A 144,179-nucleotide genomic window follows, 5' to 3' on the forward strand; every position below is an offset into this window, starting at 1 on the left:
CAAAGCTTTAAAGATAAGTTCAACTAAGGAAGTTTTTTAATTTGTATATTTTACGATGCTTTATCAACTGCGATGATTATCTAGCATCCGAGTGAAATGAAGGTGTTAATGCCAGCGGACTGAGTCCATTAGCCCAGCGCCGAAAATTACCCAGTATTTACTATTAATGGGTTGAGGAAAAACCCCGGAAAAACTTCTATCAGGAAACATGTACCAGGACTTGAACCCGGGCCCACTCGTTGCACGGTCAGACTTGTTAACCTTTACTCCACAGCGGTGGACTACTAAGGAAATTTCGCGTAAAATAAAATAAACACATTTTTATTTGCACAGTCTTGTGGAAAACTATATTTTTCAGTTATAATGCTGTTTCCCGGGGACATTTTTCGGACAATTTTCAAGTGAATATTATATATTCCAAAGAGTTGAGTAAATAATAATTGGTATTATTTTCTTTTTGGTGATCCATCATTCATTCATCAGTTCCTTTTATTTCAAGTTCGTTGGAGTCTGATAATATTGTTTTTATTTGGTAATACGTATAAAGTTCTTTATTACTGTGTCAGGCTTATTGGATTACACAGCTCTGTCTGTACATATTGATTGCTTCCATACTACTCTTTAACTTTAGGAATTGCTTATATTCTTACATTTTGTTTCAACTTCATTTCGGTAGCTTTACAAATATTATAGACAGCAGATATGCGAAAACATAATCCTTACCGTATCTTTGTATTGTCTGCCCGTAGTTACTAAATTTGAGCGCAGCTGTTTCTGCTGATCAGACGCCGTTTATGTGGTCCTCCATGGTGTAAAAACTACGAGATCAGTACCGCCGACTTGCGACACAAAAATAACCCTGATATAGGGAAAATTATAGGTCAAATGTTCTAGAATCAGGGATTTCGATTGAGAACTGCAGATGTTTTTAAGTCAGTATCTTGTTAGACTAGATACACAAAGCACGAAATAATAATCCGGTGGCTCTACAGGCTTTAGGGGTCCAGACCGACAGGCTGGCTGCTGGCTTCATGTTCACATGCTAAAACAGAGGTGAATGATCATCCAACCAGACTGGAAGTATCGTGTGTTTAGCACAATGATCCCCCTAGCCATTATACCTGGCTTTCGTAACCAGATTTCTCTACCTATCGTAGCTCCCCAAGAGCATCACGATTCTAAGTAGGCACCGGTTCCATACACTGGCCGAAATTTCATGAGAAAATTTCTTCCCACATGAGAACTCGAACCAGAGCGCATTCCATAACGCGATTGTTAGACAGGATAACGTAGCCAGCCGCGGCGAAAATGCGACTCAGGAGCACATTGTGGCTCGCAGTGCTTTTCTCTCGCTTCCTACCTACAACCCCCACCCTCTTACTCACTGGAGTCAAACTCCGTTCCATTTGTATTTGTCTCGGACCTGCGAGTGGCGTATCGTCGCAATATCTCTCTCGAAACCATGTACCTCTATAAAAAACGAAAGTTCCAAGTAGGATGGGGGGATGCATTCTTTTGCTTACAATATGATGAAAATATTAAATGTATGATTTGTTCACAAATATTACTAGGAAAACGGTTGTATAACATAAAACGGCATTATAAGTTACTACATGTTACTGATGAAACATTAAAAGGTTAAGTGCTATTATTATTATTATTGTTATTATTATTATTATTATCATTATCATTATCATTATCATCTCTGTACGTCGATTCTTTTACAGCAGATGTACGAATAATGCGGTTAGATTTTCAATTTAAACTCACAGATTTACAATGTGACGTTAAATGAAAGCTAGATGTAAGGACTTGACAGATATTGAACTTTTCAAATCTTTGGAAAAAAATAAATATTTGAAGCTTCGTTCTTTCGCTTGCTCTGTTGAAGCCGTGTTCGCTGTAACTTATGTTTGTGAAAAATTATTTTCAACAATGAAAATAGTAAAAATCAAATTTACGTCACGACTGACAGACAAATACCTTCGTGATCAACTACGATTGGCAATAGTGATATAATTCCTGATTTTGAAACTTTGTCGCAGGGACATTCTGAAGACAGTTAATTTTAGGTTGTGATAATGTGTCCTATGTTTTCTTGTTCATTTCTTTCTTCGTTACACGTCCTAAACATTAACTTCCTCTTCGGTTGTCCGCCTCCCTCCATAGGTGCTTTGCACGTTGCAGCTTACACAGTGGCTCGGCGCACCATGGCCTTTTCGCCACGGCTGACGTAGATCACTACTCCATGGCACACAGCACGAAATACGGAGAGAAATTGAGACGCAATAGGCTTTAAAGGGCTGCAGGGATTTAAAATGTACACATGATTAATCAGAAGTGAGAACACTGAATTCGCTGTAATTTAAAAAAAAAGTGTTATGTAAGTACAACACAGTTTCATTCACAAAAGAATGTACAGTAGTTTAACGTCATAAAACTTTTTTGTATTTAATTTCTGTTGTGTTTATTTCGCAAATGTACAACTCCAACTGCTTTCCAATATCCCATCGCAATGTTGCGCTGTTTTTATACCAAAGTGCTGCAGCACAAAGCAGCGAAACATTTCAAATAATACCTGCACGTGTGTGCAAATATTATTGTCTATTTAGATAGCGCTTAAATTTGTCTAGCATGTTGACGTCAGGTAATGCAAACCCTCTCTGTTTAGACTGTTTTTTTGCAGGTTGCGGAACAGTGCTAGAAGAGTCAGGTGTTCAAAGCTTGAGCGCAAATGTTAAATAAGGGGACATTTTATAAAAATATAAAACGAGTGGGTGAATTGATAGAAAAATGAATGGTCTGTTGTATAATACCTTTTTCTGGAGTTAATAAATTAATTTATGTACAGTTACCCTGAAAAAGAATGAGACGATTCTTGGTCGTCGGAAGTTAAAGTTCTACAGCGCGGTGCACTCGATATCGACGTAGGGATACATAACATGACAGATAGTACAAGAATTGTTACAAGGACCACAACAAGGACAAGGACCAGAATAAGGATCACGAAGAAGACTGCCATTTAAGGCCAGGATTTCACAACATAGCTCGAGTCCCAAAATATCATTGCTTCACTGTACCGAATGGCAAATGCCTGCTAAGGGATCTACATTCTGGACTGCTGCTATCACTGTCTTGTCTCGGTAGCTCATATAGTAGCGTGCCGGTTCCATTGTATAACCGAAACGTCTCGTGTTCGATCCCAGGTAAAACTTTTTTTTTATTGAGGTGTAATTAATTTGTTCAGAGTTCCTCGACTGTCTAATTTGTCGAGAAATATGGAATAATTTATGCCCAATTTCTGGGTCTTACAAGTGGGCTGAACCTCGTCAAAAAAAAATAAATCTTACTTGGAAGTTAAAAGTATTCTTCCTCAAACAAAAATCATAAGAAACAAAAAGAGACCTGTTAACTTAAAATCTTGTCCACATGCCATCAGCTTCTATTACAGCTCTAAGTCGATCCGGCATGGATGTCACGAGATTGTGGAATAAGTTCTGATCCCCGGCGAGATCTTCCCAGGTGTCAACAACTTGATCCCACAATTCGTCTCGATTTCGAGGGCGTCGGTGGGCATAGGTGGCTATCCTTCTCTTTTTCAATTCCGCCCATAAATTTTCGATGACATTCAAATCAGGTGACTTCGGAGGCCAATTAATGATTTCGATCTCGAGTCTCCTTTGAAACCATCTTTGAATGCTTGCAGCATAGTGCACGGGATGGTTATCCTGCTGGAACAGCAATGTTCCTTCGGGAAAACGTTCTCGGGCGGAGGGAAGGAATATATTTTCCAGAATGTGCTCGTAAGTTTCCGCATTAAACCGGCCATCGATGCGTTCTATAACGCCAGGTCCATCGTAAGACATCCACCCCCAACACGATATGCTAAAGCGCCCCGATCTTTCACGTCGGCGCACATAGCGCTGATCATGTCGGAGACCATCCTCACGATAGACACGGACAGGACCTTCGTAATCACTCGAGATGGTTGTTTCGTCGGAGAAAATTACATTTCTCCAATCGAAATCCACTCGATTGGTAGCGAAGGCAAGACGGTCGACAGCTTGTGCTTCCCCCAATATTTCCATTTGCGCAGCCCTCCGGCTCCTAATACCGCGGTTCCTCAACCTGCTGATCACAGTCTGTGAGGAGCCGGGAAAGTTAGATGCTGCTCTTATTTCGTTAGCAGTCAGAAAGGGGTCCTGTCGAACTGTCTCGAATAAAAGAGCATCCTCTTCCAATGAAGAAATCCGCGGACGCCCAGGAATAGGGCGATTTTCGACCTCCCCAAAATTTTGGTAACGATGAGCCCATCTCGCGGCTGTACTTCCAGGAACACCGACCAAACGGCCAGCAGATCTAGCCCCATATCCAGCCTCAACTAGAGCTATAACTCGCTGTCTCATGTCACGTCGGTTCGCCATTACGATGAGAAATGAGAGATGACTATAATACTTTAGTGTAGACAATGACTATTTAACATGATATAGAATTATTGAAATAAGAGGCATCTTGCATAGTAAGAGTTAATAAATCAACCCTAAATTAAATATCTAAATAACAGGATATAACAGGAAGTCCAATTGTTGCGAAACTAATCAAATTAAATCTAATTACATTAAATAAAGAAACCCCAAGTTATGACACCACAGTGCTACAGCTAAATTGTATGTTATTAACATAAGCATTGAATAGGTCCGTGGTTGTGCGTTGGACGACAAAACCAAACATCGAAAGTTCGAATCTTGCCGAGGAATGTAACTTCTTGCTTTTTATAATGTAAATCAGACTTATAACTACAATCATTCATATTTCTTACATTATTTATTAATATTTATAGCCAACATTGAATTTGTAAAGAAAAGACTTTAGAAATCTCATATGGAATTTGTGATCTGTAGTGACATAAACATAGATTATCTCTCGGAACTTTTCCGTAAAAGTAAATTAAATTCACTCCTTGAAACTGGAAACCTTATTCGTAGGGTCATTTTCCCATAGCATACAAGCTGAAGTAACACAGCCATTGATAAACGTTTTGTACACAGAATTAGACTGAATTCCTATTCGACAGAACCTATAAACAATGGCTTGTCTGACCATGATAAACAAATCCTATGTGTTTCCAATGTCACTGAACAATTTCAAAATATTAATTTAAAAACTAAGAAAGGATCGTAATTGCTGTATCTAGTGATTATTTACATTTATGTCTACAAAATGAATCTTGGAAAAACATATATGATACTGGTACTACTGATATTAAGAGTAAATATATTGAATTTTTCACTTAATTTCATAATCACTTCAGTGGATGTTCTCCACTCAATGTTGTGAAAAAATTCAAAAGTTAAAACATGTAGATAACGCAGGGACTTCAAAATCTCATGTATTAAAAAGAAGAATCTATATGTAATGAGTTGAAATGTAATGATCTTCATGTTCTTAAATACTGCAAGAAGTACAGTGTAATTTATCAAAAATTATGAAAGAGGGAAATAGAATATATTTGAGTAGAAAAGTACAAAATTCAGATAATGCAATTAAACCTATTCGTAATATTATTAAATTTAAACTTGTAGATATCCTAAGAAAGAAAATATTTTTTCATTAAAACCAATGATTATAAAGTAGAGGATCCCAAATCTATTGCAAATTCTTTTAACGTATTATAGTATATAGTACAGAAATATTATTGACAACTTAAACATTCAAGATCTTGCAAAAGATACTGCAATTGGTTACTTAACAGATGTATTTAATAATTATTATTAATATATGTAATTAGTCAATAACTGCAACAGTGCTTATACATTCAATCATAACATGAATAAAATTGAATGCAAAGACGTAGATAAAATAGTTAAAATTAACTGCAGGGGTGAGAATGAAATAATCCAAAGCCATACTTTTAACAAAAATTGTTTTTTGCGAGTGCATTTCTTACACATATGGGAAAGCTATTAATAAATTATTGTAATAATTACTTAACAAATGACATAGCCTAAGGACTCTAAACCTTTGTAAAATTTTGTCTATTATTATATATTTTTTTAATTTCATTTTAATTGTTAGTTTTAAATATATATATGCATTTACATTGTATATATGTGTGTGTATAAATGCATTCATTAGATTAACGTTTATAATATTATAACTTGTAATTTTGTATTGTTTGCGATCATTAACACTTAATCTCAGGACTTTGTAAAACTATATTTCAACGTGACTTAGTTATTTCAACGTTATTTAGACAAAAAAAATTTTTGTGTAGACTAAGAATCGAACTCGCACTCTTCTACACAACACGCAGAAGTCTTACCGTCTGAGCTATGGAAACGACATGAAAGCTGTCCTTTCTGTGCGGAGTGTCGATCTAGTCATGAAGGTCCATTGTCGATTTAACTACACGATTTATGTATATATTTATCTTTTATTTACGTAATATTATCATATTTTTTTGCAGTTTTTTAATTGAATTTCGGAACGATGCTAGTAACAAACCAAATAGCCTGAATTTAAGTAACTCAATATTCGTTATCTTGTGTATCGGTGCTCTGGTCTCCGATCATGCGCAGTATCTTACATCTGAGACTTAGGAATATTCAATCGTCTCATCCTTTTCCGGGAAACTGTACATTTTTAAAATCAGCCCCGTTTTGTTAACAGGTATTTTGATCAATTTTGAGGTAATTTTATAGCTCTTTTGTTTTGGCAAATTGTTAGATCATAAAAATCCGGGCCCTGGATATAACGCTAGCCTTTTCTATCGTCGGGAGTAATAAATATAACCTTGTCCTACCTCCTTAGTCAGTAATATTATGAGATATGCTAATTGAGCTAAATGACAGCTGTAAGCAATATGGCATGAAACTAAATGCTAGCAAGGCGAAGACAATGGTTATTGAAAGAAAAATAATAACGGTAAACGTGCGAATTTGAAATTAGACAGTGGATGCAATAAATATATCCTTGTCCTACATCCTTGCTATTAGGATACTAAATGATACTAAGGGATGTGCTAATGAAGCTAAATGGCAGCTGTGAGCATTGCGGGATGAAAATAAATGCAATACGAAGACAATGGTTATCGAAAGAAAAATAAAGACTGTAAATGTGCGAATTTGAAATGAGGCAGTGGGTGTAATAAATATATCCTTGTTCTACGTTCTTAGTATTAGGTTGCTAAGTGTTACTAAAGTTTGTGCTGATGGAGCTAAGTGACAGCTGTGAGCATTATAGAATGAAAATAAATGCAATACGAAGACAATGGTTACCGGAAGAAAAATAAAGACGGTAGGCCTAAATGTGTGAATTTGAAATGAGGCAGTGGGTGTAATAAATACTGGTTAGTCCTACCTCCTCAGTATCAGAATACGAAAAGTGATGTGCTACTGGAGAAAAATGGGACCAAAACGAAGACTATGGTTATCGGAAGAAAAAGAAGGTAAACGTGCGAATTTGAATTGAAGCAGCTTTACCCCGAGGCCTGTGCGTGGTGGATAAAATTGTAAATTACTAACTTCTTGAAGATAACGCGAATTTCACACACAAGGTCCAGATCTGATCAATAGGGAGCGGATTTTTATGTGCTAAAAATTTAAATGTATTTATTTTTTATGTGCTGAAAAGTACGAAAATATTTGCTAAAAATAAAAAAAAAAATATTTTTTTTTTTAAATGTGACAAAAAATACCTCACTTAGCTTGAAAAAAATGTTACTAGGTACTCACCAACCACACTTGAGTGCTAGTAGTTGGCCGAGAATTGCAGTGAACAACAAAGGTAATCTCCAAATTCTCCATCACAAATGCATGCCGATTATGTCTGAATAACGTCAATTTCACCTACAGGCACACCCTCCAATACTTGAGCAACTTTACACATTTTTTTATACACTGTTTTTCCCAAACACATTCTGGAATTTGTCCCTTAGTAATTGTGCTTCTGAACCTGGTAGCGAGTCTAGTTTAATTTCCACGGCACGTACCTCCCTGTTTCAGACAACAAGTTTTTGGATGTTTCGAATTTTTGTATGGTGTCGCACAAAAAACTTAAATTTGCTAATAGGAAAGCCAAATCGTTTTTTAAATAACCATCTTTCAGTATATCTTGAAGGATATCGATTGACGAAGCCCGATAACAGGGAATCACAACAAGATATATTGCCTTACTTGATAGACATGAGCGAGAGACGAGAGATTTGTTTAAATTAAATAATGTTCATACCCAGCTCTTATCTGTTGTGTTTTACAAACAAAGCGTGGAATGAAATCATCTTCAGCAACAATAAACATTCCTAATTTTGTGTTACAAGATCTCTCCTCATTGTCCATCTTAATTTATTCTCTAATAATAACACTGATATGCTGCCTAGCAGTTCTCAGAACTTGAGGCGATACTATTACGAAAATGGATCACGGATACACCACACAGCGCTTAGAAACACGAAGCAACCAAGAATTCTTAAAAAAGATAACGTACTTCTGAGTGATATATTTGATTTAGTTTTAAAATATTTAAAAGCTCTTGTAAAAAAATTATTTAAGTAAAAAAGCTCCAAGATTTATGTGTTTATAATAGATTTCCTGAAAATATGTATTTACATAATTTTTTTGTGAAAATATGTGTTTTTATGTGAAATAAAATTCGGGTTTTAAACTTGAAACTTCATGTTCGGAATTTTTAACTTTGTTAATTGTGTTTTATCACACGCAAAAAGAATATGTAATTACATAGGAATCCGCTCCTTACTGATCAATTTCTGTTAATACAGAATTGACTTCCGATCTTAAAATACTGTTACGCAGATGGTTAGATAAACTAAAAAGAGCTCGAATAAATTTCCTACAATATAGCCTTGTACATACCTCCTTAGTTTCAGAATACTAAACGATACGCTCATGGAGCTAAATGACAGTTGTGAGTAGAAAGGGATGAAGATAAATGCGAACAAGGCGAAGACCATGGTTATCCGGAGGAAAATAAAGGAGGTAAACGTACGAATCCGAAATGAGGCTGCAGGACGAGTGGACATAATCAAATACTTTAGCGTACTACAAGCTATAACATGAGCTGCTGCCAGGAAGTCAAAAGGAGGATAGCAATGGCAAAAGAAGCTTTTAATAGGAAAAAGAGCATCCTCTGCGGGCCTTACTAAGGAAGAGATTAGTGTAGTGCTTTGTGTGGAGTGTGGCATTGTATGGGGCAAAAACATGGACATTACGGCGAAGAGAAGAGAAACGACTGGGAACATTTGAAATGTCGATATGGAGAAGAACGGAGCGTGTGAAATGGAGAGACAGAATAAGAAATAAAATGCTGATAATATTAAGTGAAGAAAGAATAATGCCGAAACTGATTAGGAAGAGAAAAAGAAATTGACCGAGTCACTGGCTAAGAAAAAAATGCCTACTGAAGGATGCACTGGAAGGAATGGTGAGCGGGGAAAAAATTCAGGACAGAAGAAGATATCAGAAGACGGAAAAAAGAGAATATTGGGTTTGCAGTGAAAGACCTACCCTTGGGCAGAAAACTATGAATGAGTGAAAGAAAGTGAATTCAACATTGCTAGGTTCTAGGTCATCCATCCAGAGTTTAGATCGACTCACATCTAATAATATTACAGTCGTCGGAGATACGTGGCCGTTTTTCTATTGGCTGAGAACCACAAAGATTAGTACACACAATGTATAGTATACTATACCATACTTCATACATAATTATGATATAAGATGTATGTGTAGAGACCCGAAGTATAGCATAATATACCTGTGCCTTAACTGTAACCTGCAGAATTTTGTCAGCGTTTTACCCCATGCCAGTGACTTTTTTCTGAAGTATAGAATTATATTGAACTTCAAAAATAAAACAACACATGTCTCAGGACTCAGAAGGTTAAGTGAAATGAAAGAAGTCTGTAATCTTGCTTTTTAACACAAAAATATTATATGAAATAATAGTTATAATTTATAAAATTCCTGATATTTGTAGCATCTGTAGTATAATTGATAGCACGGACAGATTATTAATAATATGCTGCCACAGTGTGGACTTCGCTTGCACCATATCTTTCGTATGTGTTTACGTCTAACCTAAAGATGTGAACGCAGTGCAGTCGACTTTAGAAAGGTGCTGTATGACTATTCCGGTGACCAAACATACTTGGGAAGCAAATTGTCCCTCGAGGAGTCCTACTGGAGCATTCTAATTGCCGTACAAAATGATAAATGACTTAGTACCTTTGCATTTTAGTGAAAACGCCATTATTTATTCATTACGGTTTATTAGGCGCGGTGCAGGGTATCTTTTGGAGGCGCCGAAACGCCTGCTTACGGTTCGTGGCCTGCCCCGTATAATAATGCGAAAGTGATTATGACGTTGGAGAAATTGATTGTTTCTCCCCTCTCTCGCCGAATAACATGGAAATGTTGATTTGTCACGCAATGCTAACTGTAACAGACCTGAGATAATTCTTCAGCCCCGCAAATACCGTGTGATTATGCAATTACTGTACAGGTCTACTAGTTGCGTCGAGAGAAGGGGAATGTGCAGGCCACCGTGCTGGATGGCATGGCGATAACCCGCACGGTCCTTGGTGATGAAGATCACGGCCGCTGGTTTTTGCCAGGGGTGACTAAATTTTTTCATGTTACTCTTTTATTTAAAGCCTACTTTCCGTTGTATGAGTTATGTGAGATCTGGAGTTTGGATTTTGGTTATTCTTGTACCAAATTTAAAAATATATTAATAAATATATCTGGGATAATTAATCAAAGGTAAATTTTATGCAGACCTACACAATATTATTTATATGGCTATGTACAGGGACATCATTTTATTTTTACTAACATTTCTAATATTAACCTGGCTATACCTTTGGATAAACGATGAAGAACCGGAAACACCGTTTGCTACCTCCTTCCACGACTAGAGTTCGATGATACTGGCGTAATACACTAGGTATAGGAGAGAAGAAAAGTAGTTCATCCATTTACGTAAACTAGCAAATACCGCAATTTTGAGTTTGATAATTTTCATTAGGTTTTTGTTTAATCAAAATACAGTACAGTATTAACAATGACTGTTTTTTTACTCACGAACTGAGCTTTCCATGCGGACGTATTCATTATGCAGTGTATATTATACTGTCTACAACACAATAACGTACACTATAGAGAATGAAGTTAAATTAAAAAAATAATCATAATATGGATATTTAAAACACATCTTTGAAAATGGTGGCCGTTCATTTCGAAACAGGCTTCAGTTCTAATGTGCATATTATCGCACTATAGACTATTGTACGTAATTACAATTACCAGGTTCGTACTTCGTATCAGTAACTCATGTTGAAATAATTCTGTACCTACTCTATAAAAGAGACCTTACGTACTGTGAATTCAATCTTCACTTCTGCCCGATCCGAAAAGATAAAATTACTCAGACATGCTAACTACTGTCCGTCCAAATGATTACGTCGCAGCGTCGTAGAAAGGGAGGAAATCACGTGACAGTTAATTACTTAATGAGGTCCTTCTATTTAAGTTATTTTAAACAGTTTTATAATATTACTTAGACGTCCAATTCCTAACAGAAATTAATGTTCCCAGAAAAGAGCTAAGACAGCCCAGCCACTAGCATTTAGAGAGAGGCGAATAGAAGCAGGTGGGGGAAACCGGGATGCTACGTAGGCAAATGGAAAATGATGCAATATTGAAAGCTCTTTCGTCACTAGAAAACGCGAACATATTTTTGGAACGTACTGTTTACTATGACCGTAAGGCTACTATGACTATATATGCGGTCTTGGATCTGTGTGGAGGACGGTTGAACTTCATTAATAGAAGGGGTGGGAGTGAAGTACATTAAAAAAACTCAGGTACAATAAAAATTGAAGTAAAAATAAAATGATGTCCCTGTATAATGTGCAATACTCCATTTTGTGAAGATAGCTATTCCCTCTTTTTTTATCTTTTTTACCTCTTTATTTATTTCTTATTTCATATTTTTATTCTTTTCTTTCCTCTTTCTTTGTTGTTGTCTTTCTTATTATTGTACAGAGCGATCCATTAAAATTATAGTGTCTATAGTGCAGTTGAAAAGAGCTATCGGCTACCGCTAGATAGCATCATGGGTATTTATAGCAACAAACCTAGACGTCATTGTGATGTGTATGTATGACGCTTGCAGTAGTTCTTTGTTTATTGCTCGGTAAACATGTCGTTTTCCCAAGAACAACGAGTTTTCATTGTTGAACATTATTTTTCCAGTCGTTCTTATGCACGTGTTAGAGACGAATTTCGTAGGAATTATCCGGATGTGACAGTGCATAACAATTCGACCATAACAAGATTAATCGCCCGTTTTAGGGAATGTGGAGCAGAGCTTCTTGATGAACGTGATTGTTGGTTCCAGACAATGCCACATGTGACATCTAATAAAACCATGCAGTTTTTGCGCGAGTTTTTTGGTGAGCGTGTCATTTCTCAAGGATTATGGCGCCCACGTTCCCCCGATTTGACGTACCTAGATTTCTTCCTGTGGGGTTATCTTAAAGGAAGGGTATACAAAAACAGGCCGCACACTCTGATGGAACTAAAGAGGAACATAACAACGGAGATTAACAAATCAGTGTACGCGTGCTCAAAAAATTGGCCACAAACATGGTAAAAAGAATTCGTATATGCATTACTAAATGGGGCTGCCATTTTCAGCATATGTTGTGAAAAATGATGTAACTCGTTTGAAAACTGATGTAAGTAAACGTAATAAATTCATCTTTATAAATATATGTGAACGTATTATTAAAATGTGCGCGACTTTTGTATCCCTCTGTATATTTTGTATTCGTCTTCGTTTATTGTATTTTAATTGTCCTATTTTTCAGGGTTCGGATACTGTTGGGGAAAGTTTTTTTTAATGCATTATGCACATTAATTTCGTTTCCCATCACTCCATCTTTCAACACGATTTATAAATATTTATTTACTATTAAGAATAGATCAATTTTCATCGCATCTTTTCAAATGTATTTTTCGTTACGACAGCAATCCACGTAACATGAATTTCAATAACTACCAAAGCGATCTTGTGTGTACTTTTGCTTTGGAACACTGAGCATGCGCAGTGCGTTGAATGGAATGGCATTTCTGGATGGGGGGCACTGCGACTTTTCACGATGTACTGCTCTAACCCTCAAACTAGGTGCATTCCCAAACCCACACCGGTTGCCTACACTAAGGTTCGCTGCGTTGAATGTGGAATTTATAAAATTCAGGCAGGCCGTTTTTTTTTTTTCAGGAATTGTACAGTAGTGGCAAAAAAACTGGACCGACGGAATAATCAAAGTCCCCGAAATGAGCCACTGCGCATGCCACGCCCGCATTCACAAGATAGCGAGTAATCTATTGAAATTGTTGTAGTTTCGACTGCTGACGTAGCCCACTTCGAAAGCCATTAGAAAAAAGAACGGGTAAAATTCATGTTTTGGGAATAATAAGTTAATTAAGTAGTAAAATATCGCTGCAATCGAAAAATATTGGGAATAAATTTGAATAAGGAACAAAAAAAAGTTTCCTTCCGAGGCAGGATTCGAACCACGAAAATCTTAGTTACCAGTCTATCGTGCTCTGGAGTGAACAAGGCTCTGAACTCAGGTACCAAGGGTCGGTCCGGTTTTTTTTTTGCCACTACTGTACATATGTTCGGAAGAGGGGCAGATTTACGAAATAGCTACGACAGACTGCCTAACAAGAAGAAGAAGAAAAACTTTTAAATGTCTCTATTCATACGGCTCTTGTATTGCGATTTGGAACAAAGATGATGTTTCAGCGATTCGAAAACTGACACGGATCTGGACGTGAGCGTACTGTAAATCAAGTTGAACAATGTTCGGCGAAGAGTATAAATAATGGCTTTGGTAATTATGCGTTTTTCGTCATTTCGCTGTCAACCCATCACTGTTTTGATATGTGGATTATTTGAACTATAAGTTATCGAATTATCGATGTATTATTATCCATTCGAAAATTATGCGTATTGTCGGGTTTGCTTGTAAATGACTCGGTCCCATTGGAGTGGAATGACATGCACCGAGCATTGAACCTCTATTAGCACCTTAAATGAAATCCCTGTCGCATTAATTCATGGGTCCCATCCATCACCGACTCGTTATTTGAAAAGCAAACAGTTCGGCGAGTGATAAATCAAGTGACGTCATAAGTAATTGAGTTGAAGAATACTAATGGAAAATAGGTATGGAATGCGAATGCTAATAATAATGGAAACGTCGCAGTGCTGTGGAGGAAGTGTTTGTTCAAGTGATTAACACGCGAATGCCAGAAAGCGTGCATAACCGTTCGTAAACATTCCTTTATCCACAAGTAGAACTTTGTTAGCGAGTCACTATTATTATTATTATTATTATTATTATTATTATTATTATTATTATTATTATTATTATTTATTGTGACAGTACGTTTTTAGATTAGGGTCGTTTTTCTTGTTTTTTATATTAATGCAGGGACGGGCAAACTTGGCTAAAATAGCGAAATACGTCACAGTATTACCTTTTCCCCTCCAGACACACGCTACCTTGCCGGTACAAAGGACAGTGGCGTGTGAATCATATCAGATGAAGGAACAGATGAGTCGCAACGAACTCTTTCATTTTCCATCTCTGAAGCTTTGCTACATATTTCAATTGACAGACATAAAGAATACTGTAATATCCTTGAATAGCTACAAAAAGAAATTTAAAAATAGATTCCAAGATGTAGAAATTTAGGAAAGTCGTTTAGTTCTATTTGGAATCCGTTTTCAGTAGAAAATAGAAGACGGCCCTCAAAAGCCGTGGCAGGTAAATGGTTCCAATAATCTATTCTATTTGAAAACAAAAACTTTTCTTGTATTAATTTCATGTCTGCGATGTCCCCTCGAGTGATATGTCGGTCCGTTAAGTCTACGTCATAGGCCTATATCCCCCCTTGCTCCTGTGCCCCGAATGCGTCTTAAAAAGTGCACATCATCTCGCTTTTTAGGCCTAGCCGCCAGGGTGTTCCAGCCTAGTTCTCTTACCTTTTCGAATCCATGGATCTTGCCGCTTTTGATGAATTTTGCTGGTCTTCCTACACACCCTTTCCTAGGTGTTTGAGGTCATTTATTCCACAACAAATCAGCTAGTATTGATAATGAATTGTGGTCAGATGGTCGACTGTCACGTGAACTAGCCCATTATGGGAGCATTATTTGAGATATCTTTTCAAATTCGTGAAACATTTGCTTGTAGGAAATTTATTCAAGCTCTTCTTAGTTTATCCAGCTTTTTGCGTAACGGTATTATTTGCGTAATTTAGTAATTTCTGCAAAGAGTTCAATCTGGAATCCTCTTTGGCCAAGACTGTTTCTTTGACAACTCTATAATATTCAATCTATCTTCTGAGAAATCACATATACAGGTTGGAAGATAAGGTAGTACAGTAATTGACAGGAGCCATAGATCTCATTATTTAGAGTAAGTTTTGTCAAATAAAACAAATTATAGGACTTACGGATAGTGAGATAATTACAAGTGTTTCGAAAGCGCTGACGGCAATTGCAAGATGTCTGAACGCCGCATAAGTAGTACCCCACACGCCATGAGTTCAGCGACTTGAAGGGTGTGGGTTAAGTTCAACTACCTTTCACCGTGTATCTTGCAGCAGGTGAGGGGGAGGGCGGTAGCAAACAATTGTACTGATCTTCGATGCAATACTTCGCGAGCTAATCTGGGGATAAATCTTCGCACAAAAATGACCTATGTAAACTCCGGATAGGGACGTAACTGTTATTTGTTTAGTTTGTGTAATTTAATGTCAGAAAATGTAAATTAATAATTCGAATGAACAAAATAGCTCGTGTTCTGGCGCATTTCAACAATGAATAGAGAATTATCAACTTACAATGCAATATACTAACAATTCAATACTAAGTATGACGTAATAATTTTAATGTAAGTAAGAAATACGTATAGTAATAACAAATAACGTGAAAATCAGGAAATTATGTCCAAATTAGTGAAAAGACTTAGCATGGAAGTTTCAATTATAATTAATGAAAAAAGAAAACAGATGTAACTTTGTGAACAAGATATACTTAACATTACAGTTAGTTGTTTTACGAATCACTAATTTGGGCTTCAATAATGAAATAAAGAATAATAAACTCTGTAAACCACATTCCACTCACATCTTACAGGTTCTGTTCAAAATATCCATCATCAGCGTGCGTGTAGCTTTCACATCTTCTAGTCCAATTATGACGAACTCTGGTCAGTAGTTCTTCACTGTTCCGAATTTCTTCCGCGGCCTGGATCATGTCTAAGTAGTCACGATTTGTGAACTCTAGCATCTCGTAATTTTGAAATAAACTACACTGTATCGCTGTACGTCCAACTGCACACTAACGCAATGTAAACATCACAACAGCTGATCAGTTGCGAGTATTACGCAAACTATCTGCCGTCCGGACAGCTATGCCAGATTTTTTACCTTCTGTACGTGACTCGACAATCAATGTTTCCAATGTTTCTTCAATCGATTAATTCGAAGTCTGCGAATTTTTAAATTAAAATACTGCTGCAACGTGAACATAATAAATGTTCTCTTCGTTGTTATACAAGAAATTAAACCGTATTTTAAACAGTATTCGTAAAATCCACGATCGAAATGTCGGTATAAAAGTATTATTTCTTCAAAAACCTCGCAAAATGGTATTAGACTTTTTTGTTCGTTATATTTTAAGGTATCACATCCTACAATTAATGTACTACCTTACCGTCCACTCTGTATAAAGTAAATTAATACCACAACAATAGACTAATAATTATATTTCTCATAAAAATTTTACGTATTTTCTATTGCTTGTATATTTGGTATACTTTGTCCTTCAGGGCAACCCCTATTTCAGGGGAAGTTTTTTAAAATTAAAAATAAAAATCGGGAATAAATTCTGTTTTAACAGAAATGATCAGCTCTGGGCCCTGTGTGTGAAATTCGCGTTATCTTCAAGAAGTGGCTAATTTACATTTTTATCCACCACGCACAGGCCTGAGGCTAAATCTCCGTCATTGTCCGTCAGGATGATTAATGCGATGTGGTAATGGGCCGCATATGGCCCTCAGGCTGTCGTTTACCCACCGCTACGCCGGGATAGAATAACTGTTGTGGCTGAGGTTGATAAGGCTTGGCATAACCCAGTGGGCCAATTATTTATATGAAATTGTGGAAGGCAGAAGTGTGCCCTAGGCATGTACCGCCTTCCCGACTTAACCTCATATATCAAAGGATTAGCTTTGTGTACAAAAAGTATATAGTTTCAAGGCTTTATTTTTTTACTCGATAAAATAGAGGTTGAAGCTCTTCACGTTACCGGAACCAATTTCTCATAAAAAATGTTTCCTTATCTGTAGAAAGCACGTCGAATTCCCGTGTCAGTTCATAAAGGACTGGAGTCTTTGTAAAACTTTAGGCGAGTCCTGTTTTTGGATTTTATTACATTTTATTGCAGTCTACTCCCTTTCGAGAAGTTAAGAACTGGTTTCCAGTTAATTTCATTATAGGTAGAGGGAGATTTTATTGAAAATCTTTATTTTGTTGATTTCGGTGTAGATTTACTTGGCCTCTGTTGTCGTCATTCTGAATTGATGAAACCCTACGTGTTATTTCCTTGCGTAAGCAGAAACCGATGTGTAATGCGCTTTCATATCCCACTGTTGTGGTGTGGTGATTACGCGGCACCGTCCTCCTCGTGTGAAATAGCAGGTGCTTGTAAGATACAACACAGCAACGCAGTTGACCGCACTGTATTCAAGTCCGGTAAAATTGTGTAGATTTGCACTTGCTCAAAATCAATGGTAGGAAGATTCGAAAACAATTTTCTAAATAATAATTGTACACTCCATTTAAAGATGGTAACTGCGATGTATCTGCCAGCCGAATGGCAGAATGAAAATTATCTAATATTCCGAAACTCGTTAATTGTTTCACTTAGGTTCAAATCCCGCTTGAATATAATAATAATAATACATAATTTATTTTCGCTGGCAGAGTTAAGGCCATAAGGCCTTCTCTTCCACTCAACCAGCCTTAATCAATACAATACATATTTAAATTAAAAATATTTATACGATGAAAGAGTAATGGAACGGAGAAAAATTCTCTCCGGCGCCGGGATTTGAACCCGGGTTTTCAGCTCTACGTGCTGATGCTTTATCCACTAAGCCACACCGGATACCACCCCGGCGTCGGACAGAATTGTCTCTGATTAAGTTCCGACTCTTGGGTTCCCTCTAGTGGCCGTCCTCTGCACTACGTCATAGATGTCTATGAGGGCGGCCACTAGAGGGAACCCAAGAGTCGGAACATAATCAGAGACAATTCTGTCCGACGCCGGGGTGGTATCCGGTGTGGCTTAGTGGATAAAGCATCAGCACGTAGAGCTGAAAACCCGGGTTCAAATCCCGGCGGCGGAGAGAATTTTTCTCCGTTCCATTACTCTTTCATCGTTTGATGACGCAGAATATCTGCATGGAAATATCATATGTACTTCGGTACGTTATAATCAGGGAACGGATTTATATGGACTAAAAATATATGAAATATGTAAATATATATGTAGTTATTTTTACCAAAATATGGAATTAAATATGGATTTTTACCAAAATATGGAATTAAATATGGACTTAAAATTATAAAAAAATGACTATGTACGTTAAATATTGGTACATTTTAATCAAACTAAACAAAAAATATAATGGACGTACCTTATCTTCCAATGTAGTTTCAACAAAACACAATTTTTATTGTCTGTTACCATAACAATAGGTTACAAACATTTCTTTCAAGTGCTGAAAAGTGAATCTTCTTCTATTGTCTCTGAGGATAGATTTATACTGACTAAAAGAGCGTTCGACGTCACAAGAAGTAACTGGTACATAATTCAATTTCACAATGTCTGCTGGGGATAAGTCCAAGTTAATCTTCACTGTTGATTCACCACTCATCACAGCAACAACCTTTTGTAGTTCTTCATATCCAGGGTTTTTTGAAAGTACAGTGTCCACCTTAGCTCTTACTGCATCTGCAACTTTACCTCTACCACGATTCAGTTGTTCCACAGTACTATTTATAATTTCAAAACTTTCAGATAGTGAAAGGTGCCTATTTTGGAGACTTTTGAGCGTTTTTATGATGCATGAAAATGTATGCTGAATGTGAGCTAAGTCATTCTTCACACTTATGTCACAGGTAACTGTTTTCGCAGTATCAATTGAGACTGCATCTTCAGAGTCCAATGCAAGGAGAACATTGTTAATAGAGTCTATATGTTCGGCATAATATTCAACTGCTTCTAGCCATGTACCCCATCTAGTTAAAATTGGCTTTGGTGGCAATGGAATTTCAGGGTACATTTCTTTCAACACGTTAACTCTACTGGGAGCTTTGAGAAATACTTTTTTCACTGATGAAATCAACAAATCTACTTTAGGGAAATTGTCTCTGACCACTTCTGCCACACGATGAAATGCATGCGCCACACAAGTAAAATGAGTCAATTTAGGATATACAACAGATAATGCTTGTCCAGCTTTGACCATATAAGGGGCAGCATCGCTAATAAAGAATAACACATTATCGTACATAATACCCTTTGGCCACAGGATACCCATAGCTTCGTTGAACAGTTTAACTATAGTTTTGTTATTGCACTTTTCTAGAACATCACAATGTAAAAGAATTCGTTCAGAATATTGTTCACTTAACAAACCGATAACTACATTACCAACAAGTCTACCTTCTTTGTCGGGAGTCTCATCAATGGAAACCCAAATTGAACTATCTTTAATTTCATCTCTTATCTTCTGTATTGTCTCATCGTAGATGGATGGAGCATACGTCTTCCTAAGTGTTGACTCATCCGGGATTGTATGTTGAGTATATTTTTCAAGGAATTCCCTGAAGACCTTATTCTTTAGTTTGTAGAGAGGAATATCAGCAGAGATGAGAGAACGGCACAGGTCGATGTTAAACTCAGATCTTACATTCGATGTTGTTGGTTGTGTTAAAAACAATTGTCTCTGCTTGGAATTTAGTTGTTTGTTGGCCTGATGTTTACTAGTTGTAATGTGTTGTTGCACCAGGAACTTTTGTGTAGATGATACTGCACACTGACACAAATTACAAAATAATATTTTATTGTCAGTTGATAAACCATCTTCTTTAAATTATGAAATGTAACTTGTTAGTTTTGATTTTAAATTGACTGAATGACGTACTTTTGGCATATTTACCGTCTTTATAGTATGATTTACAAAACTGAACCTATGTGTACTCTGACTGGCATTTAACTGTTGAGCTGCACAACTGAAGTCTGTTAAAAATTTTAAATTAAATTAATACAGTTTTGTAACTTACTTTCCCATTGTTGATAGGACTGCTAATTTTCAAATAACTCTGATGTTAAAGGGATTACTGAACATGTGTTTAAATCTCTATTGTTGAAATGTATTTTTAAAAGTTAATGGAATTTTGTTTTGTTTTATTGTTAAACCTAATATAATATGGACTGTTTTATATGAAATATGGAAAATATATGGAAATTAACGAAAATATGTACTAAACTCTAAAATATGGAAAAATATGGAAAATAAAAGTAGGATTTTTCAACCCTACACATTGTGAAACATAAAGATAATGCAAAATATAAATTATATTAGCTTTATAAGTAAATATGTATTTACATATAAATCCTTTCCCTGGTTATAATAATATATAAAAATATTTACACTACACTTAAAAGGTTCTCCAGCAATATTCTTCAGTTAAGTTTTAACGACTAGTAGACTACATATTAATTTAAATTTAGATAAACCTACAAGGTAAAGTAGTAACTTAATTTATGAGCTAATTTAATTCAATCAATTATAATTAATTTAAGATTTGAGATAGCTAGTAAAATGATTAAAATTAATTTAATATAAGCTTACTAGGACTATGTTACAGGGAGAAAAAAGAATATATATGTATAAATCTAAAATATATTTCTATAATGAGAATATTAATGTAATTGCCATTAGAGGTTTTGTAAATCTATTTAGAGAAATTAATGATAATAATAAGAATGGACAGATGTTAGTTTCATTATAAGTAACAAATATTAATCAGTAATTAACCTGTTAAGTAAGAATTTATGTAATTTTGACCTAAATGAAGTTATTGTCCAACAACCCCTTACATCACTCGGAAACGAGTTCCAATTTATAGCAACTGAAACTGTATAAGATGAAGAATATAAAAATGTCTTGTGGTGGGGTATAATGAGTAAATTGTTATGATGAGATCTTGTACTTAGCTGATGATATGCGGATAAATTTTGAAAACGAGAAGCCAAATAGATTGGGGTAGCGGTGCGCAGAATTTGAAATAAGAGAACAAGAGAATGCAGGGCTCGTCGATCGCTTAGCTTCAGCAAGACAGAGTTTGGAAAGACGGGGAAACATGATCATACTTACGAATATTACAAATATAACGGACGCACGCATTATGCACACGTTATAGCCTGCTGCTCAAATTTGCATTTAGCTTACTTAATATAATATCGCAGTAGTCAAAGTGTGGCATCACGAGTGTGAATATACAGGGTGTCTCAGGAGGAATGTAAAATACTTGAAGGTAATGTAGTTTGGATTAACCTATATCGATTTAACCTGATTTACTTATGTCCGAAGTCTAACGGTTGGGAAGAAATTAATGGGATAAATACTGAAACGTCCCGAGGTTCCGTGTCCTGCACTTGACGTGTTACGTCACATCTTTTGCACACGGGACCATCTGGGCACGCAACATCTACGTAAAACACACGAATAGACGTTCACTTTACATTTAATTCGTGTATTCGCATAGTGAATATGCAGACATACTTTTTGTTTATGGATTTTGTGATGACAATGCATCGGCTGTTGTAGAATACAGTCGACGTTTTCCCAATCGAAGGGTACCGTCTAGCTGTGTGGTTTCCCGTGTTTACCGGATGTTATCTGAAACTGGCAAACTACCAAGTGTTTCATTGAGGTTGGAAAGAGAACCGGTACCTGATATGAATGTGCAATTCTTACAATCCATAAGGACAACCTTGGTAATGTCTTGTGTAATTATTTTATTTTCTTAATGAGTTTGTACTTAATTATGAATTAAACTTATTTCAACAGCACAAGATGCAGTATTTTCAATAATGTATCATATCAGAATGTTCTAAAACAGTGGTCGTCAGCACTCGCTGAAATGTGCAAAGGGTACGCGGTGCTGTCCCCTGTGAACTGTCGTGCAACAGGGAGAGATAGAGAGCATTCCCGCTAGCAGCTACGGAGTGCACCCTAGTGCACTGCGTTTTCCGCGGGTAAGGGAGACTAGCCCCAGCGTGCTCTGTGCTGACGATCCCTGTCCTAAAACGTAGAAATTCGTCTGTAATGCCGGTCTCCATTTTGAAAGTTCGTCCATCAATAACTTACCAACCGTTACACTTCGGATATAGTTATGCCAGGTGAAATCGATGTGTTAACCCATACTACATCATCTTTAAGTATTTTACATTCTTCCTGAGACACCCAGGAGCGTTCGTGCTCGCGTGCACTGTTTTACTCTCATGACAAGAGCACCAAATGTCATTAAAAAGCACCAGGTTGAGAACGCCTGATGTAGTACATAGTCACGAAGCTCAATACATAGGGAATATGCATCCAATGACAGTCGAATAGTTGCTAGCCACTAGGATCGCTACTATCGCACAGTCTGGTCTATTATTCCTAGTACTATCAGTTGCTAACCGCTTGGAGCATTGTATCGCGAGAAATGCAAAAAAATCATCTCAAGCTTCGTGACTGTATGTCAGTAGTGTCAGAGTTGTAAGCTCCGAAACCGGTTGTGGAGCTAGAGACGTCCAGTCGGAGCGTGTACTTGCTTATGTCTGTGGAAGCACCGGAGCACGCAACGAGTTATAATGGAGCGCTCCGCTCCGTTTAGGCTCTGTCTGACAACGCTTCTATGTGTAATAGATCATGAGTGTCCAAACTCCTATAGAACTAGGAGATATTGCACGTCAAGCATGCTCTGCTAAGGTTAATAACTTTCCATATAAAATAGAAAAAACGATCTTAAAGAATATGCGCTGCGGGTTGCTTACGCCAGGGGTTACCTCGTACGAGGTCATACGACTCCTGTAATGAAACATATAAGTACTCGTAGTTTCGAAGCAACTGAGAAACCGACAAAACCAACAATCGGAACCCAAGTATTGTGAACTCCTGAAATTTCAAGTCTTGTGGAAGTCTGTATTGCGCATACATATGACGTGTTTCAGTTGCTAATTTTCCTGCGAAGATGTGATACGACACATCGGAGACAGTCCCTTCCTTGGAAAAACATCAGGACCGTACTTGTCAGCCTTGAGTTCTTACTCTGCTCAGATATGCGCACTAGGTAACGTCCTCTGAAATTTGCGTCATTTTCCGAAATACGTTTCGTTACAAGACGCACTCATTACAGCGTTTTGTAATGTTTCATAACACTCTTAAGGAAGAAGACTCGTTGGCTTTCTAAACGGCGGATTCTGATACAGATCTCGTGGCGAAGGTCTCGAAGCATTTAACGAAAGTCATCCGGCGGTAAAACGGTTTGAGTTGCAGGTTATAAGAGCTGTGCTTGAAATTTAAACTCGAGAGGAATGACTTTCTTTAGACTGGAAAGGCGTGTTTCATGACAAGAAACAGCCGACGGTTGGTTACAATTTTTCCACTTTCATTGCAGGTGTCTTCAGAATTGAAATTCGCAAAGTGCAACTTCCTGTTTTACTTCCTAATTAAAACTAATTGTCGTAGGCATACTAAACACAACACACAGTTACTTATCGCAAAGGGGACGAACGAAGAGCATCTGAAATCGACTCCATGCAATTAATTGAGCATATTATCGCAATTGGCATGTCCCGAGTTCAAACACGACCGAGAACGATGAAAGAGCTTAGCGTGGCTCCTTCTGGAGGAAAGTGTAGCTGAGTAAGCTGTGTCGTAGATTTACGGTGCGTAAAAAAATGTCCCTGAAGGAGAGGGCTCCGGGGAAAACTTATCTTCTGTTTCTCGAAAATGTCTAAATTTGGAGGTAGTGCACAATACCTGTATGTGTGCTTTAAGTGCGCGTAGGTTTGTTTCTGAATTAGAGGGTTTCAAGCAAAATTAATCGGTTGTTTGTAGCCTTCGTCATATTGTTATTATATCAGGAAACTCAGAATTTAAGAAATTATTTATAGAAGAGAAAATTTTGAAACTAGGGAATAGAATAGAGGAGCTTTTCTCAAACTATGGTCCGCGGACCACATGTGGTCTTCGAGTTCTGCACTTGTGGTCCTTAAAAAAAAACAGAAGAAAAAATAAAATTCAAACGAATTGCGTATTACAATATAGCTGAAAATCTCAGAGTTTAGAAATGACAAATGAAAATCTCCTTTCATTTTTTCTCCCAGTACTAATATTTTATGAAATTTCTTACCCTAGCCGCCTACCCACTTCCCACTCTACTCTCAGCAACAAAAGATAAATTTTAAGCACTATGAACATGGCGTTCCTCGCCATTTTCTCTGCATATCTGGCGCCGAGCCTGCAACCCAGCCAGGGAACACCCGAATTCATAGCAGAGGACCAAAGTACCGAACCTTTTCATGTATTGATGACTTTCTTAATAGTTTTGCCGACACCCACTTTGCACATTGAAATGGGCACGTGCTGTACGTCGTACACCAATAATAGAACGTGCCAAATTGCATCTTTACTTGTTGAAAATCGGGCATGTTTCTGCATTAATTTTTTTAGTTGTTTTTCCAGATGACGATATAAGAAATTTTAGGACTCCGCCTATTTTAAAATCCGACAGATTTACTTTTTACACTTGTGTGTTTCGTGTCTAAGTGCCGTTTCAATTTCGCGGGTTTCATACACTCGTTTGAAAGAACTTCTTAACAAACAACGCACCGAAGTTTTGGTTCACTCTCATTGCCATACCATGTAAATCCAAGTTCCAAATAACTCTTGTCATATTTACGAAAGTATTTTTTTCTTTGAATAGCTACCACTAGGACTAGATATTTCTTTAATGGCACTATAATCACTGATATTAATATATTTATTCAAACACAGCTTCTGAACTATTAGCACTGCATAAATGAAGCGTATCATCATGTTTCTTTCCTTTCAAAGATCCGGATCGAAGCCAGTTTTCCATTATTTATAATGGGCATTGTTTAACAGAAACATGGACAACTACTGCGTGTACCACATAAGAAGGATTTGAAACAACTAACTACTAATAGGCAAGCAATGAATCAACAATGCACAGAATTTGTTATAAGCAGGGAACGGATTTATATGGACTAAAAATATATGAAATATGTAAATATATATGTAGTTATTTTTACCAAAATATGGAATTAAATATGGATTTTTACCAAAATATGGAATTAAATATGGACTTAAAATTATAAAAAAAAAATGACTATGTACGTTAAATATTGGTACATTTTAATCAAACTAAACAAAAAATATAATGGACGTACCTTATCTTCCAATGTAGTTTCAACAAAACACCATTTTTATTGTCTGTTACCATAACAATAGGTTACAAACATTTCTTTCAAGTGCTGAAAAGTGAATCTTCTTCTATTGTCTCTGAGGATAGATTTATACTGACTAAAAGAGCGTTCGACGTCACAAGAAGTAACTGGTACATAATTCAATTTCACAATGTCTGCTGGGGATAAGTCCAAGTTAATCTTCACTGTTGATTCACCACTCATCACAGCAACAACCTTTTGTAGTTCTTCATATCCAGGGTTTTTTGAAAGTACAGTGTCCACCTTAGCTCTTACTGCATCTGCAACTTTACCTCTACCACGATTCAGTTGTTCCACAGTACTATTTATAATTTCAAAACTTTCAGATAGTGAAAGGTGCCTATTTTGGAGACTTTTGAGCGTTTTTATGATGCATGAAAATGTATGCTGAATGTGAGCTAAGTCATTCTTCACACTTATGTCACAGGTAACTGTTTTCGCAGTATCAATTGAGACTGCATCTTCAGAGTCCAATGCAAGGAGAACATTGTTAATAGAGTCTATATGTTCGGCATAATATTCAACTGCTTCTAGCCATGTACCCCATCTAGTTAAAATTGGCTTTGGTGGCAATGGAATTTCAGGGTACATTTCTTTCAACACGTTAACTCTACTGGGAGCTTTGAGAAATACTTTTTTCACTGATGAAATCAACAAATCTACTTTAGGGAAATTGTCTCTGACCACTTCTGCCACACGATGAAATGCATGCGCCACACAAGTAAAATGAGTCAATTTAGGATATACAACAGATAATGCTTGTCCAGCTTTGACCATATAAGGGGCAGCATCGCTAATAAAGAATAACACATTATCGTACATAATACCCTTTGGCCACAGGATACCCATAGCTTCGTTGAACAGTTTAACTATAGTTTTGTTATAGCACTTTTCTAGAACATCACAATGTAAAAGAATTCGTTCAGAATATTGTTCACTTAACAAACCGATAACTACATTACCAACAAGTCTACCTTCTTTGTCGGGAGTCTCATCAATGGAAACCCAAATTGAACTATCTTTAATTTCATCTCTTATCTTCTGTATTGTCTCATCGTAGATGGATGGAGCATACGTCTTCCTAAGTGTTGACTCATCCGGGATTGTATGTTGAGTATATTTTTCAAGGAATTCCCTGAAGACCTTATTCTTTAGTTTGTAGAGAGGAATATCAGCAGAGATTAGAGAACGGCACAGGTCGATGTTAAACTCAGATCTTACATTCGATGTTGTTGGTTGTGTTAAAAACAATTGTCTCTGCTTGGAATTTAGTTGTTTGTTGGCCTGATGTTTACTAGTTGTAATGTGTTGTTGCACCAGGAACTTTTGTGTAGATGATACTGCACACTGACACAAATTACAAAATAATATTTTATTGTCAGTTGATAAACCATCTTCTTTAAATTCTGAAATGTAACTTGTTAGTTTTGATTTTAAATTGACTGAATGACGTACTTTTGGCATATTTACCGTCTTTATAGTATGATTTACAAAACTGAACCTATGTGTACTCTGACTGGCATTTAACTGTTGAGCTGCACAACTGAAGTCTGTTAAAAATTTTAAATTAAATTAATACAGTTTTGTAACTTACTTTCCCATTGTTGATAGGACTGCTAATTTTCAAATAACTCTGATGTTAAAGGGATTACTGAACATGTGTTTAAATCTCTATTGTTGAAATGTATTTTTAAAAGTTAATGGAATTTTGTTTTGTTTTATTGTTAAACCTAATATAATATGGACTGTTTTATATGAAATATGGAAAATATATGGAAATTAACGAAAATATGTACTAAACTCTAAAATATGGAAAAATATGGAAAATAAAAGTAGGATTTTTCAACCCTACACATTGTGAAACATAAAGATAATGCAAAATATAAATTATATTAGCTTTATAAGTAAATATGTATTTACATATAAATCCTTTCCCTGGTTATAAGTTACTTGTCATTGGCTACAAAAATATAATTAGAAAAGTATTGTAATTAATTAATTTTGTTTTAAAATGTAAGTATACTGGTATTAAAATATGCTACAAAAACGATAAATTTGCTTTCGAAGGGAACAAGAGTAAAGTGGTCCGCGGAACTTCTCTGACTTAAAAAAGTGGTCCCCACTTCAAAAGAGTTTGAGAAACGCTGGAATAGATTATAAGGAATTATAATGAACCGTAAGTAAAAATAAGTTTTAAAAAGTTTGATAAATTTCTGTTTATAATTAAGGTGAGATGGGAAGAGAAAACCAAATTATTGTAAACTTTGGATTGCAGTAAGTTTCGAAGTAAAATGTTAGACGTTTCGTTTTTTGTGTTATAATAATGAGTAGTCAGGGTAATTACAATATTTTATATGTAATGGAGATTGCAAGGATCGAATGGTATGATGAATATTGCTTGTTGTTGTTCAGTCAACTGTCCGAAGACAGGTCTGAACATGTATTAGTAATTTTTATTTAAATAGATTGTTTATTATGGACGAATACCGGTACCTCAGAAACAGGAATGTAACAGGGCTATAGAGATACGTATGTGTTTGAAGACAATAAATATTATATTATATTATACAGTGTTATTTTATGTTATATTATTATAATATTATATTATTAATAATTTGAAGATTTCATACAGTCCAACTTCTAAATTCTTTGAGAAAAACGCCGGGTAAGGTAGTAAATTAAACGACAACAAAAAACAAATGAGGGCAGGTTAGCGCTCTAAATCGGAGATTTATGGAAAGCAGTTTCTTGTAACGAGAAAGCCGTGCTTTGGAAGATGATTGAAAGTGGAATATGAAGGGGAATTGGAACTGGAAGAGGATATAGTCAGACTATCCGGGTTAGCTCTGACGGAAGGAAATTATACATCTTGTCAACAGTGACGAATGTGCAGCAATACCAGACACTAAACAACAAAGGCACGAAGCTATCTACGTCCAGTTAAAAGGAGATGAATTTTTGTATCCTTGCTGGGAATTGCATTAGAAACAACTCTGTGTTCTACGTTTTGCGAATTATTTTAGTTCTTACCCTTGTTATGTAATTATCATTATGTATTACAGTTAGCTTTCCTAAACCTCAGATCGTCTAGGATTCTCCTGTAAGCAGTTGCCACAGATATTCCCGGTCACTTGGTATACAAAAATTGGCATATGGACATTTTGGCATTCTCAATTTTAGCATACTTTATTTTCACATACTATTCTTTCACTTACTCATGTTTAGCCTACCTAAATTTGTTGTATGGCATTTCGCATACTCAGTTTAGCCTACTGCAGTTTTTATAAGAAAACACTTTCAGTTTTACATTGTTAATTGATATATTATTAATTTTATAAGAAAACTTCCATCGAACCCGGGTCTCCTGATTGGTACTCATATCCATTAGTATTGGAGAACAATTTCCATATGATATTATTAATAACATTCTTCACTTTTAGTGTTGCAATGAAGCCATAGTTATTTTAACTTGGTAATTTTTCCAGTATATTAATAGTTATTTTCTTTTAATCTTCACTAAAATGGCGTGTGAATTGATACGTACTTCTATATCCGGTTTCCAGTTGTCTTATGCAGGGAATTTATATTATAAACAAAGAACCAACAATAATAACGGACGCACACACTGGTTATGCATTAAGAAAGAGATGTGCAGGGGCAGAGACTTGTTAAACACTCCGAACATAACCATGCCTGAAATTATGAGGTCATAACTTTAATCTATGGGTAATATACTACTACTGTGCCTGTATTTCGCACCATATTAAATTCATTTTATGTATCTATTTGTCAAGGTATACCAAATTTATTAAATTCATTCTATTTCTGTTTGTTAAGGTATACAAAATTTTTGTGAATGAAAACGTAGTATGCCAAATAAACGTATTCCAAATATATGTCTTACAATTTTAAGTATGTCAAATGTCCGTATGCCATTTTCGTATGCCAAGTGACTTGAAATGGTTGCCACACTCTCGTTTAAGGTTGTTATAGGCTTTAAGTTATTATTATGGTGTCTTTGATACTGCTATTTGTCCATCTGTTATCTTGAGATACACAAAATGCACCGGTACGTGTTGTGATTTTTTGATGTCGTAAATGGTTCGAATACTTATTTGGTTACCATTATACAGTGTGTAGGTAGTAATCGCTTACTTTCTGTCGTAGGCTACTTCGTGGGTACTGTTACCCGTGAGCCAGACCAAATTGTAACCCTTAGCGCAAGCACATTCTAGCGACAAGTGGTTTAAAAAGCTGATTTCAATCGGTATTCTCTTACTTGATGAGGCACGCTAATCTGTAGAAACCTGTATGTCGATGGTGTTAAACAGAAACCTCGTAGGCCTATGTCAAAATATTCAATTTTGCAGAAGAGCGAAAAAAAAAAAAACAATTGAATATCTTGACAGCAATCGTTGAGCTATTTTTCAACATATTCCCCACCGGAACTGAGACATTTGTCATATCGACAGAGAGGTGCAGACTGCTATCAAACACGGGTTCCGATCCCAGGCGGCTGACTTCTACGACAACAAGGATTCAAAAATTGATCCCATGGTATGACAAATGTATCAATTCCAGTGGGGGATATGTTGACAAATAGCACAACAATTGCTGTGTCTGTTTTAATAAAGCTTTCCATGCAATTGTGCTTTTTTCTGTAAATGGCCCCGGGGAAAATTATTTTTTGGATAGCCTCGTAATTGCGGTCGAGTGGCCAAAATTTTCATAAGAGCTTCTTTTGACATTATTAATATGGTAGAAGAAAAAACATTAACTTTTTTATCTGCCCCCATCAGAATGTTTGCTTGTTAGCTATTGTTTATACACTGTTGGCTTCTTAACGGGAGTAAACACTGATTCATTCACTCTGCATGATTGTCTCTTGTCTTATAGATTATTCTAGGTGGAATAATCTTATCTTCAATTTCCATATTAGGTTTAATATTATCTAGTGGCGGGCTTGCTCTATGTTGTTTTTTTCTTGTTAGGAGGGAGGGAACATCCCACTCACTACGACCTGAGGTCTATTGTAAACTCCTCTGTATGGGATGAGTTGCGTGCCCACCGATCCTCTACGCGCACCGACCTAAACATTTTACCTACTTAACGACCGGTCCCTACAGCTAACAGAGTCCATGTACCACTCCTGCTTCGGCACCCCCCCCCCCCCAAGACTCGCTTAAGGGTCCGAGGCGGAAGTCTTCCCCCGAGAAGGTCTGCACAGGGTTCCATTGCAGAAGCTATCCATCATCACTTGAATACAATCCACGGAGACCGGTCGAGAGAGCCAGCAGGTTCGGAGGGCCGCCTGTAGAGCGATCTGAAAACGGGATGATGAATGAAAGAATGATAGGTTAGGAAAGGAAGTGGCGAAGATGAGTGGGGTTCCAATCGTCTGATAAAGTTACCTGATACTCATCCATAGGAGTGAGGGGGGAAAAAACCCCGAAGAAATCTCACCCAGGCAACTCGTCCTGACAGGGGATCGAACCCGGCCCTGCTGGGGCTTTATGTTTTTACTTGTGTCATTTTATTTCGATAAAGTAACATAAATGATATATATATTTTTTTTCTTAGTTCAGTAATATAATTTACGTTAGTTGACCGAAATAATGGTCTTATGTAATACGAGCATAAAGCACGTTTCCCGCCGGCATGACAGACATGCAAAGTGAATCATTGTTTACTCTTGTCAAAGTGAATAGAGTGGGCGCCTGTGAGTTTGTTGTCTCTGGGTCTTTGCTCCGTGGCTGACAATAATAGCAGGGTGTCTTGCTACTTTTGATAGTCATGTTGGCTTGTAATATAGACTAAACCAGGGCTCGAAATGGACGTTTTCACGAACTGGACCACTCTTATTTTCGTGGACACGGTGGTATTGATGACAACGCTGGGATTAATGACCTATAAGCTGACGCCGAGTATTACCATGAAATATTTATATAGCCTACACATATATTAATAAAAAAAAATGTCGGACATATATCTTCGGAAATGTTCATCTCTATCATATTTATACATATGGAAAACCAAGAACAGTAGTCTCTTCATTCAGCCGAAGAAATTAATAAAATGCCCACATCTTTAGTAATAAAATCTTCTTTGACGCGAATATTGTTACTACACTTACGAGTGGAACCGTTGTTTCACAAAGTCTACGAAATGGATACTCGGGTCGCAGTTTAAAGAATAAGCAATTAGACTCCCTGCCTAGCAGTGGCCTGTGACATCTGTTCATCGGCTTGATATGGAGTGATAAAGTGTTGCTGAGTCCCGGCCCTTTTCATTTCATTAACTCCGCGCCGTTATTCAGAATCTCAACGATACTAGGTGCAGAATCATATATATCTAAGGCATACAGCAAGAGCATTATAAATTAGGGACAGCTCATATGAATGCTGCAGTACAATAAAGCAGTACCGACAGTGCTGACAGTGTCGTTAATAACCTATTTTTAACAATATTACATTTAATTGTTTGTATATATCTGAAGTCCGATTAGTGTAACTTAATATGTTACTACTCAGCGATGTATGCAACGGCGGTGGAAAAAAACTGACCATCCTACCCCATTATCTTCTGGCTTAGTTGTCTCATGAGTGATGTTTATTAGTGTCTCTTATGAGGTTCAGACCTGTCTTTGAACAGTTGACTAAGCAATAAAAGTTGAAATAACGTATACAATATTATATGTAGTCTAACACTGGTCAACAAAATTAAACATATTTTTGTTAAAAATAAAGAATAGATGATTCTTACAGCATTTTTCGTGCTGATTTGTAGTCTGCCAGAATATTTGGCTCCATTTTTCCTGGTAGCGCCTTTCCATTTCAGAAAAATCCGGTGAAAATGCCCCCCACGTTCATCGCTCACTACCCGAAGGTCTTGAAGTCAGAAAAAATATATGAGAATCCAAGAAGTTATTTTGAGAGACATATTACACTCCATTCTCAGTAATTTTCTGATCGGTGGTTCCTAGAAAGTAACAGTGCATTGAAAGATTCCCGGCATGTCATTGGAACTGGAGAAGGCATATGACGGGATATTTTTTAGCCAACCAGTTAATAGAATTACATAGAGCACAACAGATTTCAGGGGCCCAGTTCCTGTCCTCGTCTATTTTGCAATTAAAATAACACTTGTAAGTTCTTTTAACTAGTTTAGTAAAATTTCGCCTGTGTGCTTTCAAAGTTAACTAACCGCAAACGTAACAACATATTGTTTATGTGATTTACACAGTATTTCGAGGTATGTTTCACTTAATAAGATACTTTTGTGCGAGATCGTGCGTATTTGCTTGGTTTCCGCACAAAACCAATCCGCGTAAAGTCTAAAATTCCACATTCAGTATTCCCAACAGAACACACATAACGATTTCCCTCTTCTTACCGCTTAAGTGACATATTCATTTTACTGCTTTAGGCTTTTAACATATTATTTTTAGAGACGTTCAATATAGTAGTAATTATAAATTGGAAACTTACCACTGCAATTTCACCTAAATTGCACTGTTAATTATTGTTTTTAAATATTTGCAAAAAATTAAGTAAACTTTACAACTCCACTAAAGTTACTGCATTTCGTGATGCATGTAACATTAAGGAAACCGTTTGTTTTAAGTTCGCATTTATAGCCTGGGGGAAAAAAGACAGACGTATGTCACGGCCTGCTGGAGTATAGTAAGCACAGAAAAAATTTTAAAGCAACAATGTTGAAGATAGATATTTTTGTTTTGCAAATTTGCCGTCATTGAACAGAAACCAAGATGGAAATTTCATTGCAACTAATTAGAAATTCTTCTTTCAGGTATGTAATAAACGATCTTCGCACAAAATAATGTACGATACACGAGCGGTATGTTTTCTTTCAATTCTCGGAAATTAAAAAAGCTCAACTACGTTCCGCTTTTTCAAACTTTTCCTCATGAAAACTTCAACATACCGCTCTTGTAACGCTTATTACTATTACCACACTTAAAATTAGGACAAAGAAAACAGGTTATGAAACTTGTTTCATGAATATAAGTTCCAACTCACTAACTCTCACTCTTATGAGGAATACATTTTTTTTTTAATGAATTCTGACTTCCCGGGCAACAATGATCTAAATTTATAGGTCAATTGTTAAAGCAATAAAATGAAATAATTGAAATATTTTCTTTCGATTAGGACGTTAAGGACTGTATATAGCAATAAAAATAAATCAATTTTTCTAAAATTAGAAAAAAATGTATGTATATATATATATATATATATATATATATATAGTGGGTGGTAGAAAAAATTTGATTTCATTTTTGGGATCAGCAGTTGAAATTACTTAAGAAACAGCAGAAATTTTTAATTTAACAAAAACACTGTTGAAGTGTAATTTAATATATAATTGAACGGCACGGCGGCGTTCCGGTCTATTTCGAGCCCTGGACTAAACGGTCGGAGGGCTTCAACCTTGCTTACAGGGAACCTTCAAAAGGCTTGATTTCGCAACAGTTATGGCAGCGTAGTCGAATCGGAATTTCTTTACCCTGCGAGCTTGGTCATAGCTAATTAACGTTTGCGAATCGATAATCGCATTTGATTTCGGTTAGCAAATTCAGAGCGGTATTTGGGGATGTTGATAATGAGATGTTAATGGTAACATTAGTGCCATTATCACCAAAGAGCTTGAACCATCGGGATGCATGCAAGTTATTCCAAACATCCAAGAAGACAAACTAATGATGGATTATCTGGCCTGTGTAATCAAGCAACCTAATTATGCTGTCAGCCAAAAGCTAGCAGTTGCAGTGCCGTGACCCTCGCTTGGTATTGACCCACTGCCGATTGATACGAATTAACCACCGCGCACTGTTTAGGAGGGAGGGGGGGCTCACATGTATTCAACCCCGTGCGTGCGAGAATGAATCTGGCTTCCCCAGAGCGCGTGCTATTGCGAGACAAGCTTTTGTTTGGCGGATGCCTCCAGTGATTCATTGAAAGCACCAGAGAAGCTGTTGTCGATGCTGACGGTCTCCGGCCAATTGGACCAATTTGACTCCTACTGTCATGTTAAATTGTACATAGTTTCACATTAAACGTTTTGAGCAATGGCTAAAAACCGGCTGTTATACGAGTATTTTGATCCTGTACAGCAGCCGTGTTCAGTTTTGTAGTTACACCGAGTTTGCGATAATCCGCCAAGCATGGTAGCGTATTATGATATGACAATCTAGCTGCGTTTTTATTTAACCAGTGATGGCTGGTGCAAACCAAAGGTATCGTCTTAGACTCAAGTAATGATCGGCAGCCATAATCTAAGTCCCCATCGGAAAACTTCGTGTGTTTTCGTGAATGTTTTATGCAGCGGGAAAATTCCAATAATTTGAAATCAATGTTTCAAATGACTCTTAAGAACACGCAACTGTTGCGTGGAAACCCAGGGTTAACGTGGTGGGTCGCTCTGGGTGTCGCAGTCGGTATAGTGCTGGCCTTCTGTGCCCGAGGTTGCGGGTTCGATTCCGGACCAGGTCGATGACATTTCAGCAGATTTACTGGAATGTAAAAGAACTCCTGTAGGACAAAATTTCGGAACACCGGCGAGCTGATATAACCTCGGCATTTGAGAGCGTCGTTAAATAAAACATTTTTTACGTGGCGGTGCAGTGAAAGAGAGGTTACGAGTGCAAGATTCCGCTTTGTCTTTTCTTTTATTTGTTTGTTGTTTTTTTTCTATTTTTTATACATAAAGTGTTATAAATAATTTAGAACAAATATATGTAGATAAGGGGTAAATTAGGTACAAAATAAACATCCTTTCCCTAATCGTTTGAGCCAGGCGCTGCCCGAAGTGGTCTTAAAGAAATCTCGCTACAGAGATCGGTCATTTTTGTATCGAAGAGTGTAGCCTACATTGCAATAGGTAAATTAAATAATCCCCGTATTCATTTCAGTCAATAAAGGGTACAAGTTGGTAATATTGTGATATGAGTAATATTGTGATAGTTCTTTTCGAGAATTTATTATAATTTTACTGAGTGAGAGAAGAACCAGTTTTGTGCAGAAACTTGTGCATGAACATTCCCTTAATACGTTGACGCAAAAAACCGATCTTCCTCTAGCTCAGTAAAATTGTAATAAATTCTCTAAAAGAACTATTACAATATTACTCATATCACAATATTACCAACCTTTAACCTATAGTAAACTGCAAAATATTATACAAATTGTAAACTGTAAACTTAAAAATGTGTATAACAATATATGAAACAAATTCTAAATAATGTGCTATTAGGAAATAGACTACTAGACAACAAATCCATTAGATGTATCAAATTACTCATCGTCATACGCAAGTGCAGTTGTCTGAAATCGGGAATAATATCAGCCATTGCAATAAAATTGTCATCTGATCTTTCAAATTCTCGTCTATATGTCTGGATCTCGATTTTGATTTAGCCAGCTTCATCTGCGGGGGGAGAGGAAAAATGTTTGCATGCATAGGTGGAGACAAATTTTGATGTAATTTTCGTAGCGAAAGTATGTAAATATGGGTATATTAATTTACAAAATTGTTTATATATAATATTGTATTTATATCAAAGCCAACAAAATTAGTACATAATATGAAACTTTTTGGCAAAAGTGTCATTTTGTAGACGGATAACTTCTCTCTGCAAATCTAATCGAACATAATAAACATGTCTCTTTCCAAGGAGGTTTCGCAACCGAAAAAACAGTACCTATTATCCAGAAAGCCAAGCGATTGCTTGGGAGACTGCGAAAGCTAAAAAGCCGTATGGAAAAATATATTCGTTTTTTTTTCTTTTATATCTAGTTTATTTTGCATTATTTTAAAAACACATAATGTATGATATTCGTCGATGGGATGATGTTCCATAGGTCTATATTAAGAATAATTTATTATGTCAAAATGTTACGTTTCCACTGTTAAACTTTACCTGTTCTACGAGACACTACTGAGCATTGAACCCTACGGTAAACATGCCAATAAACTCGTGGGGGCGTGATTTCCGAGACTCGAACCAGAATTCAACAAGTTCTACTTGTACTCCGTTTGGCCACAGCTGCTGTAAAGTTTTGAGAAGTGAATTGATTATGACTGCTTTATATCACCTTAATCATAATCCGAGCTCGTAATTTTATCCAGATATTAAATTTTGTCCAACTTATTTGTAGAAAGAAATAGTATTAATTGTATATCACAATGTAAAGAATGTAAACAATATACACTGCCAAAAAATACTGGTGGCAGAGAATAAATAACTGAAGAAAAAAGTCTACTAATATTTTTCTGTAGCTCTCACGGTTTTTCCCATTAAAAATGCATTTTATGAGTCTAATGTTTTTTGAAAAGAGAATAGACAGTCATTATTTACTTTGCCCGATACGTACGCTGAAGCAGTCTGTTATATCTCTGTTGTATATTAGTAGCCTATGTGTTGGCCGCAAGGTCATTGTACTGTAATTGCATTCACGTTCAGATGAAATCTAAACAAATAATTAAACTACTATCAATCTTAACAATATAGTGTTTTAAAAATAAAAAACTGATTTTAAGAAATGATTTTCAGTAGACCGATATATACTGTCTATATAATTTTGGCAGTTTATATCGTCTATATCAGGCATGTCCCCCGCCGTAGTGTCGTGGTCTGAGACAACATACCTGGTCTCGCGTTGCAGAATGAACGTTCCCGTCTACGAGACCGTTGACCACCCAGTGTCGTGATGAATTTGGGGAGCTATGAAGTGTAGCGAAATCTGGTTTCGAACTCCAGCTCTCGGAATACTATTGATTTATTCATTCGTTCATACAAGGTGGGCCAGTCAAGCGGAAAGATTTCAAGGCGCAGAAAAAGAATGAAAAGTTACTATTATATCAGTTTAATGAGTAGAAAAGACAAATAAATGCATAACCATTAGGTATGCAACAAGAAAAAAAAATATTTCTTAAAAATTACATCAGCCAAGTGATCTCCATTGAAACGCACACATTCTTCGAGTCTGGCCACGAACTGTTGCATAACCCCTCTCAGCGTATTGACAGGTATCGCAGCGACCTCCCCTCGTATACGTTGTTTTAGGGCTGGAATTGTTCTGGGTGGATTGCACCCAAACACCTTTGTTTTGAGGTGTCCCCATAGGAAGAAATCACATACCGTTAAATCAGGTGACCTAGGCGGCCAAGCGATATCCCCGTTCCGAGAAATGACGTCGCCCGGGAACAAAGCATTCATAGCAACCATCGAAATTCTTGCGGTGTGGCTTGTTGCTCCGTCCTGTTGAAACAGTGTGTTTTCATTCACTGGAAAATGTGCGAGTTGTGGTGTAAATAAGTTCTGTATCATTTCAACATATGGCACTGAATTAACAGTCACTGCATTTCCGGCCTCATTCTAAAAAAAGAACGGGCCGATTATTCCAGTTGATGAAACCGCGCACCATACCTTTTGGGCATGGAGAGGTTTCTCATGACTATTGAAATCAATTAATTGCAGTTTGCAGTAACGATGAACACCATTTAACAAAACATGGTAGAGACAAACAATTTGGTTACTAGAGAACGCGGAGATAGTGACATCACCACCTAAGGAGTCGTAAATTGTAAAATAGGTAGGTAGAGACGGTTATATTCATTCTCATCCTCTCCTTATGAACAGTATACTCCCATCAAATCTTTCCGTTTGACTGGCCCAGCTTGTACATAAATTCATTCATTGTTTTTTGTCCAAGGACAGATCCTTCACTGCAAAATCAGCATTCTCTAATCTTCTCTCTTTCCCGCTTTCCTTTTCGTCTTCACATAGATCTATATACCTATTTCTGTCCCGTACTTCTTTCCCGTTCACCATTTCTTCCAGTGCATCCTTCAGTAGACAGTTTCTTCTTAGTACATATTACAAATCATTGTCATTTATAACTACCCGACCATTTTCCCTGAACTTAAACCAACTGTGTCACAGCTATTTTCTTCGAGATGTTTTTTTTTTGTTATATTCCATAAATATGACCATTCAGGCATTATTCAACCCTTATTGGGCAAACATTGAAGTGCAAAATAAGATTAACATTTCAGTATTAACAATATAGGAATCTGGGATATGATGACAATGGTGGTGATGATATTCCCTACGCAGTGCAGGAAATCCGTGCATAGATTGACCACTGAAGCTCGTAGAGCATCCTGCCTATTGGAGTGCTGGTAGTGATTAGAATTATGATTAACGGCGATGAAAACGCACGCGGAGCGGTATTTAGGGGAGGGTTAATGGTTCAGCACCCTCTGCCCCATGTGCGTGGGTGATGAAGTGTTATTAGTCAACTTAAACTCGAAGGTTATGAATTGGCGAGTGAGTTATTGGTCTCATATTGGATTTGCACATGTATGTATAAATTAACATTTTGTCCATTGCGGTGAATGATAATGGATGTTCTGTTTTTCTCATGACAGATTATTTTCTATCTTTTTTAACCACGGACGTTAACATTTTTATGTTGTATGGCGTCAGAATATTTTATGAAAATTTGATGAAAAATTATAAAAAAAAAAAATAATGCAATGTAGGCCTACTGATGGTAATCGTAATGGTGGTTATGTTCAGCCTCTGGTCTCTATTTTTTTTCCGAGTTGGATGGTATTCTGCAAAACATGAGACAAAATATAATTATACACATATACAGAAAAAGTGTGCTTTGTACGGAGTGTGGCATTGTATGGGGCAGAAACCTGGACATTACGACGAAGTATACTGAAACTGATCACAAGAGGAAAAGGAATTGGATGAGTCACTGACTGAGAAGAAACTGCTTACTAAAGGATGCACTGGAAGGAATGGTGAACGGGAGAAGAGTTCGGGGCAGAAGAAGATATCAGATGATAGACAACATTAAGATATATGGATCATATGAGGAGACAGAGAGGAAGGCGGAAAATAGGAAAGATTGGAGAATGCTGGGTTTGTAGTGAAAGACCTGCCCTTGGGCAGAACACTGAATTAATGAATAGAAAAACTATCGGAGTATCAAAGAAACCTAATAGATTGAAATTGTTTTTTCACTAATAATAATAATAATAATAATAATAATAATAATAATAATAATAATAATAATAATAATAATAATTCAAAAAGAACTAAGGAAGATGCTATTGAATGCTTTGTGTGGAGCGTGGCATGAACATTACGACGAAGTGAAGACCATTAGGAGCATTTGAAATGTGGATATGGAGAAGAATGAGCGTTTGAAATGGACATACAAAATAAGAAATGAAGCTGTGCTTGAAAGTGTGGGTGAAGAAAGAATAATGCCGAAGCTGATCAGGAAGAGAAAAAGGAATTAGTTGGGCCACTGGCTGACAAGAAACTGTCTACTGAAGGTTTACTGGAAGGAATAGTGAATGGAAAAAAAGTTCGGAGCAGAAGAAAGTGTCAGATGATAGACATTAAAATACATAGATCGTATGCGGAGACTTAGAGGAAGACAGAAAATAGGAAAAATTGGAAAATGCTGCGTTTGCTGTAAAAGTCTTCCCCTTGGGCAGAAAACAATGAATGAATGAATGAATGAATGAATGAATGAATAGTTATTGGTGGACAGCTTGGTCTAAGTAATAAGCGAATAAATTACAGCCCGCTTGTTTAGTCTTGACAGTTAAGCGACGCGAAAGAGGGGAAGTAATAGGAGTAGTGAGGAGAGTTCCGGAGTAGAGATAAGGGCGAGCGGTCGGTAAAGGAATGCAGTACAGCTTAACTGTACTGGAAACACAACGCTATACCGCTCTGACTGCAGACAACAGACTAACCTGAACATCCCTTGGCGTAACTTAATGGACTCGCCTGACCAAGGCGCATATTGCCGGCGACTGTCACGACTAAATAATCGTACTGTACCTCAATTTTTTTTTTGTAAATTCGTAGTTTACTTATACATACATACATACATACATACATACATACATACATACATACATACATACATACATACATACATACATACATACATACATACATACATGACGGCGATTTGCTCAATTTGTTTTATTACTTATGCTCGAATTGAAATTTATTTACTAGTTAATTTTGAAATTCAAGAACCCAGGCTTCAGTTTTTATTTTCGGAAGCAGGTAGTTTATTTACAGCGTTAACTTGTAGAAGAGGGTCAAAATCAGATCTTTAAGTTAGAGAACTCTTTTGCGGACCGTTAGCGTTAGCAGACGTTCTTTCAACTCTACGTTAGTATTAACAGTACCGTTAAGGGTTAAAGAATCAATAATTACTTTCGTGCAGCGCAGGATAATTAACACACAGTTATTACTTACGGATGCCATAGGGTACCAAATACGTCTGCACCTGAAAATTTGTATATAGGTGCACGTTATGAAGACGATTGAGAATCTGCCTGTAGATATTAATCTGTCGAATGGCGTCAGTTTCATATATATGCCACGAATGTAGTGTGACAGTACAACTCCAGCTTTACTTTTCATTCGAAGGAAATCGTATTTCGATTTTGGTTATCTAGAAAAAATGCATTGCCTTCGCTGGGTTACTCCAGTCTAGAGGCAACCAGCCATCATACATTTGAATTAGTTATGTGGTCTTATGTCTTCGTTGTGTAAAGGTTTCTGATGATGAAGACAGATATTGTTTTTAAAAGCTTCTTATCCTTCTTCTTCTTCTTCTTCTGCTCCTCCTCCTCCTCCTTCATTGCGTTGGTGCCTCTAAGTAGATTAACGCATCTTGTGCACTCTTTCACGTGTATACCATGTGCGCTATGGTTGAAGTTTTAATCCTGAAATGTGCATTGCCTAAACATTCTAGCAGCGTCACGTGACTAGAGAAATTTCACTGCAGGTAAGATATCTAAGTGCTCCATGGCAACTAAATTTGTTTTATATGGACTTGAGTCTGGTAAATTTTTGGGCAACTTTTTTGGACTTCCATTTCTACAGATTTAAGACATTGATGACTGCTTCACCGATGACTTGATGACTAGCAAACCTAAAGGAGACATATTCGAGAATTTCTATTTCTCCAGACGTCGTTCCTACCTCCCCTGAATGTGGACAAATACATACTGTACAGGAATGAAAGAAAACACACATGATGTGGAATCGTTCCAGTCCAAGTTCAATTTTTCCTTTTATCATAACCATCCCGACATATTTCTCTTCATTGACCGAGCTGGCTAGCGGCGTGGTAGAGGGCTGGCCTTGCATTTGGGAGGTCCGGGATTCGATCCTAACAGGTTTTTCATGGTTTCCTCAGTTATTTCCAGGCAAATGCCGGGATTGTACTTCTTGAAAGTCCGGCCATGGACGGCGATCCTTCCCTTAATCCTTTCATATGTGTGAGTGAATGCTGTGTAATTACGACGAAAGAGTAATGGAACGGAGAAAAATTCTCTCCGGCACCGGGATTTGAACTCGGGTTTTCAGCTCTACGTGCTGATGCTTTACCCACTAAGCTACACCGGGTACCCATCCCAGTTTCGGAATATCTGCATGGAAATATCATATGCACTTCGGTACATTAAAATATATATGCTGTGTAATGTCTTAAATGTTTGTGTTGTATCGGAGGTGGCCCTGGCATTGAGCTGATCCCTCATCCGGGGAGGCCCTCCATGTCCTTGTGTGGTCAAAAAAGTATGTATGTGATCCATAGATTAATTCCTCTCCCGCCATGTTGCGGCCCTGAAAGGCCCGGGTGGCGTGGGTCGTGTAATAAGAACCTAAAATGGTGAGGTTATATTAAGGGAAAGATGAAGAAAACACCCCATTCGGCTTCCAAACCTTGATATTTAGAAATCCGAAGCAGTCAACAGCAGGTGTCTGTGAGAAGAGTTCGTAAAATCTGTGACAAGTACAAGCGTAGGCCTATTACAATTTCGAAAAAAGAAACAGTACGTTGAAAACAGAATAACACGAGGAGATTTTATTATAAGTTTATCTTATGGAAACAGATGCTCGTCTAAACTAATGAAACAGTAATAAATTACATATCAGTATTGACAAAAAATATTCGCTAAAACATTTAACCCGTACTGATAAAATGCATTGACCAATCATCTTAACCAGACCTACGCAATTTCGTATTCAGTCCAAATCTGGTAAAGTGGGAAGGGAAAAGATAATATGTGTCATTATTGGCAGTTATGGAACTTTGGCGCATCTAACACTTATGTCGGGCCGGAAATTGTGGCGCACCTAGCACTGTGTCAGAGATCGGTTGAGGTGACCGTGGCGCATCTCGGTGCCTCCCTTTTCACAACACCATCCTTTTTTTGCAATGCAGTACCTAATGTCCATTTTATATAAATGATCAGTCAATTGCCACTATTATTCGCTAATACTTTCATGTATATTAAATATTACAAGTGGTGTCTGCCATTTCTATTACAATTTTAATATATGAAGTAATAAGACACTTTATAATGAGTGTGATGGTTGTATGCATGAATAAACGAAAGAAATTATGTTAGTGTGTATGTATTTACCGCGCCTATGGGTCTTCCAAGGTGACGAGGGTTCGATCTCTTGCCAGGTCGTGGTAAAATTTGTGGTTGACAAAGCAGACCTATAGACTTTTCTCAGGGTACTCCCGTTTCCCACAATCATTCCACTAACACACTCCATCTCCTTCCCATTTCATCTATCATCTGCCACATAGTAAAAATATGCTGGAGTGAAATCTTGGAGATAGTACGGGTTTCCGATTCTGATACAGGAAGGGCTTAGGCCTCCGGGTCCTAGAGTTTATCAGGCTACTCGTCTACGGATGGAACCTGGCTCTACCAAGGACTGAGGCAGGATGGCCCACCTGTAAGCATCGGCTTCACAGTGCTAATATTCAGGAAGGGCTTGGGACTCTGGGACTCATCAGCCTATTCGCCTGCTGATGGAACCTGGCTCTATCAAGGGCTTAGGCAGGATGGCCCACCTGTCAGCGTCAGTTTCAGACTTGAACAATCATCACATATATAGGGCGTACAATGGGCTAAAACAGGCTCTAGACCTTTTGCCGGGCCCAACCCTCGAAAAGTCAAGGCAGTTACAATTAATATAGTATAGTAACTTTTTTTAACGCAGCATTTTCGACAAGAAATATTACATGCATGTAAAAAACATTTGAATGTACCCTGAACATCTGCACTTTTAAAAATACTACTAAATTACTCAATCATAAATTTGTGATCATCATCATTATCATCATCATCAGCAGCAGCAGCACCACCGGAATTGTAGTAATAATGCTAACAGTAGTAGTAATAATCATCACTACCACTACCACCATCATTACCGTCGTCTTCTTCCTGCTAGTCATTATCTTCGTCGCTATTAGCCTACAATCTCTACGACGACCACCATCACTACCTTTCTTCTACTTTTCTCTGTTTAACACCTGTAACATAAAAATAGATGTTGAAAAAAGAATTAAAACCAGAGTTTAAGCCACAGTCGCATTTGTCACATTTTGCTATTCTACTTGTAAAAATGCATAAACTTTTCAATGTAAATATGCAAGAATGCGACAACCACATTGGACTTCAGAAACGAAGATGGTAACGGAGAAAATGAAATCAGATATGTGTATGTACTAATCTGAATTTAAATGAAATGCTAATGGCATGTTCAAAAAGGTATTGAGCAATAGATCACCAGGAATGGACTTCAAAGAGTTGGTGCAGTTCATGTAAGTTGAGTAAACAATTTCTTCTAGTTGATTTATACAATTCCATTCATTATGTAAATTGTAAGCTAGTATGTAGTTGCATGAATCTTGTAAAAACTGAAATAGATACCGCCTTTCACTAAAAAAAGAGTTAACACTGCTAACAATAAATATTGTAAGGGCTTTCTCGTAAAGAATTTCAATGTTTAGAGTGCCCATAAAATAACGTATTTTAATGTGATGTAAATTCAGCAGTATTTGATTCTAAACATACCTACGTCTATGGATTTACTAACATAAATATATCTAGAGTGTGGTAAGATGGATTGAAAGTAATAAATCTGCAAGAAACAAATTACATAATTTTTTACTGCATACCTTATTAATTTTATCTTTCTGTATAATTATTTATAATATTACAAAGGTTTTCGCAATTTGCGCACACAACTTTTCATTTGTGTATTTTTGCGACAATTATTAAATTTTCTATCTTAAACCCTGATTAAAACTAAGCGTAATTGTTATAGTTCGTTCTTTTCATACAGGCTTGGAGCTAACTGTAGAGACGCTTGTTACATGCTCTGTGAAATGTTTTCCACAGATTCCCGTGGAGTTGATGTCGTGGGAATGCCGTCTGAAACAGTAGTTTCATTCACTATCCGTTCTATATCAATCATAAGGATGAGGAATCTCAGACTTATGACGCGGAAAACGGATTACTCCTTGAAAACCGAACCTGTCACCTACCACAAATTCGACTTTAATTTGACAACATTTTGACGGGGTCTAAGGCTTTGAAACTATATTTTAACTCTAACCGTGAGTCCCTTGCTGTTACAATACGGCTAGTGTTGCAATTGTTTTCACCAGTTCCCAATTACACGTTGTGTGCACATGCCGGTGAGAATAAAAAATTCGTAAGCATATGAAAGGGTTACTCGCGTGACGTAATCGACTGCATTGGGATTGGAAAGCTGGTGCAGAAAACGACCTCGAGCATCTACATAACGAGAACTTTCAGCAACTCATATTGTGTGACGGAAGGCTTCTCCAAGGTTCGGACCGACATGATCTTGGCTACACAATTATGCTTTGAGGACGGAAGTTGCACCGTTATTATAAATGGCCGTGAAGCTGAATGATACATTATTCAAGCTCAACACTGGCAGGCCCGACCAAGCGTAGCGAGGACAGACGAAAGAAAAGGTGACAGTGTAAAGCACGCTTAAAACCAATTTCCCTCTCTCTTGCCCGAGGCAAAAAAGTGAATTCGTGGCTTTACAGCGAAAGTTGCAGATACTGCAGCATGTTTCTTTAATCATAGATGGAGTGCTCCAGATTATCGTATTTAAATGGAGGAAGCACCATCATCCTTCCCACGGAGTAGACTATCATTGACTTGTTACATTCGCTTGAAGAATGTCCTGGTTTCTCGATTTCAAATATGGAAAATTAAATTAAATTATGTTTTATTTAACGAGGTTATATCAGCGTTGTCGGTGTGCTGGAATTTTGTCTGGCAGGAGTTCTTTTACATGCCAGTAAATCAACTGACCTAAGCCTGTGGCAATTAAGCACTTAAATGGCATCGACCTGGGCAGGGTCAAATATGGATATCCTGTGTCTGCTATTTATAGTGGTTATTATACTTGCCTCCGAACTCAGTGTACGTGTATTCTTTTCGAACGTAAGATTATGAATATGTATTATGTGATGAAGGATGAGTGGAATAGAGAAAAATTCTCTTCGGCACCGGGATTTGAACCCGGGTTTTCAGCTCTACGTGCTGTCGCTCTATCCAATAAGCCACACTGGATTCCCATCCCGATCTCGGATTGAATCCTCTCAGTTTAAGTTCCACCTCTTGGGTTCCCTCTAGTGGCCTACCCTCATGCATTGGTCATAGATGTATGACAGTGGCACATTGTCCACACATGTGCAGAGGTGCACTCGTTATGAGTGACTAACAATAAGTTGCCGGGATCCGAAGGAGTAAGCGCCGTCTTAAATCACTAAGGGCCATATTCATAGACATTCTTAGCGCGGGCTTCCGGTGGATGATCAGCGAACTAACATTTTTCGTATTCATAAACCAGTGTTAGCGTTATGATATGATATGAATCCTGTACAAGTAATCACTCGATAGCCGGGGCTAGTTTAGCACGCTTGTAGTGCGGGCTAGCTAAATGTCTATGAATAGCACCCCTAAGTGATTATTTTTCGCATATCATATATTATTACGATATACCGAAGTACATATGATATTTCAGTGGAGAAATTCTGCGTCATCATATGATGGATGAGTGGAATAGAGAAAAATTCTCTCCGGCACCGGGCTTTGAACCCGGGTTTTCAGCTCTACGTGCTGAAACTCTATCCACTAAGCCACACCGGATTCCCATCCCGATTAGTAGATACAGCGTCAGAACGTAGAGCTGAAAACCCGGGTTCAAATCCCGGTGCCGGAGAGAATTTTTCTCTGTTCCACTCATCCTTCATCATATGTCGACGCAGAATTTCTACACTGAAATATCATATGTACTTCGGTACATCGTAATAAAACATGAATATTTAGGCAAAAAGAATCGTAGGCCTAATTGCTGCTTTCATAAGATAAAGCATTATTATTAAAAAGTGCAGCAAAGTTACATATAAATATCTTTGACTTAAATCTTTTATATTTGAAGAGTCCACTGCAAGAATAATGGATGTCATTTGAAGTACATTCTTCAGGAGAAGCAATTGAAAGTTTGAAATGCTTAGCGCTCAAAGCTTAACTGTGATTTTCCGATCATTACTGGACAGTGACTATCATTGTCAATGCCATATAACTATCTATGTACATTCTATATGTCTTAAGCTATGCATTGACAGTCTCGGTTCATTTTCGACAAGAAAGTGACATCCATCATTCTTGCAGTGGACTCTTCATTTTCAAATACAGCTTTGTTATTACTTAGTGAATAATTAGCTTATTATAAGTTGTAAGTCGTTTGCTCTTGAATTATTTTCGAACTTGTATTTAGTAGGAAGTAACTTACTTCAGTTACCAATTTTCATAGACGTCTGTTCAGCCCTTATCGAGTGGAAAGGGTGACAAACATGCAAACATATAAGCAAACATTTCAAAAATGTTATTTTCGGTCTCAGGATAGTTCATTATTGTACATGTTTACAATAATTATTTTTACAAAAATGAAAATTTGCCAGTAAAATCTAGGTTACGTCATTCTTAGTAAAGATTAGTCTGATTGAGGCGGCACTGACATAAAACGCATTGCTATTTTAAAGCTCATACATCTCGTTAAATATCAGTCCTATCAAAATTTTTTACAGGATAAAACTTGTCGGAAACATGTTTTATTTGTAAAACAACATTTGTCAACATTCTTTTAGAAATTATTAATAAGCGACATATTTCGATTTATTTACTTAAGGTTCTCTTATGATTCTCTTTTTAAAAAAAGTGTATTTTGAATGTCATGTAACCTAAAATATGTGTGAGACCTAACTTAATTTGCATATCACTTTTCTTAGAAATCTGTTCTGCCATTTTCGAGTGAAAATGTAACATATGTAGGTTACATACAGAGAATTAGACAAACAAAGAAGCGGATAGACAGATAGAAATGTGATTTTCGATTTCAAGATAGTTCATTATACGTCTTAACACAAATATTTTTGCAAAAGCGAAAATTATCAGAAATATTTAGGTTACAGTTTTATTCCTAGTATATTTATAATTATTATTTCAACGTCAAATGTACAAATAAAAAATTTGACAAGTCTCATGGGCTTGTGTTTAGAGCGTCTGGCTACAGTTCATGATGACCCGGGTTCGATTCCCGGTTATAACAAAGGAATTTTTCGTTAATGGGAACTGATCCTGTGTTCGTCCATGATTTGGAAATTAAGTTTAGGTCTAAGACTTCTCCTGGGGCCATATATTCATAGTCATCCTATCATAATAGCATCGGGGCAGCGTAACTTCGTCTTCTAGGCGCCCCAACCTAGAAGAAGAATAAACCATTGCCATGAGAGACCAGAAATTGTCGAATGATAATTGGTGGCATTTGAAAAAAAAAGAAGTCAGTAAAACTGACATTTCAACTAGAAATAATAAAAAGGAACAACAATACTCGTAACTATAGGAAATTAAATGAAACGTTATTCTTAACTTTTTAGTTAACAAATTGTCACCGCGAAATAAATTGAAACTCATTAATATATATATATATATATATATATATATATATATATATATATATATATATTGTAAGATACATTTTTTGTATCACTACTCATTAGAATGACTGGGATTTCTAATGAACGCCAGTGTTTGAGGATCTTAGAGAATGGGATTATGATTCAGCGTATGTCATTTGTCTTGCATTCTTCTTTTGTTGCTTTACACTACGGCCTTACATCACGATTATCCACATGACCAAGAAGTTCCGCCATTAGTGGGCGTGTAGGGTGCGTTCATAATCTTAATAAGAGTGACGAGTCCACACCTGTAGAGTAACGGTTAGCGCGTCTGGCGCGAAACCAGGTGGCCCGGGTTCGATTCCCGGTCGGGGCAAGTTACATGGTTGAGGATTTTCCCTGGGTTTTCCATCAACCCAATACGAGCAAATGCTAGGTAACTTTCGGTGCTGGACCTCGGACTCATTTCACCGGCATTATCATGTTCATCTCATTCAGACGCTAAATAACCTAAGATGTTGATAAAGCGTCGTAAAATAACTTACTAAAATAAAAAAAATAGGAGTGATAACAGAGTATGCCAAGTAGTTCACTTTCCGGATGATGATGATGATGATGATGATGCTGGTGATAAAATCAGATTGCCAAATAAAATCAAAATCAAACCATAAGAGGATTCCTATCCCACAACTTTGTGGTTCGTAAGTATATGGATCTTTACAGAATTTTTTGTAACTGGAGTATTTTTAGTCAAATATCACATCCAGTTACGCATTGACGAAAGAAGCGAAAGTTTCGATGGCTTTTCCTTTTGAATGAGAACCACGCCCTCCTGCTTTCAGATTAATTGCCTCCCATTCTTTTACTCACGCCTAATAATTGCGTTTCGTTCTGTTTTACGAACTGACTTACAGAGATGTGAATTACACAAAAAAAGAACTTTCATCTCTGTTTTGCGTTAGTATCATCATCAGAGTGTAGATCCATTTTTTATTATTATTATTATTATTATTATTATTATTATTATTATTATTATTATTATTATTATTATTATTATTATTGCAGGCGGGCTAACAGTTGAATAAATCTTTAAGTTAAGTTTAAGTTATTTAATTTAAACCTGTGCTTGCGCCAAATAGGCTATCTTTTCCGAAGATATTAAGAATATATTTACATCCATATCGTTCCTCCTGAGACTCGGTATTGCTGCAAATTTCGCGGAACGGGCTTCGATTACCATAATGAAGTTCGAGATTTATATTATTAATAGTGCGGTATGTTATTTACAATTTGTTGTAACTGACATCTACACTGTCATGGAGCAGAACTTTTCGAATTGATTATAAAATCTTTGAATGTTCGTTTAAATATTATTAGCTATTCTGTTATGCCAATCCGATTGGTATTCTAGCTATGTACCTATATATTGGTTCATGTTGAACTACCTCCAGCGACACAGAGAAAAATTAATTTCCATTAATGAAACAGCAGTTTGCAGCAGTTGCTATTGACCCAACCACAATCCATTCGGTACAGCCTCATTCCATTCAATCAAGTCACCAAGTTCAATTGAACAGGCATCTTTGATATACTCAGATAACAGCAGTGAGTGCAACAATTGTCACCCAGGGCTCTAAATTAAACGTCAATATTGCGTCAATGGTCATTTGCTGTCACATTAGAGTTGCATAACATTCTTTGATGTGAAATGTATCCATTTCGATTTCACTTTTATATTTTACCAAATAGTAATGTGGAAACGGCGTTTTCATTGCGGACATGCAGTTTCAATATGTTTTGTTTTATAAAGCAGATGTTATATAGACCACAATGAGTTCTGTGGAATAAAGGTAATGAGGTTTCGATAGGATAAAAAAAGTTTTGAGTACCACAGCGCTAGATAGTTTTAATTAAATGAACAAGCCATGTTTTCAATAGTGGGTGTGTTTCACATTTCTATGGTGAAAAACGCCGACATCAAAATAATTCCCATGCAGTTAGAGAGGTTTGTTATAACATCCTTAAACCAGCTATAAAAGCTCTCTCATAAATTTCACACAACGCAGTATTTTCAGTTTCACATTTAGCCGAATAACTGAAGCATTATTTACTCAACCAGAGAGATCTAGGTTTAAATTTTCATGATTCCAAGTTAGACTCTGTGATAGGAAAACATTCTCTTTCATACTGTAACATAAGCAATTAATATATTGGAAATCAGATCAAAATTAGGCAATTAAAAATAAACATTTTCACATTATGTAGTGTACAGTACCTTTAAATCGCCCTCAATAATCAGTTCCTTTATCATATGGTAAATTATATTACAATTTATAGTTGGACGATTCCTTTCACTATTACTTAAAATATATAAAATTCGATTAGGGTAAAGGTTGATAATATTGTGATACGAGTAATATTGTGACAGTTATTTTTGAAAATTGATTACAATTTTACCCCCCCTTTTTTTTTTTTTTTTTTTTTTTTGCAGAAACTTGTCCACGAACATTCCCTTAATACGTTGACGCAAAAACTGATCTTTCTCTCGCTCAGTAAAATTGTAATAAATTCTCAAAAAGAACTATCAAAATATTACTCCTATCACAATATTACAAATCTTTACCGTATTTAACGGATTTATTTATTTGCTTTTTTATTAATTTATTATTAATATATTCTGGCGGAATTAAGGCAATCAGATCTTCTCTTTCACTCAGACAGAAACAAAAGAATTCAGTAATGTACAGCTTAATAATTTTACTACAAAATATATTATTAAAAGTAAATACAGTTACAAACCCAATATTAAATTAAGTAAGGCTAATTAAAAAACTTTCTTAGAACATTATACATAGGCCTAGTAAAGAGCTAAAAAGAGACAATTAGGTACAAATTAATTATTATTACAAAATAAAATACACTTGAAAATAAATGCCAATTAAATAACTCTCGTAGAACATAGGGCTAAGGAATAAAGTAGTAAATGGACAGTTTTTTTTTTAAATTCCTGAAAACTTTTCATTTGATGACTGAACCCCCTTTCAAAATAAATGATTCAGTTGTGTGCCTGTACAAATTATTAATACAAAGTAATACTAGGTGTTAATTATATCTAGCCTATAACATCCGTGGAATATTATAAATTAGCAAGATAAAATTTAACTTAGCAGATATATAGGAAATACAGATGCATAAAATTGTAATCAATAATTTATTTAAAGTCTTAGTAATTTAAAATTTAATAAATTAAAAAAATGGATAAAATAAAATCTGATAAATAATGTGTGAGTAATTAGAGCGTAATGTAAAAAAATTAGGTCCTAATTGATTACGCAAAAAATTTGGGCACTGAATCTAAACGTAATTTGTAAAATTATAAAAAGTAATAATGAAATAACGAGAGAAGAGATGTACCAAAACTTAAAGGAATGAAGATAATTAATTATAATTAATATAATTATAGAGATATAATTTTTTTTGGAACAGGGAGAATACTTGAGAACGAATACCAAAGAAGAAAGATTAGGCATGGCTTGGAGGAGACTGGGAATATGGATGATAAGGAACAGGAGGGCGCTGCATAAAAATTTTAGCTGTCTAGCGCCCGGAATTTCTCTCTCCCCTTTTTTTATTTTTACATTAAGTGAAACGCATCTAAATACTTTAGATCTGATTAAAGATTGCAATTATCAAATGAAAAAAAAAGTCAGAACAAACTTAAAATAAAACAAATTATGAGTACATGAAAAATTTCTCGTTCTTTCTGATAAAGTACATTTTATTCTTTCCTAATGAAGTGTTCGCTACCAAATTCTTCTATTAGTGCACTGATATCCAAGCGCCTAGTTTTGTTTTGTTTTCACATGTTCACTGAACAGCAGACCAGAACCATGGATGAATATATAAAAGGATTCGAAACTGCGGTCGGCACCATCTGACGGAAGGGGGTTCAAATAAGATGATCAGCGCCCGACGTCGTGTGTTGTGAACATTAGAACCACGTGTTGGTTAGATTACCCAGAGTTCTCTATTTATCCGTTCGTTCGAGACGAACAGACGATGCTCGAGAAGACAAGATGGCAGCCAGAAAGTTGGTAATGAGTAGACATAAAGTGATAGCAGTGCATGTTAAACAGTGATGTTTATGGACGTTGTAAAAATAGTGTTGTTGAATGTATTGTAAAGTAATAGTAATATAATAAATTGAACTATCTAAGTAGTTTTTGCAGATTTTTCCATTGCGCTGTACACTAAATACCTAAAGAATACAATCCCAATTAACCTTTTGTTTTATTTTCTTCTCTGTTTGGTTATATTTTAATTGGGTAGTGTAAGAATTTTCAGTGGAAGATGGTGTGAGAAATAAAAATGTAAATGTTTTATTTTAAATTGGGTTAGTTGAGACAATCGATTAGGGCGGGAGGGAAGGAATATTTTCTGCATAGTTTAACATTTTCGTCACCAGGTGCGCTGCTAAATGCATGGAGTAATTAGTTTTTGTTTTTGCTACTTGGTGCGCTGCTGTATGTAATAAGTTCTCCACCGTCCAACAGATGACAGCAAGATCAGTTTCTACATTAGCGCCTCTAGCATGTGTTACGATAAACTCAGTAAGTTTCGCATCCTATTGTATATAGGCCTATTCATCCATGCCAGAACTATGTTAAGTAGGATTGGATGCCGCCAAGTTATACTCCATACATACCTACACTGTTGCGATTGCTTGAGGCTCTAGGTAACCAAACGCAGGGTAATATTTTATACGTTTAGTTCTTGTTTAGTTCCTTCGATGCTTTTGTGGTCTAAGAGTCTGTATCCAACCATAAGTACAGGGGGATTCTGAGGTGCTAATTGAAATTTCTGTGTCTTTAAACCATAACATCCATTCAACATGGGCTACAAAAACTATAAAAAAGAGCACAGAATAGCAATTAAATACGCTTGTACACACAACAGAGTACACATTTGTTCCATAATAAATTCAACCACAGGCATTATTCCAGACTCCACCCTTTCGGCAATAAAATTGTATGTGGAGGGATTCCCGTATTCCCTTGCGGGCTTTACTGTATCGACCTCCCGTAGACGAACCCATTTTGGACTCCCGTAACGGGTTCAGCACGAAGCGAACCTCCCTCATGAGACAACACAGCACAAAGTAACAACGGATTTATAACTCACTACAGTGACTCTTAAAGCTGTGTGTTTTAGCTGTTGGTACACTGCGATCGGCTCGGCGCTGAAACTATTGCATTTGCAACTTCTGATTCCAGTAGACTATTCTTAAAAAGCTTCACTAATTGATAGGCTACTTGCAAAATTGTAAGAATGTACCTGCCGAAGGTCATTGTATATTTGTCTGTTTCACACTTTAATGAGTACACTTTTATAAAAATGAGAGATAATAATAATAATAATAATAATAATAATAATAATATTATTATTATTATTATTATTATTATTATTATTATTATTATTATTATTATTATTATTATTATTAACTTGCTAGAAAGAGAATTTCATTCGATGTTTTGAAGTCTGTATTTGTTACAATTTGTATTTTTCTATGTTATGTCATAATTTTTATTTGCAGTAATCTCTCTAGAGGTTTTGATTTATCTAAAGAAAATCAAAACTCGAGTGGGATTTAATTGACTATTACACGACTAGAAGAAAGTGTTTAAATATTAGAAGAAATGAAGTATTCTAATACAATAAAATATTAATTGACTTTCGAAAATACTAAACTGTCTTGAAAATGTATCATTGTACCATCTTATCATTACAAATATTCCGCTAGATGGCAGTAGTGTGTTATGATGAGCTGTTCTCCTGTTACCAGTTGTACCAACAATACTATCTTGAACTCTATGGACGATTACTAGTCAAGATGGCTTTGCTAATTCAGTTTCATTTTTATTAAAACAGTTGCATTCCACTTCAGTTATCAATATAATACGTATATTAAACAATCTCTGATACGTAACTATCCATAATCTTATGCAGCAGAAGCTATAACATTTTTAATTAAGGATGATGGAAGAAACATAAATAATTTTAAAAGGTACAATTATTGAAAGTACAATGTTGGCAAACAAAGACAAATTCTAGGGAGAAAGATTGTAGGGAAAGGAGCAATGATTGGTTGAAACACGTCGTTCTGTACCGTCTTATTTGTCAAAAATAGTATGACGTAATAAAAGTGTAGTAGTCTTAGTAATTTAATCCGGTATGGTAAATTGTGTGTGAGCACTGGTATATCAAACGGGGTTCTGATATATCGACTCATTTAAACAAGAAATAGAGATGGCTTTAAGCCTTTTCTCTCAAGGGATTCCACATGGCAACGTACAACTGAAATACTAGAGTTGCAGGGAAAACATGGGATTGCTTTCTTGAAAAGAACGGATTTCCTTTTCACAGAAATAGATAAGTAGGTAGGTAGGTAGGTAGGTAGGTAGGTAGGTAGGTAGGTAGGTAGATAGATAGATATATAGATAGATATATAGATAGATAGATAGATAGATAGATAGATAGATAGATAGATAGATAGATAGATAGATAGATAGATAGATAGATAGATAGATAGATAGATGTAAATGAGTAAATTAATAAATAAATTAGTAAATAAGATAAATAAATAATGCATGAATAAATAAATGTATAATTATACATATGAATACAGGCATAAATAAACAGAGAAATATATAAAGATAATAAATATATAAAACTAGGAATTGAGTGGATGAGTGAATGTTGAATGAACGAATGAGTGAGTGAGTAAGTAAGGAACCCTAAGAAAAAACTGGTCATATTTCCTATTTTTTTCTGAGTTGTAGAAAATCAAACAATTTCAATATCGCACTTTGTTATAATGTTACATGATGTGTTTTTGTAGTCAAGATTCGCTCACAAATTCAATTTTAATAATTTCTATCACTTTAATCAACTTTCTAATATAATCACTTGCCATTTGCGATTTGAATGTTAATAATATATACTTTATAGATGGTCCTCCATTACTTAATAATGTTAACAGCAAATGTCCGGCAATTATGTTAGCTGCGATAATAGTACCTAGTCGAGGCGCGACACGTTCGTCTTCAGTTTTGTTTGTATGCCGTGCATTGCACATTAAATGATAGGTTGGAAATTGTGTACCAGGTGTCGCCTCTCGATGGGAGAGTCGGTGGCTTGGCAGTAGCTGCTGGATCTGGTTTTCACGTGCTACACGAATTCTCTACGTCTACATCACCGCTTGCTGGTTGAGTTGTCTGTTGCTCCGTGTACCGCTACAACACCCAGAGCGTCACGCTAGCCTGCCCCGTTACCTTTTCTAATCTGCTGCGATCTTTTTCCTCATACTGGAGAAACGAAATTCCTCACTGTCATTTTAAAGAAAGACCAAGAAACTCCTGAGAATTGCTATTATTGCTACTATTGTCCGCATCCCAGCTCTGACATCTTGGCAGAAATGTGTGTCACGTGTTATACGCTAGCGGTAAGAAAACATATGAAGTGATGACTAATGTATGACTGTATGAATAAAATATACCTTAGGGCCGACTATCATGTCTTGGGTTTTTCGTTGTTTTCCATGTCCTTCCAGACGAATGCTGGATTAGCGCCAGTTTCAAGGGTCACGAACGACTCCTTCCCAATTATTACTCCATCAAATTGGAAAAATCATATTCAAGAAATTCCCCCAAACTAAATTCAGCATGTTTTGCTGTTAGATCTGTGCAAGAGGTAGTAAATACCTTAAAAGCAATATATTTTGCATACTTCCATTCGATAATGAGTTTTGGAGTAAAATAAACAATATTGAACTGCCCTCCATTGAGGGTAGCCCTTACGGACTCAGTATATCCTCAAAAAAATTAATGTATATGTAAACATAGATATTAAATTTTAAAGAAGGGAAACAAAGAAAAGGACGTGAAAAATTACAATTGCTATTAATGTGGCACCATGTGATTAATTAGGATTTGGCAGGATTTTTAACACAATTATCACAATGTCATCCCTCAGAGATGTTGACAGAGCAAACTGCCGTCGAAATTCTTCGAAAAAAAAAGCTGGTATAGTCCCTCGAGCACCTATGAGTAAGCCGAATACCTCAACCTGAATTAAGACATATTTCAGCTTGAAATAGTTGACTGTAGGCTCATAGATCGACTTCTTCTCAAGGTGGACCTCGGCTGACTGATGACATTCTACTTCAAAACGTATCGTGGGGTTCACAATGATGCCCTGTTTAGTGTCAGCATTGTACGCTAAAATATCTACTCGTCTCGTTGACCTATTTTCAGCTAGACAGGAGATTTCTTCTTCGACTATCCAGCCCTTATTTCTTAATGCGGCAGCAATTTTGGATCTTACAAGATGATGTCTAGAGTTCCTCAAGAGCAATCCCTGTTCACAGAATCCCAAGACGTGTGCTAAAGTTTCAATCTCCGGGCAGCCATGTCTGCACAGGATACCGTCGAGAGATCTGCCGGGAACGGAACGAACAGCTGCTAAATTTTCTGTCACTTTCAGGCTAGTCGAAAGTCCTTTCTTGTTTGCAATCCAACTGTTGGCGGCTGTTACTTCGCTATACATCTCAACACCTTTTTCCCGTCCTGAAAGGGTCTTCCATGATTCATATTCACGACCTCGCAGATAGTAACAGTATATTCCTACTACAAAAAAGAGTATTTAGAATAATAGTAGATGCCAAATCTAGGGAATCGTGTAGGACCATTTAAAAAACTACAAAGAATATCCATGGCTTGTCAGTATATATGAATCCTATAGATTCAAAATTCCCTATGTCCACCTTTCACAATTTGAAGAATTTTAACAGTAACTGGTGACAAATAGGGTGAATTTTCAATCTAACAGTGACTTTTAACAAACCATTTGCTTCGAATTTAGTGGCTTTTTGAATTCAGACTGTATAATTCACTCCAGTTCATTCTTAACAAACAATATGTGGGCGTAACTCAATTACGAACGAAGTGGTCTTTCGAGGGTTTTGGATATAGAGGATTAATATTTTTATTAATAAACTTCCTCTTATATAGCTCTGTAAACTTTGCAACAAATTCAACAGTTCATAGTATAAATACAGTACTCGTCAAAAAATGACTTTCATACTCCATCGGCAAGTTTATCCTGGTATCAAGAAGGAGTGCGTTACATGACAGTAAATATTGTGAAGACTCCCTATGGATGTGAAAAATCAAACTCAAAACATAAGATTATTTAAGACCAAATTTTAAAAGTACCTAATTTCTCACGCCTTATACTGTATCATGTAGATGTAAAACCCTTAGTTATATCGTAAAACTCTTCTGTATGTGTAGATTTCAACTAGACTGTGACTATGAATTAAGGCTTTGTAGTATTAAGATTTTTTTATATGTTCCATATTTTAGCCGTGAAGTGATGTACGAATGACATAGAATGTAAATACAATACAATACAATACTTCTCATCTATCATCGTATCATCTCTCCGAAAAAAGACTGCCACCTGTTCGACGGAGTATCGCACTAGCCAAGCTGTGTACGACGACGGTAAACTACAGTCATGTGGTAATACTCCGGGGGGGGAAAAAAAAAAAAAAAAAAAAAGATTGTCGTTTGAGATGGAAGGTGTACAGCGTTGCCATTTAGTGGAACCCGTCCCTCGAGGTTCCACGTGAGTCACTGGCCGTGTCGGGCATCTGATTTATACTGGTTGTGAAAACTATCTAGTCGTGAAGCATTGAAGTATAAACTGTATCTTGAAATTATAACACCAGGAAAAGCTAAACGAATATTCATTCATTCATAGTTTTCTACCCAAAACAAGATCTTTTACTGGAAAACCAATATTCTTCTATCTTTCAAATTTTTATTTCCTGGCAGCAGCTCATGTTACTGCTTACAGTACACCAAGTACTTGAAGCTGTCCACATATTCTTGTGTCTCATTTAGAATTTCCACTTTTACCTTCTATGATCTTCGTCTAGTTTGCATTTATCTTCACCCCATACTGCTCACAGCTGACATTTAGCTCCAGTAGCATAGTTTCGTTTTCTGTTAACGCTATATCATGAGCAAATCTTACGTACTTTATTCTTCTTCCTCCTAGTATAACTCCTCCCCATGTTCTGAAAACAGTTATTCACTAAACCCTCCAGGTATGTGTTGAAGAGGGTAGGTGATAAAGGGCATCCTTATCGTACTCATCTCCCCATTTCACTTCCCTCTGACATTTCTTCTCCTATGCTGCTTTAAACATACCTATCTAATGAAAAATGTTATTCGGGTCACCCTTCTTTCCGTACTTAGGCTGCTGCTACTACCGGGTCATCATTTTGTTTTAACTAACATTTCTAATATTAACCTGACTATACCTTTGGATTAACGGTTGACAACCAGAAACACTGTTTGTTACCCCCCCTTCCACGCCCGGAGTTTGATGATACTAATGTAAAATACAAACAAATCACTTTACTAGGTATAGTATAGTGCATCCATTTACGATAACTAGGAACCATTATGATTTTGAGTTTGATAATTTTCGTTAGGTTTTTATTTAATCAAAATACAGTACAGTTTTAACAATAAGTGTTTTTACTCCCTAACTGAGTTATCCAGGCGGACGTATTCATTACTGAATGGATAGTATAACTTACTGTCTACAGCACATTAACATGCAATATAGAGAGTGCATTTAAATAAAAAAAATAATCAAAATATGGATATTTTAACAAATTGTTGAAAATGGTGGCCGTTCATTTCGATACAGGCCTCAGTTCTTTTGTGCATATTATCGTAAACGTTTTTAAGCATATCTTCTGAAATTGAATGTAATGCTTCTTGAATGCAATTATTTAATTCTTCTATTGTTGTAGGATGTTTAGGAAACACAACTGTTTTACAGTAGCTCCAAAAGAAATAGTGCAACGCATCCAAATCAGTCGACATGGGGTATAATCCTATGCCTGTTGAAATAATTCTGTACCTTCTTTCTATAACAGAGTACCCTACATACTGTAAAATCAATCTTCACTTCTGCCCGACCGCACAGATAAATTTATTCACACATGCTATCTACTGTACTGTCCGTCCAAATGGTTATGTCGTAGAAAGGGGGAATATAATGTGACAGTTACTTAACGAGGTCCTTTTAAATTAGTCCCGAATTAGTGAGATTACTGTTGGAAAAATCTCAGACCTGACCGGGACTCGAATCCGGGCCGTGTGCGTGACAGGCTGAAGGTCTGACCAGCGAATAGGGATTATAAAGAATGGACACTGAGCGAATTTTCCTGTGTTTTGTTTCTCTGTGCGCCAGCGTTTAGTTCTACTTTCAAGCGCTAGAGGTTAGTGTAATCGAGCATAGGCTAAGATAATAATTGAGAATCAACGAGTTAGAAAGAGCTTTCCAACTCGTTGTTGAGAATAGAGTTGAGACACAGGATTCAAACATCGCCTACCTTATTGCATAATCCAGTAACGCTTTGCTTCAAATAAATTCAAGTTAACAGCTTTTCCTTATTTCTCAGTGACGAACTAGTTGTAATAATAATTTTTTATATTTCAGATATAATAAATTATATTATAAAATAATATAATACATTATAAAATTATGTATCAAATTCGTTTAATATTTGTATATAATATAATATAGGTACGGTATATCGTTTTACTTCTCATAAGAATTTTGTTTTTCCATTTTCAGTGCTATCAAATCATTACATATTTTAATTGTTGTTGGGATCAACGTCTCAACTCTCATTATAAAGGAACTCTAGAGTATAGACATTACAGTTAATGACGGATTTATTATTTTATGTATCCAATTTATTTTGAGTACATAATGTACCTAGATGTATTAATTATATAGGTTATATTTCCGCTGTGTCGACTGCTAGCTGGTATGATGTCAGCGCCAACTCTAGGAAGAAAGCAGAATCTCACGCTCTAGCTGGCTTGAAGGTCATTGAAATCAGTCCGGCTACATCAAAGGTACCGACGCGAAGTGTCCATTCTTTATAATCCCTATTCGCTGGTCTGACCACCCAGCCACGGCAGAGGAGTTGCGTTACGTACCGAAGTAATTGAGCGAGGAGTGGGGATCCTTAGCGACAATCACCACATTGACAAGTAATGTCACGAATGCCCATGACTGCATTATAACTTTATAGCCTTCTTTTGATCTTTATAATTTGTCGTAAAATTCTTGAAATAAATATCCACGAACATGGAACTCCAAACCCAGATAATTAAAATTCCTGAAAAACGAAGAAGAAAAAGAAATTGAGCGCAGTTAACTTGCGGAATCTTGCTTTCGCATGACCCATTACAAATCTTGTAGAATTTGTCGGGTTTTCAACCGTAGTTCTCTTAGAAACAGTCAGGCTCGTCCCTAGAAGAGAAGGAATTTCGCGGTAACAAGATAGATGTGTGGTCATTCATCACAGCGCCTCTGACGTCACAGTCGTACCGGCATTCAAAAGCGTCCCTCAGGTCAGCGCTGGTGATGTAACGCTTGCGTCAGGAGCGCCTTGACACAGCCCCCGCTGCGGTTAGGTGCGGGCTGACCATGGAGAAGGTGCAGGCGCTGCTGCTGGTGACCCGTGCGAGACCGTTACAGCGTCCTAAATAGGTCAGAGCGATATCTTCTTACATTACAATCAGTCACGGCAATCTGCGGCCGCTGTAGGATTTCGGTTTGCAAATGATAAAGTCAGTATCGTGTTTGTATTTGTACCTTCTCAATAGGGAAGGTGTTTTTATGATGCTGCAAAAATCTATTGCGAGAATCTTTGTTACTCTGTTGCATTCGTTTATTTTCTTCGTAACTATTTTCACTTTCTTGACTTACTTTTTTCAGCTCACGATAAGCACGCATGTATTCTGCTTCGACCGCACCCTTGACTAGGAATAGAAACAGTCTTAGTTAAGGCGATACATATGATTTTTAAAATTTCCACAATTTTCATTCAAACTTTGTGAAATTTGAACTACAATAGTGGCAAAAAAACCGGACCGACTCTTGTAGCTGATTTCAGGGGCAGGGCATGGTTGCGCCCCACGGTCAGGTAAGATAAGCAGATAAAAAAGGGCCCCTCTTTTGTGGGCATAGTTGCGCCCCGTTCTCATCAGGTAGAGAAAAGAGCCATGGCATAGTTGCGCCCCGATGAAATAGGTAGAGAAAAAGACATTACAGGAACTCGAGACTCGTAATTAACCAAACTTATTGATTTCTTATTCGATTTAATATTCATTATCGATACCGTTAAAATGAACACCATGAAGTTGGCAGTACGTTATTAACTGTTTTTCTACTGTTTATGCAGTGATCATCGATAGCATACCGTTAAAATGAGCACCATGATGTTGGCAGTAATTTTTATTAGCTGATATATTCAAATGAGCGAGTCGTTGGAATATGGGGCCTTAGCATTCTTGACGTTTTTTAGTGATTTTACACCGTCTATGGCGTATAGTGAGGTAAATTTAAAATGAATGCTAAGTTTAGTGAAAAGGGTAAAGAGTTAATAATTTACAATGGTTCTAAGTTTCGATTTGCGAAACCCTGTACCGTAGGGTTAAGATATCGGTGTACAAACTAAAAATGCAGTTCATTTATTGTGTGTGATCGATAAAAAAGTGTTATTTAAATAGCAAAATTGATCATATGCTACCTGATTTCAGTGCAGCTACCACTATAATATTTTTAAGTAGACCTAATTTATTTAATTTATGACTATCACTTTCGTGTGTACTATGCCCATCGGGGCGCAACTATGCCATGTCCATTCTGCTACCTGATTTCTTCGGGGCGCAACTATGCCATGCCTAGGCCTCCCAATTGACCGCGAGGCGCAACTATGCCATACCGGATTTCAGAGCCTTGTTCACTCCAGAGCACGATAGACTGATAACTAAGACTTTCGTGGTTGAATCCTGCCTGGAAAGGAAACTTTTTTTTTGTTCCTTATTCAAATTTATTCGCAATACTTTTCGAATGCTGGTAAAATTCATGTTTTGGGAATAATAAGTTAATTAAGTAGAAAATGTCGCTGCAATCGAAAAGTATTGGGAATAAATTTGATTACGGAACAAAAAAAAAGTTTCCTTCCCACGTAGGATTCGAACCACGAAAGTCTTAGTTACCAGTCAATCGTGCTCTGGAGTGAACAAGGCTCTGAAATCAGCTACAAGGGTCCGTTCGGTTTTTTTTGCCACTACTGTACATAAACAGGCGTACAAAATTTGATGCATTAGGGCTAGTAGTTTTGAAATTATATTTTTTATATATATTTTATATTGACGTTACTAAAAAGATTCCTTGCGTCAAAATTTTCAAAATTTTTAGTTAATATTTGCTTAAAAGCTTGGAAATAATCATGGAAATAAAAATTAATTAGCTTTTTGAGCTCAATCTAAATAGAGTCACAATAAATGTTTAAACTGCATGAATTATCATTACAGCATATTTTAATCTAAGTGCAATATGAATATGCCCCGAAGGAACTTAATATTAATATTTCATACTAATGCTAATTACATTTTATTTATCAACATTTAAATGACTTCTGTGAGGAGTTTCAGACCAATCTGACAATAACTGTTGTGCGAGGAGCTTTTTTTTAATTCAATAAACTGCTTAAAATTTTAAATTCGAGAAAACGCCATTAAAAAAACATAAACCTTCCGTCTTTGCAGCGTTAAGCATTAACCGCGACGCTATCGCGCACCCACAACTGTTATGGCCTTTGTCTTGTAAAATTGTATTCTGATATCATTTCTTGGTTTATTTCTCAGTATTGTTTTTAATATCGTGACATATCATTTTCACTTTATCTAATTGAAGACCTCCCTCGAAAAATGGTGTAACATCAAATTAATGAAATATGTGACTTCGGTGGAAAAAGCAATTTTGAAGCATTCATTTATAACAATAAATAGCTGAATAAAATTGTATCCGTGATTAATCAAATGGCTCTGGTAGTAAATATATGCATAACGAAATATACCTCTGAAATTATTTTCCTTTATCCTGCAATGCGAATTATAGATTTGTTGGTTACACCCTTATTCGAGGAAGATCTTTTTTAGTAGGTTATTTTATGACGCTTTATCAACAGCTTAGGTTATTTAGCGTTTGAATGTGATGAAGATGATAATTCCGGTGAAATGAGTCTGGGGTCCAACAGCGATAGTTACCCAGCATTTGCTCATATTAGGTTGAGGGAAAACCCCGGAAAAAACCTCAACTAGGTAACTCGTCCCGATCGGGAATCGAACCCGGGCCACATGGTTTTGCAGCGAGACGCGCTAACCGTTACTCCACAGGTGTGGAGTGGGAAGGTCTCCAATTTATTTTAAATCGTTACCTTTCATGTAACCAATATGGCAGCCTAAATACTGGAAATGGGAAACTTGTTCTGAAATATCGTTTTGTGAACAATTTTTGGTCTCAATGAATATTTTTCTTCCAAATGCTACTATTTTTATTTATTTAAATCACAGATATCCTAAAATTATAGTGCTTATGCGTTTGATTCGATACACACTTTTTTAAAATTAATTGTTAACTCTGGCATTTATTAGGCCTAATGTTTTTTTTTTTTTGGTTCTGCTAACTGATGACGTAAGATGTGAACAGTGTGATGTTTAAACTTGCATTAAGTTTTCTGCCCAGCGACAGTCCTGATATGAGCCGTTCAGAGCAAAAGTGGTGAAGTCAAAATTGGGTAATGAGGTTTAAAGTAAACATTCTGTAAAATACAGCGCAAAGTAGCAGTTAATATGTCCTGCGTGCTATCCACTGACTAGTAATAGTTTAAATAAATTGAGTATTAATTGAGCCGTTCAGAGCAAAAGTGGTGCAAGTCAAAATTGGTTAATGAGGTTTAAAGTAAAAATTCTGTAAAATATAGCTCAATGTAGCAATTAATATGGCTTTCTTGCTGTCCACTGACTACTAATAGTTTAAATAAATTTAATATTATTTGATACTTTGCGCTGTATTTTACAGAAAGTTTACTTAAATTCTCATTACCCATTTTTGACTTACACCACTTCTGCTCTGAACAGCTCAATTGTTACTTTGCGCTTTCTTTTACAGAATGTTTACTTTAACCCTCATTATCCATTTTTGACTTACACCACTTCTGCTCTGAACGGCTCATATATTTTATTTCATATTTTGAAGTTCGGTTAATTAATAACCCGGTACAATCGCAATCACACTCATATTCATACAAATTTTTAGACTCTAGATACCCAGCGAACCTCTCTTCTTCAAGGAAAATTCCCCGAGAGACTAGTCGGGGTATCGAACCCGGGATCTCCAGATTGGAAGCCAGCGTGCTGAGCTCCAGACCACGAAGGCAGTCATTTTAATTACGTTACGTTATTTTTAGTCGTAATCGCATGTTCTATTATCTTTATAAATAAAAGTGTAAGGTCTCATTCCACTCCCCCTTTTGCGATACACTACGTTAGGAAGACTCTGAATTCCTGAAGTTTTCTTACGGAGTCCACAGATGACAGGATGATCTATGTCAAGCGTTGCAGTCTGTGAAAAGTTCCCAACAGTTTCGGTCAAGGAGAGGCGTTCAAGGAGACCGCGCCATCTTGACGGCACTCCACTTCAGTTGACCTGATTAGTGTTCCAGCCTCCATGTTGTCGTCTTGGATAAGTATACCTAACATGTTCTTCCCCAGACTATGAAATTTGCTTTTCTTTTTCTTTGGCGACCCTTGGCATCCAAACAGTTTATGGTTCCTCTAGCTGAAACTAGAGCGTCTGGTTCTCCATGCCGGAAATTCAAGTTCGAGCTCCGGCGAAATTTGTTGTCAACAGAGACTGTGTGGGGTAGATGTTAATTTATTTGTGTTTATTCTGGGTTGTCTTAAGGAATGGTGGACACAAAAGACAAGCGGCGTACATCCAAACTCCTCAGAAAGGGAAATTAAACTAGACTTCAGTACCACAATTCAAACCGAGCCGAGGTCCCTTTGACTTGCGGCCAAAAACGCTACAAGGAAGAAGTCACAGCGTAATGAGTACTACTACTACTGCTCCTACTGCTACTATCACCGTCATTCTCATTACTATTACTATAGTCGCGTCGGTGTTATTTTCGGCGTGACTCCTCCTTTTTGCTTACGTCGTAGGAAGTGAAGGCTCTATAAAGTCTAGGTAGGTAGTATCACAGTCGAGTATATACAGTCACGAAGCTTGAGTTGTGAGGATATTAGGAACAATAGACTGTGCCGGTACTATTTCGCATTGTAATGAGGCGATATTAGCGATCCTAGTGGTTAGCAACTATCTATGGATGCATATTTACTACGTATTGAGCTTCGCGACTGTATATACTAGACTGTGGTAGTATCGTTCGCCATTTTTGTTCTTTCGTTGCCGAGCTATCAGACGAGAAATCTATTTGCCGCACCGTTAAACATTATCATGTCGTAGCTCCTATGATAATAAATCAAACGCACTGTAATTGAGCAAATAATTGAACAGCGAATAACGTCTTCGTGTGTTTTCTGCGAATGCCAGCAAAAGAACAAAAATGGCGGGCGATTATATTAAGCATTTATCGAGTCTTAGGAAGTGCATAACGTCATCAGCTGCGAATGATAAGACGCACACGTTTAAATGTAGCGGACCTGCAACGTGATTGGCTGTCGGAAATAAGAGCGACAAGACTATACCACTAGTATAACTATTACACTACTACTGCTTCCGTCGTCTACTGTGGTCTAATGGTTGCTATGCTAGGAGTTGGACGCGAGTCCTTGGGTTCATACCCGGCCGAGAGCGATAAAAATCCTTACCATGGTTCCTTCGAGGAAGGAAGTAAAGTTGCGAGTCCATGTTCCAGATAATACGACACGCAAGATAACCCTTTGCCTGATACAGGGTCTTCAGGAAACATTTGGGGTGTAGGCCTATTGTAAAATACGGGATGTAGGCCTATTGTAAAACACGATACGGAACTATTTTTTGCGTTGATACTATTTTGTTTATTTATTACCGCACAACACCTGGTTGCAAGACATACATAAAGCATTGGCAAAGAGAGGACTGCAAGAACGGGAATGGGAAGATAGAGAGAATTGGAGGAAAAGAATAAGAACGTAGGACTTTGGTCACAGGAAGAAGTGATATTACATTGTAAACCTGTTTGTAATAATTAAGACAGAGGAAGGACACTGGAAAATTTTCTTTTCTCAATCGTACTATCAGGGACTGGAATGCTTTACCTGCAGACTTACTAAAGGCTTTACTAATAACCAAAAATGTATTTAAAATAGGCTTAAGGACTTCACTAATAGACGGTAGTATATTATACACACTATTTAAAGGGTGTAATTGATGTTTTGTTACCGTATTTGAAGTATTGTATCAGTGAAGAATTGTGTTGTGTCAGTGAAGTGTGTTGTGTAAGTAAAGTGTGTCAGTGAAGTTTTATAGTTTATAGTGGTAGTGCAAAGTATTTGAACAGTGAAATGTTTTTGAAGTGTTAGTGAAATAAGGATAGTATTAGTGAAATGTGTCGTAGTTCCAGTGCAGTGAGTGAGTTGACAGCGAAATGATTGTAGTGCTGAAAGGTACTTGTGCATGTATGAACATATACTCCTGGGTTTTAGTTCGAACTTAGGGCTAAGATACAAATTAGATTTACTTCAAATGTTATTTTAAGTGATCGTGCTTCATTTAATTTAGGATGCTCATTATTATTATTATTATTATTATTATTATTATTATTATTATTATTATTATTATTATTATTATTGTTATTATTATTAATTTATTATTAATCATATTTTTATTAATTGTGTTTATTAATTATAATTAATGAGTGTAATTACTTACCACTGCCACCTGGTATTTACCCATTTGCAGTGTGAATACATACATACATACATACATACATACATACATACATAACTTTAGTTATGACGTCAAGAATCGGTGCCTGGTTTGGTTTTTTTGTGTGGTGTTTTATGTGATTTTCTGATGTTGGCAATAATGTGTTATGGTGTCGTGTTGTAAGTGGTAATTACGTTATTTGTAATTTGTCGTGCGGTTTGTGATATCTTGAGAGTTAATTTGCAGTGAGTGGAGTGTAGTTTTTTTGGTACTTATTTTATGAGCTATAAATTTTATTATTTGTGATTGATTGTGTATGTATGTATGTATATATATATATATATATATATATATATATATATATATATATATATATATATAGACACTTATACAGTAACTGAAACCTCAATCAATCACAAATAATAAAATTATATATATATATATATATATATATATATATATAGGTACGGTACATTGCCAGTTTCTGTCGCAGGAACTCCACTGTCATTGACATGGTCAAGTAGGATTTGATGAGAAGTAGATTAGTAACAAGATAATCACTGTCAGTGACAAGGTTGGTTGGACGAGGAATAAATTGTTTCTTATTATTTTTGTTGAATTTAATTTTTAAGTCAAAAAGCTTAAATTTATTTATAGGACGAGAAGACCCTATAGAGTTTATATATATTATTTTGTTTATTTTGTGTGAAATTGGTAGGGTTTGATCAGCGATTCTCAAACTTTCGTATTTCACGCCCCCCATTTTTTTTTCCTTGGATGATTCTGTCCCCACCCATAATATAAGATAGAAAGATAGATGAGAATAACCCAGTACGCGGAAATGTAAACTCAATTGGCAAGACTGGCTATCGCTGCCGATATAGTGCAGTCGCGCCGTATTTTGACGTCATTTTCTGTTACCAGAATGTTCGCGGCAGATACCGAGAGTCTCGAACTATCTGGATTGAAAATATGGGACTATAAAAGCAGGACGTCTGCGGGTGACTTGTTAGTTGTTACATTGTGTCTGTGTTGTGAGTTTGTCACGCCTGGACAGTCTGTGTAGGCTACTTCAAAGCAGGCACATACTAGCCATTAGAAATGTTTATTGCAATGCTTTCGTTTTGATTATATTTTAAATTCAACATTTAAATTTGAAATAACAATGAAAAAAAATCCTTGTCTTGTTCATTTATTTGTCGCTCCCCACCCGTCAAGCAACGGCTCGCGCCCCCCTACAGTGACATCGCTAGTGACAAATTACTGCGTTTTTCAAATATTTATATTCTTTAGAACTTATATAGACCTACACTTGTATCGTATTCTACAGTTGAACTAAGTCTCTACTGTATTTTACGATAGTATGTTTTTTTCATAGTACTTATCTGATAATTTGGTGATAGAGCTCTACTGTATTTTACGATAAGGTATTGTGTTCTTAAAAATGTTCCTATCGCTCTATAGTGCAGTAGAAGAGCCGCTCTATAGTGCAGTAGAAGAGCTCTACTGTATTTTGTGATACTAAATGTTAATTTTTTTCTTTCAAATGTCCCCACCCAAAAGCCCTATTTACCGCGCTGGTCCCGTAGTGTTTTGTTGGCGGGAATATACTATTACGTCAACTATGTCATCTTTGAAGAATTTCAAGGGAGAAATTGTTCCGGGGCCGGAGCCCCTGGTTGAACGTACTAGCGCTCTACCGACTGCACTACCCAGGAACTCCACTTGGCACCGTCTCAATTTTTCCTCTTATATCCACACAACTCGAGTGGGCTGACGAGACTTCAGGGATCCACATCGAGTGCATACAAACTCTGTGTGGCTTGGAATTGTACATTTCCGTTAACGTATATATTACGCAAGTCTGGTTTTCAGGTAAAGCTCCCTGTGAAGCAGACTTGTTAATTTTTTCTTTGAAATGTGTCCACCGAAAAGCCCTATTTACTAAGCTGGTCCCGTAGTGTTTCAAGTCTGCTTCACAGAGAGCTTTACCTGAAAACTAGATTTGCATATGTCATCTTTGTTTCCGTCATAAGTTGACTGTTATGCGATCGTATCGTATTCTTCAGTAATCCAAAATTTGTCAGACTGTTCTCGTGTATAATTTCTAGGGTGGATAAGGTCTCCATTTGAAAGAGTCGCTAAATATACTATCGCTGCTGTTACTACTGATGCTGCTCTTATACTCTTACTGATAAAACTCCCACCAGAGATTTAGACCTACCAGTACTCTAGTCAGGTTTTTTTGAGTTAACATTTGGCTTTGAATGAATATGGAAAGTCAGCGTAATACTTATAGGACTATGTATTGTAATATTTTCAACCGCAGGCATCAGTCCAGTTCAAACCCACCCCTTCGGTACTAGAATTACTGGTTTTAAAGGGAGTGTAGTCCAAAACCGCACATATTGAAGAATCATAGCCAATAACCACAAACTTTCGATTGGAGACAGCCCGCATATTTCCCCCAATTCCACAACCAAAAACCGCACAGTAAAAAGAGGGGGAGAAGCTAATGAATAATAAACAAATATTGCATTTTGAGAATGTAGAAATAAAAAATACTGCACATATCGCGAAGCGCAAAGTTATCCAGATGCAGACATTCAGGGCTGTTGATTTTATTTGGCACAACCATTGTTTTGCAAAAACAAACTACATTCAACCTAAAAAAAAATACAGGGAAACAGACAGTGAAGTTGGGGAATTGCTGAAAGTGTCTTTCGGTTAAACATTTTTACAACCGAATTAAATTGATGAGTTTTTCAGAACTCTTCTCTATTTGTCCATCAAGATTGCTCGTCATTCAGTGACTTTATTCTACAAATTTATATGTTCTGTGCTTTTACTACTACCGGACACAAGTTATGTTATTCTTTACTTGTGACATCAATATTATTATGCCGCATTATTACTTACGTCGGATGGCTTATACAACAGTTTGCTACTACGTTCGTATCCCGGCAATAACATACTCAAATTCGTCAGGATTTTTGACACCATTATATCTCATATTGAAATAGACTGACTTTACATTTTTGATACTTACCTTAAATGTAGGAATACTGTAATAAAGAAAAACAAATTATTCTTTCACTATTCATTGTCAGTTGGAAAACAAGTTACAGTAATTTTTCAAAGTAACGACCTCTGCCTTAAGTATAGTATTTTTCTGCAGAAAATCAAGTACTTTTTCTGAAGTTTGCTAATTATTCTGGCTTAACCATTATATGTACTACAACGAATTTCATACAACTTAAACATTAAAATTAGGACAAAAATGCATGAAAATAATAACACAGAAAGGTCATGCACTCGTCACACTTGCAACCAAACGCCAGCGCGTTCCTAAGAAATACCTAAAGCCTTCGTTTTTCTGAACCGACGCATGCGAGATGCGAGGTGCGAAGCCCGCCTCGCACAAAACCGGATCACAGGAGAGATAGTAAGTGGTTTCTATAGCTGCGAGATCTGCCGGACTACAGGAGAGATAGTGAGTGGTTTCTATAGCTGCGAGAACTGCCGGACCACAGGAGAGATAGTGAGTGGTTTCTATAGCTGCGAGATCTGCCGGACCACAGGATGGATAGTGAGTGGTTTCTATAGCAGCGAGATCTGCCGAACCACAGGAGAGATAGTGAGTGGTTTCTATAGCTGCGAGATCTGCCGGACCACAGGAGAGATAGTGAGTGGTTTCTATAGCTGCGAGATCTGCCGGACCACAGGAGAGATAGTGAGTGGTTTCTATAGCTGCGAGATCTGCCGGACCACAGGAGAGATAGTGAGTGGTTTCTATAGCTGCGAGATCTGCCGGACCACAGGAGAGATAGTGAGTGGTTTCTATTGCTGCGAGATCTGCCGGACTACAGGAGAGATAGTGAGGGGTTTCTATAACTGCGAGATGCGAGGTCTGCGCGCCTCCCAGCTATAGAAACCACTCACTATCTCTCCTGTGGTCCGGATTTGTGCGAGGTGGGCCTCGCATGCGTCGGTTTAGAAAAACCAAGGCTTAACTGAACTCCCTAGAATTCCAATACGACTGACTTGATCTCAAGTGAACTATAATGAATCAGTGGCTAGTACTGTACAGTATACTCTTGCCGAAAGCATAATTAATAAATACTACAGTATGTATTTCGCTGGTTCAGAAAATAAAGAATTCGGATATCTCCTAAATAAAATAAGAGGTATTGGAATTTAAAAAACTACCACGATAAGACTCAAACAATAGATAGCTGTAACCAAACCAATTTTATTCATGTTTAACAAAATTGGCGCACTTTTTTCAACACTTTTTTTCTTTCTCCTTGACATAGAGCTTCCGTAGCAACCAGAAAGAGAAACCCTGGAGAAGATAAGGATTACATATAAAGTATCTTTGGAAGAGAAATAAATCTCGAATTTAGTGCCGAAAAATCAAACCAACTTTTCTACAACTTGTGCCTCAGGGGAGAATTAATATGGCTAACGTTCCGTAATTGATGTCTTAAAAGTTTCTTCTCAGACTTTTAGCAGTATGAACGCAGTATGAATTATTAACTGAAAGCGTAGTATTATTATATAACAATTAAATTAGTCGTATCGTGCTAAAATTAGAAGGAAGACTCGTTTTAAAATAAACTTGGAACCCCATTGGCCTTAATCCAGGATTTCTCTCATTTCCTGTAAAAGCCGTAACTTATACCCGAGGTTCAAAGTTACACGTTGTCATTCCAAATTAATATGCTTGGTTAAAATTATGGTTTACTGTAAGCACGAAAGGAAGCCCCGGCATTCTAAAGATAACTTATTGCAATTAATGATTCAAATGAGTTTAGAGTGCACTATTTTGGACGTGTTCCACATCTCAACTCGAACACACTCCACAGAATGTAGATTTATACAATTCTGAGACCAGTAATTTAATCACTGCGTATGTGAGTTCCTCAAGAATTGACATAATAGCACTATCATTATTGTGGGACGTACTTTTGCAGTCGCGATGCAAGTAACCCTGATGTCATGGTCTGTTAAATGTGTGACCGCAGTGAAAGCGGGAAGCATCACTCACAGATGCTCAATTTATTGTAACATTTCAGAAAATGAGTGTTAATTGAGCAGAAAGTTGAAATCGTATACCTCCGTGCGTAAACTTTTTTCGTCACTTTCCAATTTTTGCGGCTTCTCATGGTCACAATTCCTGCGAGCTCGCAGCAGACGTAATTTTATTCTCGTTATTTCACGTTTTTTCTTGTCTCTGTAATAATAATAATAATAATAATAATAATAATAATAATAATAATAATAATAATAATAATACCACAGTCTAGTACATACAGTCACGAAGCTCAATATGCATCCATGGATAGTTGCTAACCACTAGGACCTCTAATATCGCCTCATTACAGACAATGCGAAATAGTACCGGCACAGTCTATTATTCCTAGCACCCTCATAACTGAAGCTTCGTGACTGTATATATTTACAAATGGCTTTTAAGGAACCCGCAGGTTCATTGCCGCCCTCACATAAGCCCGCCATCGGTCCCTATCCTGTGCAAGATTAATCCAATCTCTATCATCATATCCTACCTCCCTCAAATCCATTTTAATATTATCCTCCCATCTGCATCTCGGCTTCTCCAAAGGTCACTGTATGTAGTAGACTGTGATAATACTAGAACATTCGGTAACTAATGGCAACAATGCTGTAAATCAGTGCTCCTAGTGGTGACCATTGAAATCTTGTACTACGTAATAGAACAACGATTATTTCATAAATTTATGATATTGAAAGCCTTGAAGTAGTCATATTTTGTAAATACAGTGGCTGTTTCTGATTTGTAGTAAACAATATGCTCTAAAGATACGAACAAAGGTGCTTCATAAAAGTTCAAGTTGCAAGAGAAGAACATGCAACTCAGTGCTTTAGGGTATTACAAGAAGCCTGTGGGAGAGAAGTTCTACCATACTGAACTGGGTGGAAGCGAGGCATTCACTTTCAATTAACAGTTGACATCCGAAGATAAAAGCAAATACCTTACAGCTAGCAGTTCTGCGCGCGAACGATGCTGGTGCTGCTATCTAGGCGACCGGCGTGGAGATACTCGCGAAACAAGCTGTAATCAACTGCAATGTATATTGTTGCTGGGCTATTTAATACTTTTATTAATTAGTGCTGTGCTAAAATGTCAGGGTGTATATGTGCTGTTTATAATTGGTACAATTACAGCATTACAAATTGCTCCAAATCGTACTTTCAATTTCCGAGAGATCATAAAACGTGAGTCAACAAAATTCTTTATTAGGCCTAATGCCTTTGTCTCTGTGTTGATAGAACAATAAAAATTAGCTTTTTATTTAGGCCTAATAAATGAATAGAAGTTAAAATGTATCGGAAATTTTAAGGTTTTTATCAAATTATGTTTTATTGTTGTCCACATGCCTTTACTAATTATTATAATCATCAGATTACTGCCAATTTTATCTTTGCAGTTGTCAGCAATGCGTATATAAACCAATATTTCTCATAATATGCAGTTTTGTTATAACATAATGTTACATTAAATACTATTCAATGTTTCTTAAGTATCTCGTATATTATTCCACATTAGTACCTCACATTTTAAACAGTAGTCCGATTCCCGCTGTGTTAATATTTGTATTTGTGGACGTAATTCCACGCCGCTCCGCTAGATGTCAGGTCCGCGATATTTCGCACACTGCTCTGATTTCGCACTCACGTCAATGCTTCTAGTATACAGCTGTCCGGTATTATTATAGTAAGGTATTTGGTAAAAGTACTGACAACGTGACAACCACTGGAAATATATAAGGATTGTTTTAACATGTATTTTTATATTTTTCAATATAAGCTATAATTTAATAACAAACGCTTGCAGTTCGTAGATGCGAAATTTTAATAAGTTTGCGTTTCTCCCTGCAACAAATAAAGATGCGAAGTCTCATCTGCTCTTTACAGTTGCTCCTTCCGTTGCATCCCGGTGTTACAATCTCAATATCCACAAGTTACGCGCGGTGTAGAGCACTAGTAATCTATTTCCGGCCCTTGCTGCGTTTCTATTCAACTCGAATGACGTAGAGGAAGAGGGAAGCTCTGCATATTCAATCTTCTTATCCTTTGCCTTTGGCTGCCGCCTTTAGGTTTGCTAGTAGCTTTCTTTTGTCGATAGTCATTTTGCTTCATTTTCAATAAGTGTCAGAAAATTGAAGCTCAGTGAGGATATATATTTTCTTTTTCCTTTTTTATTTTACTTTCTCATTATACGAAGTATGAGAGAAATTACTGTGGTGATGCGAAATATGAGTCTTGAGATTTTCGTGTCAGTACACATTTTTAGCATCACTAATATCGAAGAAGTGTTTTTGGCCATGCTGTTTGTTTTGAACATATATTTCTCCTAAAATATTGAACTGACTTTTGTCATATTTTTAAGTATCCACGATACAACTTCTGAGGATAATGCACATGAAATACAACTTTTAGTGCATATTTATAGGTTTTTATATGAATTTAAAACACAAAGTTCCATAAACTCGAAATGTATCATCTTAAATATAGTCCTACAGAGTGGAAAATAATGACAGTAACTTCGTAGAGTGATTCCTTAAGAGGAAAGGAACAGAAATTTTACTTGTTATTTTGCGATATTCCTTTTTGTTTAGCGGCAAATCAACTTGGTTAAAAAATGGATGTGATTTTACATGAATACGTCAGTCTTAAATCGACAGATGTAGACGTCGACGTCTCTCAGATATAGGCCTACTGTCCGGAAATTTTCGCTCACGCTCAAAATGATCGCCGGGAGCCACCATCAAGTTCATGCTGGCATCGCAGTAGTATACCCGATCGAACGAGACCACATTTATTTCAGTCGTATTATTAGTTACGAAGTTATGGTGGCGGAATTGATCACCTGAAAACGTTACAACGTTACATCGCCGTTGCCGTCCTGGCAACCCATATCTCGGTCTGATTTTAAAGTCGTAATTATTCACGTCAAAAATTGCAACATCGCAGTAAATTCAGTAGCACTTGCCAACGTATGGATGCACCTCTTCTCTGCAGGAGTGGGGTCTGTTATGTAGTGATTTTCAACGTCAGACCCGTTTCACGTGATGACTGCCCTTAGTAAGTAACCTTTACGACTCACGAACCATTTCATTTTTTAATTGGTTTTTTGTAACTTATTTTATGTTTGCACATTAAATAATTTCCGAACTGTACTATGAACCATTCAACTATCGGTAGTTACGAGTAATAATATCATTGGCGTTAAATTATAACAGCAAGGAAGAGATGTAAAATATTAAGGTGATTGTATAGGCAAGTTCTAAATAAAAAAAGGTTGATTTCAGAATTTTTCTACGTCACCCTCGTTACAGTGCATTCAAACAACGAAACACTTTACCTTTTTCTTTATAAGAACTGGAGTAAAATTTAGGCCAAATGTGGAGCTAAACTCATATTTATGAGCAATTACAATTCAGAGTTCTTGTAAAACATAGGCCTAATACACATCTTAATAATATTATCATAGTCTCCTGATAGTGTGCACCAGGATACAAAAAAATACCTAACTTACTTACTTACAAATGGCTTTTAAGGAACCCGAAGGTTCATTGCCGCCCTCACATAAGCCCGCCAGTGGTCCCTGTCCTGTGCAAGATTAATCCAGTCTCTATCATCATACCCCACCTCCCTCAAATCCATTTTAATATTGTCCTCCCATCTACGTCTCGGCCTCCCTAAAGGTCTTTTTACCTCCGGTCTCCCAACTAACACTCTATATGCATTTCTGGATTCGCCCATACGTGCTACATGCCCTGCCCATCTCAAACGTCTGGATTTTATGTTCCTAATTATGTCAGGTGAAGAATACAATGCGTGCAGTTCTGTGTTGTGTAACTTTCTCCATTCTCCTGTAACTTCATCCCGCTTAGCACCAAATATTTTCCTAAGCACCTTATTCTCAAACACCCTGAACCTATGTTCCTCTCTCAGAGTGAGAGTTCAAGTTTCACAACCATACAGAAGAACCGGTAATATAACTGTTTTATAAATTCTAACTTTAAGATTTTTGGACAGCAGACTGGATGATGAGAGCTTCTCAACCGAATAATAACACGCATTTCCCATATTTATTCTGCGTTTAATTTCCTCCCGAGTGTGATTTATATTTGTTACTGTTGCTCCAAGATATTTGAATTTTTCCACCTCTTCGAAGGATAAATCTCCAATTTTTATATTTCCATTTCGTACAATATTCTGGTCACGAGACATAATCATATACTTTGTCTTTTCGGGATTTACTTCCAAACCGATCGCTCTACTTGCTTCAAGTAAAATTTCCGTGTTTTCCCTAATCGTTTGTGTATTTTCTCCTAACATATTCACGTCATCCGCATAGACAAGAAGCTGATGTAACCCGTTCAATTCCAAACCCTGCCTGTTATCCTGAACTTTCCTAATGGCATATTCTAGAGCGAAGTTAAAAAGTAAAGGTGATAGTGCATCTCCCTGCTTTAGCCCACAGTGAATTGGAAAAGCATAGATAGAAACTGACCTATACAGACTGTGCTGTATGTTTCACTGAGACACATTTTAATTAATCGAACTAGTTTCTTGGGAATACCAAATTCAATAAGAATATCATATAATACTTCCCTCTTAACCGAGTCATACGCCTTTTTGAAATCTATGAATAACTGATGTACTCTACCCTTATACTCCCATTTTTTCTCCATTATCTGTCGAATACAAAAAATCTGATCAATAGTCGATCTATTACGCCGAAAACCGCACTGATGATCCCCAATAATTTCATCTACGTACGGAGTTAATCTTCTCAAAAGAATATTGGACAAAATTTTGTACGACGTCAACAAAAGTGATATTCCTCGAAAGTTACCACCGTTGGTTTTGTCCCCCTTTTTAAAAATAGGTACAATTATGACTCCTTCCATTGTTCTGGTACAATTTCCTTTTCCCAAATAGCAAGTACAAGTTTATAAATTTCGCTATATAATGCACTCCCACCCTCTTGTATTAATTCTGCTGGAATTTGATCGATACCTGGAGACTTGTACTTTTTCAGATTTTCTATCGCAATTTCGACTTCTGAAAGCGTGGGTTCGGGTATAAATGGCTCAGCAGTTTGTATTTAAATTTCGTCCCGATCATTTCTATTTGGCCTATGTACATTTAGTAGTTGCGCAAAATAGTTTTTCCATCTGTTTAGGATTGATAGAGAGTCTGCAAGCAAGTCACCATTCTCATCCTTGATCATGTTTATCCTTGGCTGATATCCGTTCTTAAATTCCTTTATACCCTTATATAAATCTCGAATGTTTTTATTCTTACTATTTGTTTCTACCTCATTCAGTTTTTCCTTCAAGTAACGTCTCTTTTTATTCCTAAGTGTACGACTTGCTTCCCATCTTTCATTGAAATAATTATCCCTCTTCTCCTCAACTGGATCCTGTAAGAATTTCAGTTTTGCCTGTTTCCTTTTTTCTACTACCATGCAACAATCTTCATCAAACCACGGTTTCTTTTTCTTAGTTTCATAATAACCTATGCTCTGCTCAGCTGCAATTTTGATACTATCTCTGATATTTTCCCACACGCTATTAACATCTAATTCTTTCTCAACTTCGTCAGAACTTTCTAAAGTGGCAAACCTATTCGAAATTTCGACCTGATAATTTTGCTTAGCTTCCTCATCCTTTAATTTCAAAATATTGAATTTAGTAATATTAACTTGTTGCTCTACTCGCTTGGCTACTGATAATCTTTCTCTTAATTCTCCAATCAACAAATAATGGTCAGAATTACAGTCTGCACCCCTGAAAGTTCGAATATCTACTATACTAGTATGTCTCCGTTTATCTATCAAGATGTGATCTATTTGGTTGTGTGTCAATCCATCTGGAGAAGTCCAAGTATATTTATGTATATCGTTATGGGGGAATGTTGTACTTTTGACAATTAAATTTTTCGATGTGGCAAAGTTGACTAATCTAACTCCATTGTCAGTACTAATTGCGTGTAGGCTCTCTTTTCCAATAGTTGGTCTAAAAATATCCTCCCGTCCTACTTTAGCATTGAAATCCCCCAATAAAATTTTCATGTGATATCTAGGGAACTGATCAAAAGTATGTTCCAATTCCTCATAGAAGCTATTCTTTATATGGTCGTCTTTCTCTTCTGTAGGGGCGTGAGCATTTATAACTATGATGTCGCACCATCTACCCTTAAGTACTAAATATGATAACCTGTCACTGATAAATTCGACCTTTTTTATTGCTGATTTTATTCTTTTATGAACAAAGAATCCTGTTCCTAATTGGTGATTATTGTTTCCTTCCCCATAATACAACAAGTAATCTCCTATTTGTGATATGCCATTCCCATCTAACCTAACCTCTTGTACTCCTACGAAGTCTATTCTATATCTAGCTAGTTCTTTTGCTACTAATGTTACCCCTCCTGTTCTATACAGACTAGTTACGTTCCAAGTGCCAAATCTCAAAACCTTATTCCTTTGCTGTGGTCGTGCCAGAGAATCAGTCCTATTCCGAGGCTTATTATAGGGATACGTAACAAGCTGTTTTTTACGGTGATGGGTTGTTAGCCCTTCGCCCAACCCCCAAGCTGGAGGACCACCCCTTATCGGCTGTCCACGACTGCTTATTCAATATATTCGCAGCTACCCTCCACAAAAAAAAAAATACCTAGTAACATTAATAAGCAGACTAAGTTTCAGAATAACCAATCACAGCAAAGGATACAGTTTGTAATCCTTACACAAAGTGCAGCAGAAAGAATAATTTTAAGTTCATTTCTGTAAACAAAGTAAATACTTTATTAGTGTTGTAATGATCTCGTTAAACAGTAAAATAGCGTGGGATTAAGTTCAAAATTTGTACCACTTTTCCATTGCTGTTCTTTACAGCATTTTTAATTATCATGAGTTAAATTCTTCACATTAATGATTTCATTAAAGGTTATTTTATGAAATACATCAGCTGTTGAAAATTATTTTTCAATAAATCATTGAATGAAAGAACGAACGAATAAGGAAGGGAGGGAGGGAGGAAGGAAGGAAGGAACGAACAAACAAAGGAACGGAGGAAGGAAGAAAGAAATAAATAGATAAATAAATAAATAATCAAACGCAAGATAATTTTACAAAAAAAATGCTAAAATCTGTTTCGCAACAAATTAAACACACAGATGTGAACAAATTCTATCTACACGCTCCACTATAAAAAACGTTCTTCGACCTAAGTCCTGAGGTATTCAAGTAGGGTGAAGCACGTGTCTACATTTCTGTAACAAAGCTGCTAATCATCCATTACTTAAAATAACATTAAGAATTAAAGTATTGAAATACTCTTAAACTATAGGCTAAATGTGACAAACATTATGCAAAATATTTGTTGGGTCTGGAGACTTTAATGTAAAGACGTTTATAAAATGTGTATTTCTTAATTTTTTTAAAATAATAGGATAAAAAATTATAATATAAAATAATTTTTAGGAAATCTAAGCGCAAAGGAACAAAATGCTAAGATTTCGTCCCTTATTAAATGGACTGTGATTGAACACTTTCCACTCTAGTTACATTTATATATTTTTTTAATTTTGTTTCTCTCATTAGGTAAAGAAACTTACACGTAATGACCAGTCCTGTATATCTCCAGACTTCCACGTTTCGAAAAAAAATTATTACATACAGAATTAGTTCTATTTTCGGTTGCTGATATTCAGAGCCCAAACAGCCTCTAGACTAAGCGAGATAGACGAGTGAAAAAATTTCGAATTAACGTTTGATGACAGGCGTAGTGTAACATATAACTTTCCGGAGGTAAAAAGAAGGAAAGACGGATCTTGATCACTGCGCCACCAGCTACATCAATGAAATTCACGTCACGCTCTCAGACCAACCCTTCCAATCCATCCAGTCGAGATTTCCTTCAGTCTGTTGTTAAGAGACCTACTGCTCGTTAGTTTCAACTTCCAACCCTGCGAATTGAGTTTTTTCTCCACCTTCTTTCTACAGGAACCATTTTCCAATGTCCAAATCTGTGCCCATATTTCATATAGACAGGTTGTACTGCAGCCTTCTCAAATTGGTTTCGTATATCGACGCCGGTCACACACTCTGCCTGCACGATAAAAGCTGTGCTCCAATAAGCTTACAACGTAATAGTCGGCGAAATACCAGTCGCTCCAACTGGTTATCGCATTCGGAGTGGAATATAAGCATTTACAGAAATACACTTTTGTTCGATGTCTATGTTCTAGTTGGGTATTACACTTGTTTTTGAGCCAGAGCAGGAACGTTCAATCCTAGTCAATGGTGATGAATTTCTATACGAAATAAATCGTTGAGTGCAACTTTCTTCTGATGTATTGAAGCCGTTGATCCCAGCCAGTAGCTGTAGTGGTAGTGGTGGTAATATAAGCCTCGTCTGTGGCTCAACGCTAGTACGCTGATCTTCCAGTCAGGCGGCCCGGTTTCGATGTCCGGTCAGGTCCTGATCAGTGCTGTAACTAAAACATTGGGAGCCCAGGTGCGAGACATGATTTTTTGGCCTCCTATGCTATTACCCCACCAATAGTATTTTCAGTGCTATGAAGACGTTATTACCAGGTTAAGAAAGGAGACTAAAACTCGGAAATACCACATTGTAAGGCTGACGTTTATTGAAAAAAAAAATGTGTATTTTACTTCAAAATAAATATGTAATTTATTGTCGAAACGATTCGCATATCAATGTGATTCCAATGAGTTCGAAGTTGTAATGAAAAAATGGTGCCTTTACAGAGAATTGGATTCATTTGGAAATGAAAACCATAGTTAAGTACTTTATAAATATTTCTGTCGTTATACTCACCGCATTTATTGATTCACCCCGTTTGTGTACGGCTAATTTTTTTAAGAACTGAGGAAGATACTAGTGAAGTGTTTTGTGTGCAGTGTGGCATTGTATGGGGCAGAAACATGGGCATTACAACGAAGTGAAGAGAAGCGACTGAAAGTATTTGAAATGTGGATATGGAGCAGAGTACTTGAAAGCTGTTGCGTATCTTGATAATACTGTACAGAATTACTGCAAAAAAAAAAAAACAAAAAAAAAAACAAAACTGTTTCAATGTTATATAAAACCAAAACGATCTGTGATATCGATTTGCGTTTTGCACTGTTAGGTTGAACTGTAGAAGTTCCTGTGAGGCACACCGTTGCTACTACTGCACTGATTGTGGAGCTGGGGTAAGCATTGGCCTAACATCCGAGATGAATATAACACAAACGCTGTATGTTACTAAATGTTAATCAATTAGTTGATGCCTCAACTACATGAGAACGGGGGGGATTGATTGATTTCACGAGGACTGGTTTCAGGATGGATTCTTGCACTTAGGCCGTTTAGGACCATTGTATACCCTATAATTATGCGATGATTGTCCAAGTTCGATGGGTAGTACGGGTCGCATTCGTGAACTCGATGCTGACAGACGCGCCATCCAGGTTCCATTATCTACTGGCAAAGTTCTGAACCGCATGCCCTGTGAATCTACAGCAGTATCGGAAACCCATATTACCCCCAGAAATATTTTAACTACCGATATTACAGATCATAAATGAAATGATGGGAACAGGAGAATGTTGGTGGAATGGAGGAAAAAGGGAGTAACCTGAGGAAAACTCCCTGCAATGCCTGTTTCTTCCACTCAGATTTCAACCAGACCTGACTGGGATTTAATCCAGGCCGCCTGGATGAAAAACCAGCGCACTAGCACTAGCAACAGACGCGATTGAAGACATGGGAAACTTCATATTCAGACAGGATGAGCACCACCCCACTGGCACTGGAATGTTAAAAAATAGACACTATCTGGACGAAATACTTCCACAGCGCCGAATTGGCCGCGCAACAGATGACAACCTCACCCTAGCACTGTGGCCACCAAGGAGCCCCGATCTCATATCGTGCGACTTTTTTCTTTTAGAATTTGTGGAAGACAAGGTTTACGTCACCCTAATGATTTAGATGAGTTGAAACAACGTATCACAATAACTGTGGAAAGAATCTATGCAGGTATGCAGGTTTGATGTGTGCCCTGTGACACAGGAAGCACAAAAAACGGAGTATCGTAAGCGTCACTTTTACCGAAAATGAGTTATGGTGCTTAGAATAAATTCCCCAACACTGCGTATCGACTGTAAAAGTTCCGTGAGCCTCAACAATTTCTCCCCTCTGATAAATTGGTTTAAACTTACAAGCAAACATTCTGATGGGAGCAGATAAAAAAGTACTTTTTTTCCCTTTCATCATGTTAATAATGCCAAAAGAAGTGCTCATACAAATTTTGACCACTCGACTGCAATTACGAGGACCGCAAAAAAATAAGTTCGCAAGGAGCCCTTAACAGAACGAAAACACAATTTCGTTGGAAAAATTTATTGGAATAGACACAGCACTTGCTGAGCTATTTTTAGACATATTCCCCACCGGAATTGAGACATTTGTCATATCATGGAATCGATAGAGAGGTACAGACGGCCGTTAAACGCTGGTTCGGATCCCAGGCGGCTACTTTTACGACACAAGGATACAAAAATTGAACCCATGGTATAACGAATGTCTCAATTCCAGTGGGAGATATGTTGACAAATAGCGCAACAATTCCTGTATCTGTTTCAATAAATCTTTCCATGTAATTGTGCTTTTTTTCTGTAAACGGCTCAGGGAAAATCACTTTCTGAACGGCCTAGTAATTGCAGTCGAATGGCCAAAATTTGTATAAGCACTTCTTTTGACATCATTAACATAGTGGTTTTTATCTGGCCAAAATTTGTATAAGCACTTCTTTTGACATCATTAACATAGTGGTTTTTATCTGTCCCCATCAGAATGTTTGCTTGTTAGACTATCGTATTCACCACCACGTTGGATAAGTATTGAAGCTGTCTCCCTTGTAAAGTTAGCAAAATGGTGCTTACGATATTCTGTCTTGCAGGAGACTATATTGAACACTTGTGAGTTCCCAAAGTGTACTTGAAGAATTACTTTATAAAACGGATTCTTCTATAACATTTATAGGTTTGGATTTATTAAACATTGAACGTGTCTATTTCATTTGCAGTAACCATATATTTCTGAAACGTGGAAAAATTAAGTCTCTACACGATACACAGACTCGAAATTATCACAAACCAATGAACATAGAAACCTTCAATCTCTTGTCGGAAATCTGTCTCTTTCAAAACTGAAACGAAAAGTGTTCTCACTTTAGTGTGGGGATTGTACTTCGCTTCTGTAAAATTTAGCGGGGATGTTTCATTCTTTTAAAGTACGTAATCTAATTTGTCACGTTTTCTTCAGGAGTGACTCCCAGAGGCGTTGTGTCACTGGACTTTCCCAGCGAAATTGAGTGTCTTGTTAAAAGTGCTCCGCTACACGTCGCCTCTGCTTCCAGTCCCGTTGTACTGGCATGAGACTGGTTTTAAGGGTCACGATTTCCCATACAGATTGCATTGTCTGTGCTTAAATATAAAACTGAGCTTGGATACTTGCCATTAAAAATTTTTCGTAATTGAAATGTGGCTGTGGGACACGAACAGGGAATGCGTGATCGAAGAATGAAGTATTCATGTCAGGACAACATTCACCAGCGGAGTACTGAAATTGCAGGACATTGGGAGTTGTGAACGTGCAGAAATTAGTATTTGGACGATTTCGAACCACATCCATAATTAGGAGTTCGGCACACAGGAAATTATATTTGTGTGGTCCAATAATTATCCCCTAAGCTTTCTGGAAATATTATAAGTAAAGTATTTCTGTTTTTTTTTTTCAGGATCTACAATTTTCAGTTCGAATTTACTATCCCACTGCAACCACTAAAGTTATTGTTTCCAACTAAATATATAGCGAATTCAGGTTCGAAACTTGATAGGAAAGCGTACAGTAGAACTTAGTTTTTATGCCATCCAAGGGACCTGAAAAGTTGTGTCGTTATAAACAAGTGTTTTTGTAATCAAGACGTATAGTGAGGGTCACATAAGAACAGTTCCTAAACAGCAAATATTGCAGTCTTAACAGTGTTGCCAACTGTTACCAGATATCACACGATCCTACATACTAAATAACTTATTTACTTACCGTACTTTATGTTGGAAGGTTATTATAAATAATTCAATAATTTGTAACATATTTTCGTAGACAAACTATACGAGAAAGGGATCAACAAGTCAAGTATTTTGTCTGGCAATACGAAATTCATTGGTTTGACTAAACAATTGATTCACGAGACCTAACCTAAAAATGTATTTTGTTTGACCACATGAAATTATTAGTACTAACTCTGAAAACTTACCTGACTATAGTCTTGAATTATAACCACAACGCAAAACACAAAATAACTATTATGTATTAATACTGATATTAATTAATTATTAGTATGTTCAAATTTCATTAGCTTCCAGTAACCAGCTCAGAAATCTAGTACAATTTTAATTTCATGGAACTCCAGTACCGACAAATATTGTCGATATTTGTCTCAGCTGCCAACATACCAGTTACAAAATTACTACCATTCGTAGTATTTGTCAGTATCGAAATTCGAAACGAAGTTGGCAAAAGAAAATTCAACCTGCAAACTAGAAAATCACCACAATCCACTAGCATATATAGTAATGGGGGAAAAATGGTTAAGTTTCACCCTTAGGGTATGAAGTAAGCTGACCCGAACTATATTATATTATCGGCGAAGGGAGATTGGGATTGATACAGTTTTGACCACTACGTTAGATCTAACAGTAATTTACTGTTCGTACATATTTAATGTGTAATTTACAGTATTGTATTTAAATGCAGTACATTTAAAATTTAAGTTAATAGAAATGTTCATTACAAATTTGCACAGTGGTGCTGTAACGTACATGTATAGTTGCCTTGGTGAATTAATGCCCAGCCGTTGAGAAAGCGGACGCTTTCTTTGGAAGAGTTAAGATAAGAGTTTGTTTATTGATGAGGATTTTAAGTTCAGCTTTCTAGCCACTAGACCACCGTGGCGGTTAAATTAAAATATAATGTCATTTTTCTGCGTTTAGTTTACTATTTTTAGACGGGAACATTGAAGGAAAACAGTTATCTTCGCGCATTTTCTTATGTTTTAATAATTGTTAGACTACTATCAGTGAATGTGGAGTATACATTAGAAATGTGACATGAGAAAACTGTCATTAAATGAATGATATGGTACGATATTTATTATAGTTCAGACAAAAAAATATACATGCATATAATCATTGAAACCTTACATTACATACTTTATAATTTACATAGGATAGATATACAGTTATTAATATAATTTCTAAACTTAACTATTTAATGTAATATGTTTTATCTTGCACTTGCGACTAGTTTTGTGCAAGACTCAACTCATTTTAGTATGTTGATACAATTAGTCTTTGTTCACGTTCCTAAGATGTACTTCACGTTTCAATCTGCAATGTGCAGCTAGCATATATAAAACTTCCATTATTCTAGTATATTTAAAACTTATAAATATATACGTTTTATTTTATTTATTGATAGTGCTATTCAAAAACTAGATCTTTTTTCTTTTCCAATTTTTTTCTCATTCAATTCTAGCTATTTCATTTATTCTTTCCATTCTAATTTTTCTGACCAAAAAGGTATAGAGATATTTCCCTTTGTAACTTTGTATTATTATTCATAAGTTTTCTTATAGCTATTTCTTTATTCATTTGTAGGATCTGTTCATTTATAAATTTCTTCCGTGTTTCTTTTGTACAGGGACATCATTTTATTTTTACTAACATTTTTAATATTAACCTGGCTATACCTTTGGATCGACGCCGTTTCCTACCCCCTTCCACGACTGGAATTCGATGATACTGGCGTAATATACAAACAAATCACTTTACTAGGTATAGGAGGGAAGAAAAGTAGTTCATCCATTTACGTAAACTAGGAAATATCGCGCTTTTGAGTTTGATCATTTTCGTTCGGTTTTTGTTTAATCAAAATACAGTAAAGTATTAACAATGAGTGTTTTTACTCACGAACTGAGCTGTCCATGTGGACGTATTCATTATGTAGTTTATATTATACTGTCTACAGTACATTAGCGTACAATATAGGGAATGAAGTTAAATTGAAAAATAATCATAATATGGATATTTAAACACATATTTGAAAATTGTGGCCGTTCATTTCGATACAGGCTTCAGTTCTAATGTGCATATCATCGCACTATAGACTATTTTACCTAATCCCAATCACCATTTTCGACCTTCATACTAGTAACTCATGTTGAAATAATTATGTACCTACTCTATAAAACAGTACCTTACGTACTGTAAATTAAATCTTCACTTCTGCCCGATCCGAAAAGATAAAATTACTCAGACATGCTATCTACTGTCCGTCCAAGTGGTTATGTCGTAGGGTCGTAGAAAGGGAGGAAATCACGTGACAGTTAATTACTTAACGAGGCCCTTTTATTTAAGTTATTTTAAACAGTTGTATGATATTACGTAGACGTCCAGTGCCTAACAGAAATTAATGTTCTCAGAAAAGAGCGAAGTCAGCGCAGCCACTAGGTGGCGAATAAAAGCTGGTGGGGGAAACCGGGATGCGACGTAGGCAAATGGACGACAGTACCTGTGCGTAAATGATTCAATATTGAAAGCTTTTTCATCACTGAAAAACGCGAACATATTTTAGGAACGCACTGTTTACTATGACCTTAAGGCTACTGTGACTGTATATGCGGTTTTGGATCTGTGTGGAGGACGGTTGAACTTCTTTAGTAGAAGGGGTGGGAGTGAAGTACATTCAGAAACTCAGGTACAATAAAAATTGAAGTAAAAATAAAATGCTATCCCTGTATATTGACATTCAAAACAATATGAATGTCATCTTCTCTATGTCCACAGAATGGGCACGCATTTCATTGATACTATTAAAATCATTTTGTCTAGTAATATTTTTACGTCTTGATTTAATTAAATTTAGGCTTGGTGCGCTATTTCTAATAGCCAAGTTATCCTATACGTTAATATACCTAATAGGATAACATAATTACCTGCAGTCGGCCTCGGTAGCGTAGTTGGTATAGCGCTGGCCTTCTGTCCTCGAGGTTGCGGGTTCGATCCCGGCCCAGGTCGATGGCAATTAAGTGTGTTTAATTGCGACAGGCTCATGTCAGTAGCTGCTGGCATGTAAAAGAACTCCTGCGGGACAAAATTCCGGCACACCGACGACGCTGCTATAACCTCTGCAGTTGCGAGCGTCGTTAATGAACCATAATTAAAATTAGTTACCTGTATAAATTTCTAACTAGGCCACATGAAAAACCTACACAGGAAAGAAGTATGTGTTTATACCTTTAAAGTCCTTTATTTTAGAATTATTCTGCCTTCATTTTTTTTTAAATTGAAAAGGAGTGAAAAATGTTTTTATAATTATATTGTATGGCGGGAAATATTTCTCAAAATCGATACATTTTCACGCGTTTGGAGGGAAAATTTCTCAACTGAACCTATCAACACTAAGATAGTTTGAGGCATGGAGTTCTCGTGTAAAGTACCGTTCGGCATGTTGAAAGGGTGCCTGAATTATTTAGGAGCTTAACGGACAAGTTAGCTGCACCTTGCTGCTAACAGTTATTTTGCGTTCCTGTTTAATTTCACTTCATCCCAAAGTTGTGCCAAATGGGTTGGTTTTTGTGTAACCTATTTAATCCATCTCACCAGAAATTGTTTGACTCTGTGCCAGAATCATAAACGCTGACCTCTACAACTGTCCTAGAAAGAAAGATCATAAAGTCCGATTATTAATATTTTCAATAAGCCTAGCTTGACATGAGATTTGAAGCTTTGGCGGTGATGGGGTTTCGACGAAGATATGTTTTGTAGCTGTGTATCACTTTCTCTGATATCGGAACTGTTGAAAATGTTAAAAGTTCGTGCTTTCAAGTAATGCTTCAGAAATCAGTTATTACTCGTACTAGAACTCGGACATTTTCCTTGTTGCCTGTCTTCTTCCTGTGTACGTATGCCTAAGTAATCCAAAATTCGGCGAAAACGTAATACGGCGAACTCCAGTAGGGGAAGTTATCCCCACCCACATGAAATGTGCATTCGACACAACACTAGCCTATCACGTAGAGTGTGTGGTGAGCTTGTAGGGGAAAAGTGGAAAGGGGTCGTGGGCGGAGCTTAGCGTTCGCCGTATTACGTTTTCCCCCAAAATTCATGTTGTCATTCAAAAACACCGGTCCAAATTTTATAATGCCTGTAAATGACTATTTTATGAGTACGTGCTTATTAGTTGTTACACCTATTTTGACAAATGTTGTGTGGTACGTATTTCACCCTTCAGAATTTTCCCTTCATTGTAGTCTTCAAAAATTAAAATTGTTTTATTACATTGTTGTTGTTACCTCTTGCTTTCCATTATTGAGACAGTATTCTTGCAGACGAAACAACCTCCCTAGTAATGTAATTTATCTATAGTAATGTCACAGAAGGTCTGAGATTTATTAGGACTATTTCGTGAATAAAATAAGACTGTAAATAATACATCCCTAATTCGCTCACAAAATGCTAATAATTTTATATTAATTATGAATACTTACTTACTCAGACAAGGTGAAGTTGAAATAGATGAACATCGATTACTGCAATAAAGAAATTGGATGTTATTCAGTATTGCCAATTGAGAAAAGCGAAAAACAGGTTTAACAAGTTAATTACATGTACTGCGCTTTTTTCTTGTTATTATAACATAAATACATTTTCATTATAATATAATTACAAATGACCTGATTAATACATTAATTAAATGAACAATTGTTGAAAACGCAGTTATCAAATCTGTATGAAACCGTGTCATTTTCTTTAGATACAATGAACATGAAATTAGAAGATGAAAATGTAGATGTGGAAGTAGGATTTCACACTTTATTTAGTACTTCATCGTTACATTAATGGATTTATATCCACCGACTTACGGAGAAAGAGTTGGCGACACCGACTAAACAGAAGAACGACCATGCGATAAATTTATTGTGATAAATCGAGTTGAAAAAATTATCGCTATATATAACTGTGATCGTTTGGAATTCAAAATTTCCTTATACTTCATTGGTCGAAAATGAAATGACATCATATAAACGAAATAGTCGAGATAAACAAGAACGTGGCTAACGAGAAAGACAGGCTTCGGCACGATTCGGAGTCACGTGGTTATCATGGTCTAGTCATGGCTGTCTTGACAATCGCCTAATATAAACACATGTTCATAGTTCTAAGAAACAAAGGAATTGCTATATTAAACTCATGTTCAACGTGCGTTTGTATATAAAGTTGTTCAATGTTGGCCATGTTATGACTAAGAATATGACGTCGCGCCGTAACCTGCTTTTCTCGTCAGCCACGAAACAAGAAGTAATGACGTTAGGTGGCGGTTTTCTTCTCAGTTTTGTACTGTTACTAGAACATTGTCACTTTCAATCTGCTTAGCAGTTCGGTATGCTAACACCTCTGTAATATCAAAAGAAAAGCATTCAAGAAGTATTTTAATGAAGGAGTGGATTGGTGGAGACGAAGGATAATTTTGTATTAGTGCTTAGAAAAAGTATACAGTACTACATGTTTAAGTTGTCATATTTGTGAATCTTTATGAAGTATTAAATAGCGAAACCATGCACGCATAAATTATGTAGAGGCAGGGGATTTTATTAATGCGGACTTTTCCTTCGACATTTAAAAATTAAATCAAGTTCAAATTCTCTCTGTTCTTCACATAATATTAGACTATGGAACTGATCTGTACGTTTTTCTACTTTACTTTAAATATAGGAGTTTCATATTTTTTATTGCTTAAGAATTTAATTAAATTAAGATTTAGTAGAAGAATTTAGTTACGTGGTTATTTTTAAGAAAATCTATTTAATAATTCTATTTTATTTAGAATTAGTTTAGCAGTTGGGCCGATAGATTAAACATTATTGTTTCATAGGTAAAATGTGGAAATAAATTACATTTATAACATCTTAAAACACAGCTGCTCATTCAAGAAAGCAGCACAAGGAAAAAGTGAAGATAATTATAATTTATGTATCAATCTTTATACGTTGTTAATATTAGTTCGCATTTTAATACCTATTTTTAGATGTTTCAGTGCCTATTTTTAACGTTCTGAGTGCCTACAAGTCCGAGCTCTATTTACGACGTATTAGTGCCGGCATGATGATCACTTTTTAAAATTATATAGGTAGCCATGAAAGTTCCGCGCTTTTCTTTTTACAATGTTTTATGAACCCGTGAAACATATGCTAGAAACCGGTTTTCACCAGCTTCAACAGAATAGTGAAGGAAACTGTTTTCACCTTTTAAACATTTCGAAACCTCTTTCGTCGCAACTCGTTTTCATTTTTAGAAATGACTGAAAACTTGAAGATGTGAGATCTTGCCTATATAGTGAATGTTTCGAAAGCGTTCGAACCTCGGACCGCTTGGTTGGGAAGCGTACGCGCTAACCACATAGTCACAACGGTAGATGCAATGCTGTTATACTATATCTAAAACGTTTGATGCTCTGTATGTGAAATTAAAGACTTTGTAGTGAAGTGCTTGTTCCAGAGAACGCCTGGATTTGAAGACGCGTTGTTTAGTTATTTTATTTATTTGTGCGGTTCCAAACTTATGCCTTAAACCTGTGTAGATGACATCTGTTTAAAATGAATGTTATATAGGCAATATTTTGGGTAAATATAATAATAATAATAATAATAATGGTGATAAGTGATGATAATGATAGGTAATGGTAACGATAATGATGATAAAATAGGGATTACAGTGTTTGGCTCGTTCGTCTTATGTGGATTTCGAACAGCACTAAGATTGAGAAGTAGTGGGATTCTTGGTTATTAGAGATGAACAAAACTAACTGCCGCTCTCGCTCGCTGTGTTCGTTGCATTTGTCTTTCAAGTCTCGTCTCGTCATTCTCGTGCGCGTCGAGTCTCGCTCATTATTCTCGAAATAGCATTTGGTCGGCGTGGAAAGATTTCGTAACTTTGAATAATATACATCATTGAAATAAATGTTCAAATGAGACAAAACTACAAAACAGAACAGTATCTTAGTTATCAAAATGTTCTGGTTCTATTATGTGATATTACCTATGGTTACATAAATAGAAAAAAAAAAACAATTATCAAATAAATTTTCATGACTAAGAAACATAAAACATAACGTTAATATCTTTTTACTTGAGATTGCACACTTGATCTCAAACATATGAAAAGAAAATTTCTAGTCTTTTAATAAGGGCCTAGTAATTAAATAAAAACTGGGGAACGGATTATTATACACTGAAAGGTAGAGATGATGTTTAAAATAGGCTACATGATTGTTTATACATATTACATATATAACAGTTGCCAAAGTAGATAAAAGTTCAGTCAGGTATGAACAACTGGGGCGATTCAAGGTTCCTTGACGTTCGGGACTTCGGGAGTGATCAATCTCGGCGTCTCGAAACACTCACAAGCAGTCTTTACGTCAACGACGCGACGACGTACAGAACATATAGAACATTGTCGTGCGGGTTTTCGGCTTTACGGGCGCTGTTAGTCTTGCTTTCTCGATCGTTATTTATCTCTATTGGTTATGTACTTATTTAGCATGAAAGAGTATAAAAAAATATTGTACATTACATCCATTCACTATGGAAGGAATATTACTCTCCATTTCCTTACCAGATTTCGAACCCAGATATACTCCATTTGTAGCCTGATAGATCTATGCTTCAATTTGAACCGCAGCAGTGTACTGGAAAAGGTACAGTGTTTAAAAGGTGAAAACAGTGTACGTCTGGTTTGGCGCATGATTAGGTGAGGAATATTGGTTTTCACAGTACGTGTCCAATATTCTAACTCGAATGATTTTCTGTGGCGATAAAAAGCGGCAATGCAATATGCTATTTTACATATCTACATTGAATTCGTAAGCTAATCTATCATTTCACCTCATTTATGTTGCATTTGTGGTGTGAAAGCTTATACTTCATAAAAAAGATAAGTTTTACATATAGGTTTATCCTACATAAATATATGAATTTTGTTGTATATTGTGTATTCCTTTTTTATAACGAGTATATACGGATAAATGAGAAGCGATAAATATAATATGATGTGATTCCGTAAAAGTATGGCATTTATCATTTTCTAATATGAAGTATGAAGTTATGATGCTGCAAAAAATCTCCTCCCAGGTTTTTACGGAATTTAACGTTTTCAGTTAAAAAAAAAAATGGAGATGGTTTTGTTAACACCGGTTTCTACTAAATTAATGGATTTATTTTCTTTGTATTCATCATCTGTGAAACAGTTTATCCCTTAATAATTCATATCGAATATAATAAAATCTACCGTGGTAAAACACTAGATTCACATTCTGAAGGTCCTGGGCTCAGATCTCGTGGTTTCCTCTGTCACAAAACTAAAATTTTTGAAATCATTTATTCATTCATATTTATTATCATCATACGGCTTACAGGTAGCGGTTTCCTTCACATTTCTGCATACGGTCCACCACTACCCTTGTTTACATTCAGTCACATATCCTAATTTATTTCTCCTATCATCTATATCTCCCCATATATTCCAATTACCTAAAGTTAAACCCAATTTTCTCCATCCTTTCTGATATACAGTATTTTCAGTTCTTTACCTTCTTTATCTTCCCTTAATCCCATTCCCGAATAGTATGCAATACTGTCTACCTTTCTCTTATATAGAAACATTCTTGTCTACATCTACTCATCCATCTCTACTACTATCATTGTCATCTTTCATTACTGTTATCCCTAATTTTCTGTTTATCTTAAAAATCTTTTTAGCTCTGACTATGCCAGATGTCTTTGGAGCAGATATAAACAACGGAACGAAATGCAAGAGAGCGCGGTTCACACGATACTAAATGTCTGTGTATGAATTAAGTGACCGACTACTTTGATATAACGAAACGTGAAAATTAATGTGTCTTTGAACATACCTTCTTGCATCAGTCACTAGTTGTACTGTTGTCGTCTGCTCATACACCGCACAGATGCTAGACGCAATAGAACTGTAGTAGTGGACGCGTCTCTGAATACCGTCTCGTAACCAGGATATGCACGCGCTAGTGTGTACAACGCTCTCAGCTAAGAAATGACTCGCCAACCAATGGGAGCGCAGCGATAATATGAGATACATCGAGATCCTTGTTATGGTCTGCTCCAAAGATATCTGGTATAGAGTGTAGTATTCTAGTTTTTCTACTTTCTCATCTACATTATCGTATTATATTATTTGTCTCATTTATTGTTCCAATGTTCTAATGTTTGTAATACATCCTTGCTGTTACTTGTTCAATTCAGTTATCACTTCTTCACTTTATTGGATAACTTTTACTGTTCACGCTCACGCAATCATTTATTATCATAATACACTGTTCTCTTAAACTGACTGAGCATATTGAGAATTCAATCAACGGCTTTACCAAAATAAGCTATGAAATATTTCGTAAAAGCAATTTTTTTCTCGAAAAGGAAGCAAAAACGAGCAAAAGTTTATTAAAGTTTTCTGTTTGAAATATCTAAATAATAATAATAATAATAATAATAATAATAATAATAATGATAATAACCTCTAGAAATTAATTACATTACTTAGGGCTCACTCTGTATATTCAAACAATATTATTCTTCCACATCTCGTGGCATCAGTCATTTCTCTATTTCTGGACTGCAACAGTGTGATTTCTGCAGGTAATTATTTGAAGACAAATTGAAACATACCAACATTATACATAGGTCGAGAAAGAATATGTCTACTTGAGTCAGATTTCGTTTGTATATTTTATTTCCAGAAAAAGTGTTCTCCATTTGTTTATATATGATTAGGCCTACCAACAAGTTTTGATGTATTGCATTCAACTTCCTTGGATTGGAAGATTTAAATTCTACCATGTTAAAAATCTCTCGCTAAACAGCACGTAATGAAACTGCTTCTCTACTGTGCATAATGTTATTATGTAGTTACGAAAGTCGTCCATCCACACTTGTCTTGCGGATATAATGTGAGTTGTTCATGTGAATCGAGCATAGTATATACAAGAAGAGAGCTAGTGCAATAGAGGCGGCGTGATCTATATGCGTGGCTGCACTCAACCTGAAAACTATATTTTGGTACGAACTTCCTAGGCCTAATTATAACACACTTCGGAATTTTTATATCTATCCGATACATTGATTGAAATGTGAAGTCGACGACAAGTTTTAGGTTAGCTGATTGTTGTAAATCAGTTTGGAACTAAGAACTTTGTCGGGCTGCTAGTTTATTTGGCACACTTAGAATTCCACGCTTGCTTGCCATCGGGACTAAATGGTCAGCGTGGTCATCCACCCTACTTCCGGAGGGCCATTTCCTGTGCCTACTCAATGGACTGTCACTGTATGCAGTACTGCTTCATATTCTATATGTCCGGAGTTTGACCACTGAGGCTTACAGTTCTTAATGGGAGAGTTGTTTGTGACTTGGCTCATATTATCATGCAAATTGTTGGCCAGGAGAGTAGAGTGTCGGTTTTCCATATACGAGACCTGCGTTCAAATCCTGGTCGGTTGAAGTGAAATTTATGGTACTCTGTATTGGGGTCATATATGTTCGTGCTACAGACAGAACCAGAAGATTTCTACGCCATACAGTTCCTCAAGAAACTTAACATTACTTTTTTCCAGAGTGTCTACTACTAGGAATTAACATCAATTTTCGCCGATGCCTGGGTTTTTAGGTATACTGAAATGAGAGGGTTTTTTTTTTTATTGTGAGAAATAAGTTGACCTTGTCTAGTATTTTCTTGCCGTAAATCCACGTTATAGAACTCCTGCCTTCTGAAAAAAGGAAACATTTGAAGACTAAATCATTTACCTGGGCCGGATTTCAATACGCAAACCTTGATGTTCCGTTGTAAGCTCGACCGATGTTGCAGTGACGATGTAAGATGAAGCCATCCCCATTACAGACCAAATCGGCCCAGAGATTGGTGAGAAGTTAAGACTACCGCCTTTATAAACATTAATGGCGGTAGGAAAAGAACTAAATGAGCCGTTCAGAGCAGAAGTGGTGTACGTCAAGAATGGGTAATGAGGGTTAAAGTAAACATTCTGTAAAATACAGGGCAAAGTAGTAATTAATATTCAATTTATTTAAACTATTAGAAGTCAGTGTATAGCAAGAAGGACTTATTATTTGCTACTTTGCGCTGTATTTTACAGAATTTTTACTTTAACCCTCATTACCCAATTTTGACTTATACCACTTTTGATCTGAACGACTCAAATATTACTGCCATAATTGAGACTGTAAATAATGAATAAAGATGTTAGAATTACTCTTTATAGGAATTAATGGACAACGATTTAAGAAAACTGGGCTTTAAGTGTAATCTAAAGAGAAAAGAGAAATTGGTCATCCAAGAAAAAAATGTATATCCTCCTAAGTTTTGAGATATTTCTTGTTTTATTTTTAAAGTCGATTATAATTTCTACACTTCAAAAGAAATTCACTGAAACGAGGAAAAAAATGCTGAAAAAAAAACTGCAGGTTGTAGTTAAGGCACAATTGAAGTTATATTACAGAGTTTAAACTAGAAAATAAATAATTGTCTCAAAAGTGCTCAAATGAAAAATTATGTGTGTGCAAATTGCGAAAAGCTTGTGCAGCATTCTAAATAAATTGTACAGAAAGATTAGACTCATAGAAAAAAAAAAGGGAATTTCCTATTTGGAGTTTTATTACTTTCAACCCATCTTACAATACTCCAGGTATATGTAAATAAATAATTAGATCTATGTTTAGAATCAATTACTGCTGAATTTACATCACATTAAAATACGTATATTTTGATGAGCATTCCAAACATTGAAAACACTTGGGAAATAAAATTCTTCACGAATAGGTCCCTCAAGATTTATTGTTAACGTAGTACTAACTCTTTTCACTGAAAGGCAATTTCCGATTTCAGTTTTAACAACATTCATGTAACTAAATCCTGGCTCACAATCTACAATATGCTATGGAATTGTTGCAGCATCCTGTATAAGTAAATGAATCACAGAAAATTGTTCACTTAACTTATTAACATACGTGAATTGTATCAACCCTTCGAAATCCATTCCTGAACGTCTGTTGCTCAATACTTTCTAGAATATTGCTCATTCCTTTAACATTTGATTTAAATCTATAAATTCTCTGAAACTATTCATAGTTCATACACATCTCTGATTTCATTTTCTTCATAATCGTTTTCGTTTATGATGTTTTCCCCAGTCGAATGTGATTGTCGCATTTTTGCACATTTACATTGAAAGTTTGTCGCAGTTTTAGAAGTTGAGCAGCAAAATGCGACAAATGCGACTATGGCTTAAACCCAGGTATATTATACTAAATTCAGTTCTCTGCACATACATCTTATATCATAATCAAGTAATAATACTTCCAAGAGATTAAAAATGGCATGAAGGTTCAACAAGCCAAGACGTAATACTTGATCGTTTAACGAGGACGACGATTATCTTAGAAAATTATATAAGCCTATCGGAATAACTAAAAGTTTCAACGTGTTTCATCATTTGCCCGTTGGTTACTTTTTTGAAACGTATTCAGAAAATTATATAAGCCTACCGGAATAGCTGAACGTTTCAACGTGTTTTATCATTTGCCCCTTGGTTACTTTTTTAAACGTATTAACGTCCTTCCACTTCATTTCCATTGATTTTATCTAGTAGGCATGCCTTATTTTGAAATACAAATATTTTTGTATGTGTGGATGGTTTTGTACACCCGCATGGGACTGTTTTAGGTATAAGCACAGGACGTACCGTAAACAAAAAAGAAACATTCCCATCCTTGGCAACATTCGAATCCATGACTGTGACTGCATGTCTTATCCGTTGCGTTTACCGCGCATCCACATCCATACTTCTTAACCTAATTCAAGAGACACCTCAAATTGAACACTGGAGACTCTGAATACAGACCTAAACGACATTTCATACAAGTTGAGAGGATGCGAAGGCATTTCTTTCCCCTTCTACTTGCCCTGAGTCCGTCAATAACAGACCGGTAGCTGTTACCTCTTATACCTGCCCCCCCCCCCCAAGTTGTACACACAAGAAAATAATATACCGTATCAAATACAGTACATAAGTGGATATAAAATACAGTGACACAGATGTTTGACAATTACATGTTTCAGTATATTTTAGTATCGTTATTACAACATTTTCAACTAATAATTAATTAAATTAAGGGACGTTAGTTTGTATTATTAAGTCAAGGGGGAGTGACAATGCAGATTGTCCCGTTGTGTATGCTTAGAGTAGCTACTAGCGGTGAAGAAAACATTTATCTTCTGCTGTCGGTAGGTTTTTAATGTGCCAGTTGATATAAACAACAATAAAATGAAATACAAACGCTTAGCATAGATTTTCGAAATACAGATTACCGGTAAACATTTTCAATAATAAGAATTTTCACTATGTTCAAAGTCAATTAGTCGAACGTTAGTAAGATAGACAGTAGCACCTTCCCCTTCACGGATGGTAAAGAGTGTGAGTAGAGGGGAAAGCCTATCAACCAAACTGAAATGGGGATTAGCTCGTCCGTTGAGTCTGAATTCTTCACGATCATACTACGAGTATGAAAACGCCTTCTCGGAGTCGAGGCATTCTGGAAATTATAGTTATTCTCAATTTGGTTCAGTGGCTACCGAACTTCTTGGCTACGGACTACTTAATGCATGGATTTTTTGCTGGCTTCAATGTGCTTACAAACGACACGTCAGAGGTTAGCAATCATATATCATATAAAAGAAAAATGTGAAGGTGAAGTTATCCTTATTGCAGGCCGTGGAGATCCACAAGGTAGCATCAGGTTAAGGATCTTGCTTTACAAGCGACCTCCATTAGTAGCTTTAGGGTTGTCAGTTTTATGTACTTGGCTTTTTTTTATCCCCCTCCCTCCCCCCGCAGGAAAATTTCCTTGGTACTCTCATTTTTCGGAAGAGTTAGGTCAGTTGTAAAAGTCTATAACAACCCAATCGGTAATCGAACTATCGCCTTTATAGCTTAGTGGTTAAGGCGCTAGGTACCTTTTGTCCATTATATATTAAATAGTGAAATTAAAGAATTATGCGTAAGTGCTTCAGGAAGCCACAATTTAAGTTACACAAAATCATGTGCACTCAAAGTTGAGTTCTGGCGTCTTGTCAGTCCATTGAGTTGTTTGGATATAAAGGGAAGCATTGTAACGGTGTCGTGTATAGTTCCTGGGGTAGCTCAGTCGTAGAGCATTCGTGCGCTAAGCGAAAGGTCCCGGGATCGATACCCGACCCCAGAACAAATTTTCCCTTGAAATTATTCAAGCCTGGCTCACAAGGACTTCTACCTGAAAGCCTGATTTGTATATTACTGTATTATTATTATTATTATTATTATTATTATTATTATTATTATTATTATTATTATTATTATTATTTCTTTTCGCACTATATTGGATTTGAAAGTTTGTTAGCTGAATTTATTTGATAGCTGGTAATGTATGTGGGGATTACACTACAAAATACTGAAGAGCTGTGCCATTAGCCCGGATTGTACCTGGCTTACATGTCTGCATGTTTGTGATCCGCGGTCTGGAACAATGGAATTGTGATTGGACAGAAAACGAACAGAATATAACTAGTTATTACTTCCTTTGAATGCATATTGATCGCATGACAGCCGAATGCATCTCTCAGCCCCGGCATATAAATGCGGAAGCTATTTTTAGATACAGTGACAGTTTCACGGGGGCTGGGTTTATGTCGTAATTACTCATAGCAATCCAGACACGAAAATTTATATCGCAGCACGAATAATTCTGTATAATATAAGATATTCCATCCTCTTCATGCTATCAATGTATGTAATCTGACATACACGGGAGACGGAAATTGATCGTCACAAGCTAGCGTATAACGTGTATTTTCATGGAGAATAAATCCAATAATGCTGTGTCCCTTGTATTAATTTGCTCCGGTTGCTCTGGGAATATTTTCTCTTATGTGTAATGGATACTTCGAAGAGCGGCTTCAAATTTAGATGCAAATTTTGTAAGGGAGAAAGCAAGCCTAGGATGATGGAATTGCATTTTAAGAGGATCTTATACCTTATTTAGACTTTGATTAAAATTAGTTCGGACTTAGCATTACAAGGTAGCATTGTCTAATTGTAAAGCGCACTGAAGTAACATGTTCATTCACTTTTTAGATTTTTGTCCAAGGACAAATCTTTCACTGCAAACCCAGCATTCTCCAATGTAGTTTGAATTGAACGCCGTTGTCACTACTTCCCTAGCATTTGTTTCTGAACCTTTTTGATGATGAACCCCCCCCCCCCCTAATTTTCTCATAGTACTTTTAATGCGGTCCCCTGGCCTTAGAATAATTATTGTAGACATTACTAATGTGAAATTTGGTATTAATTTAAAAATAAATAGGTTTTAATTACGTTTCTATTTAATGCAAAATAGTAGAATGTTTAAATTTTCATAGAACATTATTATTATTATTATTATTATTATTATTATTATTATTTTGTTCGTGACCCCCCGTTAACTGCTCTTCGGGCCCCAGGGAAGTGCGGCACCCCTGTTGAGAATCACTGCAATAGATGTTACTGACAACATTTTTACACTGCAACCGGTAGCTCAATTTTTATTTATAATACGAACGTGTACCTCTGATTGAGGTTCTCGCTGATATGTATAGGCTATCTATTATCAGGCAGTACATCTCACTTGACGATATGTGTCAGAGGAAGAACAATAATTGTTTGTATGTATCTGAAGTCTGACTTAATGTAATATGTAGCTAGTCGGCGATGTATGCAATGGAGGGGGAAAGCAACTGACCACCCTATCCCATTATCTCCTGGTCTAGTTGCCTCATAAGTGGTGCCTTTTTGGTATTACTTGTGAGGTTCAGACCTGTCTTCGGAGAGTTGACTATACTACAACAACGACAACGACGACGACAACAACGTTTGGATACACCACAGACCAAATTAAAAGAAATTTTGGCTGTAGGATTGTGAACTCGTTCACTCCGCATTGTTATAGGTAAAAAGAAAGTTTTCACTATTCTCACTACTACTAAAGAAAACATATCACTGCTACTGATTGTCAATGACTATTACACTTTTACTGAGTCATACTACTTGTGACCAATAAAACGGAACAAAAGGACGTGTTTTGACCAATTTTGGCTTGTTATCGCTACAATTTTATCATTTCCCTAGCATTTGTTTATTCTTACCACTTCCCTAGCATTTGTTTCTTTGTTTGCCAATATTTCAAACTGCAAATTCTTTCCATGCTTTGCCATCGTCATTTGTTTCTCGCATACTAGATAGTCGACTGAAAATGGTAGCTCCATTCAAACGTTTAGGTGAAACTTACATTAGTTTTATTCTATTAGAATACTTTATTTCTTCTTATCTTTATATACTTTCTTCTGTTTTTATCACCTCTCTACCATTTGTTTCTTTGTTTTCCAACATTTCAAACTGCAAATTCTTTACGATACTAAAGGATCGTTCAATAAAACGCGTTGGTTTTGAATCGCTTAGTATTTTTTTGTTTGTCGGTTATCGACATTGTTTTATTTCTTTTCGATATCGCAATACACCCACATCGAGTGCACACAAACTCTGTCTGACTTGAAATTGTGTTTTTTTTGTTAACGTACCTACAGTAACGTATATATATATATTAAGCAAATCTAACTTTCAGGTGAAGCAGACTTGAATAATTTCAAGAAAAAAATTGTTCTGGGGCCGGGTATCGATCCCGAGACCTTTGGCTGAGCGCGCCAACGCTCTATAGATTGAGCTACCCATGACCTTCACACCCGATATCGTCTCAGTTTTTCCCTTTATGTCCACACACCTCTAGTGGGATGACAAGACGCCAGAAACCCACATCGAGTGCACACAAACTCTGTGTAACTTGAAATTGTGGTTTTCAGTTAAAGTACCTACAGTAACGTATATATTATGCAAGTCTAGTTTTCAGGTAAAGCTCCCTGTGAAGCAGACTTGAATAATTTCAAGGAAGACATTGTTCCGGGGCCGGGTTATAAAGGGAAAAATTAAGATGCTATCGGGTGAAGTTTCTGGGTAGCTCGGTCGGTAGAGCGTTGGCGCGCTCAACCAAAGGTCCCGGGATTGATACCCGGCCTCGGAAAAATTTTTCCCTTGAAATTATTCATATTATAAACTGTTATATCATTTGCAGAATACTAGACAAACTCTTAAAACTAATTAGAAAGTATGTGTTATCTTTATAACATTAATTTTATGTCACTTATTGTGGAGGAGAGAAGCAGTTTCCAATAAAGTTATTGTTAACTTTTGAAGAGAACGCAAACGCAGTCAAGGAGACGTTCGTATACAGATATATGTAACAACCTGTGGTGCATCTGGATTTGTGATAGACAAGACGCTCATTTATAGACGTTCTTCCATCTCCCCTTGCGCTTACTAACATATCTCTGTCTTGTTCTTTAAATAAACACAGATGCTACACACGCACGAATAATTACACATTCATATAGCAACAAAAATGCAGAGAGTGCAATGTGTCTTCATCAGGCGCCTTCATAGAAACCACGAGCCAAAATAATTTCCTTGAATATGGTCTTAAGTAGGACTTATTCCTTGGTGCTGCGACCCTTGAACTCCATTTTTTTTCTCGACTGAAATGTTGGACGGATCAGAATGTAGCCACGTTTCCATCTATAGCAGCCGTGGCGAAAAGGCCATGGTGCGCCGAGCCACTGTGTAAGTTGCAACGTGCATAGCACCTATGGAGGGAGGCGGACAACCGAAGGGGAAGTTGTTTAGGACGTGTAACGAAGAAAGAAATGAACAAGAAAACATAGGACACATTATCACAACCTAAAATTAACTGTCTTCAGAATGTCTCTGCGACAAAGTTTCAAAATCAGGAATTATGTCACTTACTGCCAATCGTAGTTGATCACGAAGGTATTTGTCTGTCAGTCGTGATCTAAATTTAATTTTTACTATTTTCATTGTTGAAAATAATTTTTCACAAACGTAAGTTACAGCGAACATGGCTTCAACAGAGCAAGCGAAAGAACGAAGCTTCAAATATTTATTTTTTTCCAAAGATTTGAAAAGTTCAATATCTGTCAAGTCCTTACATCTAGCTTTCATTTAACGTCACATTGTAAATCTGTGAGTTTAAATTGAAAATCTAACCGCATTATTCGTACTTGTGCTGTAAAAGAATCGACGTACAGAGATGATAATAATAATAATAACACTTAACCTTTTAATGTTTCATCAGTAACATGTAGCAACTTATAATGCCGTTTTATGTTATACAACCGTTTTCCTAGTAATATTTGTGAACAAATCATACATTTAATATTTTCATCATATTGTAAGCAAAAGAATGCATCCTCCCATACCACTTGAAACTTTCGTTTTTTATAGAGGTACATGGTTTCGAGAGAGATATTACGACGATACGCCACTCGCAGGTCCGAGACAAATACAAATAGAACGGAGTTTGACTCCAGTGAGTAAGAGGGTGGGGGTTGTAGGTAGGAAGCGAGAGAAAAGCACTGCGAGCCACAATGTGCTCGTGAGTCGTATTTTCGCCGCGGCTGATCTATAGCAACACGAGGCATCATGTCATGCCCTTGGCGGGATTTGAAACTATAACCGTAGTTTTGACACATTAAAAGTTGTAATTCGACACACGATGAGACTCGGTGACTTGGAATCAACACGACGATTGACCCCATCTGGGACAACATAGGACACCAAACTGGCGTGATGCTCTTTATACGGAATTCGAACTCACATCTCTTTCACATAACATTAGAGAATTTTCACACTCCATTGTCAGTAATTCGTTAACGCTCTATTCTTGTTAATAGTGATGTACTGATGACTATACCAGGCGCAGTTCACACAGAGAAGACGTGACTCGGACATCAGGCGGAGGCATTATGGCTTTTCGAGTCTGTTCCATTTAAACAAATGTATTGCATACAGAAATGACGGAGCGGGGGCACGCCACTCCAAAGGCAGCGCTGCGTCTCTTTCCAGTCACGAGTGGCCCTTCAAAGAGACACGTGGCGTCTGATTGTAAAAGAAAATACGCAACGATTTTGAATTCAATATTCAATTTTGTGAAGAGATTTTGTAATATGGTATAGAAACATCGTTGGACATTAAATAAAAATTCTGGAAATGATCCGGATACATGTTCAATTCTTTCATCACGGTGAATATGCCATACTTTCTTCCCTTTTTCAACCACAAAAAGTGCGCCCATAATTTTTTTAAGCGAGTTGTACGAAAGCCAGGACATCCTCATAGTCCGAAGACATTATGAAAGTTGTGCGACGCAGAAATGTCGCAAGGGTTTTTGACTCTTCAGTATGCTTTACTCACGTTCTGTCTTCATCTTCTCTGTATGAATTGCGCCTAAGTGTTTGAAGCCAAGCCAACTATCCGCGGCGCCGAGTATAGGCCTACATGTCTTCTGAACAAAAGTCTGTACTGTAAAGACAGTACGAGGCATTTTAAAAGTGAAATTTAATTTTACTTGCCATGTGATGAAAAATGAGTGGAATGGAGAAAAATTCTCTCCGGAACCGGGATTTGAACCCGAATTTTCAGCTCTACGTGATGACGCTTTATCCACTAAGCAACACCGGATTCCCATTCCGATGTCGGATCGAATCCTCTTAGTTTAAGTTCCACCTCTTGCGTTCCCTCTAGTGGCCTACCCTCATGCACTCCGTCATAGATGTATGACAAAGGCACAATGTCCATGCAAGTGCAGAAGTGCACTCGTTATGAGGGACTAAGTGGCCGGGATTCGACAGAATAAGCGCCGTCTTTAAATCACTAAGTGATTATTTTTCGCATATCATATATGAAGAGTCCACTGCAAGAATGATGGATGTCACTTTCTTGTCGAAAATGAACCAAGACTGTCATTGCATACCTTAAGACATATAGAATGTACATACAGAGTTATATGGCATTAACACTGATAGTCATTGTCCAGTAATGATCGGAAAATCACAGTTAAGCTTTGAGCGCTAAGCATTTCAAACTTTCAATTGCTTCTCCTGCGAAATGTATTCCAAATGACATCCATCATTCTTGCAGTGGGACTCTTCATATTATTATGATGTACCGAAGTACTTGTCATGTCAACCATTCAGTGAAAAACTTCATCCTATGTCAAGAACTGAAGAAAATTCATGTTTTGCAGAAATGTCATGTCTTGAGAGCAAGAACTTTCATGTAACAAGTAGGCTACATAGAATTAGGGTTTTTTTTTGTGATATGGAGAGTTAAGTAGTATGGTGCTATTTGTTATCATGCATCAGACTATCAAAGGCTATTATAGATCTCATTTCCTGTGAAAGTGTGTGTGTTTTTAGTGGGTGTGCTGCACTCAGTTCAATGATTATGCACATTCTTGTGTGTAAATAAATAAATAAAAATATTCTTGGCACTATAGCCCTTTAAGAGTCCAGATCGACCAGCTGGCTGCTGGTCTCACGTACACGTGCCAAAGCGGAGGTGGACGATAATCTAACCAGAATGGAGGTATCGTGTGGTTAGCACGATGATCCCTTCCAGCCGTTATAGCTAGCTTTCGTAACCAGATTTCGGTACCTATCGTAGTTCACCAAAAATTGATGACGATGCTGACTGGACACCGATCCCATACACTGACACAAATTGTTTTATTTTGTAAATCACCACGCGACCCCGTTGTGTGTAAATAAATAGATAAGTGAATAAATAAATAAATATTTTAGCAAACCATTTTGCCCTCGAATGGCTGTACCCGAAAGTATCCAGAAAAAAAATGGTCACTCTAGATCTGACCCCTCGCTCGACGCAGCAATAGAGGATGAGTCCCTCTTGCTAACACTTAGATCTCGCCTGTAACCCAATAAACATGACTTACTTTATGTACGTATAACAGACCATCTGTTTTGTTTTTATTTCTGTTCAATAGGCGGCCCTTGATTTTCGAACGGGCCTCGTGTATACATTTAGTCAGATGCGTTTCGCATTATTCATTGTCATTAACATCCCATTCATATGCAAGCGTATGTTGCAGATTTCATTCTTGTCCTGCCAATGATATATTGCACTGTCACTATATTTCGGCGTACGAGATGACATCATAGTTTGCTTCCATAGATCGCCACCACCAACTCTAGTGTAGAAGGAACATTGTTCTGTAGTGCTCTCGGCTTCAGAATCTTGTCCTGTCAAGTGGACAGGTCGCAGCTCGCTCTGAGTAATCCCATTTCTCGATTCTTGCAACGGTCATTCCCCTCTCTTGTGTCTCAAGTCTAGCGTTAAGGTGCATACTTCTGATCTGACTGCACGATGCTGGAATCTTGATCGTCAGCCACTTTGTACGGGCATACCTGGATTGCTGTTCATTGATTTTATATTCTGGTTGTTTTAGACAAAACATTACTAAATAACAGTAATCATAATCGTGAGGAGAATGTCTGAAATATTAGGAGCACCTTATACTTGAGGTTTATATCTGTGTTTAATGATTCATAAAGCGCTATGCGGTGGATTTACCCACATAACTTTACTTTTTTTCTTTGTTCTGTAGGCTGTATAGTTTAAAAATAATGAATGAATTATTGAATAAATGCATGAATAAATGAGGAAGTAGATAAGTAAATAAGTAGGCAAGTAAATCAGTAAATAAATGAGTAAATGAGTAACAAAATGAGCAGATGAGTAAATAAACAAATGAGCAAATGAGTAAATAAATGTTCAAACGAGTAAATAAGTAAATGAGCCAATATGTAAATAAATAAATGAGCAAATGAGTAAATAAATAAATGAGCAAATGAGTAAATAAATAAATGAACCAATATGTAAATAAATAAATGAGCAAATGAGTAAATAAATAAATGAGCAAATAAATAAATTAGCCAATATGTAAATAAATGAGCAAATGGATGAATAAATAAATGAGCAAACGAGTAAATAAACATATGACCAAATGAGTAAATAAATAAATGAGCAAATGAGTAAATAACTGAGCAAATGAGTAAACAAATAAATGAGCAAATGAGTAAATAAATAAATGAGCAAATGAGTAAATAAATAAATGAGCAAATGAGTAGATAAACAAATGAACAAATGAATGAATAAATAAATGAGCAAACGAGTAAATAAGTAAATGAGTAAATAAATAAATGAGCCAATATGTAAATAAATAAATAAATGAACAAATAAATAAATGAGCCAATATGTAAATAAATAAATGAGCAAATGAGTAAATAAATAAATGAGCAAGTGAGTAAATAAATATATGAGCCAATGTGTAAATAAATAAATGAGTAAACGAGTAAATAAATTAGTAAGTAACTGAGTGAAAAAATAAATGAGCAAATTAATAAATACATAAATGACCAATTGAGTAAATAAATAAATAATTGAGCAAATAAATAAATGAGCCAATGTGTAAATAAATCAATGAGCAAACGAGTAAATACATTAATAAGCAACTAAGTGAATAAATAAATGAGCAAATGAGTAAATACAAATATGAGAAATTAAGTAAATAAATAAGGAAATGAGTAAATAAGTATATAAGTAGGTACTGTTTATAGTCCAACATTTCTCGATTTATATGACCATCCCCACACCATTTTCACTTTTGCAGTAGGTATACGAAGTATAAAGGCAAAGTATTGTGATGTTTTAAAAATCGTGTTGCGCTCTTCTCTATTTATTGGATCCTTAAGGAGGAATGAACAATGATGATGCGGTTCAGTGTGCACTGTCAACGCAAACTACAACTCATGGTAAGAGGTGACGCGGACGTTATTACTCTTACTGTTGACGCATGGAGAGAGCTACTGCATACTACAACCCAAACATATCTCTGCAGTATTGCTTGCTTGATGCTAAATGCACGGGCACAGTAACTTGCTTACCTACAGGGGTTAGTTAGTATTGTTACAATGACGTAGCTCTGAACGGAGGCTTCAGCAGACAAGCACTCTCTATCTTAAACGGCTTCAAATGCGCTGTCTTGCCACCCCACAAAGATTTTACAATGTTATTGAAACACCCTGTATATATTTAATAAATAGTCAAAATAAAACTAACCGACAGAATTGGCTAGAAAATTTAAATAGAATATATGGATAAGTATAAAAGATTACACGATTTTTCATTTCATGTATATCATTTCTGGGAAAATTAACTCACAGATACTGAGTATGAACAAATTTCTAGCAATAGTACACAAGAAATCTCTGTACACAGATAGACGGCATGCTCAAAATTGCGTTTTATATATCAAGGATGTTGAAAACTTGTATTTCCTTTGCAACACCAGTATACTTTTTCTGTTATACTTCGTATAATGTGAAAGTAAAAATATTTCATTTTAATGTACGTTCTCTCTCCCTTCCCACTTATGAAATCATCTTGCCTTCGTAGAATATCCGTAGGTGTCGATGTTGGCAGTGTGTCACACGTAAGCAAAACTGCCATGGGAGGGGGAAACCAACAAACGGGTTCTCTGCACAATCATGTTAACAAGGGACAAAAAAGGAGTGGGTTGATCAAAGGTCGATTATGAGGGCTCCTACTAATACTGTAAAACTCTTTCCTAAAAAATTGGTAGACCGAAAGGAAGTGTTTCACTCTTTGAGAAACGAGAACGAGCTTAGCAATTTTAACATGCGATTGCTGCTGTTGTGATTTCTTACCTGGTTCGGAGACGAGTCCCACTTAAGTAAATTGTTGCTATTATTTGTTTAATTTTTGAACCTAAGTGTTAGGTTTTTACTGTGGAAACAGTTTTCTTTTGTTAAGTTTATTTATACACGCTTTAACAACTGTGATCATACCGCATGTAGAATCTTTAGGTATATCAGTAGGTCGTTGTTGGTATTATTGAGTTCCTGTTTCTATAGTCGTGTGTTATACGTAGATGGCTTGTGTTCATGTAACTGATTTTAGATTTTTATTAATGTTTATGATATTGGTGGGTGAGGCTGTGATAAATCATGGTATGCAAATTTTGCAATTCTGCATTTATCTTTGTGACTGAGGGAAACCGTGAAAAACTCCGATCAGATTGACCGACCACGAGGTATGAACCCGGGACGTCCCGAATAAGAGTCTCAAACGTAACCGTCTGAGCCAACTTGCTCAGTGGAAACAGTCTTGTTCAGATATTTTTAGAAAACTATTCCTAAAAATAGATCTTTTAACGCTAGGCAATGGTGTTAAAAATTGACTGTTATACGGTAGCGTGCGAAAAGTACTTTAACACACTTTCAGCTGTTTGCGTCGACTGTCAATTGGACCAGTTACCCAATAATAGATCAACCGACAATTTGGAAAAAAAAGAGATATTTGCACAAATCTGTTGATGGCAGCTAATTTAGCTCGAAAAAATGAAGAATGCGATATCTGAATTTTGCTGCTATTTATAAGCAAAAATTCGTTTACTGCATAAAATTCATTTATTGTATTTATTTTGCTTTGAAATATGAATTCAATTGCTGGTCTCTTATCAAAAATCGGTTAGCCTTTTTTTGGTATTATTTGTGCTATTTTTTTTTTTGTTATAGTATGAATGTTGTAATACTTCTTGCATAAAATGTTTTATATAAAAAAATTATTTCAATGGCCAGTATCTCGAAACAGGTTTTTGGCGCTTGGTCTCTTATTGTGTAACTCCGTCTAATTGTTTCCCACTAGATATCACACGGCAGCAATTGCAACCGATCAGTAAAGCGATTCAAACAATGGCAGGCCTACTTTTAAAAATTTCTGAGATTGTTTGTAATTTTGCCTGTGTCAAGATTCTTTACGTCAGGAAATCTCCAAGTTTTGCTTTCCGAAGGAAGATTTTTATCGCATTTAAAAATCCGTCGTCTTCCGGCTGTTTCGAACACCGAAACTTGGACCCAGTAGCAAGCATGGTAATCAGAAGGCACAAAGGATGATTAATCTAGGTCACCCCACCGACCTTGGTGTCTTAAAGTGACGTGTCTGCATTAATAACGTCTCTGTAACATTGTAAAGTTCATAGGAAACTAAACTTTAATAGAGTTTTGGCGAATCTCTGTTTTGTTACTAAATGAACTCTTGTTTAGGTGTAGTTTACATTCCCCAACTTCTAGGCTGATGTATGGCAACGATAAGTCTTGGGCAACAATCTCTGTTGACTCATCAGTCCTGATGTACAGACGAACTGGTGTAAGATTGACCCAGATTCCAGCTTCCGCATTCTGTACTGGTATTATTCATAAGGCGGTCTGATATGTACGACAGCATTGCTTTTAATTAATAACGCTTCTGTGTTAATGCCTTCTCACGACTCGCCGAGTTCCTGGGCTCATCTCGCGAGATCTAATTATCCCAGATTAAGAGATTGATAGTGCACTCGTCTCCGACAATGAGTCGTAAAATTCTTTGAAGTTATGATAGATATGATACATAATACCAGTCAAGGATTTCAATGCTGGTGTTTCTGTATTTTCAATCCGTTAATCCAGATCGGAAATTGACATTTTTCATCACAGTATTTTAGTGACAGGTGCAGTAAATGTCGAAGTTCGTCGCCTGCACAGGCGTCTATGTAGCTAAGTTGGAAGAACGCTGGCTTACAACGACCACCGACCCGAGTCGAAATCCCGGCGATGGTGAAGTTGTGTTTGTGGTATAGATTTGGACTTTGCCCGTGGTCTGGGAGGTCCGCAGCTTCTAGGTGAATGATTTAAATTTCCTGATTCATACACAAATAACTTTGACTAATGTCTACTTATACTAAGTGACTTTCACCTTACTTTTACGTACTAGTATGGAACGACAACGTACCTGAACACGCTCAGATAGACGAAACGGCGGGTAAGTGATATTTTCAATTGGTTTATTTTACGACGCTTTGTCGGCCTGGTTAGAGCAGTTGGTATAGCGCTGGCCTTCTATGCCCAAGGTTGCGGGTTCGATCTCGGGCTAGGTCGATGGCATTTAAGGGGTTAGGTACAGCTCACAGCAGTAAAATTTTGGAAATATTCAACTTTTTTTTTCTTCATTACTGTATCTTGTACAATAATGAAAATTAGTATGTGTAAAACACTGTCCTCCTGCTAGGCCTATATGAAAAAAATACTTTTACAATTAAAAAAATTATTATTTTTTTTTTTTTTTCCAAAATTCAAATTGGTGGCAGTTCGCTATGTAGTGATGAAGCTATTCCCATATAACTCAAAAACTATCCAACATTCTGTGATGAAATTTTTTGTGTGTGTTTATGCATGTCATATCTACATACAATATGATGCAAAATCACTTCTCTATCTTTGATAGATTGTTTGATAAAAAAAATCCATTTTAAAAATGGTCAGATATCAGTATTTTCTTCTAACATAAAATAAGAAAAATATGTTATTTATTAAGGAATGTAATTGAATGAGCATGCTATTGAAACTTGAGTTTCAGCAATAAAACAAAAGAGAGAGAACACGAAAAAGTTAACATGCTTATGAGCAGGGAACGGATTTATATGGACTAAAAATATATGAAATATGTAAATATATATGTAGTTATTTTTACCAAAATATGGAATTAAATATGGATTTTTACCAAAATATGGAATTAAATATGGACTTAAAATTATAAAAAAATGACTATGTACGTTAAATATTGGTACATTTTAATCAAACTAAACAAAAAATATAATGGACGTACCTTATCTTCCAATGTAGTTTCAACAAAACACAATTTTTATTGTCTGTTACCATAACAATAGGTTACAAACATTTCTTTCAAGTGCTGAAAAGTGAATCTTCTTCTATTGTCTCTGAGGATAGATTTATACTGACTAAAAGAGCGTTCGACGTCACAAGAAGTAACTGGTACATAATTCAATTTCACAATGTCTGCTGGGGATAAGTCCAAGTTAATCTTCACTGTTGATTCACCACTCATCACAGCAACAACCTTTTGTAGTTCTTCATATCCAGGGTTTTTTGAAAGTACAGTGTCCACCTTAGCTCTTACTGCATCTGCAACTTTACCTCTACCACGATTCAGTTGTTCCACAGTACTATTTATAATTTCAAAACTTTCAGATAGTGAAAGGTGCCTATTTTGGAGACTTTTGAGCGTTTTTATGATGCATGAAAATGTATGCTGAATGTGAGCTAAGTCATTCTTCACACTTATGTCACAGGTAACTGTTTTCGCAGTATCAATTGAGACTGCATCTTCAGAGTCCAATGCAAGGAGAACATTGTTAATAGAGTCTATATGTTCGGCATAATATTCAACTGCTTCTAGCCATGTACCCCATCTAGTTAAAATTGGCTTTGGTGGCAATGGAATTTCAGGGTACATTTCTTTCAACACGTTAACTCTACTGGGAGCTTTGAGAAATACTTTTTTCACTGATGAAATCAACAAATCTACTTTAGGGAAATTGTCTCTGACCACTTCTGCCACACGATGAAATGCATGCGCCACACAAGTAAAATGAGTCAATTTAGGATATACAACAGATAATGCTTGTCCAGCTTTGACCATATAAGGGGCAGCATCGCTAATAAAGAATAACACATTATCGTACATAATACCCTTTGGCCACAGGATACCCATAGCTTCGTTGAACAGTTTAACTATAGTTTTGTTATTGCACTTTTCTAGAACATCACAATGTAAAAGAATTCGTTCAGAATATTGTTCACTTAACAAACCGATAACTACATTACCAACAAGTCTACCTTCTTTGTCGGGAGTCTCATCAATGGAAACCCAAATTGAACTATCTTTAATTTCATCTCTTATCTTCTGTATTGTCTCATCGTAGATGGATGGAGCATACGTCTTCCTAAGTGTTGACTCATCCGGGATTGTATGTTGAGTATATTTTTCAAGGAATTCCCTGAAGACCTTATTCTTTAGTTTGTAGAGAGGAATATCAGCAGAGATGAGAGAACGGCAAAGGTCGATGTTAAACTCAGATCTTACATTCGATGTTGTTGGTTGTGTTAAAAACAATTGTCTCTGCTTGGAATTTAGTTGTTTGTTGGCCTGATGTTTACTAGTTGTAATGTGTTGTTGCACCAGGAACTTTTGTGTAGATGATACTGCACAATGACACAAATTACAAAATAATATTTTATTGTCAGTTGATAAACCATCTTCTTTAAATTCTGAAATGTAACTTGTTAGTTTTGATTTTAAATTGACTGAATGACGTACTTTTGGCATATTTACCGTCTTTATAGTATGATTTACAAAACTGAACCTATGTGTACTCTGACTGGCATTTAACTGTTGAGCTGCACAACTGAAGTCTGTTAAAAATTTTAAATTAAATTAATACAGTTTTGTAACTTACTTTCCCATTGTTGATAGGACTGCTAATTTTCAAATAACTCTGATGTTAAAGGGATTACTGAACATGTGTTTAAATCTCTATTGTTGAAATGTATTTTTAAAAGTTAATGGAATTTTGTTTTGTTTTATTGTTAAACCTAATATAATATGGACTGTTTTATATGAAATATGGAAAATATATGGAAATTAACGAAAATATGTACTAAACTCTAAAATATGGAAAAATATGGAAAATAAAAGTAGGATTTTTCAACCCTACACATTGTGAAACATAAAGATAATGCAAAATATAAATTATATTAGCTTTATAAGTAAATATGTATTTACATATAAATCCTTTCCCTGCTTATGAGTTATGAGGGAATCGCTTCATCACTGCACAATGAACTGCCACCATTCTGAATTTTGAAAAGAAAAATATATATAAATAAATTTTTTTTTAATCTTAAAAATATATATATTTTTTTCATATAGCAAAAGGACAGTGTTATACCCATACCAATAATTTTCATTATTGTACAAGATACAGTAATGGAAGAAAAAAATGTTAAATATTTCCAAAAATTTTACTGCTGTAAGCTGTACCTAGCCCCTTAAGTGTGCTTAAATGGGACAGGTTCATGTCAATAGATTTACTGGCATGTAAAAGAACTCCTGCGGGACAAAATTCCGGCACACCGGCGACGCTGATACAACCTCGGCAGTTGCGAACGTCGTTAAATAAAACATAACATTTTCTACGACACTTTACCATATGGGTTTATCTAGTATCTGAGCGAAATGAAGATGGTGTTAGCGAAATGAGTCCAGGGTCCAACGCCGAAAGTTATCCAGCATTTGCTCTATTGGGTTGAGGGAAAACCCCGAAAGAAACCTCAACCAGGTAACTTGCTCCAACTAGGATTTGAACCCGGGCCTGCTCGTTTCACGGTCAGCCATGATAACCGTTGCTCCACAGCGGTGGACGTCAATGATATTATCACACAGTATGTCTCCCAGTAATGAAGGTAACCAAAGTCGCGAAAAAGTAACTAATTTAAGCAGTTGGCAACGGAAGTAACGAAAAGTAATTTTATAACCCGGGTGAAAATTCGATGTTGAATGGAAAGATCTTCAATTGAAAAGCAATCTTACCGAACGAAAAAATTCAGGAGTTGCAGTGAATTAATATGAAAATCAAAGAACTTCAGGAACAGGTTCGATAGTGAAACGTAAAGCATTGTGTTCTGTCTTTTTTACAGTGTATTATCACAATCTAGTATGTGCAATCACGAAGCTCAACACGTAGTAAATATGCATCCATAGATAGTTGCTAACCACTAGGTTCGCTAATATCGCTTCATTATAGACAATGCGAAATAGTACCGGCACAGTCTATTGTTCCTGGAACCCTCACAACTCAAGCTTCGTGACTGTACATACTAGACTGTGGTATTATGTTAATACTGTTTTAGCTATTTTTCTTGCAATGGGTGAAGTGTATATTTTATTGTTGGAGAAGGAAGATAAGTTTTCGTGGCAGCCTATAGAAGGTAACTAAAAGGTAAATAATTTTTATTTAATCTTTCCGGTAGTTGCCCTGTTGCCGCACTGCTGGCCTAGCACTTGAATAAAATTATATATAGGCCTACAGAGTCCGGAAAAAAAATCTGACCTTTTTAGGTTGCCAGTAACTGTAGCTAAGACAGTCGCTCAGCGACGGGAGGATAGGGAATTGATTCCATTTGAGCTGCATTGGATCCGTTTAACGTATCTCATCGGGCGTTTGCCATGGAGATGTTTTTTCAAAACAAATAATAATCCAGTAGACGCAGCGTAGTTCCGACAACATTTAAATGTGAGCCGTAACGCAATTTTATTGTGAGTAAACAATTTCAGAACGATTTCTTTAGCATCAAAACGTAAATCAACAGGAAGGACAAGCACCGCCCGTACGCTAGAGACGTGGTAGACAGGGAAGTGCTGAACTTCAGTCAGGCTCCTGGAGTGCAATAAAAAAAATGGGCGTAATTTGGAGGGTGCAATTTTTAAAATCTAATTTTGTTATTTTCCATCAGTAAATGTATGAATTTATTCACACTGCAAATGGGTAAATACCCGGTGGTAGTGGTAACTAGTTACACTCAATAATTGCAATTAATAATAATCACAATTAATAATAAATAATAATAATAATAATAATAATAATAATAATAATAATAATAATAATAATAATAACAATAAATAACAATAGTACAGTGCGTTCGTAGCTCGGCCGGGCCGTTCCGCGGCGGCCTTACAATTTTACTCACAACGCGCGCACAGACGTCTTTCCCTCTCGACAGATCAAACTCGACTGAATGGCGCGTCAGCGGTAGCTACAGCGCTACTCTGGCGGCAGGCGCGCCAATCTTCACCCAGTCCAAGGCCGCCGCGGAACGGTCCGGCCGAGCTACGAACGCACTGTATAATAAAATTAACAAGGAGCATCCTAAATTAAATGAAGCACGATCACTTAAAATAACATTTAAAGTAAATCTAATTTGTATCTTAACCCTAAGTTCGAACTAAAACCCACGAGTGTGATATGTTGATACATGCACAAGTACCTTTCAGCACTACAATCATTTCGCTGTCAACTCACTCACTGCACTGGAAGGACGATACATTTCACTGATACTGTCCTGATTTCACTAACACTTCAAAAACATTTCACTGTTCAAATATTTTTCTCTACCACTATAAACTACAAAACTTCACTGACACAAACACACTTCACTGACAGAACACACTTCACTAACACAACACACTTCTTCACTGATACAACACTTCAAATAACAAAACATCAATTACACCTTTAAATAGTGTGGATAAATTGTAATAGGTAATGCCTCTTTTAGGTAAAAGAATAAAAACCAACTTTAAAATACAACTGTGTTGTCTCATTAAAAAAAAAAAATCAGAACTTTTTGCCTGACCCTGTATTTTATTATTATCTCAGAAAATATAGGCGTATATAATTTTTTTTTTTTGTGCAGTGAAGTGAGAAATCCCCCATTAAGAGTCGATTTGTTGGGTTTCCGAAAATTCGTTAGAATCACACAGTAAACCAACTGGCTTGTTGTTAGGACAAGTCAGTTACCCGTGGTTTTTGCGTGGTTTGCCTTGGGCACTAAGACAAATATCGGCATTAGACCTGAAAGAAACTGGCCACGGACGTAATCCCTTTCGTGAAAAAGTTTCCTATTAAAATATTAGCTTGTTTTCCTAAATTATTGAAGCTCACGCTCTTCGTTGGAATCTGCCCTTCGGGCATTGGCTTCTCGATCGATCTTGATTTTTGCCCAGCGGCCTACCCACTCCAGGCTTTTGCGTGTGCTCATAATGTGAAATCAAAATGTATTGTCAATTTTATTGTAAAATCTACTGTTATGCATTTTCAATGCGGACTGCCCTGCACACGCTTAAGAATTTGCATTTTCCTTACAGTAAAAAGCCAATTTAAGCACAGGAGAAATAAATAAACTGCCAGTACACAGGGGTAACGCCATCAGTAGATGCTATTCTGTTAATTATACAATCAGTGCATTCCTTATAACCAGGTACCCAGCTGCTGAAGGTTACCCCTGTGAACTGATAGTTTATTTTGTTTCCCTTGTACTTAAATTGACTGTATACTGTAAAGAAAATACAAATTTTTAAGTTTATGGCTGTATAATATTTAGCATGTGAGAGCAGTTCATATCAAAATGTATGTCACTAAGTTTTGCAATAAAATTGACAATATATTTGATTATGCATTGTGGGCAAACGCAAGAGAAAGGCTGTACTAAACAATCTAGTACAGTACGATTATTTAGTCCTGACAGTCGCCGGAGATGTGCGTGTGGGACAGGCGAGTCCATTTAGTTACGCCTAGGGGTGTTTGGGTTATTCACTCGCTTGCCTTTACCGACCGTTCGCCCTTATCTCTACTCCGGAACTCTCCCCACTCCTCCTATTACTTCCCCTCTTTCGCGTCGCTTAGCTGTCAGGACTAAATAAATCGGTCTGTACCTACATTAATCCTAAGAAAGATAAAACTCAGTAATAGTTTACTTACGTGAAGTATTTACATCAATATGATGTATGACAAACAATATGTACTTGTCTCTGTGGTACAGAGGGATTCTTGTATTCAACACAATGCAGAGTAAGAAGCACTACAGGAAAATATCAGACAGTGCAAGCTGTTCTGCAGAAGAAGAATGATGTGCTGTATGATTAGTTATCCTAAAACCCTCTATCTCCAAATATGCCCTAAGCCCGTTTACGGTATTTGTAGAGACGAGAAAGTAATTTGAGAAGGTAGGATTGTCGACAAGGATATATTATGGGGAGTTTAAACATGTGTAAAGCAGCGTAAGTCATAGAAGTACAAATTGTGCCTTTTGACGTGTGGAAACATTCCAAGACATAAGGATATGTTTACATTCTATTTATTAACATCTGAAGATAGTAAATGATTGTAACTTATCTTTTATGCGATAGTAGGATCAGATTACAAGGGTTTTTTTTTAAACTGAGATTTGCTTTGACCATTTAGGTTTTTCCCTCTTTTCTTGTGCTTTCGGTTTATGAAAAAATACTTTCCTTGTATGATAGTTTACCTAAGTAAGCTTGTTTGTTCGATGTACGTACAGTATACTGTTATTGCTTTATGTAATCTGCAGCGTTATTTCTTTTCCAATATTTGTCTTGTTGTGTGATTTGTTTTTTGATATGTATGCATGCATCTTTTTTGACGGATACAGAAATCAAGTAGGCTATGTCTGTGCCTCATATTTTTTGTCGCATTTATTTGTTAACGCTCATGATTCTGAACCATATAAATTTAAATCAAATTATTTTTATGACAAAAATCACTGAATTACTTTTTAAAATTACATTTATTAATTTTTAGGTAATAATTTACAAATATATTTCATATGTTAACAATATTGACATACCAATTGGGTAAATAATTAAAATCAATTTTCTTTTTATTAATGTCTTATTACTTGTAGTCTATTTTTCATATTCAAATTGCTCTCTTTTTCAGTTCGTTTTACGTTATTGTTAACATCTAGTAGTAAGTTGCTAATATAATAGACTCACTTCATCGAGGTGTTGAGTTCTTCTACTTGTAAAAGTGTAGCAAGAAGGTTGCTGTTGACTTAAAATGGGTAATCCAGGACGAAAACTTGATGTAATGTGGGAAGAATTTTAAAAACTTCCCACTTCAAGTGGTGAAAGCGTGAAAGCTAAGTGCAAATCGTGCGGTTTAGAAATGCAAAGATTAGTTGCTAGAATGAAGCTACATATTCAGAAATGCAATAGCTTATCGATAATCGAGAAAAAAACGGGGATACTGCAACATCCGACAATCGAGATCAAAATTTAGAGACAGGTCCAGTAGTTGCACCTTCAGTATCAAAATAAAAGAGATCATTAGCTGTCCACTGAGAGATCATCTCTGAAAATTAAGTGAAGTCAGCGTAATCCCTTTGTCGTTCGAACAAGTGAAAAACATTGCAAAATTCTGTTATGCTACAAACAGTTCCTTCTGCAGCATTGAGCTATAATACATAAGAACTGATTCAAAAATATGTTGTAATGTATCATACCCCAATTCAAAATATTGTGAAAAAAAAAAAAACAATAGAATGATTTTTCGTTATTCATTCTAGGTACTTCATAATCAATTAAGTATACACCAATCTGAGAATAATCTCAAATGATTTGTAAGGAAAAATTTAATAAAAAATCGATTTAAATGAAATAAATCTGATTTAAATAAAAAGGTCATTGATTTTGATTTTTTCGTAGAAATCGTAATTTTTTTATACGCTGGTAAATATGAATACTGTCTTTTCTATAATTATGTGTAGTTTTAATTGGACATAATTTAAAATAAGGTACTTTTACCAAAATATTTCCTAGTAATGTCAATTTTTTGGGTATAGATATCACCTTTAGACACCATAAAGACGCATGTGGGATATGCGTTTAGAACATGAACTCGATACTAAAATGATATGGTGTAGTGTGCACTTCCTCCGAACGTCTGTTTACCTGAGCAAGACCCTGTATTCAAATTGACAGGAGACAGGGCCGTACTTAAGTTTTAGTAGCTAGAAAATCAGTTTTATTGTGTATGAATCACGTTTTACAGTTAGACTTGACATGACTGGAAACTGAGTCTTGCGCCGTCGGTTGCTGTATTCTTTCTGTGAAGTTTATGTATTTGCAATTTTTATGTTATATTTTGTAAACTCATTTTTCCTTTTTCTTTTTTGTTACAGGTAAGTGTTCCTACTGATCTGGTGAAACTTGCATGAAGTTTTTTCTCCATTTTACACTGCGAAGGGTGAGTTAATTATATTTATCCATCCTGTTCTGATGCAAATTTCAGACATTTTGATATAGCTGTTGTCAAAGCTAGAATTGCTTTCCTTTGCGAGGGAATTAAAGTAGTGGGTCCTGTTTTGTAGATTTACGGCACGTAAAATAACCATCCCTGATAGAGGACTCCGGGAAAAATTATTATCGAATGTTTCTCATTCACATTGAATTTAGAAGCTGAATAACCAGTGCAGTTAAAAGCCTACCTAGTTAAATAAAATGGTACTATTACTAGTATGCAATTATAGCCTATATCATTTTGTACAAAACTAATACCTGCAATTGTATGAGTTGTGGTGTATGTAAGACGGTATGTATTTAGATCGTACAAGCTGATCCATTAAGCATCAAAGAGATAAAAATGAAATAGAAGAGTGACCCTACGGGTGATTTTTCGACCCTGGGAATACCATAAAGCTGACGTCGGCAGCTCTATAACGGTCACCAGATAACCTTTTCCCTAACACGAACAAGACGTCACCTACGCGGCTCCTGGCCGGCATGGTTGCCCCATGAATATGTGCGAGGGAGCGGGAAAGATGCGTCATACGACGTACTGCCTATATCAAGTGTTTCCGCCCATCACTGGGGCGTGTCGACCTGGTTGGCGAGTTGGTATAGCGCTGGCCTTCCATGCCCAAGGTTGCGGGTTCGATCCCGGGTCAGGTCGATGGCATTTAAGTATGCTTAAATGCGACAGGCTCATGTCAGTAGATTTCCTGCGGGACAGAATTCCGCACATCCGGCGACGCTGATATAACCTCTGCAGTTGCGAGCGTCGTTAAATAAAACATAACTTTAACTTTAACTCACTGGGGCGTAGTCGTGGGTATTGCACATATAAACAGTTTAACTGGCTGGTTGTCTTCTCATGTCATCGCGAATCTACGAGGATCCGAGTGCGCGCAAGAAGCGGCATAAGTAGCATCGATTTTCAAGTCATATTTCGCAAACGAGGAATAAGTGAAACGAACGACCATCACCACGTTTCGGAACGAACGAAAATTAGCTTAAATATGCATTTTCATTAAATTCAAGCTACGCGACCTGGGACCATTTCCTTGTGATAGAAAAATCGTATGAACATGTGTCCAGTTTTCAGTGAGTGTGAAAATACAGCTGTTTGAATGTTACGAATTACACGTCTTACAAGTGACAAGAAGAAAAGACAATGACTTATTGCTTATTTACATGGTATTATTACATTTCAATAGTTCAACGTAATGGTTAAAGAAATTCCACTACCGGCTTTAATGCACTTTTCCGCTCTGTTGACAACAGTAAGCGTTGCTCTTCTAAGTTAGTCTTGTCGCTATTTTATGAGGGCGGCAGTGTTCATGATTTGAGTGATCAATTCGTCCCTTGTGTTTTCTTTATTTTTGTAGTCTTCATCTTTCATCCATCCTCATAGACAAAGTCAACAGGAATAAAGTTTGGGGATCTTGGTGGCCAGTGCACGTGACCACCGCGACCGATCCATCGCGGAATGTGAGATTTAGATGATGTGTCACATGACAACTAAAATATACAGGGCCTCTGTCATGCTGAAAGAACTTGCACATCTCTCTAGATAAGGAAATTTCTAGCATCAACATTGTATGCTCATTTTGCCCTCAGAAGAGCGCTGTACAGTATATATTCCTTTGTACGTAGCTAATATTATGTAGTCATTTGTCATTCCTTCATACCATAAGGTTTGTTATGTTTAAAGTTCAAACAGCTGTATCTCCACCCCCATTGAAAATTGGACACATGTTTATATGAGCTATTTCACTCAGAATAGTCCATACGACCACCCTCTAAAATATATCTTTGCAGTGGCTGTGGACCCTAGACTCATTATCACCTTCATTTCACTTAGACGCTAGATAGCCATCGCAGTTAATAAAGAGTCGTAAAATGAACCAGTTACAAAATTAAAGTGAAATGTCTTACTTCTCCAGGCAGAGGTTATCTTTATATGTAGCGCTGAAAATGAAAGATAAATTGAAATAATGGTTTAAGAAAATAAATTACAAATCATTGATAACATTGTTGTTGTTTATTCAACTGTTGGAAGGCAGGTTTGAACCTTATAAGTGATGTCAATAAGGCATCAATTATGAGGCAACTAAGCCAGAAGATGAGATAGGATGGGCAGTAACTTTCCCCCTTTTATTGCACACATCTCTGACTATTGTAGTAACATATTACACTAATCAGGATAACATAGTAACGAACTGAATTTTTGAATTGTCGCGAAACGCTAGTTATAATAACAATTGAGTATGAGAAAATACGTATTATGTTCACGTTGTGTTTTTTATTTTCACTCGTGAAGTAAATGGTGGTTTAGAAGGCTTTCTTTCACGTTTCCGTGAGAATTGTTGATGTTGTTAGGGTAATTTCCTGGAAATGAATGGAGTAAGTCTGATGATGACAATATCTCCCTCCATAAATATCATTAAGGAAGTGTTTTACCTTCTCCATGCGCTATTTTGCTTAGTCGTATGCAAGGAAAGTCATTTTTATCATTTGTAATGCGTACTGATTTTACTTCAACAGCTACGCACTGGTGCAAGTCAGTTTTTATTACGGTCTGCTAACTGCTGTACATGTGCCAGTACAGGGACAAAGGGAGTCGGGAGGTAGAAGACTGCCTCTCTCATGAAACCCAGTTCGTAAAAGCTGTATGGATCCAGACTCGTTTTGATTCCGACGTCGAAGGAGACCCGTTATATCTGTGCCTATAAGGATCACATAAGAGTAGTTCCTAAAAGACTAACTTGGTCGTCTCTTCAGTGTTGCCAACTAATACCGAATACCTCCAAAGAGGTATCACAATGTTGTATACTGAAATAATAATAATAATAATAATAATAATAATAATAATAATAATAATAATAATAGTAATAATAATAATCTGTTAACTATAACAATATTTTGCTTGTTTACCACATCTCAACTTTGTTAGCTGGTGCTTTCTAAATGATTCAATAATTTGTGAAATAATATTTTTTTCTCCTGAACCTCTCGCATATTATGTTAGTAATTAGTAGATTAATATGATCTAATATTAGCATCTATTATGTCTGACAACATGAAATTAATTGCTTTGACTAAACGGTTAGATTCACGAGACCTAACATAAAATTGTATTTTGTTAGATTACTTGAAATGATTAGCACGAATTCCGAAACCGAATACCACTTTGAAATGTATAGCCTACTTAAAATACTTATTCCTATAGTAATGTTATTCTCGTTATAATTGCCATCTCTGTGCGCATAATTTCTTTCTTAACGTCTTCTTTCTTCAGCATATTATAGGCCTACATATTAAATACTCGTACAATCTCGTGAAGTGTAAGTACTTAAAATGGCAAGCACTTTTTTCTTGAAGAAGTCGCTATCATGCTAGTTCCTGTCTTGGATAGTTTAATAAAATCTAAACACGAAAGAAATTGATTAAAATGTGAGATATACTTCTTTTTATTAGCCACGAGCATGTTTCATACGAAGTAGATGAATAAGGTATATATTACGTCTTAATACACCTAGCTCGAATATAGTGTTGAATTGTAATCACAACTCAACACAACAGAAATTATGTCTCGATATTAATATTAATACGGGTAATACTAAATAATTAATTCACAAGCATAGATACTTTCATTTCATCAGTTTCCTACTACTGCAAACCGAAATTATTGCTGTCAACATAATAGAAAATAACTGCAAGTTGTAGTGTTTGCCAGTACTCGAAATTCGAAACAAAGTTGGTGAAAGAAAATTCAACCTGACAACTATAAAATCACTATAATCCACTAGGATATGTAGTAATGGGGGAGAAAATGGTTAGGTTTCACCCTTACTGTATTAAGTAAGCTGATCCAGACTATATACAACAGTCGAGTAGCAGGGAAGCGTAGAATTACGAATACTTTTTAGTACAGGTCAGGATGGGCTAAGTCGATATTGTGCTGGAATTCTAACGGGTAAGGGAAGAGGCTGCTGCAGAATACTCCAATATGTAACGATGTTAGCCGGAGACTTGAGTTCAAAGATGAGTGTACGCGAGTTATACAGAGTGTTTTTTAAACTTTTCAGCTGCTTATCTCGAAGACAACGCGTTTGCGAGAGTACAGTTTTAAATGAACATTCCTCCGTTTTAAGGGGGAAACATGTTATCGTGGTAATTTTGGAGTCAGCTTGTTCTTTTTTAATGGGAACCTAGACTTTTTTTGATCTGATTCTGATTTTAGACACAGAAACAAAATAAAATGTCTCAGACATTTTTTTTATCAGATCAATGTTAGTAGGCTATTCTGTTCTTTAACTTTTTGTTAAATTTTCACTGCTTGTATATTTTGTGACCTGGTAGAGTGTAAGATAAGGCCCTGTGGCCTTAAATCTGCCAGTAAAAATAAATAAATAATTGTTTATTTATTATTATTATTATTATTATTATTATTATTATTATTATTATTATTATTATTATTATTATTATTATTATTATTTTATATAAAATATAAAACATGTAACACAATTGAAAAACATACAACGCTATATCCTTCTAGTTAGATCTGGAAGAAATGTCCTATTTAATATCCCAAGATCGAGAAACTTATTAAAAAAAAAGTTAAAACTTCAATTCGCTGATTGAGGATAATGATCTATTTTCTGGTACAAGGAAGTTATTCAGAAGCCAAATTTATAAAACAAATATATATACACACACACACATACAGGGACATCATTTTATTTTTACTAACATTTTTAATATTAACCTGTCTATACCTTTAGAGAACCGGAAACACCGCTTGCTCCTCCCTCCAAGACTGGAGTTCGATGATACTGGCGTAAAACACAAATCACTCTACTAGGTATAGGAAGGAAGAAAAGTAGTTCATCCATTTACGTAAACTAGGAAATATCGCGATTTTGAGTTTGATAATTTTCATTAGATTTTTCTTTAATCAAAGTATAGTACTGTATTAAGAATAAGTGTTTTTACTCACGAAGTGAGTTATCCATGCGAACGTATTCATTATGCGGTGTATATTATACTGTCTACAGCACATTAGCGTACAATATAGAGAAGGAAGTTAAATTGAAAAATAATCATAATATGAATATTTGAACGCAATTTTGAAAATGGTGGCCGTTCATTTCGATACAGGCTTCAGTTCTTTTGTGCATATTATCGCACTATAGACTATTGCATCTAATTCCAATTGCAGTTTCGTCCTTCGTACTAGTAACTCATGTTGAAATAATTCTATACCTACTCTACGTACTGTTAATTCAATCTTCACTTCTGCCCGACCCGAAAATATAAAATTACTAAGACATGCTATCTACTGTCGTCCAAGTGGTTATGCCGCATGATTGTGGAAAGGGAGGAAATCACGTGACAGTTAATTACTTAACGAGGCCCTTTTATTTAAGTTAGATTAAACAGCTGTATAATATTACGTAAACTTCCAATTCCTAAGAGAAATTAATGTTTTCAGAAAAGAGCTAAGACAGCCCAGCTATTACAGAGGGGCGAGCAGAAGCAGGTGGGGGAAATCGGGGTGCGACGTAGGCAAACGGACAGTACCTGTGCGAAAATATGATTCAATATTGAAAGCTCATTCGTCACTGGAAAACGCGAACATATTTCTGGAACGTACTATACTCAGTAACTCAGTACTGCTTACTATCTGCGGTCTTGGTTCTGTGTGGAGTTGGAACTTCCTTAGTAGAAGGGGTGGGAGTGAAGTACATTAAAAAACTCAGGTACAATAAAAATTGAAGTAAAAATAAAATGATATCCCTGTATGTATGTATGTATGTATGTATGTATGTATGTATGTATGTATGTATGTATGTATGTATGTATGTATGTATGTATGTATGTATGTATGTATGTATGTATATACCCATGTCTCATTATAAGCTACATTTCTGTTTTATGTTTATTTCTTTTATTTCTCTTGTTACTGAGCTGTATACTATCCTATTCTACAACTACCGATCGTTTATATCAATATAAATTAAATTGTTCATTTATATCAATTTGTCTAACCAAAAATATGGATTACCCTACAAATTTAATTTACACAGATTTTAAAGTATTAACTATTGAAGAAATTTATAAATATAATTTACTAACTTACTACCACAAAAATCAAATAAAACATAAATCTAATCGACATGAATATCGTACTCAAGACAAAAGTCTACTTTCCCATTTATTGATCATAAATGTCATACAAGTGCAGCTCATAAACATGGTGCTAGTTTCGGCCCAAGACTTTATAATAAAATTACAAACCATTTTTCAAATTTGAAATATTTTACAATTTAAGCTTTTAAAAAAGAAATTGGTAAAATTATTCATGATATATAATATTAACAAATGTGTGTATTTTTTTACCTTCTATTTCTGTCGACTACATTCATGTTTTTATTGAATATCTCTGGCTTTTGTCTGATTGTCAGTTTATATTAAATGTGTTTTTTCTCTTTCGCTTTTTTTTTTGCTCTCGTGTTATTTATTGGTTTGAATTAAGTTACTGTATTTAGTAAACTGTCTTTGTAAATTTTATGTTGTGTTATTGGCTAAGACCACACCGTACACGAGCCTGGCTCTTACGGTAGTGGCTAGAAACATTTTTGTTTTATAATTTTAATTTGTACTCGCTAGCTAGTTGAATAAATAAATATTCACCTATATGAAGAAGGTGCTTTGATGGAAATGAATAACATAAATGAATGACTGAATGAATAAATAAATAAATAAATACATTAAATAAATAAATACATAAATAAATAAATAAAAAATAAATAAATAAATAAATAATTCATTCATTTAGTCTTAGATTTCTTTTGTTCACCGCTCTTTTCTTTATGTACTGTGTTTATTCTGTTTACAGTACAGTATGTTTATGTCAAAAGATCGTCGAATGGAGATGAAACACCGTCTCGAAAAGTTTTCATACAGAAATAAATACTCTTCTTTCCCCTTTGTTGTGAAAGCGACAGTAAATCCAACTTTGGTACTTCCAACACTTCATCTGCAATAGGAAATATTGAATGGACTCCCACATAAATAAACACAGTTTTTCCTCCAGATTTAAGACAGCGCTAAAACATATTTTAGATTTCTTGTCTTATCAACCAGAATAAAGCTAAAGAGTTAATTAGAAAAAATTAACAAGTCATGTCGAGAGTTCGCTAATTTCTGGGATGGTTCATCGCTCAGGAAGCAGAGCCTTATGTAATTATTACTAATTTTAATGAAATGTTAGTGGGAATTGTTTCTGTCATATTAGCTTAATTATTCACTTCACGTGCCACGGGCTTCATTCGCAGAAAATCCTGTAACAAAGAACAGCAGGCTGCTAATTACAGTGTTGGTCTGTGTTGGTATTTCATGAATCATCCTCGCATCCTGTTGAGCGCGTGTCTGTTCCCTGTTTAGGTCTATTAACTTGAGTTAGCCCAGTACATCAATTTATTCTTGTGATTGCAGTAGCGGCACCATGCCCGTGGTCAAGAAATGCTCTGCTTCTCGTCGTATTCGCCTGGTTTCCACAAAAGGAAAATAACCTTACACAGTGACGTGGGCTCTGAAACTTCCTCTTCCTACCTCTGTATCTGATGAATTTGTAATCCGTGGTCGAACAAGTATTGCATTTTGCTCTACCTTTAGAGACTGGCCTTGTCTCCGTGTATAATGTCTAGTGATACGTGTTGGACGGCTAGTTGATGCCCAATGAAGAGACCTTGACGACTAAATCATTGTCTCCTCTCAGTTGGTTCCGACTTCAGTGATGCTCTTTTTGAGTCTGCACCTGAGAATATAGAAAGACAGGAAGGAGCACAGACTTGAAACGATGTAATCAGAAAGGTGTAGTAATATTGCCGTCAAATTACCCATAGTTTATCTCTTTTCCGATGTGTTAATCAGCTGTTTTGCTCATATTACGAATTCTGTTTCCTGTTGCTGTGAATATTTGGAAAGTTTAGTGAAATTCAAAAGTTATGTTTTGGATAAATAAGCTAATATTCTGTTGGTGAATGTAGGGTGAACAGTAATAAAAAAAGTAGAAATGAAGTGTTGTGTCCATGTAAGGACCAGAACACATTTAATAGATAAACAGTGAAATGTACCCGTACATAGAGATAATAATCTACACTAACACTCCCGTTACCTCTACATCCATTCAAAATCATTTACATATATGAGAAAAAATTATATATATATATATATATATTTAAATATCTGGCTTAAATACCGTACTATACAGAAACTTGTGAAAACAATGTCATAGGGTAGGGGTGCAAAACTGTACTACAGTTGTGGCACACGTCATAAGCCGCAACACGTGACTGATCCCTTCCTTTCACCCCATAGGCTACGTCATTGGATATGGTACGCGGAGAGGAAATATGTATTCAGCATGCTTGCGGATGTCACATATGTAATTCAAGGCCGGGGATTGTGGACAGGGAACAGACTGTTTCCCCAGGCTTCCGCCCCTCTCTTCGTCAGTTCTGCATCCCTGCCCAAGTGTTGTGAAAAAAAAAAAAAAAAAAAAAGAATTCTTGGCGTTGGCAGCCAATTTGGCTTGTTTATAAATGTCAACCATTCGTTTTTACTACCTTTATATTTCGGAAATCTGCAAAGGAGGTAAGCAATAGTGGTTACTCACTATACTCCGAACTTCTCTTCCGTTTACCATTCCTTCCGGTGCATCCTTCAGTAGGCAGTTTCTTCTCCGCCAGTTACCCATCCTATTCCTTGTACATACTGTACTGTATATGAATTCCACATTTCTTATATTATCTTTTAATATGATCAATGTTATTCCCAATATGAGGTTAAGTTTTGTAATTGATTTTAGATTCGCTCTTATCTTGTACCTGAAGATGCCCCATGAGGGTGAAAACGTTAGTACTAGAATCTACTAAGATGTAAAACATAATTGTTTGTTTTATATAATTATTAGAATCTAAGCAATATGATTGAATAAACATTTGAATTTATTGATATATATCATTAATAAGGGGCTTAGCTGACCGTTATCCAACATGAATTGTAAATTACATAGAACTTGTTCTGGAAATCATTTTAAGTGCATATGACAAAATGGAGTGTAATATGTCTCTTAAAATACACTTTTTACATTCTCATTTGGATTTTTTTCCTCCTAACTTTGGAGTGGTAAGCGACGAGCATGGGGAAAGATTTCATCAAGAAATATGTGAAATGGGATGGCGATATAAATCATCATCCAGCATGCTTGCAGACTATTTTTGGGTCTTTGTAAAATAGTCCCGGGACTAGTTATAAACAAAAGTCATCCAGAAAATTATTTTAAACTAGCCGTACCTGTGCGCTCCGCTGCACCCGTTAGAAATAAATATAAAGTAATTACATAATTAAAATAGGACATTTGATCCAGGGAAAATTCGTGTTTGATAGAAGGATAAATCGTTTAATATGTTACTTAATTTAAATTGTATTTAAATAATTAAAATGCGATCAGTTTGGTCCAGAGAGCACTCATTTGGTGCAATAACAATTCCTTTAACATGTTTCTTAATTTTTATTACATGCATCCATACTTTAATGAATACTGACATATCCTTTATATTTAATGTGTATACTTTATTTTACTTGCTATATGTTTTCATTGAATTATGATAATAACTTAATTTCAAACCCTTGTTTTCTACGTATTCAGTAAATGGCGCTTGGGCCACTATGGTTCTGAACCCTTCAAATAACTTAAATAAATTAAATTATATTATATTGTATTATATTATATTATATTATATTATATTATATTATATTATATTATATTATATTACATAAAAATGTGTTGATAACGGATGTACACCGATAAGTAAGTTTTTAATTTATTATGGGGGCTTTTGAATCTCTGGAGGAACAAATTTTATTTTACAACAGCGCAACATAATCTGCTTGGCTCATTACCCAATTTTTTTGCATTGCATTTATTGCATATGTATTTTATGTATTTTAACACGATTCAGTTGAGCATAGTTAAAATTTGGATTATAAAATAATGGAATGCTAAGCTAACATATTATTACTGCATACTAAATCAATACACTCTTGTGGTTCGTTAATTCTCTGAGATAACATTATTTTAAGAAATACAGGAAACGAATACACAGAATAGCCTATCAAGTTGTTTGTGCATAAGAAGTTATTTTAATCTTACCTGTCCTCAATTCACTCCGAAGTTACTGTAATAACATTATAGCATTATGTCCATATAGAGAAACTACACTTTCCAATGGTGAAATAATAATTAATTACACAAATCGGTTAATTTAGCTTCCGATATTACTTCATACAAACACAGAAACATTCTCTGTAGGCTATGATTCATAGCTTTCGATTGTTGTTGACCAAGGCCCCTTATAGATGAATTCATTTGTTTATTTCATTACACCGCCTTAGATGGTAGTTATTTTAATTTTGAAACTCATTTATCTCATTAAATATCAGTCCTATCAAAATTTTTCAAAGAATAAAACTTATCGGAAATGATGTTTAAAGAAATTGTTGTTATGTAACATTTTTCACAAAAATCAATAATAAGCGAGATATTTCGATTTATTTAATTCAGACCCCCTTATAACCCCCCTTTTAAATAATGTATTTTGCATGCCATATAGTCTAAAATCTAAGTTACAACGAACTTAATTTATATTCCAATTTTCATATAAATCGGTTCAGCCATTATTGCGTGAAAAGGTAACAAACATACATACAGACAGACAGACAAAAATTTCAAAAAAGCGATTTTCGGTTTCAGGGTGGTTAATTATATATGTTAGGACCAATTATTTTTGTAAAATCGAAAATTACCAGAAAAATTTCGGCTACAGATTTATTATTAGTATAGATGTAAGTTCAAATTCCGAGATTTTTCTCATTATAAGCATGAAATATTTTTATTGTTGTGTTTTAAACTATGTAACATCATTTTTGTATGCAGTATAGATTTTTCAAGTATTATGAGGGATTTTGAATCCCTAATGTGTTATAATTTTATCATTAACAGTAAAAAATTAAAAATAAACAAGTTTTGTCTTAAAAAATTCAATTCATTTTCCCCGGAAAATGGCACTGAAGCAATTTGGATTTTAAATTCAGATTTAGGGCACACATATTAGTAACATTCACCTATTTTTATTTCGGAGCAAGACAAAAAGTAAAAATTTGTTGTTCAATGTAATCATTGTTACCATAACAGATATATTCTGGAGGACCAAAAAATTAATCTTTACGTAGATAACCAAACATAGTTCATGCACTGATATAAGTTATGGTATCAATGAATAAATAACCCTCATAATTCTTTCAATGAAGTAAATATAACATAAAAATTAATACCCAAAAAGTACAGACTTGATTAGACCCTACGCTGTTAAGAGGATTTAAAAATCCCGTGTTATTTTTTCAATACGATTTATCTACTTTTAAGTCAGCGGAAAAGGTCATATGGATAACTGTATATATGTGAACTAATTCATGATTGGTTGATTGATAGATGTTGAGTACATGAATTGGAATCTCAAGAGAACGAATAACACTTCTCGTGGTTAATGTCGGCCGCTGTAAAATGTCACCGCCGACGTTATCTTTTCATCGGTATTGACATTCCCTGACATAATAATCAGCCATTTTGGTTGGGACTGCGGTTGCGCGATTGTAATTGTTACACGGACATAGAAAGCAAGAAGAGACAATCACTTCGAGCCGCTAACAGGATTTATTATTCATTAGTTGATGGAAAACAATCGCTGTTTATTCTGACAACGGAATGAAACCGCATTGACAATAAGCGGAATTACAGACCTCTATGACAGGTGGTACACAAAACAGACGTCGCCGTGTACGGGCTTTATTTTATTGTTATTATTTATGTTTGCAGATTGCATCATTGCGACGCAGCTGTGTAAATTTTCTATTTAATGTGTTAGTCTGTAGAGAGAGGTCGGATTCGGCGATAATGAACTGAATTGTGAATAGATCCCTAATATCAATATACAGAAAACTGTTGCCTGAAATTACTTTTGGGTTTTATATGATTTGAAGTTCGGTAGTACCTTGATACACTAAAAACATGGCTGTGTTGGAAAGAGTGGGTGAAGAAAGAACAATGCTGAAACTGATCAGGAAGAGAAAAAGGAATAGGTTTGGTGACTGGCTGAGAAGAAATTGCGTACTGAAGGATGCACTGGAAGGAATGGTGAACGGGAGAAGAGTTCGGGACAGAAGAAGATATCAGATAATAGACGACGTTAAGATATATGGATAATATGCGGAGACAAAGAGGAAGGCAGAAAATTGGAAAGACTGGAGAATGCTGAGTTTGCAGTGAAAGACTTGCCCTTGGACAGAATACTATGAATGAATACAGTAAAGCCAATCGAAATAGCTATCTGTATTCAGAGGTTACGTCGATAAACTGTAATTTTAATCAATCTTATTTTTTACCAACATAAGATACTGGTGAACCAGCAAGACTACAATGAAAAAAGCACACCATCATATAGTACAAGAAAATAGATACATCACCAACATAATAGAGATCATAAAAAGACAAAAAAAATAATTACGAGAAACAAAGAAACACAACACAAACACAAAAAAAATCACACTAACATACGAACACAAATATTTATTTAATAAGCCTTATCTAAATTAAGATATAAGTTGTTATTTCTGTATACTTTTAGTCTGGAAATAGTATATATTTATTTAATATTTGTCCTATATTTATTCTTCGCCCCCATTTTGAAAGATCTGCCGGCAATTTTTAAAATGCTACGCGCAGCTCTTTTAAACCTAAAACACTCACAAAAATTTCGTTTTCTGAAAACTATGTTTTTAGTCAATAAAAAGATCCCCAGCATCTTACATTTGCACCGATTTGAATGAAACTTTGCAAGAATACTCATCATACTTCAAAACATAAACATCTGCATGGTATTAGCTCTTCGCTGAAAACTTTTCATGATATGAATTTTTAACCTTCAAAAATGAAATCTCACTATAGGTTCTGATTTATCTAGAGAAAATGAAAACTCGAGTGGAATTTAATTGTCTATTCTACGATTATAAGAAAGTATATAAAGATTAGAAGAAATAAAGTAGGCCTACTCTAATACAATAAAATATTAATTGACTTACTAAAATTCTATTTCACTAATGTTAGCTTTACAAAAAAAAAATGTATGAACGGAGCCCACCATTTTCAGTTGACTATGTATGCGGTAAACAAGTGACGATCGCAAAGCATGTTTTATGGTACCGTAAAGAATTTGCAGTTTGGAATGTTGGCAAACAAAGAAACAAATGTAAGGGAGGTGATAAAAATAGAAGAAAGTGTATAAAGATTAGAAGAAGTAAAGTACTCTAATGCAATAAAATAGGTATTAATTGACATACTAAAATTTTATTTCACTAATGTTAGTTTCACCAAAACATTTGAACGGAGCCGCCATTTTCAGTTGACTATGTATGGGAGAAACAAATGACGATCGCAAAGCATATCTTATATTACCGTAAAGAATTTGTAATTAGTTTGAAATGTTGGCAAACAAGGAAACAAATTCTAGGGAAGTTATAAAAAACAGAGGCTAGAGAAGTGATAAAATAAATGCTAGGGAAGTGATAAAATTATAGCGATAAACAGACATGATTGGTTGAAACACATCCTTTCGTACTGTTTTACTGGTCAAAAGTAGTATGACGTAGAAAAAGTGTAATAGTCAACCAAAAATTAGAATTTGTATAAAAAATTATCTCATTAACCAATGCTGTAATTAAAAAATCCATGCATAGTTTTCTTAATGATGAAATGTAAGTCCTTCACAGAAAATTTTAATACGCAATAACAATTCTGAAGCAGTCAGGGATATTTTGAATTTACACATAATTTAATATCATTAAAATGAATGAAAATTAATATCTAAGGAACTACTGCATGAAATTTGATTAAATTTAGTACTATTATTTAAATGTACAGATAACCACAAATCCACCGAATTTGAAAGCAATTGATCGAAAACTTTAGTAGTTCCAGAATTCAGTCCCAGTGTCCCTTAAGTTAAATCACCTTTAGTTAAAGATGCTTTGGGAGTAGTTCTGTGACTTTGGGAGTAGTTCTGTGAAATTGGCTCTAAGTGGCATGAAAGTTTCACCTGAGCCATTGCTTATAACACGATAGGCATAAAGATTAGTATAGTCGGAAATAATAAAATAATTTTTTGTTGTTTTGTTCATGGGGTCAGTGATGTTACAATTCAGCATTTCTATTCAGCTACACGAACCGGATATGGCCCGGAGCCGCCTGTAGGACCGCTCCGATTTATTTGATGAGCTGTAGGTGTCAAGGGTTGTCTGTTGTCTGTCAGGGAAGAGGTGGGTAACATCCTGCAACTACATCCGGACTCTAAGCAGATAGCGTGCGGCACACAACGTTGTGTCTGATTGCAAGAAAAACAAGTATGTCGCTCGCAGGAGAATTACATGACGTTACGAAGGATGTGGACCATAAAACGAAGCAAATATTTGATATATTACTGCCTTATAGAAAGTTCCATGCTCTATCGCCATTTGAGGTTGTTGATTTCACGGGAGTAACTGGGAATAAAGTGCCAATTTTCTTTCGACTTCGCAGCAAATTTATAGCAATTTACTCTAGAAATAAACTTGTTTGTGCGATTGCTTGTTTCGCTCAGATGCCTTTTCTGGTGTCATAGGTTTCCTCATCTGGTTGAGATTGAAATGCTTTCTTCTGTTTCTGGGTTAAAGACAGTGAGAGTTTTAAATTCATGCAATCAGTTACGTCGTCGTGTTCTGTTCCGGATATCCAATTCTCTCATGCGAGGTTTATTATGTGTTTGGGGTTTGATGGAAGCTGTATAAGGAAATAGGTGTGGATTTGCGGCGGTATTACTCAGACTAGCGTGTAACCTTTTACAGGTTTACCACCTTGACTTTTCTCCTTCATTGCACAGAATAGGAATCAAGTTAGTCATCGATGTAGTTCAGCAGCCTTATATCCGGGAAGAACGTGGTTTGAATCTCGAGGGCACCTGGTGGTGTTTAACAATTTTCCACGCAACCATTTCGTACACGGTGTTTTAAGTTTCTTTCTTCCTAATTAGATGAAGTAATGTAATGCTGCAAAAAATATCAGTTATTCATAGATTTCAAAAAGGCATATGACTCGGTTAAGAGAGAAGTTTTATATGATATCCTTATTTAATTTGGTATTCCCAAGAAACTAGTTCGTTTAATTAAAATGTGTCTCAGTGAAACGTACAGCAGAGTCCCTATAGGTCAGTTTCTGTCAGATGCATTTCTAATTCACTGCGGACTAAAGCAAGGAGATGCACTATCACCTTTACTTTTTAACTTTTGCTCTAGAATCAGCTGCTTGTATATGCGGATGACGTGAATATGTTAGGAGAAAATCCACAAATGATCAGGGAAATACGGGAATTTTACTTGAAGCAAGTAAAGCGATAGGTTTGGAAGTAAATCACGAAAAGACAAAGTATATGATTATGTCTCGTGACGAGAATATTGTACGAAATGGAAATATAAAAATTGAAAATTTATCCTTTGAAGAGGTGGAAAAATTCAAATATCTGGGAGCAACAGTAACAAAATACAAATGATACTCGGGAGGAAATTAAACACAGAATAAATATGGGAAATGCCTGTTATTATTCGGTTGAGAAGCTTTTATCATCCAGTCTGCTGTCAAAAAATCTGAAAGTTAGAATTTATAAACAGTTATATTACCGGTTGTTCTTTATGGCTGTGAAACTTGGACTCTCACTTTGAGAGAGGAACATAAGTTAAGGGTGTTTGAGAATAAGGTTTTTAGGAAAATATTTGGGGCTAAGAGGGATGACGTTACAGGAGAATGGAGAAAGTTACACAACACAGAACTGCACGCATTGTATCCTCACCTGACATAATTAGGAACATTAAATCCAGACGTTTGAGATGGGCGCAGGGTATGTAGCACATATGGGCGAATCCAGAAATGCATATAGAGTGTTAGTTGGGAGGCCAGAGGGAAAAAGACCTTTGGGGAGGCCGAGACGTAGATGGGAAGATAATATTAAAATGGATTTGAGGGAGATGGGCTATGATGATGGAGACTGGATTAATCTTACTCAGGATAGGGACCAATGGCTGACTTATGTGATGGCGGCAATGAACCGCCTGGTTCCTTAAAAGCCAGTAAGTAATTAAGTAAGTAAAGCTGCAAAAAATAGGTTTCGACAGTTTCGCTTAAATACACGTTCTCAGTATCACTAATACGGAAAAAATTGTTTTTCGCGTTTTGTTTCTGTACAACTAATTTCTCCTGTCGGACGGTTTTGTTCATAATCTGTACCTATCCGAATAATTGAAAATGAATTATAATTGTTTGTTGTTTAGTCAACTGTCCGAAGGCAGGTCTGAACCTCACAAGTGATACCAAAATGACACCACTTATAAGGCAACAAGGCCAGGAGATAATGGGGTAGGGTGGTCAATTCCTTTCCCCCTCTATTGCATACATCTCCGACTAGCTACATATTACACTAGTCAGACTTCAGATGCATACCAACAATTATTCTTTCTCTGACTCATAGGCCTATCGTCAAGTGAGATGTACTGCCTGTTAATAATAGATGCACAGTAGTGGCAAAAAAAAAAAAAAAAAGCCGGACCGACCCTTGTAGCTGATTTCAGAGCCTTGTTCACTCTAGAGCACGATAGACTGGTAACTAAGACTTTCGTGGTTCGAATCCTGCCTGGGAAGGAAACTTTTTTTTGTTCCTGATTCAAATTTATTCCCAATACTTTTCGATTGTAGCGATATTTTACTACTTAATTAACTTATTATTCCCAGAACATGAATTTTACCAGCGATCGAAAAGTATTGCTAATAAATTTGAATAAGGAACAAAAAAAAGTTTCCTTCCCTGGCATGATTCGAACCACGAAAGCCTTAGTTACCAGTCTATCGTGCTCTGGAGTGAACAAGGCTCTGAAATCAGCTACAAGGGTCGGTCCGGTTTTTTTTTTGCCACTGCTGTACTTATCAGCGGGAACCTCAATCAGAGAATGTTATTTTATTATAGGTCTATTATTAACTTGAGTGCTACTGACCAGAGCTCTGGTACTGACCTGTTAACGAGATGGCTGATAGGTCTACTGTTTTCTACACGCCAGGTCCTCGATTCTTGGTCGAATCTTCGTGAGTGCGAGTATCAGAAGTGATTGTGGATTCAAGCGATTTCTGTGTTTCGTTTTCAATGGTGTCAATGCAGAGAAACCCTGCTCATACAAATAAGTAGAGGGAAACGGCATGAGGTGTGAAATGGCAATGCCAAAATAACAACACTAAACTTTCAACTTTCAAACGTGTGTAACGTCGTAAATGAACGCCTTTAACCTATGTCAAATTCCGTGTGTTGACTAGTTTATTTTAGGGACTATTTGTCTACATGTTATATAAACTCATTTTTTAAAGACAAAACAAACCACATTTTAACTCGGTGCATGTCTTGGGTGTGTGAAATGTAGGGTCGATGCGTTTGAGAGCTTGTAGCGTTTGAACTGATTTTCTTTGTCAGCGCGACGGAGCGTTCTCCACGGCTGCGATTTAAAATAAGATCGATCATTAGTCAACTTTGTTCGCTTTGATCATCCTCCCTCTTTCTGCGCTCTTTTAGGGCTGTCCTCGCTGCCTCTGTATGAGATTATTTTCGATGCCATGTAGTACAGACCGCATGGGCTGGCTCCGCATTGTGGAGGCAGCAAAGAACTTTGTCACCTTTGACTCAATTTGCGTCTCAATGATTAAGCTTGTTCCATTTGCTCAAGAGTCACGTAGCGTCTGCTCTCTGTGCTCTTTGAAGACGGAATTAGGACTTGCCTTGTACATTTTTTATAGGGAACAAAAAAAGAAAACTTCTGTTCTCCATGCCGTCTTATCGTTATTGTTTTGTTCCCTAAACGCTGCTTTTCCTTTCTTTCTTGTAGTCGATATCGATGGTAAAGATAAATTCATTGTAAGCTGGTTAAGGAGCTGAAGCGGAAACGGTCGTTGGTGCCGTGTTAAAGGGTTTCTTTTCGTATAGGATAACAGATTAGGGATGTCATATCATTGAATTGCTTTTATATTAACGGTTTGGAATATCTATTTAACTAGGATTACGGACGAGTGAGGTTGCCTGCTCGCAACCTGGGTACGCAGCGAACCTTAGTGTAGTCAGCCGGTGTGGATTTGGGAATGCGCCTAGTTTGAGAGTTAGCGCAATAGATCGTTAAAGGTCGCAGTGCTGGTTCATAATGTCCCTCTCCTGAAATTCAATTCAATTCCATAAATAAGGTCAAATAGTTTTCCAAATAAATCATATGTAGGCTAGTATATTGACATGAGACATTTCGAGAGATTTTTTTTTCGGCGACTGAGATGAATTTTCTATAAGGAACCAGAATATTTTGTATGTGTTGTAATATAATATTTGCTAAGATGAAAAAAGTCCACACCTGTGGAGTAACGGGCAGCGCGTCTGGCTGCGAAACCAGGTGGCCCGGGTTCGAATCCCGGTAGAGGCAAGTTACCTGGTTGAGGTTTTTTCCGGGGTTTTCCCTCAACCCAATACGAGCAAATGCTGGGTAACTTTCGGTGCTGGACTCCGGACTCATTTCACCGGCATTATCACCTTCATTTCATTCAGACGCTAAATAACCTAATGTTGATACAGCGTCGTAAAATAACCCAATAAAATAAGATGAAATAATAATAATAATAATAATAATAATAATAATAGGCTAATAATATTAGTAATAACAATACAAATAGCCATTGATTGAGGTTCTGACTGATATGTACATCTGTTATCAGACAGTACATCTCACGTTATGGATCAGAGGAAGAACAATAATTTTATTGTTTATATTATCTATATATAATTTGAACTGGTAATGGAAATTACGGGAAAACGGCTGAACGGATTTTAATAAATGGCCCCTCATTTTGAAGCTTGGAACCCAAAGTTTTTCGGAAAAGTAGTAGTTTTCAGTGAAATGTCAATTTTCCTACATAATTTTCCTATTTTCCAAAATCCATCTGTTGTCAGTTTTGAGAACTAATTTTATCGAATCATGGCCGACTTGATTGAATTTCAGAACAAAACACAAACTACAATAAACAATAGGCTATTACACGAAGGCCATGACCTGCAGGATTGCCGACATATTTAGAGCTCAATTCAATTTGTTTAAAAACTGATTCTGCAGTGTATAACAATTTTCTGAGTACAGCTGTGTATTGGATATTCAAATCTACGAAACTTGAGGTGGTTTGATGACATTGTTATCATTAGAAATTAAATAGATATTATTATAGTTAATATCATGATGCATCTATTTTTCATTAATTGTATATAATATTGATGCTATATTGATGACATGAAAGTGAAACGTTTTGAGGTTATGTAAGTAAATGTAGAGAATATCTTAATTTAGATCTTCATTTCTATAATTTACCGAGTGGCTGCTATATGTAACTACAAAACTTAAGTAAGATAATATTGTTATTAAAAATCAAATATTTTTATACTTATCAGCCCAGTGGGGTTGGGTCTTTTTCATATACTTAATGGCGGTGTAATGTAGATATTGATATGTGTCATTATCTTCAGTATTGGCTCGACAGAGCACAAAAATTACAGTTCCTAAGGAAAGATCAAAAGGTATTACTTACTGATGAAATAAGAGGCCTAGAAAATTTTGTAGTCTCCAGATCATTTCAGCAAGATCTCTTAGTAGGATAAAATGATTTTACGCTCTACATTTCAAGTTCTACATGCAGCAGCTATACGAAAATGCTGTTGTTCGAAAGCTTAGCAAACCTGACATTTTTTTAACTTTCGCCTACAATCCACAATGACCTGAAATAGCTACTGCTATCGTCCTGACATTGATACTTGCGTTTTCGCGTTGAAACTAAAAAACTGAAGTTGGGTAGGTTCAAGAGAAAGTATTTGGCCAAAAAAATCCATTCAGAGGGAGTATGTTTCATTATTATGAAAGCAAATAACTACTAAAAAGACAAGTATTCTTCATTGAAAATAAATCTGAAAAATTTTTATTTGAACGTCTAACGAACTTAGTTTGCAGCAGCATTTGCTGCACAAGCCACTAGTAGCCTATAATCTGAAGTCTGATTAGTGTAACGAGTAGCTAATCGGCGATGTATGCAATGAAGGAGGGAAAGGAACTGGCTACCCTACCAGATTATGTCCTGGCTTAGTTGTCTCATGAGTGATGCCTTGTTGGTGTCACTTGTCTTCGGATAGTTTACTAAATAATAATAATAATAATAATAATAATAATAATAATAATAATAATAATAATAATAATGTCATCATAATGGAAACAAGTTTTCCGCCCTGGCGTATAGGCATCATACAAGCTGTCTGTGGAAGAGATTTATTTTCCGTGCGTGCGACCGAATGTTTGTCCCTTGTCATGTGTTGTGTCAGCGGTGGCTCTGTGCCGTGGTAGCCACACGACTAGAGAGGTTCGCAATATGTTCGTGTCTACATACATTGCCGACTAGCTACATATTACACTAGTCAGTCTTCAGATGCATACAAACAATTATTCTTCCTCTGACACATCGTCAGGTGAGATGTACTGCCTGATAATAGATGTACATATCAGGCAGAACCTCAAGCAGAGGATCGCGTCTATTGTTATTGGTCAAAATAATATAAATTACTCTCTTCTACATCTCATTGGAATCCGAGTCTGCATGGAAAGAGGGGCTAAAACAGGACGATGAAAGAAAGATTATGAAGACAATGTGTGAAGTGCGGATGATTGCGTAGACTTTACAAATCTGAAGCTTCCTAAGTTGTGTACACTTTCTGTGGAGTAAGCACTTCCGCTGCCGAACTGTGAAGTCGTTGCTAAATCCATTCGGAAGGTATGCGTACAGTGTAGTTCCGGTCTCTGGCCTTAATTATATTTAAAAAGCAGTTCCAAGGTTTTAAGGCCGAGATTACAGTCTTACATAATAAACAGTTGAAGGTTTCTTTTTATATCACATGTGTTCTTGAGTGGTATGTGGATATAGAGCTCTCATCTTCCGAGACAGGGAGCTTCTTAACATCTGCCTTATACAGGGACATCATTTTATTAACATTTTTAGTATTTACCTGGCTATACCTTTGGATTAACGGTTTAGAACCGGAAACACCGTATGCTACCCCCTTCCACGATTGGAGTTCGATGATACTGGCGTAAAATACAAGCAAATCACTTTACTACGTACAGGAGGGAAGAAAAGTAGTTCATTTACGTAAAATAGGAAATATCACGATTTTGAGTTTGATAATTTTCGTTAGGTTTTTGTTTAATCAAAATGCAGTACAGTATTAACAATAAGTGTTTTTACTCACGAACTGAGTTATCCATGCGAACGTATTCATTGTGCAGTGTATATTATACTATCTACAGCACTTAGCGTACAATATAGAGAATGAAGTTAAATTGAAAAATAATCAAAATATGGATATTTATGGTGACCGTTCATTTCGATACAGGCTTGAGTTCTTTTGTGCATATTATCGCACTATAAACTATTACATCTAATTCCAATTACCAGTTTCATCCTTCGTACTAGTAACTCATATTGAAATAATTCTGTACCTACTCTATAAAAGAGTACCTTACGTACTGTAAATTCAATCTTCACTTCTGCCCGACGCGCACAGATAAAATTACTCAGACATGCTATCTACTGTCCGTTCAAGTGGTTATGTCGCAGGATCGTAGATAGGGGGGGGGAAATCACATGACAGTTAATTACTTAACGAGGGCCTTTTATTTAAGTTATTTTAAACAGTTGTATAATATTACATACATGTTCAATTCCTAACAGAAATTAATGTTTTCAGAAAAGAGCTATGACAGCCCAGCCACTAGCCTTTTCAGAGAGGCGAGCAGAAGCAGGTGGGGGAAATCGAGATGCGACGTAGGCAAACGGACGACAGTACCTGTGCGAAAATATGATTCAATATTGAAAGCCCTTTCGTAACTGGAAAACGCGAACATATTTCTGGAACGTACTATACTCACTCAATACTGTTTCCTATATACAGTCTTGGTTCTGTGTGGAGGACAGTTGGAACTTCATTAGTAGAGGGGGTGGAAGTGAAGTACATTCAAAAACTCAGGTACAATAAAAACTGAAGTAAAAATAAAATGATGTTCCTGTATATACTGTGTGTATGTGTACAACCATATAATCTAATGTGGACCTCACAATTTTTTGTCATCTGCGTTATATTAAAACGTTGCTCTACGCGACAGTGGTCAATTTAAAGCATTGGTTCCCATTATCGTCAATTTCATGCTTCCGGATTAGACTGGCGTAACAAGTCCAACAGAGTAGAAGAACTCTATTCGTCTACCTTTTGCCCTGATGATGGAACCTGTATGTAGTTCCGAAACGTTGGAAATGTCAAGTTATAGGACACGGCAGAAAACCCAGAAACCTAATTCCAATTAACCTCAGATTAACACATCAAATTAATCTTCAGTTAAATATACTTAATTGAGAATTTTTGGTTGTATAATGTAGTAACTTTAGATTATTTCGTCTTAATTTTAATTTAATTATAACTGAGAAATCTTCTTAAGGACCAGTTGTAAAAACAATTAATCTCAGTTTAAGACATGAAACTAATCTTCAGTTACAGTTAACTGCGAATTTTTGGTTGTATAAGTATCGACTTTAGATTATTTCGTCTTAACTCTTAAGTTAAATGTAACTGGCGAATCTTCTCAAGTAAATCATATTAACTGAAGTTTACAGAAAATATTTCCGGAAGAAAAGAAGAAAAAATTTTCCTTATAAGTAAAATAGTGAGTGAAGTTTATTTTCCATTGCACTTCTGTTAATTTTTAAGCTTCAGATTTGCTGAAATTTTGTTATATATACATTAAATTTATTCTAGGCTACGTTATATTACCAATGAATATTTTTCCAGATTTCTGATTATTCTGACATCTCATGTGATGATAATACTGAATTTTACCCTGCTTCTTGTGTTTCCCAAGATCGAGGAAATCCATTCATTGAACTCGATAACAATTTAAAATGAGCTTTCAGTTACAAAATTTGTAGTCGAAGAACTCTTCCTAATCAGGTTCAGCATCATGCTTTCTTCACCTACTCTTTCCAACCAACTTCATTTCTTATTCTGTCTGTCCACTTCACACGCTCTCTTCTTCTCATATCCACATTTCAAATGCTTCTATTTGCTTCTCTTCATTTCGTCTTAATGTCCACATTTCTGTCACTTAAAATGCCACACTCCACACAAAGCACTTCACTAGTCTCTTCGTTAGTTCTTTTTCCAGAGGTCCGCTGAAGATGATCCTTTTTCTATTAAAAACTTCCTTTGCGATTGCTATCCTCATTTTGACTTCCTGGCTGCAGCTCATGTTACTGCTTATAGTACATTCCAAGTATTTGAAGCTGTTCACTTGCTCTACTGTGTCATTTAGAATTTGCAAGTTTACCTTCTTTATTTTTTTCTATGACCATAGTCTTCATCTTGTTTACATTTATCTTCATTCCAAACTGCTCACAGCTGTAATTTAGCTCCTATAGCATATCCCTTAGTATCGTCTCCTTTTCTGCTAACAACGCCGTATCGTCAGCATCTTATGCACTATATTCTTCTTTCTCCTACTTTTACGCCTCCCATGTTCTGAAAACAGTTCTTCACCAAATCCTTCAAGTAGATGTTGAACAGGGTAGATGATAAAGTGCATCCTTTACGAGTTCGTCATTTTTTTCCCGGTTATTATATGCTTATTTAAGTTGTGTTAACTCTCGCTAGTGGTTTTATATTTTATTTTATCCGTCTTAGTATTTACTTTATTATTGTAAATATTTTTGTTTTATCACTATTATTATTATTATTATTGTTGTTGTTGTTGTTGTTACTATTACTTCTATCATCAGCATTATTATTTGATCTCTGTAAAATTTATGTAGACTACTGGACTGTACCCGTGCACGAGCATATGCTCATTTCGGGTATCTATTCATATGTATTCATTTCAAATGTAAATTGTAAATAAATTTGAATTTGAATTTGAATTTGTCGTACTCCGTTTCCTATTTCACTACTTCTCTTGTCCTGACTTTGACTCGTTGTTTCATATAAAGATTACTGAACAGCCTCCTGTCATTCCAAGCCACACTTATTTTCTTCAGGATGTCAGTCAGTTTGTTCCAATCTACTCTGTCAAACGCCTTTTCAGAATCCACAAATACTATATACACTTCTTTATTCTGTAAATATATCTTAATTTTCTACTAAAAAGATTATATTTTATGCGCTTCATTTATTGATAAATTAACTCACAGGTACTGAGTATGAACAAAATGCGTTTCATAGTTCGGATACTTTGGAAGAAAATAATGGTTATACACAGGCACGTATAATACAGGCGACTTGATCGAGGGCACTTTTTTTTGGTATCAGTAATGCTGAATACGGTAATTTCGGAATCGATTACTTTGCAGCATCACATTTTGTTTTGTCTTTTTCCCCCTTCGCTATAATGAGAAAGTAAAAATATACTAACACGAATGTTAGT

This window comes from Periplaneta americana, chromosome 13 (assembly GCF_040183065.1).
Source record: "Periplaneta americana isolate PAMFEO1 chromosome 13, P.americana_PAMFEO1_priV1, whole genome shotgun sequence".
NCBI classification, from domain to species: domain Eukaryota; kingdom Metazoa; phylum Arthropoda; class Insecta; order Blattodea; family Blattidae; genus Periplaneta; species Periplaneta americana.